General features: G+C 42.6%; 3 protein-coding genes across 6 annotated transcripts; 2 read left to right on the top strand and 1 right to left on the bottom strand.

Annotated features, from left to right (window-relative positions):
• The first annotated feature begins 540 nt into the window (after window positions 1-540).
• Tomm20l (translocase of outer mitochondrial membrane 20 like) lies at window positions 541-10,530 on the top strand. The gene is made up of 5 exons (XM_032909119.1): window positions 541-676; window positions 766-809; window positions 5,312-5,393; window positions 9,397-9,539; window positions 10,486-10,530. The coding sequence occupies exons 1-5, from the start codon at window positions 541-543 to the stop codon at window positions 10,528-10,530; spliced, it is 450 nt and encodes a 149-aa protein (XP_032765010.1).
• A 73-nt stretch (window positions 10,531-10,603) lies between these two features.
• Timm9 (translocase of inner mitochondrial membrane 9) lies at window positions 10,604-23,604 on the bottom strand. Of its 3 annotated transcripts, XM_032907903.1 has the most exons (6): window positions 23,472-23,604; window positions 21,543-21,557; window positions 18,499-18,584; window positions 13,809-13,873; window positions 12,858-12,953; window positions 10,604-11,118 (listed from the first exon to the last, which is right to left on the bottom strand). In XM_032907903.1, the coding sequence occupies exons 4-6, from the start codon at window positions 13,845-13,847 to the stop codon at window positions 10,984-10,986; spliced, it is 270 nt and encodes an 89-aa protein (XP_032763794.1). In that variant the 5' UTR covers window positions 13,848-13,873; window positions 18,499-18,584; window positions 21,543-21,557; window positions 23,472-23,604; the 3' UTR covers window positions 10,604-10,983. The 3 variants fall into 3 exon arrangements, with proteins under 3 accessions (XP_032763794.1, XP_032763793.1, XP_032763795.1); XM_032907902.1 differs by lacking the exon at window positions 21,543-21,557; XM_032907904.1 differs by lacking the exons at window positions 18,499-18,584; window positions 21,543-21,557.
• A 495-nt stretch (window positions 23,605-24,099) lies between these two features.
• Kiaa0586 (KIAA0586 ortholog) lies at window positions 24,100-119,500 on the top strand. 2 transcript variants are annotated; one of them, XM_032907905.1, is made up of 30 exons: window positions 24,100-24,928; window positions 26,355-26,422; window positions 27,785-27,854; window positions 28,838-28,907; window positions 34,102-34,276; window positions 35,979-36,200; window positions 38,978-39,125; window positions 40,944-41,105; window positions 43,308-43,431; window positions 45,175-45,307; window positions 46,748-46,965; window positions 47,484-47,556; window positions 49,091-49,312; window positions 50,525-50,699; window positions 52,202-52,396; window positions 55,423-55,610; window positions 57,989-58,099; window positions 60,726-60,806; window positions 62,743-62,936; window positions 64,045-64,163; window positions 70,314-70,513; window positions 74,290-74,446; window positions 75,343-75,562; window positions 76,200-76,450; window positions 77,924-77,994; window positions 80,203-80,325; window positions 81,055-81,229; window positions 96,289-96,443; window positions 99,747-99,855; window positions 119,170-119,500. In XM_032907905.1, the coding sequence occupies exons 1-30, from the start codon at window positions 24,730-24,732 to the stop codon at window positions 119,319-119,321; spliced, it is 4,560 nt and encodes a 1,519-aa protein (XP_032763796.1). In that variant the 5' UTR covers window positions 24,100-24,729; the 3' UTR covers window positions 119,322-119,500. The 2 variants fall into 2 exon arrangements, with proteins under 2 accessions (XP_032763796.1, XP_032763797.1); XM_032907906.1 differs by lacking the exons at window positions 96,289-96,443; window positions 99,747-99,855.
• Window positions 119,501-144,179: the final 24,679 nt, after the last annotated feature.

Raw genomic sequence — 144,179 nt, forward strand, 5'->3', positions numbered from 1 at the left:
TCACACACCTTTTAGCACCTTATGGCAGCAGAGGAGGCAGAGGCTAAGCCAGCCTGGTCTACAGAGTGAGTTCCAGGACAGCCACTGCTAGAGAGAAACCCTGTCTCTGAAAAACAACAAAACCAACAAAATTTAACTTTTTACTGTCTTTATCCGGGTTATGATCCTGAAAAAGTCTGTCTATTCTTTTGTTATGTTTGCCGAATAAAGCAACCATAAAGGGAAAAGCACCAGCAAAAATGACAACTTTGCTTTTCTCCTGTATTATTACTCCTTCAGAATCTTTTCGCTCTCCTGAGTTATGGTGGGTGGGGAACTTGGATTTCCTGTGCTCTGGGACCCAGAAGAGCAGGCAGGCTAGCTCAGCTAATGTGGGCCAAGGGAAACCCAGGCGACCCAAGGACGCCGCATGCTCCGACCACAGGAATGATCTTGTTTGGCTGGAGAAGGTTCAGAATTCTGGCTCCTGAGGTCCTGGGTTCGGAACCCCGGGTTTCTCACGCGTGGTCGGCCCGCGCCCAACGCTCGCTGGGCAGCCCGATGCCCAGCGTCCGCCTTAGCGTCAGGCTCCTGGCAGCCTTGGCAGTGGGCGGCGCCATCGCCCTGCTCGGCTACTGCGTCTACCTGGACCGGAAGCGGCACCGAGACCCCGCCTTCCGCCGCTGGCTGCGGGACAGTGAGTGCCAGCGCGGCCGGCGGGAGGGTGGGCGGCCGAGCCCCGGCCACCAGTTGGCGCTCCCAGCCAGCTCGTGCCTGTGTTTGCAGAGAGAAGAGCTGGACAGTCCAACGCCAAGGCGCCCGCTAGGCAGGTGAAGTGCAGCAGACCCGCCAAGGAACCTTCTAGAAGCCCTGCAAGAAGAGGCCTGCCAGTGCGGCTGCTTTCTAATTACAAAGGGGGAAGGAAAGAAAGGAAACGTGGGTCTGATAAGGACACAGTATGAAGGTCTGGTGGGATGGCTCAGTGGCCAAGAGGATTGGCTGCTCTTCCGGAGAACTCAGGTTTGATTCCCACACGGTAGCTCACTACCACCTAACTCCAATCCTAAGGGATTTGTCGCCCTCTTCTGTCCTCCTGGAAGCTACAGGCATGCACATGGCTGCATACTTTGCTGGCAAAACACTCACAAGCAGGTTTTTGTTTTGTTTTTTAAGATAGATTTATTTATTTATTTATTTATTTATTTATTTACTTACTTACTTACTTACTTACTTACTTACTATGAGTACGCTGCAGCTGTCTTCAGACACACAAGAGGGCATCAGATCCCATTACAAAACAAATGATTGGAGCCACTATGTGATTGCTGGGATTTGAACTCATGACCTCTGGAAGAACAGTCAGTGCTCTTAACTACTGAGCCATCTCTCCAGCTCACAAGCAGTTTTTAAAAAGTTTTTTTTTCTCATTGTTTATGTTTTGTTTTTAAGTACGAATAGGGCTTGATACTCACGTGTGCAGAATCAGCACTTGGGAGGCTGAGATAGGAGCAAGTTCAAGGTTAGCCTGGGCCAAACGAAACACTATTCGCAAGAGAAAGGTATCTGTAAAGTAAATTTTGTAGGAACTTTTTTTTTTTTTTTAATAAGAAGAAAGAAGAGAGACTTGGACCTTCCCAGGTCAGTCATCATAGAATATGATTGGCTAGTTGAGTTTTTATGGTTATTATATTTTAGACAGAGGAGGAAGTTGGCCCATATATGATGGTCAGAAGACAACTTGAAAAGTTCTGTTCACTCCTGTCACTGGTACCTGTGTCTAACTCAGGTGGTCAGGCTGGGTGGAAAGTGCTTTTCACCTGCTGAACCATTACGCTGCCCATATTAGTCACTTTTAAAATATTGTAATGTGTATGGATGTTTTTCCTGCCATATATGTCTATCTTGGTACCATTTAGGGGTCAGAAAAGGGCATTATGAATCTCTAGGTCTAGAGTTAAGGTTGTGAGCTGCCTTATAGATGCTGGGAATTGAGACTTGGTCAGCAGGAAGAGCAGTCAGTGTTCTAGACCACCAAGCCACCTCTTCAGCCCCTCCCTTATTAGTTATTTTTAAAGAGAATTCAGTCATCTTGGCTATTGGTCCAGCTTTTGTTAACTCATATGAGCTCAAAAGTGCAAGAGAAGCTTTTCCATCTTTCAGGTGATCAGCCTGTGCCTACTTAAGGTCCTGTTATGTGTGAGGCACCAAGGTAAGTCTGGCAGAGAGCAACGATAACAGTAAGAATAGCCCAAAGCAAGACGGGACGAGGTCAACAAATGTAACAGGAGCCTGGAGAAAGACAGAGCCTTTCAGTGTGGAATTAGCACAGTAGCTACTCTGTTTACCCGTTGGTTAAGCTTGCTGTTCTTAATACTTGGCTCCCGAATCTGCAGTCTGAGCAGGTTTGGGTGGAGAATAACTGTTGCTCTACCCAGCCTCAGCAAGGCTGGCTCCCAGGCCATCTGTTGAGTCTGTTATCTGAAAGCACCTCCCACCCCATGTTTGCGGTTGATGCTAGGTGTTCATTTAGTTGAAACTGTTGGCAGGTGCCTGCATGTGGCCTTGTTATATAGTTCGTGGGCCCTCATATGCTGGGCCGGATTCCCAGGGGCAAGCAGGCAGGTCTGGAGACTGTGCACTGAACACCGGAAGAGAACAATGTTGGAGTGTAGGCAGAGATGGGAGTGTGCCAGGAAGCAACTTTTCCCACAGCACGGAGGGCTGCTGGATTTCAAGCAGAGAGGAAATACTGCTGTTGCTGTTGACTGTTCTGGAAAACCCAGTGTTTCCTACGTAAGGCTTTGGGGCTGTCGTTGGTCTGAGGCAGGAATGACATGGGAGGTGTATGGTATCTGGGGAGCCTTGAGGATTGAAGGGGTTTGCATAGGGGAGCAAAATAGGAGATATGACAAGCCTGATCAATACCTGGCAAAGGGATCACTGTTAAGAAGTGACTGATAAAGCTAAGGCTTGGTCTAATGGCTGGGCTTCCAGATTTATTAAGAAAGCAATGGATTTCTGACCAGGAAATTTTTTGAAAGAAAAGGGGGGAAAACGAAAGAAACAAACCCCTTAAGCATGGGCGTGCTAGAAGGATTAGAAAAGGGGTTAAGTTACTGCAGCAACATTGGTGAGCAGCAATGAAAATCACACTTTTCTCGTGTCACTGGTGGTGACTGGGCTGGAAAGAGCGGAAGTTACTGATCTGGGGAGAACTGAGTTCCAGTTCATGCTGACTGGTGAGAGGACTGAGGGAAGGGGAAAACAGAAGTCAGAAAGACTGTCGACATAGTTATAGAAGTAGGCAGGCAGCACTCAAGGCGCCCCTTGACCTTCCCTGACCAGCTTGACTTGGGCAGTCGGGTACAGCTCCTGCCTTCTGCATCCTCAATTAGTATCGCCCTTCAACATGTTCAGTGTGTGATTGTTTCCGACTTATTAGTCTAGGCTCCTCATAACCTTGTCTGCGTTTCGTTCTGCACTGACTGTATCTAGAATAGTCGGCAGATTGTGCTTGTCCATGAAACATCTGTTGAACATTGTGAATGCGGGAAACAGCCTGTGTAGAGGCACACATGTGAAACTGTAGTGTCCTCAGTGTGCTGTGGAAAGGAGACAGCTGAGTGGTAGTTTGGTGTACAGACTGTAAAGTCTGTATAACTTTGTGTTTGTGTTTTTGTTGTGTGGTGGTAACTTATTTCAGGAATAGATATGCTTACTTATTTATTGTTAAAAAATGACAATCGTGGTGTCAACAGGGAAGACAAGGTGGATAGGCAGAGGGTTAAAGACAGAAAAACTACTCTGGTTTAGAAATAATGAAAACCCAAATAATTAAGGTATGATAAATGCAAAAGCAGAACTTGTCAGATGTTTTCTCACGTAATTCTTTGTTTTTGAGAGAGAATTTCTCTGGGTAGCCCTGGCTGTTCTAGAATTTACTTCATAGACCAGGCTGGCCTTGTGTGCTGGGACCGGTAATCCCAGTGCCTTTAGGAATCTTGAGGCAGGAGGAATGTGAGTTCAAGGCCAGCCTAGGTTGCATAGCAAAACTCTGCCTTACCAGTGCTGGGGATGGCTTATTCAGTCCAGTGCTCTCTGCAAAGGTGTGAAGACCTGAGTCTGATCCCCAGAACCCACAGCAACAAAACAAAAACCAAGAACAGAACTGGGCATGGTGGTGTGTGCCTAAAATCCCAGTACTTGGGGAGGTAGAGATTAGGAAGATCTCTGTCTCAGAAAGCCTGGTGAGGGCTAAAGAGAGTACTCAGTGGGTAAGAACACTGGCGGCTTCTCCAGAGCACCAGGTTCAATTCCCTGCATCCAAATGGCAGCTCACAACTATCTGTGACTCTTGTTCTAGAGGACTGATACCCTTGTTTAAAAAGAAAGGGCAAGGTGGGTGGCCTCCTAAGGAATGGCACCTAGGGGTGTCCTTTGGCTTCTCTGTGCACACTTGTACTCACATGCATAAACACGCAGAACAAACATCACCTGACCAAACAAAAAGCATCTCAGATGGTCACACACAGCCAGGAAATGTCAACTGCAGCGGCGAGCCTAAGACTAGAGAGCCCAGGAGCACCCGAGCTGGCCGCAAATGTTGACGTCTGACTCCTGAGCCCGTGTCTGTTTGGTAGGTCCGAGTGCAGCCTAAGCACTAGAGTTTTACCAGCACTCAGGTGACTGCTCGTGGGGAAGATAAAAGCACCCTCAGGTTCTAGACGCCATCTTCTCTTACAAGAGCTTGCTCCCCTTCCACGTACCCAGTAAAACCTGTCATCACTAACTGTTCATTTTAACTGACCAAAGGAAGCCCCTTCTCAGGATTGCCTGGAAGATCGGCCCTAGGCACAGGGCTTGCTGATGTCGTCCCTAGCCTTGGCTGACGTTCTGACCAGTCACCAACACCATGCCACCCTATCCCCAACCATGCACTTTGCCCCCTGAGACAGAGTTTGGGTACAGAAGCCTTATGAAGCTTCCTGACTAAGAACTACAGGCAAATGACAAAGTGAGCCCACAGACTAGAAAGTCACTGCTGCTAAATTAACAGGCACTGCCACTAACCAGACAAGAAAAAGATCCCTTGACAGACAAAGCCACTGCACTGTATCCATACCAAGGTCAGCTATTAGCAGAGATGCCGCCTGCTTTTCCTCCCCACGCGCCGAGGATACAGGTATGTGCGCCAGCCTGGCCCAAGCGCTACTTCTTTTATTAAATGTGTGCACGCTTTATTTGTTAAGAGGTACTTTATAAAGAAACATTAATCTTGACAGTAACTATATACATTTATCACTCATTGTTACATATTTTATAAATCCTTTAGTTATGGGATCCAGAAAAGAAGAAAACACTACAAGAATTTTTTTTGCAAGAGATGCAGATGGGAAAACTTTGTTTAGCTAGAGGTAAGAATAAAACATTCTTTTCTAAGTTTTTAATCATATCTCCTTCAAAAACTGTGATTAGCCAGGCATGCATACACTTATAAAACCATTGAGTCTGAGGCTAGCCTGGACTATTATGTAGTGAGAGAAAATAAAAAGGAAACATTAATATTTAATATCAAATACATAGCTAGTGTGGTGACCGACTCACTTCAGTTAAAGAAGCTGTCTCAGAATTTTGACTTGGAACTACTATCCCCATCCTGGGTACGGTAGAACATACTTGTACTCTCAAAGCCTCAAGATGCCGAAGTGAGAGCCCTGTGAATTTGAGGCTAGCCTGTGCTACCGAGTGTCTCCAAAAAATAATCTAAAATGCATTGTAAAAATTTTCTTGCCAGATACGGTGGTGCACACCTTAAATCCCAGCATTTGGGAGACAGAGGCAGGAGGATCTGAGTTTGAAGCCAGCCTGGTTTATCTATGAGCTGCTGGATAGCTAGGGCTACATAGAGGACCTTGTCTCAAAAAAACCCAGTATTTTCCTGACTTAAATATTCCAAATATTTAATATTTCAATGATAAAAATCATTACAAAAGGCCATTATGATGTTTTAGTGTGGGGGCAAGAGGGGCCTACACTTTATGACTACAGCTGTGTTTGAACTTTCACCTAACTCGCCAAGCACTTCACAACATTATTAAAGTGGTAATAGGTAATACACTCACTGTGCCAATGTAGCAATGGTGTATTGATTCTGGTGCTAAGTACAGCAAGGAAAGAGAATCCGGGTTGACTTGGGTAAGAGAAAACTGATAATGTTGGAGATTAAAAATTATAGTCATTAAGTAAAATGTTTGCCAGGTTTGCAAGCTTCTTGTATACCACAGCACTTATATCTCTTTTTAATTTACTTGTGTGTTCAGTTTTCTGCCTGCACTTAGGTCTGGCCTCAAAGGCCAGAAGAGAGCACCAGATCTCCTGGACCTGGAGGTACAGAGGGTTGTGAGCCACTATGTAGGAGCCTGATCCTCTGGAAGAGCAGCCAGTGCTTTTTTTTTTTTTTTTTTTTTTTTTTTTTGGAGCTGGGGACCGAACCCAGGGCCTTGCGCGCTCTACCACTGAGCTAATTCCCTAACCCGCAGCCAGTGCTCTTAAGCACAGAGCTACCTCTTAGATCCACAGTGCCTGTTTTCTACTTGAAAAAAAAATTTTTTATTGTATGTATTTATTGTGTGAAGCCAGAAGACAAATCTGTCTTTTCCCCTCTCCTGTCTTCCCTCCTGAAATTAATGTAAATTAAAATGGTTGTACATTAATGATAATTTTACATTTTTTACTTGATTTTTGCTTTCAGATAGAGCAATTTTTCAAATGAACTAAAATTAAGCTTTAGTGAGGTTAGAATGAATATATCAGTTACAAGAGTAGCTCTCTGTAAGATTGTGGAAGTTACTTTAACTTTCTCCAACTTTTCCTTCCTTTCATTTCTGTGTATTCCTGGCTGACCTAGAACTCACTCTGCAGACTGGTCTGGAAATCTACCTGCTTCTGTCTCCCTAGTGCTGGGATTAAAGGTGACCAGCTCTTTTCTCTCTTTTTTCCTCTTTCTTTGGGACAGGGTTCCTCTGTGTACTCCTGGCTGCCCTGGAACTTGCTCTCTGGAACCTGCCTCTGCCTCCTGAGTGCTGGGATTAAAGGTGTTCTTTTGTTTTCCTCTCAAGATCGTGTGTATTAGCCTGTATTTAAGTGGTTAACATTATCTAGGACTTATAAAAACAACAAGGGACAGAGAGATGGCTCATGTCTCAGGTTTGGTTTCCAGCACCCATGTGTAGCTAACAACTATCATAAGGCCAGTCCCAGGGGATCCGATATCCTCTTCTTGGGCACCTCATGCTTGTGGTGCACATACATGCAGGCAACATACTCACACATATAAAATCTTTCAAGAAGAAACAAATCTTCCTAAACAAACAAAACAAATGGGAATCAATGGTCTACACAACCTGTAACTGTGTCTGTCCATGATTGTTATTTAGCTTAAAAGCATGGTAACAAATTAATTTTTGCTTTCACATACTTTTCAAATTAATTGAAACTTAGCTTTAACTAAGTTAGAATGGACACATGATATAACGAGAGTAACTCTACATAAGCTAGCGGAAGTTATGTTAAATATCTCCATTTTTTCAAGTCCCAGAGCAATCTTTTATTCATAATTTTACGTAGTCTTCCTAAACAGGATTCCTCAAATTGTATAGACAAGGGGGCTCATAAAATGTGGGTTGATAGCTGCGGATGTGCCTGCAGTGTGGCTCAGTGTTAGAACTTGATCCTTCCTGATCCTTCATGGGGGTGAGCCACTCCCAAAGAACAACCTGGATACTCCCTGGATGTGTGAAAATTAAATGGACAAAACCTTTGATCTTTAACTTTAATTGAAGTGTGAGGAGGTAAATTTTGAATTGTTAAGTCAAAAGGGAAAACAAGTCGGGTTGACTCACCTACGATGGTGTCTGCGAGGTGGCATGGGCACACAGTAAGCGACTCTACACTCTTCAGTGTTAACACAACGCATCTCTGATGCTAACACGAGACCGCACATCTTTATAATTTTACTCCCTAAGAGTCATCATGTAAGAGTTTAAAGGTGAATAAGGATGACTGGAACAAAAATTCAACTGGGTTTTTCCTTAACAGTAGGTTGTAAGTTTTTTCATTCATCTGAATGTATAATTCATAATATTTTCTAAAAGTTTAATTTAATTACAGTGGCATGAGTGTGAGGCCAGCCAAGGCTACATGGTGTGACCTTGTCTCAAAATACACAACCAAAATAGGGCCGGAGAGATGGTTCAGTGGTGGGGGCGCTGGCTGTTCCTTCAGAGGACCTGGGTTCCATTGCTAGCACCCACATGGTCACTCGCAAGCCCTCTCTGGCTTCTGTGAGCACCAGGCATGCACTTAGCGTACAGACAGACGTGCAGACAAAACACCTGTGCACATCAAATAAATGTACAGTTGAATGACCTGCAGCAGATGTTTCACCGCTCATACTTTACCTATCAAACATGGATGGCCAACTCATATTAATAAAAACAGACGAGATTAAGAAAAACCTTGCACCACCACCCTCTATAAAACATTTCTGGGCTGGGGAGATGGCTCAGTGGTTAAAAGCATTGACTGCCCTTCCAGAGGTCCTGAGTTCAAATCCCAGCAACCATATAGTGGCTCACAACCATCTGTAATATACATTAAATAAGTAAATATTTAAAAAAAATTCTAAAGCAAGTGTGCACTTCTAAAATGTTGAGTAAACGTGTAATTTCTCTCATAAAATTCTTCACACAACACCCAGTATTTTCCCTCATACTTTGCTCTTGACTCACATGGGATTTGTCTAAATAGTCATTAGTTTGATAAGCACTTTCTATTTTTGTTTGTCTTTGGAGACAGGGTTTCTCTCTATAGATCTAGCTGTTCTGGAACACACTCTTATAGACCATGTTGGCCTCAAATCCAGAGATCCGCCTGCCTCTACCTCCTGAGTGCTGGGCCTAAAGGCGTGCACCACCTGTGCCCAGTGATATGCATTTGCTCGATGCTTTCTTGGTAATTATGGAATATGCATTTAAAGAGTATTAACATTTTGGGCAAGGTCTGGAGAGATCAGTAAAAATGCCTATTGTTCTCCCAGACTGAGCACTTGTTAGCTTGTGAGAGGCTCAGCCCCAGCATTCACACCAGATAGTCACAACAACCATGTGTGACTCAGGTTTTAAGGCTGGGTGTGGTGGCATACATCTTTAATCCCAACATTCAGGAGCCAGAACTACAGAAACCCTACATCAAAGTAAAGGAAAATCCAAAACCCCAGGTCCAGTTCCTGACTTCCTTTTTCGGTCTCTATGGAGCACATATACACTCTCGGCCTCCCTGCCCCTCTCCTCCCACGTAATTATTAAAAACAGCAACTGTTTAAATTTTTTTGGCTTAAATGTAACCAATCTGTTTCAGGGGAGCATGGAATGGGATTTGAACATTTCACCAATGCCCTTTTAGTGTGTGGGCAACCGAAAGAGCTACTGATGTTTTTCAAAAACACACTCCCTCCTGAGGTTTTTCAGATGCTATTGTACAAAATTCCCATTATTTGCCAGGTGAGCATGTATTTAATTATCCTTGTAAAATAAACAGTAAATAACCATGGGGGACTTGATTACAGGAAACAGTGGTAGGGATGTGGACCCCTCCCCACCAAAGTTCTCAAGTAATATCTATTTCTGGTTCTATTCTTTCACTAAGGTAAGAGTATCTTATTTTCCATGTTTTACCATAGTGAATTGTGTGATTTGTTATTACATGTGTTTTAACATTGCAATTTTAAAGCAGAGTGGTACTTCTCACTAACCTGACAAGACATAGAAATAGCTTTCTTAATTTAAACATACCAGTGTTGTATTGTGGCTTTAGATTGGTAACGAATAGAGTCTATTTGTAAGCTCCCTTTTACCAGTTTGGTTATACAACAAAAACAAGTAGCTATACTTATCTGCTAGAAGTTCTTGCAAATGCTTTGAATTTGTTTCAGTATTTATTAGCCATTAGATACATTTAACTCTGGTTCATTCTATTCAACTGGTCATATTAAGCTGTGTGCATTTACACTAAAACCATTCATGTTGGGGAGGGGGTTGTGTGTGAGGGGAGCCCACGGACACTATGGCATTAGTGTTTAGACAGAGGCAGTGTGGTAGTGGGGGCCCACAGACACCATGGCACTAGTGTGAGAGAGGTGGCAGTGTGGTGGTGGGGAACCATGGGCACCACAGCAATTAGTGTGTGGACAGCGGGCAGCTGGAGTAAGTCAGTCCTCTCCTTGCACCAGTGGCTGTGTGGGAACTCACGTCTGGCTTTGGGCCAAGTGCCTTTAGCTGAGCCTCACTAACTCACACTCTCAGTTTTTAAACAAACTAAGACTCTAAAGGGTTCCCTAACGATGTCAAAATGTAGCTAGGGTAAGAACTTGTCTCATCTGACAAAAGAAGCAAGAGGAAAACTTATGCCTTGAAATGATTAGCAGTAACTGTTTTGTGTATCCACCAGCAACTTGAGGCAGACATGCATGAGCAAGAAGTACTTGACGGATGATCCTGACTGAAAACATCTCAGCGCATCCACACCCAGTCAGAGTATGTTCTGTCCAGTAAAAACAACTGCTCAATGATATTTTCACTTATTTTACTTTTAGTAATAAATTTTTTCTATCTCATACATGATTGGACACATATTTTGCTTTTAAAATTAACAGTCACAAAGAAAAGAACAGTGGTTTATTTTTGCAATCATGGTGACCACGCAGACGAATCTTAAGGCCTCAACAACACTGCATCTTACCATTTCTACTGCACAGAAAGGCCTTCTGTTTTGACTCTTTCTGGTGAACAGTGATTTTTCTCCCGTGGTTTCCGTTGGCCAGGTAGTCATGACAGATGATGTACCACGGTGCCTGCTGTGTCAGGGGATTCTCCACCAGACAAATCCTTGTTCTGACTGTGACAGCTGCTGGCAATCTCTCAGTGCAAGTCCGTGCCTCCGGCCTCTCTACCGTGGTTGGCCTAAGAGGCCTGCTTTGGCTGCCAGGGCTTCATTCTGCTGAATGTGATATTCCTGAAATCTCATGGATATTCTCTGTGTCATTTTTAAATATTTCTGTAAGCAATGTTCTGAACAGGTAACCTAGAAATACAAGGGGAAGATCCAAGAGGCAACACAAAAATAAACATTTTTGTATTCTGAAGAAGTCACCACGGGGAACCATGGGTAGATCTACAAAACTGAGTACTGTCCTTGGCTTACGATGTTACAGCTTTACACTGTTTATGCTTTACCCACTGATGAGATGAAGGTTTATGAAGTCCCTACAGGTCTGCGGCACCAGGAACAATAGTGTGTTCTGCTCTGCCTTCATGACAGACTAGATCTGGAATTTTCTCTAACCTCAAAGCCCACAATCCTATCTCCTTATTTAGACTGATAATCAAACACATACCCAGTAGAAGGTTTGTTCCTTTTTTTATGAGAAACTTGCTTCTGGATATTTTCACTGAAGATATTAATTTATTTTTTGCTCTTGAGCAAGGTCTTATTATTCAGCCAAGACTGGTCTGGAATTTTAAAATCTTCTGCCGTAGCCTCCCAAATGCTGAACCTCCCCCACCTTCAACCCTTAATATCAACTAAGGTGACCCAAGCTCAGAAAGAACCTTCCAGATTCTCCCTCACATGTAGATCCTATAATGTATACCTGTGTATCTGTTAATGGGCATAAATGTGTGTAAAGTCCAAAGATTCACAAAGGAGACTGAGAGAAGGTAACTACAGGTGATAAAGAAGGACGGATTGTGGGTAAAAAGATACTTCTCAGTCATGACAGATAATAAAGCTATTTTCTTCCAGTTCTAACTTGTCAGAATGTCTATTTTCTGGGATGTGTTATCCTGAGGCAGGGGCTGAAGGTGGGATTTGCTTTCTAATCCCATCTGCCACCTGTGCTTCGGGAACGCACAAGACTGCTTACTGAGTAGATCTGTCCCATCTGAAAAAGGGACTAAAATTTTTTGTTATGGGGAGTTTTATAATCTTACTTTTCTCACTTAAAATTACATCAAAGCACTCCACTTTAGTGCTATTTAGTATGTAAATTGTATAGATAAATATAAAGTATAGTTTTTAAAAAGAGTACTGCATGATCAAGGCCTAAGTATGAAATTGCAGGTGCCACAGCATGCTCCTTTACAAAACGGATGTCATCCTTGGCATCTAGTTCCTAAACCTTGTATGTTAAATTACCTGACAAATTACATCTGGGCATGAACGCTTTCTGACTTCTCTGTTGGAAGATACATAAACACCTTTATATGGACAGTGGAGGTCGGGGTGCTGATCAGCCCGGGGTCTCCACTGAGCATCACGGGCACCACATTCTCAGATAGTTCTAATGCCAATCTAACCGCTCAGGGCCAGGCAGGAGCGCTGTCAGGCTTCCTTCATCACACCTTGACAAGGCAGATAAAGAACATCTCCTGTGTTGCCAGGTGGTAGCACACACCTTGATCCCGGCAGTGGCGAGGCGGAGGCAGGCAGATGTCCAAATTGGAGGCCAGTCTGGTCTACACGGAGAAGGAACCCTGTCTTGAAAGGCCGAAAAAACAAAACAAACAAACAAAAAAACACGTGCTCTGGAGCCTAACTCAGCTGCTGCATACTCGGTCTGTAAAACGGCCTGCCTTGACGCAAGGCAACTGTTAAATTCAACTTGGCACCATCGACCTGGGGTCCCCAACTGCTTTAGTTCCTCTAAGCAACTGCATTTCCATGGCAGCCCAGTCAGAAAGAACAATGACATGCTTAGGTGGTTTACTCTGTGAATTATGGCAAATGTTTTTTTTTTTTTAAATGAGTAACACTTTTCATACCTCTTCAGGTTTCACCTCTCTTGTTGTGAAGTCTTTAACACAGTCCAAAAAGCAGGTTTCTGTAAGTTTATTGTAGGTTCCCAGGAACTCCTTAAACTATAAATGAGAAGCGCTTTAACACCTGGGCTGCACAGCCACGACGCTTTAAAACTCACTGATACTTAGACATGCTACGCTGTCACACCCTCTTCCCCTCCCCCATGGGAATTTTTTGCTGACTTAAGGAGCTTTAGTGTACACACATGGTCTTCCTTCCTAGTTGTACTTTTAACTGCTGTCCACCACACAGTGGAGTGATGTCTGATGTCCTGGCTACTTAAGAGGCTGAAGTGCAGGGGTTGGGGATTTGGCTCAGTGGTAGAGCGCTTGCCTAGGAAGTGCAAGGTCCTGGGTTCGATCCCCAGCGCCGGGGGAAAAAAAAAAAGAGGCTGAAGTGCAGGGTCACAGGAGTCTACAAGTTTAGAAACCCACCTGAGCAACATGTCAAGATTTGGCCTCTAAAGCAAAATAAACATACACTTTTTTAATGTTCTTAAATATGGTTTTGGGGCATAAATACTACACTTTTACGTTGAGTAAATATTTAACTCATAGTAGTTAAACCATGTAGTTCAGGCTAATCCAATCTTTCTACATGGGCTTTCTAAACGCTGGGGTTACATGCATGCACTCCATGCAGGTGTTACTCACTAGGAAACGAAATTATAAACATTTAAACTATGGGATCACAGACACAGCTGCAGTTACCAGGCAATGTTTTTCTAACCCACCCCTACTGCCCTTTGAAACAATATATCCACATAGCCCTGGCTGTCCTGGAACTATGTAGACCAGGCTAGCCTTGAACTCATAGAGATTGGCTGGCCTCTGCCTTCTGAGTGCTGGGATTAAGGGTGTGTGACACCATACCTGGCTAAGAGCCTATTCCCTTAATTACCTTGAGTATCTTACCTGTTTTATCTGGTCAGATTCTGGTATCTGTGCAGCCATATTCTTTCAGTATGTTTATTAGTCACCTTATTTCAAAGTTAAAAAAATAGTCAGCTTATACACATATTTATAAGCCATCCCCATATATAATCTCACAGATTTTAATGACAACAATTCTTTCCTTTTTCTTATTGAGACAGGGTTTCTCTGTGTAGCCCTAGCTGTCCTGGAACTTGATCTGAAAATAACCTGGTCTCAAACTCACAGAGATCTGCCTGCCTCTGCCTCATGAGTGCTGAGATTAAAGGCCCATGCCACCACCACTCAGTTGACAATAATTTATTTTCTAATGCTAGCTGTAGGACTCATAGGCTTTGTCTTAATCAAATCTATAATACTAAGACAGTGTCCTACAGTCCTTTACTGAGAAAAGCCCCCTTCATAGTAGGGATTTAAGGGAAACCAAGAAAATTCTTAAACTCTTCCTAAATTTTCATAACTGTCCTAATAGCTGTCAATTTAACTCTAATTTGTGTCACTAATCTAAGTAAAACAACGGTTTTACATAGTAATTGTTGACAAACACCATTTACTTTTAACAAATCCTATTTATGATTAAATCAACACTGGCTCATGAAAGATATTCAGAGTTTTCAAAATTTCAGGAGTTATGTATTCTTTGAAATTTAATTTATTTTTATGAGTTTGCCTGAATGTATGTCTGTGTACCATGTTTATGCATGCCCACAGGTTCTCTGGAAGAGCAGGTGGTACTCTCTAGCCCTGAGTTATGTATGTGACTCAATAGGACAGTCACGGACAGTTGTGAATTTGCTGGGACTTGAACCTGGATCCTCTGCAAGAGGTTAAGCAGCAGGTGCTCTTAACCACCAACCACCTCTCAGCCCCAGGATTTTTATTTTGATTAAATCATATAATACACGATAAACTTGCTCCTGCCTGGTAGAGATAAAATCCCATGCTGTCATCCTCTTGACCCACTCTGGTCCAGGTGTCAAACAGCTCACTGCAGCGTCCATCTTATCTCCACTCAGAACCATGAATGGACCACACATGCACACACTCACTGACTGTTCGCTCCTTTCTTTCCTCCCTAAGATGCTGGTGACTAGTGACGTTTTTGAAGTCTTATACAAGAAAAGCACTTGCTATCTATTCTAGTCTCATTCTACACGCTACAGCCCAGTTTTCTCTGAAGTAATGATAATAAAAAATGTAATTATGTTTATTTCACAGAATGCCTTAATAGTAACAGGATATAAATTATTCTTTTAATGTGTGCCAGGTAAGACAGTATGGCAATTTTATGGGGGTTATAAAGTGCCAGTGACCAATCCAAGAAACAGTCTGTACAAATATCACGTAACGTTTGTTAGTGAGATGGTGCAGACACACCTTTTCTCTACCCGCTTTCTATACACATAGAAAGCTGGACCTCACATATGAAGGAAATAAGAAAACAGAGGTATTGAGAAAGCAGGAGACTGGCTCAGGGCCTTGGAATCTAATAAACACAGGGACAGAATTTTGGGTGTTTTCTGTTTTGCCTTATAGACTTAAAACTGAAAATGTTGGCAACATCTAAATGGGACCATTAACAAGAATCCCTGAAAGTCTAGTCTAACAAAACACCAACAGAGGATCAGCAAAAGGCCGGAATGTTTCTTATGTGAGCTGCTGAACTAGAAAACAGCATCATTAGGTGTTTGCTAGACGCTGCAGTGAGCTGTTCTGACACCTGGACCAGAGTGGGGTCAAGAGAGCGACAGCATGGGATTTTATCTCCACCAGGTTGGAGCAAGACCTTCTGCTATGTCAGTGGAAACCTTACAAGACTAGCTGCTATCCCAAGGGCAGTGCCAAGGTATCTATCTGCCTTCTTCTCCTCTGGGGTATCATCAAAGAAGGCCTGCTTTACTGTCCTTCTCCCCAAGATAAGCAGGCCTCCTGTGGTACTAGGAGAGGCCACATAGGGAGTGGTAATGAGGCATGTTAGCCCAGGTCAGCCACGGAGATACACAAGGATAAGCAGGTCTCCTAATTTGGCCTCTAACATAAACCTGCAAGTTCAAGCAGGTGAATGAACCTTGAACAACATAAACTGAATAAAATCCACATTAAGATAAATTATTACCCCCCACTTACCCAAAAGGTATCACTTTTTGTTTTCCCTTGAGACATAAGGGCTTGCTGTGTAATATGCACTTAACTCAAACTCATGTTCATCCTGCCTTGGTTTCCTGAGTGCTAGGGATTATGCTAAAAACTTTTTCATAAAATTCAACTGAAGACAATACCTGCTAGTTAGACTGTAAGCAAGTAGCTGAGTGTGTTGAGAGTAACCCCAGTATTAGGGAGGAAGAGGTGGAGGTAGGAGGACCAATTTAGGGTGCATGGTAAGTTCAAGGCCAGCCTGGGTGGGCTTCAAAAAGACGGTAGACAAAGAGAGATGTCTGCTAGGAGGCACAAGGAGAATACTGCTAAGTGCAATGGAGCAAGAAGGGAAATACTACACACAGACCGGAAGGGAGAGCACAGACCTATCCCCATCTGAGATGACACAGAAACCCCAACCAATCCACAAAGAGCTCTCAGAACTAACGGAGTCCAGCAAGGCTTAGCTGGCATACAAACACCAAGCCGCACTTCTGTTTCCTGGCAGTGGACACCTACGCAGCAGTTAAACGTAATACTAATCACTGCAACTCCCGTCTAGAGAGAGTTAAAAGTCAGCCCACCCAAACACCTTGAAAGTCAGCATAACACACCTTGAAAACTATTTAAAAAAAAAAAAAAAATCAGCCCTCCTGCTCCCCAAAAATGAGAGGCAATAGTTGGCCAACAAAAATATGAACTCAATGCATTTCTATGGACTTTTTGTTTCATTTTGCTTGGCTTTAGCATTTTTGGTTTTATTCATCTTTTGCCTACTTATTTTGATTTCTGTTTTTGTGGGGGTTTCTCATTTTTTGAAAAGGAGAAAACAAAGTTGGATAGGCAAGGAGGTGAGGAGGATCTGGGAGTAGCTGGGCGAGGGGGAATCATCAAGATATATGAAAGCAAAACATTTAATAAAAAGAGGAACTATCAGAAAAAGGAGAGGTATTGTTCACAGATTGAAAAGGCTGAATAGAGTAAGAATGTCAATTTTCTCCAAACCGATAGACACACTTAATCCAAGCCTTACTACAGTCTCAGCAAGGTTTCTAGTATCGGTAAGATGATGCTAATCAAAAGGACTAAAGTAGCTGAATGAAGACTAAACTGGGAGGAATCAATTTACTTGATTGAAATAACTTTCAAATAGCTGGTAATCAATAAAATAGAGTGGAAAAATAAATCCTAAAAAATCACATGCTGTAAGACTCTATTCATGAAACACTGCTGTCTTTCTTTTTTGGAGACAGGGCCTCCCTATGTAGTGCTGACTGTACTGGAACTCACTATTAGAGCAGGCTGTCCCCACACTCACAGAGCTCCTCCTACTTCTGCCTTCTGGAATGAAAGGTGTGCACCAACATCCCTGGCTGAAATATTCTGGGAACGACAGAATTACATGAATACAGGACATGTATAGGTGCTGTAAGGGAGTAGAGGAGCAACATGAGAGCCCTCTGAGGTAGAATGTATCGCCTCGACTACGTATCAGTACCTGTATCCTGTAGTCTAGGAATAATCTCTGGTTTAAGAGGCTGGAGAAATGCTCACAAGGTAAGGGCACTTGCTGCTCTTCCAGACAATTAGTTCCCAGCAACCACCCATGCTGCCAGCCAGCTCGAGAGCACGTGACTACAGCTCCCAAGGGTCTGAGACCCTCTTCTGGCTGCAAGGGCAGTTGCATACACGTGGCAAACATACATATATACATCTTTTTTAAAGTCACAAAAAGAAAAACATCCTGAAAAGGTCTAAGATTAGAAATACCACTGCACAGAGTTCAGTTCACACTGAAAATGACATATCTCATTTCCTTGCCTAGAGGTCCTTAGAAACTTGTATGATAATGCCAAAATCTGGTTCTTTTCCCTACATCTAACTTTGTGTTTCTTTAGGTTGAAATTCTTGACTTTTTTCAGAGGTTGCATGGCAAGATACAGGAAATACATGTTCTGTGTCAGGGACTGACACACTAGGATGTTCCGATTTTCTCACACCCTCACCTCTATCTACCACTGGTGACAATCAGTCTCACACAGCCCAGGCTGGCCTCCAACCTGTCTTTTTAGCCAAGGATGACTTGGAACTCCTGATCCTCCTACCCATACTTCCTAAGTGACAGGGTTAGAGGTATGTTCTCCTAATACCCTAGAGGGTCTCTTAATACCCTTTAACAATCTCCTTTCTGTGCGTGTCTGGGTGTAAGTACCTACAGAGGCTGGAAGAGGGTTCGAGACTCTCCAGGAACTGCAGTTACAGGCTCCTGTGAGTTGCCTGACATGGGTACTAGAACTGAACGTCAGGCCTTTGGAAGAGCAGCAAGTACTCTTAACCACTGAGCCATCTCTCCAGCCCAGGCTATTCTTTTATTTGATCCTCTTTTCCAGAGATCACATCAAATGGCTCATTATGGAAAAGGCAAATATTAAAACAGGGTCACTTTCTGATTATCCCTCTGAAAGAATGGGCAGCTTTCTCTTAGGACTGAGAATGACTATAGAACAGGGAGTTAAGGAAGACTTTATTTGCAAACCTTTTCTGATGCATCAGTTTCCTTTCTGCTCTGGAAAAGCAAGCGCCCGGCCTTCTGCTTGTCCTCAGTGAGATTGGATTTCTTACCTGAAAATTGAATGCATTATAATATGACTGCTGAAGGCCCTTCTTTCTAATGAAACCTAATTTCTTTTAGCTAATAATTTGTTTTGTTTCGTTCTGTTTTTTTTAACAGTCTCTTTATGTAGACCAGGCTGACCCTGTACTCTTGAGATCTGCTTGCCGAAGACTTCCTAGTGTAGCAAGCACCTTTACCTGCTTAGCTACTACACGGCTTTAAGAGATATTCTGGTATGCCTTCATTTACCTTAGGACACATGCAGGTAGGGGGACAGCTGGGTAGGGGTTCTCCTGCAAGTATGTGAATGCCAGGACCAGAGGTGCACACCACACACCCTGCAGCTAACTCGTTTTAAAGGCTCTTCATTCTTATCACCCCAAACTGAATGACAGGCTAAACCAGGCTTTCCCTTGTGTAGTAGGAGTCAAATCAGAGCACTGAGCATGTGAGACAAACGCTCCATCAAGTTACACCTGCGGTCCCTTTGCCTTTTTAAGGGAAATTAGTTTATAGTCGAGTTTGTAGTTCATTAGCATATTTTTTAAAAGAAACAATGTCATGCTATACCTTAAAAGTTTTTTTGTGATTCTTCTGATAACTTTAAGAAAGATGAACAGATCAAACATTAAATTTACATGAGGTCATTTTCAGATTAACTAGAACTCAGGACTATTGGAGGCATACAGCCTTTAAAATCCAGGATTTTCCCCATTACATTTTAACACCTGCAAGATGTGACCAATAAGCTATTATTTCAATTACTTATATAACAACATTCTCCAAATATACAGAAGTGTCATAAACTCTTTTGATTCTTTTTACTGTATCCTCACATTTATTAGGAATGTCTGTAAACTGTGTTGTATGTTTTGAGACACGAGGTCTCATGTGTCCTAGAATTTTCTATGTAGCCCAGGCTGGACTGGAACTTGGGATATTCCCTAGTGCTGAGAGCACAGGTATGGCCCTCCATGGCCTGCTTGTAATTTCTTCTCTAATGCACCTTGCTTCTTCCTAAATTAATTTTGTAGGCATGTTATTGTACAGTGAAAGGGTTATCCTTTATTATTCAAATGCTGACTGTGTATCAGTACCTGTATCCTGTAGTCTAGATAAATCTGACTTAAATCAGAGATACATTCTGTCCTCTACCTGGTTGTAAAACATTGCTCCCTAATGATTCCCTGTCTGGTCAATACAGAAGTTGATCGGTAAATGACTGATCGGCGGAAGAGAATAAGGCTGGACTTCCTCCCAACCAGACAGGGAGGGAAAGAGAGAGAGAAAAAGGCGGATTTGCCAAGGGGTGAGTCCAGGAGACACCATGAGAAAAACACCTGCTGCCCAGAGAGCCAGATCAGTACTAAAATGCAAGCATCACAGGGGCTCTAACTGGAGGTAGCTAGATTGGCTTAGAGGATTAAAATAGAGTAACACTCCTCAGTTGTTGTGCCCTTAAAGTTTGTTAAATATAATCCTCCTGTCTCAATTATTTGGGAGCTAGCTGGGTAAGAAGAAAGCTACACAAACAATCACGAATCCCCCACTAACAAATTCCCTTCTGAGAAAGGAAATCCACTTTTTGAAGAAGATCAAGAGAGTGACCAAGCACCCTGAAGTCTGTTTCATATCATAATTTCCAGAAATTTAATATTGAAAAGTAATTAACAAGCCAGGCATGGTGGTGCACTCCTTGAGTCCTCAGGACTAAAGTACTCTGGAGGCAAAGGCACTTGGATCTCTCAGTTTGAGGCCAGACTGGTCTACTGATCGAGTACCAGGACAGCTAGGGCTACACAGAAAAAGAAAACAAACAACAAAAAGAAAAGTAATGAATAAGAGTGTGGTAGGGAGAGGACTAACATCTATTTCTCTATTAATAATAGTCCATTTGTTTCAACTCTGAAAGTAAATTTTAGTAAGACTTTAATTTATACTAACTAAGTGATCTTCTAACATTCTTAACTACTATAACTGTTCCTAGCCCTTGCATAACTGGTAATGTGATTCACAACCTTGGGGTTCCGTCAAAGCCCTAGAATGGATAAAAGTCAGGGATATGCTAAGAAACAAGAAATGCTCACTTGTCTTTAAGCACCTCTACAGGTTATTAATGAAGAATCTTGTCCCTTCTCATTGGTAGGACAAGACAGTTACCACCATAATCAAATGGTTCGATCTAGCATCACATAAAGGAGCTGCTACCTACCCCTAGGCACAATTCCCTGCTGCCATGCTAGAGCACCATTACTTTAGTGGCATTCTGGTCTAAAAATAGTCTCTCTTTTTCTAGTCATGAAGGAATTAGGAAAATGCATAGTGCAGAATAACTTTAGACAATTAGACTAGTCTTCAAAAATACTGGGGAGCTAGAGAGATGCTCAGTGGTAAGAGTACTTATAGCCAGGCAGTGGTGGCACACACCTTTAATCCCAGCACTCGGAGGCAGAGGCAGGCAGAATCTCTGAATTTGAGGCCAGTTTGATCTACGGATAGTTCCAAGACAGGCAGAACTGTACAGATGGCAGAGCTGCATAGAGAAACCCTGCCTCAAAAAACAAATCACCCTTCAAACAAACAAAACAACAAAAGAGTACTTGTTGCTCTTGCAACAAGTTCACTTTCCAGTACCCACAGAGCTCATCTGGCTGTAGCAGTTCCAAGGGACTCTCTTCTCTGGCCTCATCAAACACCAGCAATCATGTGATACATATACACACAAGCACACAAGCACTCATACGTCTTTACAACATTAAAAATGCTATACAGAGTGGGTAGCTGATGCAGATTGAGATGTCCATCACTGTAACTAAGTGTAATGTGTCACCCTAAACTGCATCCTCCATCAGCAAAGATGTTCTTTTTGGGAAGCAGTCATTCTCCGTAAAGAAAGCCAATGCACACTTCCCTTTGGAATAAGATTTGTTAAGAAAATGGGCCCTGCCAAGTGTGGTGGCTCATACCTTTAATCCCAGCACCTGGGAGAGGCATTCAGATCTCTGAGTTCCAGGTTCTCAGCAGAGGAGGAGGGGAGGGAAGGAGAAAGAGACAGACAGATCACTTCTAACTGTGGGACCCAGTCTTTTAATAACATAAGGCAGCAGGCATCTATTGTAATAAAGGCAACTTTTAGATAATTAGGAAAATCTAACTGTCATCTTAAGTGTGATACTCTTTCCAGACTGTAATGTCCTTCAGGAGGCACAGGCTGCAACAATTAGGGCTCAAATTCATGATGCCTGAAGCTTATTTGCAAATGCTTCAGTGAAACAAAGTGTATCTATAGATGTATTCAGAGAAGGGTGAGGTGGGGAAGGCAAAGGGAGAGTGAGGAGGGGGGAGAAACATAGTTAAAAAATGTTAACAAGGGGCTGGAGAGATGGCTCAGAGGTTAAGAGCACTGACTGCTCTTCCAGAGGTCCTGAGTTCAATTCCCAGCAACCACATGGTGGCTCACAACCATCTGTAATCAGGTCTGGTGCCCTCTTCTGGCCTGCAGGCATACATGCAGGCAGAAAGCTGTATGATGTATACATAATAAATAAATAAATGTTTAAAAAAAAATGTTAACAAAAAGAATAATCCCCTAGATTGTTTTTTGCCCAAAGGCTGTAAGTCAGTGTCTATTTTGAGAGTTCAAATGCAATAGATCTTTTATTACTTTATTACCTTTCACTTGACCTTTTAGATTACTTTGCAGGTTTAGTTAGGTTGTGGGATTAACAGACAAGGTTTTTGTTGTTGTAGTTTTGTTTTGATTTTTTTGACACAGGGTTTCTCTGTGTAGCCCTGGCTGTCTTGGAACTCTTTGTAGATAGGCCTCTGTCTCTGAGTGTTGGGATTAAAGTTTGCCACTACACCCCTCGTTAACAGGCAACTCTTAATTAACTCAGTGTTAATCAGAGCTAAAAGCACTTGAAAATGGATTCCTATTGTTTCCCTGATTCAAAGTCTAGCCTCAAGGAAGATGAGAACCAGACTCCTCGAGGTCTGACATTCGATTACACATTATTTACTCAGGTCATTAGCTGATGGCCGTTGCAGTTGCTCAGCGTTTTGAAATTAGAGGGGAAAGGTCATTTTTTTTCATATCTAAAGTTTTATATAGAAATTACAGAAGTTAATATCCCTAAGGCCTCTTGAAGCTCCAACACTGTCATTCGGTCTTTTAATACATTTACACAACAACAAATTGTGAACCAACAGATAAATCTGAGGATCAAAAGAGAAAATAATGTAACAGATATCAAAATGATTAATCCCCAAACTAATCCTAAAACTAACAACAACAAAGTAACAGGCTGTCCAAAGGTGAGGCTTTATAAGGTGCTTTTTTTGCCCTAGGCTAGTAGGAACATAAATAGCTGAAATATAAGAGATAAAATTTGTTACGTAGGTTTATATCTTACGTTGTTTTACTTTGCTTGATCTATTTTACTTTTTTATTTTAAAATCCATTTTAAAAGCCCCTAGGAAGGCGTAGCAAAGCTCTAAGCAGTGCGTTCTCCAATATGAGACCCAGGAAGGGTGCGAGCCCTTGTACTCTAGACAGGGGAAGAGCCGAGGAAGTCAAGATTTTAGTACAGGGGCTCTTGTCTGACAGTTCAAGGTCACCGAATGGCTGGCTACCTTGTAGTCCCAAAGCGAGCCCCCGAGCTCTCCAGCCCGGGGTGGGCGGTGTCTCGGGGCCTAGGGTTCCTATTCACTGGATGACAAGGCCTCCGGGACACGTCTGGCCTCCCGCTGCGCCGTGCTGCCGGTTGCGCAGCCCCACGACCCGCGTGCACGCGGCGGCTCCTCCAGAGTACCTGCCTGCTACCTTTCCCGAATGAAGGCTGCCACCCAATTGCCCGCGAATCCCGGATTATGAGAGCAGAGGAAAGGGACTATACTTAGCCACGGGATCTCGCATCTGACACTGGTACCGGGATGAAGGGCTGCAGTGCAGGTAGAGTCCGAGCTCCGAGGGTCAGTACCGAGAGAGCGCCGCGCCGCTAGATAGCGGAGAACACGTGGGGGCAGTGATGTCAAGCATGGCTTTAGACCCTCTGACGCAGATTCGTCACCCCGTGGGAAAATGTAGGAAGAAAAGCAAGTGCCCAAGTAAATTCTAAAATCACCTAAGAATTAACTTTTGTGATTATCTGTAAGTCAGTGCTCTCCGTACTCTTCACTTTCTTTTCCAAGGCAACGGAATCTGTTGAAATATCTGGAAAGCCTAATATGCTTAACCCAAGGTTTCTAACGGTCTGCATTTACTTCGGTGTAAATAACCCTTGATAAACAAAAGTTTTATCGGCTGATCGAGAATTCGTCAGCCCTCTAGGAATACTTAGTACTGTATCCAAAAATAAACGCGATATGCTGCCTTTAAAATTAAAAAAGTCACATCTCCTTGAGGTCTTTCATGCTGGGAGTTTGTTTCCACCCGGACACAAATATAAGACACCAGAACACTCCCTTTCCGGTTGGGAGGAATTGGATCTTTTCGAGCATGCGTGCTCACTCTCAAGGGCGGGCTTTGGGGAAGAGCGTGTAGACCCGGGAACAACTGAAGCTGTTATCTTAGTAAATGCAAGACGGCGTTTTTGTCGGCCTCTGTGGAGACCCTGAAGACTAAGTTGAGGTGTCCAATATTGTGTCTGGACTCGTAGGAAGAAAACTATTAAGTTCTTATGAGGGTGATGTTTTAAAAACATAATTTTAACGTTCCCTGTTCGGCTGGGTCTTCGTTACAAATCTTAACCCCGCCTCCACGTCTGTTGGGGTTTTCAGCTGCAGGATTTGAAGCAGTGCCTTTTTTTTTTTAGTATGGTTCCCGTGGCTTCTTTTTACTCTTAGCATAATTTCTTTCAAATTTATTGCCTTGCTGCATTAACAGACTTCAGTGGAATCAAGGCATTCTTGTCTTATTTAGCCCTGGATTAACTGTCAAGATTGAAAATTTCAGTTTTGTGGATATTTTGTCTATAGACTTTCTAAGTTAACGACTGCTTCATAATTATTTTCGGAGTTTAGGTATTTTTCAAATTCTCTCCCACCGTTGTTTCTTTTCCTGGTACTCAAATAGGTGAAACTGTGTCCTTAAGCCTGTGAAGCTAGAATTCCATCTCCGTTACGGACTGCAAGACTTGTTTTGTGACTAACCATATGAAAAACGTTGAGTTTAACCTGGAAAGGGCGGAAAGGCTTAAAATGCCAGCGAGGAGACTGCGAGAGGTTGTTTCTCCAAACCAAGGGAATAAATTGCCTGTGGTGGAAGATGAGCTGCCCCGTGTTCCTCCAGCACTGTCTGCAAATAAACGTCTTGCTGTTGGAACGAGGACTAGCTCAAATGGAACGTTATGTGGTATGTGATTCCAAATGTTTCAGTTTCCCACCCAGTTTACGTTTTTTGTAAGTTGTTAGTCTTCATTTCTATCTCTAGAGAACTCAGTGTTTACATTCTCAAATGTAAGATACAAATCTGGTTTGTACAGATGTTTGGAAAGTAACTTGGTTCCCTGGGAAAATAACCAGACAGCCTACAAAAGGTTTCAGCATGTAGAATGAATGAAACTTGCGTATTTCCTCTTGTGTTTGTTCTTGGTGTGGTTTCTGTATCCTGTCCTTTTCTTACCCACGATGGATACAGTGAGCTTGTATAGTCTGCTTAATATTTACTGAATGCTCTACTCTTATTTTGGACAGTGCTATCCAGTCTGGTGTAAGAAAAATGCATACCTTCAGTCTTTTGTGGCATTTGTATTTACAATTCACATGTTTGGTTTAGAGCTGTGAAATTATATTGATTATTTTAAGGATCATATTAATGTTTGTGCAAGAACAACAATGTGCCTGTTGGGTTTTAGAGGTACACTATAGTAGGCCATCTCTTAAATCAGAGTTTTAAATCTATTTGGTGACTTTGTTTTTGAGACTTGTCCTGGCTGGCCTTGAACTCACAGAAATCTGCCTCCTGAATGCTGGGATTAAAGGCATGCACTACCGTGCTTGGCTATATGGAAGGTTTATTCTGGTGAATCTCATATTTTTTTCTGCATTGAATAAAATATGTTTTAGGATTTTCAAAAATATCATTTTCAAGTGTGTCGGTGTGTATCTGGAAATGAGTTCAGGTGCCCATGGAGGCCAGAGTAGCTAAATCTACCTAGAGCAGATTGTTAGCAGGTGCCTGCGAGCGGTGCCTGCGAGCTGTGTGGTGGAGGTACCAGACTCCAGGCCTTTGCATAAGTAGCGAGCACTCTCACCTGCCTTGCCATCTCTCCAGCCCCTGAACAAAAAAAAACTCATTTTATTTTATTGAGAGAGGATCACATTGTGTAGCTCTGTTTGGCCTAAAACTCACTCTGTAGACTAGGCTAGCCTCAGACATAGAGAAATTCATCTATCTCTGCCTTTGAGCATTGTAGTTGAAGATCCTCCATACCGCGGCTGCTGTTAAAACATTTTAGATCTCACCTGCTTAACTCGCCTGCTCTAACTCATCCGCATTTCACTAAATAGTGAGCTGTAAAGCTTTCACTAGGGTGTATTTAAATGTATTTTCTCAGTCTCTCTTGCAGGCGCATGCCTTTACATTTGGTTTTTATGTTAATCCTGAGATTGTCTATTCTTGCGTCTTGCCTACACAGTTGCCAAGGGCCAGGTTTAGATTGGAAAGCGGCTCAGAGTGGACCTTTGGTTCAATGCTAGAGCTCGCCATGGGACGAGACTTGGGTTCAGTCCCTGGGAAAACCGTAACACAGCTCTCGGTGACTCTTTTGTTTTCCTAGGCTCGTTGGATTTAACTTCTGCTAGACACCAGCCCCTGTCAGAAAATCCCCCTGCAGTCAATAAAAGTGTAAGTTAAAGAAATCCAAGTCATATCAATAGTATCAAGAGTTTTAAAGTTATGTTTTGTTAACAACATGTTGTGCTTCATTTAGGTATCACATATGACTGGGAGTGTTTTGTCCTTTGTTCATTTTTTTTAATCATGTTTTTGTCTGTTTCATTTGTGCACATGGAGGAATGTGTGTGAGCAGGTGCAGGTCATGTTTGTGTGCGAAGGTCAGCAGACAACCTTCAAGAACTTATTCTCTCCTATTATGTGGGTCCTGGCAATCAAGTTTGAATCATCAAGCTTGGCAGCAATGTCTTCCTCTGTTGAACGATCCTACCAGCTCCAGAAATGTTTTATAGATCATAGTCTGTAGAGTGTGGGACATTGCATATGTCTGTCATATTGCTAATCTTGTTGGTGTTTGTAAATTAACACCCATCATCATCTTAAGTTTCTTAAACTTTTTTTTTCCAATTTCATATGTGTACACAGTGTGTGTGTGTGTGTGTGTGTGTGTGTGTGTGTGTGTTCATGTTCGTGTATGAAGGGGTCAGGGGTGTGTGTACACGGAATGGCTCGAGGTTGCTGTCAGGAAGCATCCTCCCTTGCCTTTCATTCAGTCAGGGTGTGTTAGTCCCAGAGCTCGCCGACATGGCTAGTCTCACTGACCACCTGCTCTGAGGATCACGTGCCTCAGACTTTCAGGGCTGCCACATTCTCCCAGCATTAACTTTGGTTCTGGGGACCCAAACCCTGGTCCGTGTGCTTGTGAGGCAAGTGCTTAACCGCTGAGCCGCCTCCCCAGCCGTAGTCTTTTCTTAGCTATGTTTATGTTTAGCAGAAGAAAGGAAGTCGAAGAGCAGCACGGAGTCTACCTAGTGCTTGAAGAGTTCAAGTGTCTCAGGGTGGAGTCTCAGAGATGAGTTCTAGGCTCACACTCAAGAGCATGAAGCTCTTGAACAGTAGATGTGACCCGCACAGCACAGCTTTGTAAGCAGTGCATGAACTCAGTGACTGAGAAAGCTGTGGTCAGGTTGCGGTGTTGTACGGTTAAAGGACCATGGTTACCTTCCCCGAATTTGACTCACCCTTGAGTCAGAGTGGCACATTAAGCTGGAGCTAGTGAGGGTTTGAATCGGTCTCTTGTTCCACCTCTGTGTGCTTGTTCCCTTTCTTGTTCTCACTATTCTGATTTCACATTGCTCATTCATTGAGAAATCCTCGAGCGGCCTCAGAGTACCTGTGAGAGCGTAGTGTTGGGAAGTAAATAAAATGTGCAGACCTGCCTTCCTACATCACAGCGGTCAAAGGGCTATCAATGCTATGCTGTTAGTGGCAATTTAAGCTCATTCACTCTTACTCTTTCTTTTATGCCCAAAGGATTTTTCTAAAGACGCTGTAGTTCAGAGGCTACCTTTGAATAAAACAGAAGAGAACATCGCACAAAAAGGTAAATGAATATAGTTGACTCAGCTTAATAATGAGCTTGATAAAGCTGAATTAAATATACAGAAAATACTTTGTTTCATCAGTTTTGAATGCACAGTTCTGTGACGTTGAGTACATTGACATTGTGCCAGGGTCACCATCATTCACCTTCAGAACATTAACATCCCCCCACTGAGCTCTGTGCCCTCTAACTCCTCACTCTTGCCTCTGTGACTTTGACCACTTCAGGGACCTCATGTCAGTGGCATCACATAGCATTTAACCTTCGTGACTATTTTAATTTCCATGATATGTTCAAGCTTATCCATATTGTAGTGTGTCTCAGTATTTTCTTTGTAAGGACAGAATTAGCCCTTTTTAAGATTGATCCTAATTTATTTATTTTGCCTGCCTTTACGTCTGTACACAGCACTCATGAAGCGAGTGCCCTTAACTGCTGAACCACCTTTCCAGTCCAGAATTGGTTTATTCACTCAGTGGCTTAGTAGTATTTATTTTGTGCTAGGCATCAAATCCAGGGCCTTCTGCATGCTGGGTAAGTCTGCTGTCTATATCCTGAATACCTATTATTTTAATTTTAGTTTTTCTTTTCAAATTAGGTTACTAAAAGAATCTAAAATCTATAAAAAGGATTTGCACAGAAAAAAACCTATTTTGCTACTTCACACTCATTGCAAAAGTTTGGTTTGGGTGTTTATTTTATTGTTTTGGCCATGGCTGATCTAGAACTCTCTTCAGTAAACCAGGCTGGTCTCAATGTTGCAGGGAACTTTGTGCCTCTGTGTGTTGAGTGCTAGATGTGAGCTGCAAACTGCAAATCAAAGCTCTTTCATTCTCTCTTTGTTTAAAAAGTACAATGGTTCGAACCTAGGACCTCATACATTCCAACAAAGTGTTCTGCTACTGAAATACATTCCTAGCCCCCAGTCTTGGCTTTTGGTTCCTCAGAATCTGAAATATATTTTTTGTGTCTTAATTTTTCAGCAAATGACATCTTTATTTCTCAGTACGCCACGGGACAGAAAGATGCTCTGAGAACTGTTTTAAAGCAAAAGTAAGTTTTATTTACAGATACACTTGTAGTAGTATGCTACCTTAAATTAGAAGGAATAGTACATTTGCATATGTTCAAAGATCCACACACAGGGATTAATGAGAACACGGCAATGCTTTAAAACTAACCATAGCCACTTGTAGGGCTGGGGATGTACCTCAGTGGTGGAGCACTTGGCAGCATGCACATCTAGGAGTGTGAATGTAGCTTAATTAATGCAGGTTCGCCTGCCCTCTGGCCTGCTGTCTCGTTCACTCTAATTGTTAGGACAGCCCCGTATCTGACAGTGTGCCAGACGCAGGCCAGAGGAACTGGGGCTGGAATAGGAGGAGCATTGCATGTGGTGAATTATTGTACCATCCAGACACGTATGTATGTATGTATGTATGTATGTATGTATGTACGTACGTAAGTACATACGTGTGTACGCCATGGACTGCCTACTTCTAGCTGAGCTCTGCTGCAACTCAAAAGGAACTAATAACGGGAGAGAGAGACCAGCAAGTGCTATAAAGGCAGGTTTATTGAAAAGCCATTGACTGTATCGCATCCAGAGAAGAAAGGAGTGATGGGTAGAAGGTTGAGAGTTCAGAAAGAAAAGCTTGACATTAGCTGTGGGCAAATAGCTGTATATTCTAAAGTAGGACAGCTAGAAGAGCGGCATTTGTGAGGTGGGGGAAGCAGTTCTGTCTGAGAAAGCCGGAGCGTCATGGGAAAACCTCTGGGAATTGGACTCCTAACTCTGCCCCCCACTAAATCTTTGGCTTTGGTCAAGTAAACTCTTATTACCTCCAGACTTCAGTCTCGTTACGTAAAATTAAGAAATAAGGGTGGATGACCTTGAATAAGATTCCCTACCCTTCCCAGTTCTATCCGTGCCAGTTGTCATGTAATTAGGATGAAATAATTTGAGAAAACTGGGTGACTCCGTTGGGTATGAGAAGGTCAGCAGGCGGAGAAGTAACTTGATGTATGTTTGAGGTGCACAGAGAACAGGTACTGTCTTAGCTATGAAGAGGCATCCGGGAGAAGTGAGTGCCAGCATACTGAACTGTGCTGCCCTGGGACGTAATGTGAGGGAACCCGGGCTGCACATGGACATATTCCTGCCAACTACACTTCCACTCACTCAGAGCCCAGAGCTGGGCATCGTCCTGCCTGGACTCACTTAGGGATGCCTAGGTTTTTTGTTGCTTTCACCAGTTTGTCTTGGTCTAAATTGAGAGTGCAATGGACTAGCTTTTTTTAAAAAACTGCAGTCAGATGTCTGTCGGCAGTTACGTATCTGTTTGTTTACTTCGTTCTTTTTTGTGGTGAAGGGGAATGAACTCAAGGTCTTGGGCATGCTAGCATCTAGTATATTCCCATCCTGCTGTACTTGTGTGATGCACACTGCCTAATGGTGTGTTTGGTGCCCATTAAATAAACTAACGTTTATGGGAGAAGCTAGGATTCAGAATGTGTTTAATAATTCTTGTTGGGATTTTGTGCTGAGGTAAGAAGCCAGCAGAGAAAGGAGATTATGTAAGATAGGTCAGTTATGTCCGTCACAGACACAGGGTTGATTGGTGGTAGCCACAGGTTGGTAGTAGTGGGAAATGGGGAGATAAGTACCAGAGGGTACAGCTTCAGTCAGGATGACTGCGTCATAGAACTTTTTGTGTAGCCTGGTAACTATCATAAATAGTAATTACTGAGAGAGTAGATTTAGAATGTTCTTATCGTAGAATAGTTGCGTAAGGTAATGGATATATTAATTATTAGCTTGATTGTGCTCTTTCACAATGTATACATGTATCAAGATAGCACATTATACACCACATACATACTTTAAATTTGTCAGTTGTATCTTAGGATATCTGGGAAAAACAGTAGTAGATATCTTTAATGTTAGTTTTTGTTTTTCTGTTTATTTTTGAGGTTGTATTTTGGTTGTAACGTTTCTCTCCTTCCCTTCAAGTCCTCCCATACACCCCTTCTCACTCTCCTTCAAATTCTATGCTTCTTTTTCTGCAGTTGTTACTGGATGCATGTTTGTATTTGTATACACATACAGATTCCAGATGTAATGTTATTTGTTATGTATGCTTCCAGGGCTGACCAGCTGGCCCACCGTCCCTGGTAAAAGCCCCTCTCCCACTCCCAGCTCTGTTCAGATGCCTCTAGTTCTCTGTGTCAGGCTTTTGTGGGCTTTTCCAAATGCAGTTTGGTCTGGTTGTTGGTGTCCTCCTTGTTCTGCTCACATCTGGGCAGTCACGTTGGTGAGACTTAATGGGTGTGGCTTGTGATGTTCCTGGGAGACACAGTCTCACGGCCAAGTCCCCGATCCTCTGGCTCCTACAGTCTCCCTGGTCCCTCTTCCATAGTGTTCCCTGAGCTCTAGGTAGTGGGTAATTTGTGGTGGTATTCATGAGGACTGACTTCATAACTCTGCCCCTTGACTGGTTATAGTTTTCTGTAGTGTTCTCTGTCTGCTGGAAAGAGAAGTTTCCTTGATGTAGGGTCCTCATTTGTGGGTGTAAGGACAAGTGTTTATAGATTATTGTTAGGTTTAGTAAATTAGTGGTCGTCGATTCTCCAGTGACCACGATTTCTCTAGTACTGGCTAGTTTGGTTTCCAATACCAGTCATGATAGCTTTTTGTTGAGCAAATCTTAAGCCTTCTGAGAGAGCTGTTGGTTACCAGCCGATATGTGTGCACCTCTGCACCTGGAGGGCTGCCTTTCCATGCTGGCTGTTGATGGGGTTCATGGGTGTCATGGGGGTGGGGTAGGATTGTTGGTTTCCTGTCTCTTTCGGGAGTAGCAAGGCTGGTACCATGAAAGCTAGTCCTCGGGAAGTTCAGCTCTGTCTCGGGGCCCTGTTTCTGAAGTTGCTTTGTGTTTCAGAGGTCTCTCAGACAGCCCTGGTCCACAGTTGAAAAGACGACGTCTCATGTCTGGTATTGGGTTTAGTTAATTGGTCTTTGGTTTTTAGAGACAGTGTTGTCAGCTCAGAGTAAGAAAGTTCATTAAAACTATATATTTATACACTGAATTACCTACATTACAGTTTTTTTTTTTAATTCCTTGTGTCTGTTTCAGGAGTCCATATTGTTATTTTACTGTCCCCTCCTCCTCTCCTGTATTTACCTCTGCCCCTTCCCTCAGGAGCTCCACTCTCCTCTTTTCCCACATCACGTCAGTTGTGATCTTTTTTCCTTTACCTGCCCTCTCCATGCACCTTCTTCTGTATTCAGCTTCTTCCCTTCCCGTCATGAGAAGCCTTCATTTTCCACTTCCCATACCAGATCATTGTATTCTGCCATCCCCCATTACTCTATTCCTACCTTCTGTGTTGGGCCCTTTCCCCATTTCCCTGATCAGATTATTACTCTGCTGTTCCTCTCTATCTTGGTCCCCAAACCACCTATTAGAGCAGTGGTCCCAGTTTCCCTAGTTTTTGTGTCTTCCTTAAACTCCCTGAATTCTTTGGTAAGTTTATGATTACTCTTTTAAATTCTGTGTCCTGATGTTATCTAGGTAATACTCATTGGCAAGCATTTCTGTAGGCTTTGGAGAGGAAACACTGACTTGGTCTTTTATATTGTTGGTATTGTTTCAATGAGATCCGGGCATGTGGTCTTCCTTTAAGTTAGTTTTAAGTTTGCTATGGATGGAGCAGGCTGGGGGAGAAGAAAGGACATGGTCTAGAAGTTGGAAGTGGCCTGGGTGGAATATCGTCCAGTGGGCAGGAGGGACTGGGGTGCTTTTTCTGTTCCACGATGGGAGTATGGAGGTCTGAGTGGACACGGTAGAGTCTTGTCGTATGGTGGATAGGAGGGGGAATACTGGCTCACCCCTAGAGCTTCTGCTATGAAGGCGGGGAAGGCTGGACTAGGTAGACCAGGCTAAATCTAGTAGATTTCTGAGAAGACATGGATGTAAAGGTTGTATACTTAGCAGGCTATACCTACCCTGGAGGAGGGTGTGGTGTGGAGTGGGGGAGTGGAGTCGGCACTAATGGTCCAAGTGGGAGTTAAATGTTGGCCACGGTTCAGGGAGACATGGTGGGACTAGGCATAGAGTCAGGATTTGGGGGCCCTGGGGTGGCCTTGAGTTTGTTGCTGCAAAACACAGGTGGCCAGACTAGTCTGGGGCACTGGCTGTGGGACCTGGGCTAGATCTGGTGGGATGTGGAAATAAAGTCCTGGGAGTGTGGGCACATACCAAGCTAGACTCTGGAGGAGGGCGTAAGGCGTCTGAATGGAGTGGTAGCACTGTTGGTTTTCTGGCTTTTTATTTTAATGTGCATGTGCTGGGGTTGCATGTGAGCGTGTACCTCCTGAGCTGTATCTTTAACTCTTACTTTTACAGTTCTTTTATAATTATATAATTTTATAATTCTTCTAAAAGTATTCAGTGAATACAACCCTCAGTTCTTAGCATCAGACGCAGAGCTCCTGCCTTTAAGAATTAAACCTCATGTTTTATATTTGTGCTTCTTGATTATCTGACTTTATAACTGAAACTATGTGGTTGTCATGTGTAAAATCATATCCTCAAAAATATCCTCAAAAATCATATTACTGCCTTCAAGGGATAACCTTTTATTTGTTTAATCCTTAATGACCTAAACTTAACAATATTAACTAAATGACTTTAATAACCACTTAAGATTTTTTTATATGTTTGGGTGTTTTGCTTGCTTGCATTGTCTGTTTACCATGTGCATGCCTCAAGAGGTCAGGAGAGGGCATCCAATCCCCTGGAAATATAGTTAAAGGTGGTTGTGAGCCACCCTGTGGTGGTGCTAGGAATTGAATCTGGGTCTTCTGAAGAACAGCCAGAGCACTAAGTTCCGGGGCATCTCACTAGTCTCTGCTTCGATTAAAAACAAAACAAAACCCCAGGATGGAGCTGGAGACGGTTCAGTTGTTAAGAATGTTTGCTGCACCGGTAAAAGACTGTGTTTGGTGACGACTGTGTTTGGTTCCTAGCACCTGCCTCAGGCAACTCACTATCTTCAACAGTGCGAGCTCCAGTCTCATGTGCACATACATGTCCTCCCCTGCACAGGCTGCACATAACCACAAATAAAACCAGAGTTTAAGAGAAACCCGGAAGCCACTTTCGGAGACCCCCAGATTAGGGCGTGTGGCATTTCTTCAGATGGTTCAGTGCAGATACTGAAAACCTTGTTTCTTGTCTTAAAGAGCTCAAAGCACGCCTGCTTTTAAGGCGGTGAAAGTGCATCTTTTAGAAGACACGAGCACAGAAAAGAATACTGTTGCTCAGGACACCGAAACTCCACCCAACAGGATTGATCCAGCGACAACCGTGGCTGCCGCAACCGCCGCCGCCATTGCAACTGCAGCTCCTTTGATAAAGGTACTCTCCCTCCTGGCCATTCCTGGATGTTTGTTAGGAACTGACGCCGACGCAGCCGTGTCTGACTGAACACTTAGAGACACTCTAGTTATTCCTAGAAAGGCCCTTCTTACTCGTGGATCGTTTCTCAGAAGCCGTGAAAATGGCCTCCTTGTGAGTGTGCTGGCTTAGAGGAGCCAGGACGTTTCACTGTAGCGCTGACAGTCCATGTTCTGGACGGTCAGTCTCTGAGAATCAAACCCAGGGCCCTTATGCAGTGACAGGCAAGCGTCACACTGAGTTGTATTGCTAGACCTGCCTTCCTGAAAGAACCAGAGGATCTTATGTGATACATGATTACACATCAGTTTGTAATATGTCAGGATAGGCACACGATTTCAGAGCTAATGGGAAGCAGAGTTGTTGACCTACCCTAGCCTTACATTGGAGAAGTACCACACTATGGCTTTGTTTCTGATTCTTTGGGACAGTCTCATGCACCCCAAGCTGACAGCGACTTTGCTCGTGGCTACGGATGGGCTTCAGCTTCTGACCCTCGTCTGCCCCCAGTTCTGCATTACAGATAAGCACCATCATGCCTGTTTATGCGGTGCTAGGGATCAAAGCCATGGCTTCATGTGTGTTGGACAAGCTCACTACTGGGCTCTGTTCCCACCTTGCTCTTTTTTTAGACAGGATCTTCCTATCTGGACTTTTATATCTGCGTTCCTTCTGTGATAGAGGAATGTGACATTGCACAGCTTGGGTCTGGAACCCTGAGGACGGATGGTGAAAGAATGGAGAAAGACACACACACACACACACACACACACACACACACACACACACACACACACACACAGACACAGAGATGAGGGTCAGGTAGGCTCTTTGTACGCCTCCTACCACCATGACCTGGAACCTCAGCGTGCTGATTGTACACAGTGGGAGGAGGAGGGGTTAGCTCCTCTCTGTGAAGTCTCCCTAGGACAGCAGTTTCAGACTGTGAGCACCCAGGAGGAAGAAGCCACAGTTGCTAGTCTTTCTGTGTTTTGTTTTTCCTGACTGGGCTTCTCTCCATAGCCCTGGCTCCCAGGGAACTCACTCTCTGCCTTAGTGCTAGGATTAAAGGCGTGTGCCACCATGACTGGGTTTTTTTTTTTTTTTTTGTTTTGTTTTGTTTTTCCTAGTACACTGATTAACCCTTTGTAAATACATTTGGATCAGAGGAAGAAGGCTTTGCCAATCTTGAGTCTGATCCACAGGGGAAACATGAGTCCCAGGCATTGGTTCTTGTGCAGTCGTGCTTGGTTCTGTGCTCACGGCAACAATACACAGTCACTCACAGCTTTGTCTGCTCCACATACACCATCGCGTGTGGCATCAAATGCTACTTGGTTTGACTGTTTCCTTCTGTTTAATTTTAAGAATCTTTTTTCTCTGGAATGATAAAATTTTTTGTATCAGAGTCGGTGTGTATATACATACATATATAATATGTATGTATAGTTCATGAAACAAAGCATACCTAAGGATTACTATATTTTGCCTCTTAATTTTGTGACTCTAAAAACAAAGACATGGAATCATAAGAAATTGTATGCACAAAGGCTCAGGTTTAACACCTTCTTACTACAGAGTGGCAGAAATAACCTTTCTAGGGTCTGAGCGCCCCTTTGATGCCTTTCTACAATATGAAATTCTATTTTGATATTTGTTTTAGGTACAAAGTGATTTGGAAGCAAAGGTTAATTCTGTTGGAGAGTTACTTAATAAGTTACAGGAGACTGATAAACAGTTACAGCGTGTGACAGAGCACCAAGCAAGCATTCAGCACAAACAGGAGAAATTACACTGCCATGATCACGAGAAACAGATGAATGTGTTTATGGAGCAGCACATCAGGCAACTTGAAAAATTACAGCAGCAACAGATGGATATTCAGGTATCTGTGATAACAGCCTGTGCACGTTCCAAGGTCCTTTTGTGCTCATGTCTCGCATTACTGTTAACTAATAGTTGTAGTAGCACACTAGGCTGTGACAGTTTTGACTTCTTAGATCATGATTTGCTTGCTCATTACTCTTCATGCTGTGTACACACTTTGTGTTCTAGGTGACAGTGTTGTTGGTGCTGTGAGACCTCTCACTGGAGTTGGCTTTTCTTCCTTATGAAGTATTGTTTATGTGTTTATGCGGAGGCCAGAGGCTAATTTCAATATCTTCCTCAGTCACCCTCTGCCTTATTTTTTTGAGACAAAGTCTCACTGAATCCTGAGCTCAGCAGTTTGGTTAGATTGGATGGTCAGCAAGCTCCAGGGCTGTACCTGTCTGTTCCCTTTCCTCCCAGCATTAAGACTGCAGACTTGATCACCAAGCCCAGCTAGGGACCTAAACTCGGCTCCTCATGCTTGCAAGGCGAACCCTTTGCTGGCTGAACTATCTCCCCAGCCCAGTCACCTTATTTTTAAAGTAGGGATTTGTTTACACCAGCAGTTCTAAGTCTGCTTATATGTGTTGGAATCGTTCAGAAAGCCTTATAAAAATACAGACATTTCGATGTCTTGGAGATTCTGGGAGAGCAATTCTATGATGGTGCTTGGGTATCAGTGAAAGCTTCCTCAAGATTCGGATGCTCCCACGGCAGAACTAAGTATAGTGTGCAGTAGGCACACACTGCCTGCAAATGCTCTACAGTTCGTTTATTGAAAGAATCAATACCGCAATGCCTTTGAGTAGGATATGTTGAGATACTATAAAAAGAATTAGCATAAATAGATGAGACTTTCCAAATTCTGGACTACCACCCAGCTCCAAACCATCTTAAAAATAGGAATATATAACCACCTTTTGTCTTCGGAGACAGAGCTTCTCTGTGTATCCCCGGCTGTCCTGGAACTTACTCTTTAGAGTGGCCTTAAACGCAGAGATCTGCCACCTCTGCCTCCTAGCTTGCATCACCACTACCGCCAGGTTACATTTATTTTTCTGCGTTCATTTGTATGTGTGTAAGGATATGTATGTGTGTGGGTCTGCATGTGTGTGGGTGTGGGTGTGTATGGCTCTGGATGTGTCTGCGTGTGTGTGTGTGTGTGTGTGTGTGTGTGTGTGTGTGTGTGTGTGTGTGGGTGTGTGTGGGTCTGCATGTGTGTGGTGTGGGTGTGTGTGGGTCTGCATGTGTGTGTGTGGGTGTGTGTGGGTCTGCATGTGTGTGTGTGTGTGTGTGTGTGTGTAGGTGTGGGTGTGTGTGGGTCTGCATGTGTGTAGGTATGGGTGTGTGTGGGTCTGCATGTGTGTGTGTGTGCATGTGCTGAGCTTGATATGGGGGATCATCCTGGTCAGTCTTCCATCTGACCTTAAAGGTGACAGTGTCTCAATTGAACTCGAGGCTCATTGTGACGATTGCTTGTTTTCAGTCAGCTTGCTCTGGGACCCCTTATCCCCACCTTCTAGGCTTGAATTCAGCATTTGCTTGTGCTCTGGGATTCTGAACTTTTGTCCTGCTTGGGGGAAAAGCATTTAACCACTAAACCATCCCCTTAGCTCCTACATGGCTTTTTAAAGTTTTAATAATTATATTAAAATGTAATACTCAGAAGAATGTACAAAAATTAAATGCTTATTAAGTGCTTTCATGTTCAAGATTTTAATTTTTCTCTATATTCACATTTCTCAAGACTTTTTAAAAAAAATCTATTTATTTATTATGTACACCGTGTACTGCATAAATATCTGCGTGTCAGAAGGGGGCACCAGATCCCATTACAGATGATTGTGAGCCACCATGTGGTTGCTGGGAATTGAACTCAGGACCTTTGGAAGAGCAGTCAGTGCTCTCAACCTCTGAGCCATCTCTCCAGTCCTCAGTACTTCTTAATGGAGGTTATCTTAATGTTTTCATGAGATTAGAATATTTACTGGTGTGACTGTAGGCATGTAATAAGGCCTAAGGAAGCCTCCCATGTGGGACTGGAGTGCATTATCTGGTGTACATTATCTAGTGAGAAGCCAGATGACTCACTTAGACTGCTGGTGCCTCTTCTGTAAACAGCTTTACTTCTCTGGGCCTTGACCTCTGCTTAAAAGCCATTTTCTTTTTTCTTCATCTTCTTCTTCGTTGTGCGTTAAATAAATGCATAAATAAAAAATCGTCGTCGTCGTCGTCGTCGTCAAATCGTCTTCTTCTTCTTCTTCTTCTTCTTCTTCTTCTTCTTCTTCTTCTTCTTCTTCTTCTTCTTCTTCTTCCTCCCCCCCTCTCTCTTTCTCTCTCTCTCTCTCTCTCTCTCTCTCTCTCTCTCTCTCTCTCTTTCTCTTTCTCTCTCTCATCAAATGGAGAGCTGGCTCAGTGGTTAAGAGCACTGACTGCTCTTCTAGAGATCTTGAGTTCAAATCCCAGCAACCACATGGTGGCTCACAACCATCTGTAATGAGATCTGATGCCCTCTTCTGGTGTGTCTGAAGAGAGCGACAGTGTACTCATAAAAAAAAAAAAAAAAAAAACCTTCTGAAAGTTTTATCAGTTAAAAAATACATTTCACATATACCTTAAAACTTCTTACCATTTTTAATGTGTGAATGTTTTGCCTGTACATATGTAAGTATACCCTGTTTACATTGTATGTTAAATATAATAAGCTACTTTCTATCCTAATAAATCTCAATATATCTTGTTACTTGATATCATAAAAATTATATGTAAATCATTTGAAATTATTTCTTCTAGACCCATTTCATTGATGCTGCACTCAAGGCTAGTAGTCTTCAATTTGGCATGTCCTCTTCCAGAGCAGAGGACAAGTATTCTGGAAAACCACAACATCCTAGTGTTGGTAGCAGTGTTTCTTCACACAACACATTTGTTTCTAAACAAGGTAAAGTACTTAATTTTTTGAGAATAAAATGTCTTCATGTGTAAAAGGTGAAAATTTATTTATAAAGTGGTAGGACATTGTCTCAAAAGTAAAATTATTTTTGGAACTCTTGGTTTTATATCTTTTTTTGTTATTCAGATAAACTAGGTTATTTTAAAGGTTAAGTTATGAATTATAATAATTCCTAGTTTATGATTCTAATTAATCACTTGCAGACTTGTCAGAAACTTAGAAATCTAGAAAAAATTCACTTGTGGAGAATCAGAATGCTTGCACTCACTCTCCAGTCCTCTGAGGAGCTCGCTGCGTAGTCACCGACTGCCTCGATCTTGTCAGAAGGAGCCTGCGAGCACGGTTAATGCCCCATTGTGTTGTTGGGCTTTAGGCAGTTCAGGAGTAATACGGCAAACGTCATGTATCTATTTCTGTCTTTGCTTTTTTTCTCTTGAAGCTGGGTTTTATACTGTAGCCCATACTGGCCTAGAACGGTGATGGTTCTCCTGCCTCAGCCTCAAAAATACAGGGATTACTGGTGTGTTAGCATGCCGGTTTGACATGTTCTTTCTTTAATCTCAATCCTCAGAGTGAGGTAGATTGTTAGGTATTATATCGCCAGGTAATTTACCAGTTTTCCTTGCCATTGAAAGTGTAGTGGGGCTAGAGGGATGGTTCCATGACTAACAATGTCTGAGCCTGCAGAAGACCTAGGTTCAGTTCTCAGCACTGACATGGCAGCTTCTAATGGTTTAGAATTCCATTCCAGGGAATCCAGTGCCCTCTTGTGGCCTCTACAGGCACTGCATGCTTGTGTTGCACAGAAGTACCTGCAGCCGAGTCAACACCCATGGTGGCTCACATCCATTCATAACTTGAGTTTCAGGAGATCAGTGTCCTTTTCTGGCTTCCACAGGCACCACACACACACACACACACACACACACACACACACAGAACTTATAGGTAAAACTCTCATATATATGTAAAGATCAATCTTTCTTGAAAAATATCTAGCAGTGCCATCTTATCACAGATTTGAGAATACTCAAGTATCATCACATTGATTCTTAATTTATAAGCTTTATCTATAAAGATATTTATAGTTTCCATTTATTTTCATTTCTAGTGAGTATTTTTCTCCTTTTTTCTTTGAGACTGTCTATTAATGTGGCCCTGATTGACCTCGAGAAGTAATTGAGTTCAGAGGGATCTGCTTGCCTCTGCCTCAGTGTTAGCATTAAGGACACGTGCCACCGAGCCCATCCTGCTTTTTTGAAACAGGGTTTCTCATTAACCTGCAACTTGACAAATAGGATAGGTGTGTCACTGAGAGTTCCAGGGATCCATTTATCTCCTCCTCCCAAGCACATGCCACCACATTTGACTTTTTTTAAAGTGGACCTGGAGATTGAACTCAAGTCCTCATGCTTGCAAGACAGGTACCTTGCCAATTGTGCACAAAAAAGCTTTTTATTTTTAATTAAAAACTAATTTTTGAAACAGTGTATTACCGTATATTCCTGGCTATCCTGAACTCAATACAGAACAGGTTGACCTCAAACTCAGAGATCTATGATCAGATATAAAAGTGTTCTCAAGTTAAATTTATCTTTATTATTGTGATTATTACGTGGTGGGGTGTGTGTGTGTGTTTGTGTGTGTGTGTGTGTATGTGTGTGTGTGTGTGTGTGTGTGTGTGTGTGTGTATGTGTGTGTGTTGCTTAGCAGTTGAACCCAGGGCCTCATGAATTCTAGGCAAAGCCCTCTACCACTGGAGACACCTCAGTCCCCTATTGATTAGTTTCTTCCTTTCTGTTAAAGTGCCTTTAAGTGAAGATACAGATTTTGATGGGCAGAAATCTCCTTTAGAGACACCAGCTCCTCGAAGGTTTGCCCCTGTACCTGTTTCAAGGGATGGAAAAGTAACCAGGAGGGAAAGCCCCATGGAAGAAAAAGAAAATATGGAAATGTACAGTCCTAAAGGTAGGAAACCAACTGGAACCAGTGTCCACCTTCGTATATGTTACTTTTCTTAATACTGGGACCAAATACCTAATAGGAAGCAACTTAAGAAGGCAGTGTGGGACTGGAGAGATGGCTCAGTGGTCACAAGCAATGACTGCTCTTCCTGAGGTCCCAAGTTCAAATACCAGCAGCCACATGGTGGCTCACAACCATCTGCAATGAGATCCGATGCCCTCTTCTGCTGTGTCTGAAGACAGCTACAGTGTACTTATATACAATAAATAAATAAATCTTTAAGAAAAAAGAAGGCAGTGTGATTTTAGCCTATGCTGTAAAAAGGGATGCCTTCAATCATGGGGAAGCAAGCATGACTGCAGGAGGGTGAGGGGGTTGCTTAGATATTGGTCATGAATCTGAAAGCAGATAGGAAGTGAGTCCAGGCTATTAAACCTCAAAGCCTGTCCCCAGTGACTCACTTTCCAGCAAGGCTTTGTCTCTTAAAGGTTCTATAACTTTCTAAAACAGTGCAACCAGCTAGAGAGTACATTTCAAACACAGAAGCCCACAGGGGACGATTCACATTCAGACCACTGCTCTTCACTAGACCGATTGCTTCTTTGCTTTTGTTTTTGTTATTTTGTGATGGTCTCACTCCAGTATGGTCTGCAGCCCAGTGGCCTTGAACTCATGATTCTCCTGCATTACCCTTCTGACTACTGAGATTATAGCTGTGAGCCACCACCCCTGGCTAGACCTATACAATTAGAATGTCATGAGGTTTTCTTCCCATGGTATTTAGTTATCTCCTTAGATTCTTTATTGTAGTTAAGGTATTTATAATTTTTTTTTCTTTTTTTCTTTTTTTTCGGAGCTGGGGACCGAACCCAGGGCCTTGCGCTTGCTAGGCAAGCGCTCTACCACTCCCGGTATCTATAATTTTATCACCCATAGATTACTTGAACCTCTTATGAATAGGATTTTAACTAATAGATAAAAATTATGCTTTATTGAATGTAGAGCTGATCATGTTCAGAATATATTTTTTTAATTGCTTTTAGGTATAGATTTAAGTACAATTCAGGGAAATTACCATTTATTACTACATTCAGCTGGAATAAATGCTAATGTATGGACTTAATGAAACCAAAGAACTTTTCTTTTTTATTTGAAATACTATTATGCTCCCCAGTCTTAAAATGCAACCCTTCTAGTAAAAGTTAATGACATTACTAAGCTGCAGCTTTTATTCTTGGGAGCATTCGAGCATTCAAGTCTTTGTTTAGCCAAGTGTTAAGAATTTAGAAGACAGTTACATTACCATAAGTAGTTATTATATAGTATCAAAAACAAGGTTAGGGGGACATTCAGATTATTGTAAAAAACAGGTAAACCTTCTTTTTGAGCTGTGTATGTGACTTAAAACCTTACTGTTGAGTGTGGTGGGGCTCGCTTTTAATCCCAGCATTTGGGAGGCAGAGGCAGAGGCAGAGGCAGAGGCAGGTGGATCTCTGAGGCCAGCCTGGGCTACAGAGTAAGATGAGTCCCAAGACAGCCAGGCCTGCATAGAAAACCCTGACTCGAAAAACATACACAAGCCTTTTCCCTCTGAGAGATAAGTTTAGTCTTTTTACTCATAGAATCAGCATTTTACAACTCTAATCTTTAATAAGATGGAGCTACTTTGCATGCCTTGATGAGTGTATCTATGCCTATATTGTCTCTATTTCTTTCCAGGTGTGAGAATGACCCCCATGGGTTAAGTAATTTATAAAGAAGAGAGGTTTATTTAGCTTACCATTCCAGACGTTCAACAGCATGGCAGTGGTTGACATCTGCTTGCTGGCTCTGATTCTCTGCTGGGTTATGGTGTGGTGGAAGGCATTACCTGGCAAGAAAGCAAGCTAGCCAGAGAAAGCTTGGTCTTATAACCCAGTTGCGCCTTTGATAATTAATCCACTGGTGAGGACAGAGTCCGTATGACCCTGTCACATCCTGAGGACTCCACATTTCAAATCTCACTAGTACATAACTTTGAGAGTTAAGTTCACAACACACAGAATGTAGGGAACACTTGTAAAAAGCCATAGAGGCTATAGAGTGAGTGGTGTAGATAGTGACCACAAGAACTTAATTTAGGTGGAGTACAGGCGCAGAGGAGATAGAATGTAATGGAGAAATGAATTAATTTGGAAAATGATATGTTTTTTTTTTCTGCTGTAGGAAATGTAAGACTTTTGGAACAAGTACTGAATAGTAATGAGTGTTTGACAAGAAAAACTGAATCATCAGACTTAACCTCACTAACTCAGCCAAAAATGGGATGGAATTTCGAGAAAAGAGACAGGTAAAAACAGGAGATTGCAACTAGTGGGACTAGAAGAAGCTCTGCTCACAATCCAGCGTTTTCTTTAGGAATTTAATTAGATGACTGCTATCTAGTGGGACCTGAGTGTCTGAAGTAGTACAGTGACTCGGAGTCTTCCGGGTTTATTTGCAGGTCATTCTTGTTAATGCTGGTCCAAGTGTGGCATCGGAATTCTTGTGAACACACTGGAGTCTATTTTGTTAGTTTAATCTGTTGGAGATTCAAAACGTTTTTTTTCTATTTTGAACTGTTGTGTGTGTGTTTACTTTCTACCTGGACAGTACTTCTAATCAGTCAGCTACGTATGAGAGCCTCAGACCTCCTCAGGTCCTTTCTGGACATACATGTAGTCCTCTGTGATCACATGATCTTCCAAAGCCCCAGGAATATGGTGGGACTGATCAGTGCTTTACTATGAATGCCTCTTTATCTAGATTTAAAGAGTCTGTTGGCCACAGTATTCCATCACTGAGCTATTTCAGGTATCTGAGATAGCACCCAGATATTGTTGAAAATATCATGAGAAGTCTGTCTGTCCTTCTGCTCAGCGATTGGGCTGTGTAACAGTAAGACTGATGGATAATGCTCAAGGAAGCCCCAAACCTGTTCTTCCCGTCCATGGTGTGAAGCTAATGGCTTTCAAGGTGACAAAGTGGGTAAGGTGTCTTCAGTGTGGGCGAGTTTAAACAGATGTGCGAGCTGGACGTGTTGGCGTGCGTGCCTTTGATCCCAGCACTTGTGAAGCAGAGGCAGACAGACTCTGAGTTCAGGGCTAGCCTGGTCTACAGAGTGAAAACACCTCTCAGAACCCCAGACCAGATGTGTATAGCTTGCTCCTCTAACCTGAACCAACTCTGTGCTTTGCTAAACTCCTGGGGTTGCCCCAGGCTTCTCATTTCTAGAGTTGTGAAAACAAAAGAGATCTCGATGAGTTTTGAGCGTTCTCGTTGCCTGTGGAAGAGCCGCATTTCCAATGCTGCTCCTCTGTTCTGTGAGTGCCTCTGAGTCATCGCTTCTTATAAGCAGGGGCCTTTCCTGCTTTTTTCCTGATCCACCCAGGTATCTCTCGTTGGATTCGTTTTCAGCCTTGGAGGTTAACTGCTAAGTCAGTCAGCCCTTTCCTGTCCCTTCTGAGCTCTGGCTGGTTCTACCCAGCCGTCCTGGCTCAGACCCCCTCCAAGCTGACTGGTCCAGTCTGGTGTTTGCTCTGCCTGGCCTCAGGCTCACCCAGCCAGTTTTAGTCTTCTGGCTGCTCCTTATTTTCTGGCTCATTCTGTCTCCCGTCCGACTGCTCACCTGTGCGCCTAGCTTGTCCTCTCAGCGCTTGCCTCTGTAAAACTTTCCCAGTAACACTGCCTCCTTGCCCTGTCTCTCTTTGCACTGCCCCTTAAGTAGCTTCCCTTTCCTCTTCCTCATGAGAGTTGGACTATCCTATTACGTCATATCTTTCTCTGATTGGTCACTTTGTCTGTCACTCAATTAGACATCACATTCAAACATGGGAGCTTCCTTCTACAAGCTAACTTTGCCTTGTTTGGGATCAAAGATGTGAACTAAATAAGGGCTTGTCTGTAGTCCTCCTAGAGGGTTAAGGTATGTACTAAGGCCGAGGCACATCACAAATAGAAATAGGTTTTTTTCCAGTAAACACCACAGTGTCAGGATTCACAGTGTGATCAAATATCCTGCAACAGTTTAGGAAAATTGTCTTGTCTTTTGTAGCACTGAAACTCTACATTCACCAAGATTTCCATCCTCTGAAGATCGAGGAACAGCTCAGGTACCTGTGCAGAAGTATAACGATATTGTTCACGATCTTGGCCAGAAGAAGAAACAAACAAGTGACATGCTCCAGGTAAAGTGGGCCTGGTGTCAAAATCCATAATTATGAGGTAAGAACTGTGACAGCAGGCATGTTGGTGCCCATTTGCAATCCTAGCACTGTGGTGGTGGAGGTAGGAGAGTCACAAGTTCAAAGTCATCCTGACATACATACTGTGCTTGAGACTGGCTTGTGCTTTATCACAGTCTGTCTCAGAGACCGATGTGTGCAGTAGTATGTCTGCACACACACTAGTGGAATGTAATAATAATGCAAACAAACAGAAGAAATAAAGTCATTAAAACAATCAGAAGGAAGGATAAAAATAAAGCATTGAGGGTTGGGGATTTAGCTCAGCTCTACAGCGCTTGCCTACCAAGCGAAAGGCCCTGGGTTCGGTCCCCAGCTCCAAAAAAAAAAATCACTGAAAACCACAGCAGTCACTTCCCTTGCAGAACAGTTCAGAGGCCTGCACTGGGTGTCTACTAGCCGATGGCTAGACCTGTACCACCACCGTTTGCCACTCTCCAACCTCTTCTTGTTTTCCTTTTGTTATTTTGATGTAATCTTAGTACATTGTCCTTGATGACCTAGGCATTGCTTTTAAATCAAATTGGCCTCAGAGGTTAGGGCTAGGGTCAGGGTCAGGGTCAGGGTCAGGGTTAGACCAGCTGTCTTAACTCAGGGTTAGGGTTAGGGCCCACAGCTGTGGGGCGGGGATCAGGGCACTGTGCCACCACATCTGTCTTTCTCAGGCTAGTGAAGGTGTGTGAGGAAGAGTGAAAGGGGTTGTGGGTGGCCCTTGTTTATCTAGGTCACAGCATCCAGAGCGACTCGATCTTCGTTTTGCTTTCTTCACTAGTAGAGCTTTTATTGATGATCACATGACCTAGCACTGCTCTGGATTTCCTATCTCTACTACATATAATATTTGTAATAATCTCTTTAACTAGAAAACAAACCAAACAGAAGAATGCCAGTCAGTATTCAGTAACTTTTCATTTGGACAAGCCGAACCATAGATTATGTTGATTCTAGTGTGTGGCCACAACAGCACACTAGCTCTTTGTATTAAATGCTGACTTTTTTTTAAAGGTACTATGGGGGGGACGGGAAGGGAGGTGCGTGCACTCGAATATATGTAACATGTACCCAAGGAAGCCAGAAAAGGGTGTTAGATGTCCTGGACCCAGAGTCCAGGTGATGGCAAGCCACCTGATGTGAGTTCTGGGAAATGAATTCCAGATCTCTGGAGGATTAGTGTCCACTCTGAACTGCTCAGCCATTTCCCCTGATCTGTTTCTTTAGAGTAAAACAATCAATGTAAGTTTAACATAGAGGGGTTGGGGACTTAGCTCAGTGGTAGAGCACTTGCCTAGCAAGCGCAAGGCCCTGGGTTCGGTCCCCAGCTCCAACAAAAAAAGAAAAAAAAAAGTTTAACATAGTAAATTTCTGCCTTTGATTTCTCTTAAGGTAAAGCACTCTCCAGTTACCTTGAGGCTTTCAGATCATCCACACAATCCTGTTATGCTCCAGACAACCAATACAAGGTCTGTCTTGAAGGATGCTGCGAAGATTCTGAGAGGAGTGCAAAATAATAAAAAAGTACTAGAAGAAAACCTGGACGCTATCGTTCGTGCAAAGGATGGGGCTACTGTGTACTCCTTCATCAATGCTTTAGCTACCAATAGGTAAGACAGGGCGTGGGCGTCCTGTTAATGAAGCTGCTAGATTTTCTTTATAAAGGGTCATTTGTGTAAGAGTGTTTGCCCACATGTTTGTGTGTGCCTAGAATTCAGAGGTGATCCCCAGGATCTGGAGCTCTTAGCTGCTGAGCTCTCCCTCCAGTGTCTCCCCTGCCCCCAACCCCCAGTCTCTCTTCTAAGCATTCACTGTGTACTACGTTTGCATGTTTGGAAAGGCCCCTCATTGCCTCTGAAGATGTGGGACCTGATGTGGATAGACATGGAGGTCCTGTGTTTTCCTGACTGCAGTTTTCCATTTCATTTTTCCCTCCTCCTGATATTTCTCTCCTCCAGTTCTTCACAGACATTTTCCTTGTGACATTTAATGAATACCATCACTTTTTGTTTTCTCAGGAAGGGTATTGGGTTACACATAGCTTTAAAACTAGACTAGACTCACTGGATCCTGGTCCTTTTCACATATATTATGGTTAATTTAAGACCTTTTATTTTCTCTTTTGTAGAGAGATGTCAGAGAAAATTAGGATCAGAAAAAAAGTAGATGAATGGATTAAAATCATTTCAGCAGAAATCCAGGTATGTTATGGAAAAAATGGAAATTAAGTCAGTTTCAGAATATATCATAAATTTCAGTTTATTGATGTGTCTTCTTTTTAATGTGTCTGTTTTATTTAGTAAACTCTAAACAGAAAACAAGATTCAACCTGCAAAGTGTTTCAAGCCAGCAGCTTGAGAAGCATTGATTCACATAGGCAAACAGCAGAGTTCTTCACTGGTGGGACAGTCAGCTCCGGGTGGGAAGTCTTTGCTCCCCCATGGCGAGTGCAGCCATGGTGGGTGCAGCATGGGACAGTCAGCTCCCGGTGGGAAATCTTTGCTCCCCCATGGCGGGTGCAGCCATGGCGGGTGCAGCATAGGACAGTCAACTCCGGGTGGGAAATCTTTGCTCCCCCATGGCAAGTGCAGCCATGGTGGGTGTAGCATGGGACAGTCAGCTCCCGGTGGGAAATCTTTGCTCCCCCATGGCGAGTGCAGCATGGTGGGTGCAGCATGGGACAGTCAGCTCCCGGTGGGAAATCTTTGCTCCCCCATGGCGAGTGCAGCATGGCGGGTGCAGCGTGTCTTCAGACGTCAGGTCTCAGGCTTTGTGTATGTGAAGGTGTAGAACCAGGCAAGGTGACCATTACTTTTATCTTGGAATACAAGGTAGTAGTTTTCCTCCAGGGTGCTTGCATACTTACTCAGGGAACAAGGGGAAGTGTGGGCTTGGCCTCCACACCAGTGAGCACACAAAATGCTTTCATCATTGTTACTTAGTATCTCTCTCTCTCTGTCTCTCTGCCTACCTGCCTGCCTGTCTCTGTCTCTCTCTCTCTCTGTCTCTCTCTCTCTCTCTCTCTCTCTCTCTCTCACACACACACACACACACACACACACACACGCACACGCACATGTGCGCGTATATAATACATTTGTAAGGAATTTATTCTAGTCACTGAATAAAACGATGAAGTGACCTATGTTGTGTGCCAAAGAGCAGAATGTCTTCGTCACTTAGTTCCATGTATGCTTATTTCAATATTCAGATAATTTAAGTTTGCATGTAGTCACCTCGGTTTCATTATAAAGTATGCGTTTATTTAAGTTTGTTCTTCTAAAGTTACTAACCTCCCGTGATGGGGGCACCTGAAGGTATCACCATGGTGATGGTGTCCTCCCATGCTTCTACTTCCTCCTCTGGATGTTCACAGCTTGTTAGGGTTTCAGTCTTTTTTTTTTTTTTTTTTTTAGGGTTTCAGTCTTAGGATTGCTTTGTTTACTTTTGTTTTATGAGGCAGGACCTCTGTGTAGCCCATGCTGGCCCCCACCGGGAGCTTTTCCTGTGTCTTGTGTGCAGGAGTTGCAGGCATGTACCGCTGTGCCTTGTGCCCTTTAGTTTTCTGTTCATCTTTCCAGAAAGTGGGTTTTCATGTATAAGCTAATAATATTTATTTTAAAAGCATGTAGAAACACTAAACAATGTTTATATACTAAATAAATTCCAATATTTGCTAGTGTTTAAAGCATTACTATTTTTTGGCTTAAGTAATTTTAATTTTCTTTGCCTTAGGATGAACTTACAAGAAAAGATTATGAAAAGAGATTTGATCCAAAGAATCAAAGGAACAAGAAATCTCTAACTATGGGTAGAGATATTAAAGCCAATAACCAAGACAAAACAGCGAACAGATCTATAACTCCAAGAAGCCATTATCAAAAGCAAATGCAGGAACAGTTCACAAGTCCGCCTGTGAGGAGCATGCCTTCCTCAGGCCCACAGAGAGAGAAGAATGTAAGGAACACGCCTGCCTCAGGCCCACAGAGAGAGAAGAATGTAAGGAACACGCCTGCCTCAGCCCACAGAGAGACTGGGAGGAAGGGAGAGCCTATCCCACCTTGTGTTTAGATGCCACAGTACACCCAGTCATGTCCTAAAAGATAGAAATAATGACACGAATATGAGAAACTTTAAACTATGAAGGCTAAACAAGCCTAGACCGGATGTGACCCTGTAAGCTGTTGGACTGTAGTGTAGAAACCTCCACAGGGTACGTAGAAACCCTGTACTTGTCTCCTTCGAAGCCTCTTAGTATTCTTTTGTTTGTTCTCAGGAGACAGGTTCTCATATTTGCCCAGGCTATCCTCAAACTCGGTGACTCAAGCAGTTTTCCCACCTTCCCCTTTGAGGAAGATAGGACGATAGGACAGGCAGACCGCACAATGCCTAACTTTAGAGCTCAAACTTAGGGTCACAGTATATACTAGGTATGTCTAGAAAAAAGTTTAGGGGTCACCACGAGATGATGAGCTGTCCTAAAGGGTCACAGTGTTAGGAAGGTTGAGAAGCCCTGGCCTAGAGATCAGTCAGCTGTCTGTTATTAGTCAGATTCATGTTACTGAAAAGCGTCTTCCGTCTTTTTGTGTATGTTCTGTTTTAGACCTAAAAAATTAGGTTTAATACCTAATGAGTTTAAGACAAGATATTAGATACTTGGAGGGCTTTTCTTTACTATTCTAACCCCACATTAATGTTTTTTAGCGCTAAGCATGGATTATTAAGCAGAGAAGTATTTAATTTAATGCTTGGCTCTAGTGCTTGATAAATGCTTCATTTCTGTGGCATTTTGAGATTTATTTATTTATGCATTTTATGTTTATGTTTTTTTCTGCATGTATGTCTGCATACCAGAAGAGGGCATCAGATCCCATAGGATCTCTTATAGAGGGTTCTGAGCCATCTGGTTGCTGGAAATTGAACTCTTAATCATTGAGCCATCCATCTCTCCAGCTCACCTCTGTGGCATTTTAGGTGAAAGTGGAGCTGGGAGTATATAAAGTCATTTAAAGACTGTATATTGTATTTAAATAGAATAATTATGTAAAATGTGTTTAAGCATTTACTTTAGGAACTGAAAATATTCATAGCAATGTAAACCCTTTTATGTTTGCTAGGTGGAATATTTTAGTATTTTTACAGTAATTGTAACATGTTGTACATGTGCAGGGCCTCTTGAAGGCAACCACAGCTTTACAAGACGAGGACTACATGTCTCAGATATACGGGAAGCCGCTTTATCAGGGCCACCGCAGCACCCTTAAGAAAGGACCGTACCTCAGGTTCAGCTCTCCATCTCCTAAGGCCAAGCCACAGAGGCCAAGAGTAATAGAGCGAGTAAAAGGTAAGGAGCTCAGTGTCTGTCACTGCACTGTTTACAGAAGAACTTTAATGCATGTCTTAGTTAGGGTTACTGCTGTGAGCAGACACCATGACCAAGTAACTCTCATAAGGACAACATTTAATTGGGGCTGGTTTAAAAGTTCAGAGGTTCAGTCCATTATCATCAAGGCAGGAGCATGGCAGCATCCAGGCAGGCATGGTGCAGGAGGAGCTGAGTTCTACATCTTCATCTGAAGGCTGCTAACAGAATTCTGGCTTCCAGGCAGCTAGGATGAGGGTCTTAGGCCCACATCCACAGTGACACACCTACTCCAACAGGGCCACACCTCCTAATAGTGCCACTTTCTGGCCAAGCATGTGCAAACCATCTCATTGCATAGCATTGCTTTTTATTTGTTAACCGTGCAAACCACTCAGTGTCCAATGCTGAGGGGCGGGGGAGGAAGCACAGAGCTTCAGTGTCTGTGTCTGCCAGTGAAGAGTGTGTGTGGGCAGCGGTCACTCTCAACCACCGAGTCACCTCTCCAACCCTCAGTTTTGTTCTTCTAGAGAAAGGACTCTGTAGTGTACCCCTTGCTGGCCTTAAACTTAGAGCAGTCTTCCTGCCTCAGCCTTCTGGGGCTGGGCCATCATGTCTGACAAACTTTTAAGATTTTGATAGTTTAGAGTATAACGTTGATATGGATCAACATAAAACACATAAAAAAATATATACTAACTCCCATAAAGTTTAAGTAAGTATAGAATAAGATTAATTGTGCATAATTTCAAAGGATAAGGGCTGATTATTCAGAATATAGAATAAGCAAAGCTGTAAGGAGACTTGGGGTAAGGGAAATCCTATTCTAAGAAAATGACCATTAACTCTCCTGTATTGTGGAGGCATGTTAGTGAGTTTACAAAGATCTTCAACACTTTTCTTATAGTAGCTGTCTATGAGTACATTAGGGATTGTGTAGCCCTGGCTGTCCTGGAACTTGCTCTGCAGACCAGGCTGGTCTCAAACTCAGAGATGCTCCTGCCTCTGCTCCCCGAGTACTGGGATTAAAGGTGTGCACCACCACACCTTCACTGCTGTCTTTATGAGTAAATTTTTATTGACCATACCCAGGTTCATTACTATTCATGGCTGCTTTCATGATACATTACCAATGTCACCAGAGTTGACTAGTTGTAGCTGAGATTACATGACCAGTTAGACCAAAGTAATTCCTGTCTGGCCTTTTTTTTTTTTTTTTTTTTTGTTCTTTTTTTTTTTTTTCGAGCTGGGGACCGAACCCAGGGCCTTATGCCTTCCTAGGCAAGCGCCTACCACTGAGCTAAATCCCAACCCTCTGTCTGGCCATTTAATAAGTTTGCCAACCTCTGGTCTACGTATTATTTCTATTTGAGACCCTATATTAAATTGGACGAAATTTTGCTGGGAAAATAATTGTATTTCTAGGTAGCTAGTTAGTAGACAGCTGCTGAAGTTCAAATGTCTGCCAATGGTGATTGTTACAGGCACTAAAGTCAAGTCAGCAAGAACACAAACTGACTTTCATGCTACACCACTTACGAAAACGGACTCTAAAGCACAGCATCCCATCACCACACTACCGCATGCTCATCAGCAGTGTGTGCTCAGCCCAAGCAGAGAGATGCCTACCGTTTCAGGGACCCTGGATGGTCATCTAATCCCCATGGCAATCCTTCTCGGTAAGAAACAGCGAACGAGGATGTAGGGAAGGGGGTGGTCCATTGCTTGTGACGAGTAGCAGAAGTTATCGCAGTCGCCTCCTGTCTTATGTCTGGAGAGAGCCTCAGAATGTAGGCTATGCAGGGCAAAGTGATCTCTTAAACTGGGAGTTTACAAGAAATAGTCTCCGGGTGTGTCGTGTAGATGACGAGAGTGACATATAATAGTTCAAGAAGTCAGGTTTGTTCTAGTATCGTCATGCCTGAGGAGAGATCCTGGAAAGCACTGTAATGTAGTACTGAACCAGGTTGTGGTAAGTAAAAGCTAGGTGGTCATGTGTTCTAGGAGAATAGTAGGTTATTTCCTTATATGAGATCTCTGTGAGTCACATTAAAAGCTGGACAGATCTGCTGGTACGACGTCACATACCTTTAATCCCTTAAGAACAAAAGGCATGAAAACTGTATGACTGGATGATAGGAGCAGAGCCTCAGGTCCTCTGTAAGAACGGCAAGTGCTCTTAACCACTGAGCTACCTCCTCAGCCCTAAATACCTAAGAACACATGTTTATCTGTGTGTTTATGTGAACATCAGGTGTGTTCAGGTACCCATGAAGGCCATAGGCTATTCAGTTCCCTGGACCTGGAGTTAGGTAGGTGGCTGTGAGCCACCGGATGTGGGTTCTAGGAACTGGACTCTGGTACTCTAGAGAGCGAGTGTGCTGACCTTCTCAACCATCTCTGTAGCTCATATAGGTGGAAATACAGACTGAACTACCTGAGCTATGTGTACACACGTGTGTGTATGTGCATGCGGATGCCTGCCCAAAGTAGTTTTAGTTTGTATTTCAATGATGGCTAGAGAACACTTTGAAAAACATTTACTGATCATCTGTTTTTCTTCCTTCTTTTTTTTTTTTTTTAAAACTATTCAGTTATTTTCCTATTTGTTGACTAGCAGTTTTATTTCTTTGGCATTTAATTTCTGCAGTTCTTTGTAAATTCTGAATGTCAGCTCAGCCCTTTGAAGTGTAGCCAGTACAGATGATTATCTCGTGCTGTGGGCTGTCTGTGCTGTGCTGACCGTTTCCTTTGCTGAGCAGAAACTTGATTTTCCTGTAGACCAATCTGCTAATGCATGGGGCTAGTTCCTGTGCTGTTGGTCCTCTAGTGAAAAGGTTCTATTGGGGGCTGGATAGTTCAGTGGTTAAGAGTACTTGGCTGCTCTTCTAGAGGACCCAGGTTCAATTCCCAGCATCCACATGGCATCTTACAACTGTCTAACTCCAGTTCCAGGGGATTCAACTCCTCACACATACAGGCAAAACACTAATGTACATTTAAAAAAAAAAAAAAAAAAAGAGCTGTATCTTCCTCAGTACCTTGAATTGAATCTTCTCTGTGTTCTTTTCTGGAAGTTGCAGTGTTTTGGGTTTTAAAGTCTTTGATCCATTTTGAAGTTGATTTGTTTTTATAAGGGGAGGACTACAAATCTAATCTCATTCTTCTGTGCTCCTTCCACATTCTTCTGCTGTAAAAGCGCAGCCTTGACAGACGGTTTGCCGAACAGGCTATCTTCCCACACGTTTTCTCCTCCTTTGTCAAACATCAAGTGAGCATAGTCAATTACTTCTTGGTCCTCTCTTCTGTTGCATTCCAGGTTTACCTGTTTTCATGCCAGGACCAGGCTGTCCCTATCATGGCTCTGTAGCATTATTTGGGATTGGACACTGTAGGATCTCCAGTGTTCTTACTGACTCCATAGGATTGCTTAGTCTATTCATGATCTTTTGTAGTTACAATGAATTCTTGTATTGTGTTTTCTAAACCTGTGAAATATAGCATTGGAATTTGAGTAGGTATTGCCTTAAATCTGAAATGAATTTTGGTAGAATAGTCATTTTTACAATATTAGTTCTGCCAACCCAGGAGCATAGGATGTCTTTCTGTCGTCTAGCATATTCCCTTTTTTAATATCTTGAAATTTTTTGTCATAGAAGTCTTTTCACTTCTTTGGTTAAATATATTCCTCAACCTCTAATGTTTTGGAGTTACTTTGAGTGAAATTTTTTTCCTGATTGTTAGTATAAATGAAGGATACTATGTATGTATGTATGTATGTATGTATGTATGTATGTATGTATGTATGTATGTATGTGAGACAGGGTCTCATACTAGACTACACTGACCTTGAATTCACTATGTAGCCTAGGCAGTCCTCCTGCCTCAGCATCTGAATGCTGGAGTTAAGGGCATTGCTGTGTCCTTGCACAACCTCAGGGTACTTGAACCTGACCGGGTCAGCAGGAGAATGAAGACAAGACAGACATACAGGTGACAGACAGAAAGCTGGGATCCAGGGGACTGGGCTCTCTGATGCAGGGTCCTCTACACCTGGAGCCTCCCTGTTTGTTACATAGAGTTGAACCGAGAGGCTGGGGTTATTGAATAGACCTCAGTAAAGAGGCAGGGTTAGTATGTAAAGATAAACAAGGAGACAGGTTTAGTTAATCTTGATTGGCTCAGTCTCTATAGGGGAAGAAACACCCAGGGGACATGGGAGGTGGACATTTTCTCTACATACTGTCTACATTCCGATTTGGAGACGGAGAGCAGACTTTGGCCTTTCCTGAGCCTAACCAGGGGAAGGCCTTGCCATTTCTCATGGGGCGGAGGCTCTGAGGCCCTTGAAATGACTGTGTCCCTCTAGACCCCTATGTCCAGCTCCTTAGTCCTTACTTTGAAGTGTGACTAACAAGCAGGACTTTTGAGATGAGGCCTGACAGTACAGAGCATGTTCTAACAGGCAGATCCAACCTTTATTTTAAGCATTAAGATAGTGTATGTGAAGTGGAATTACATACAGATAATGAAGAGGCTGATATGGTGGGCACATGTGTAGACGGTGGTGGTGAGGAGAAGAGGACATTGCAAGATGTCACTTTCCTTTTGTGAGCAAGAACAGTCACAAAGATCCAGGCATTAAATTTGATTTTTCCTTTTGTCTTGGAAACAGCTGACTCATTCTGTACCCTAAATTTCATAGGACAAACCCAAAGCAATAGTGATTCCATACCACCTGCTGGAGTCCTAGTAAGCAAGCCACACCCTGTAACTGTGACTACCTCTATTCCTCCGTCATCTCGAAAGGTAAAAGCTGGAGTCAAGAAACCTAACGTAGCAGTTGTAGAAATGAAATCAGAGAAGAAGGATCCTCCCCAGCTCTCTGTACAGGTATGCCAGGGTGCACGAGCAGACCCAGTACGGCCAAAGTAGCCATTAGATGTATGCCATTAGAACCTACAATTCATTACATAACTTTACGAAGACCTTGCATTTACTCAGGTGTCTTTATTCCTGTGAAACTGTGGTCTTAATGTGATGCCTCTATGCTTGCTCTGCAGTATTAAAACTTCCCTCCTCAGTCAGTGACCCATACCAGTATTCTAAAGGAATGGTTGAACAGTGTGCTATAGTTAACTTTTAAGAAGAAGGTATGTGGGACTGGAGAGCTGCCTCAAAGGTTAAGAGCACTGACTGCTCTTCCAGAGGTCCTGAGTTCAATTCCCAGCAACCACATGGTCGCTCACAACCATCTATAATGAGATCTGATGCCCTCTTCTGGCATGCAGATGTACATACAGAGCATTCATATACAATAATAAATAAATAAGGAAAGAGAAAGAAAAAAAAGGAAGAAAGAAATGATGCATACCTGTAATCTAAGCAACCAGGAGATAGCCATAGGAAGATTGCTACATGTTCAAGGCCATTCTGGTCCATCTAGCAAGTTTCAAACTAGCTCGCTAGGACTACACAGGGAGTTACTGCCTCAATAATAAATGAGTGAATGAATAAATAAATCAAAACATATAATAAAAGAAGCAATAGTTAATGGAGAGTGTAACTAATATCATTATTTCAAACTTTATCCAATCATAGGACATGACTGAATGTAGAAAGAACGCATGTTTATACACAAAAACTATTGAAGTTAACTGTTCTTCCCAATTTAGTGTGCAATTTTAGTAGAATGCTGTTTTTTAAAATAACATGAGATTTTTGTTTTCTTAAACTTGAACTTTAGGATAATTCTGATATCTGGAAGAGTAAAGGGTTTAGAAAAGAATTTTGTTATGGGCTGGGCATCCAGCTTATTTGAGCCAACATTGGAAAGTTAGAAGTTAAAAGGTCAGGAGTTCAAGGTCATCCTTAACCCAGGTCAAGTTCAGGGCCAAGCAGCATAGGTTATGTGACACCATTGGTGGTTATTAGATCAATATAGTGAGATTTCAGAATCAACTTTATTTTTTAGAAAGAATATATAGGTTTGTTATGTGAAATAATGTGTGTTGTATTTGGCTTAATGACATAAGGAAAGAGTAGTTTTTGGCTTCAAGTTCTTATTGTGTAGCAAATGAGCTCCAAATTGGCCAGTTCAAATTATAAATAACAAAACCATAAAAATTTGAAGCTAATTTCATTGAATTTTCTATTAAAACTGAAGCAAATTCTGGATTTTTGGGGAAGATACTTTAGATACAATAGGAAAGAGAGATTTGCATCTAAAATCTAAAGGTTATATATGTCAAAGAAACTTAAAAGGGAAGGCAGTATACAGTGAGAACAAATGAAAGCAAGATCCTGGTGAAGGATTTGTTCTTAAATACAATGGCTTCTAGTAAGTCATAAGAAAATAGGCCTACATCCAGACTTCATCCAGGTTTGGCAATGAGATTCTGCAACAGGGCTAAGTACAGTTAAGAATAAGGAAATTAGATGTAAGTTTTACTTGTAGCTAAAATAATAAACATTTTAAAAAAGGATAATATATTCCCATGTAATTGTTGCTACTGCAAAACTGCTCATTTTAGTTGATGGTTGGATAAATCTTAGAATTAGTGTAATATAAACAGAAGTTGGCTGGGATTTTGCCAGTGATTACAAAGAATACTGACTATCCATGCACTGCGGGCCTAGACGTTCATCAAAATCTAACTAACATGATGTAGTAACTCAGAGTTTGGGAAGAAAACACTGCACACTGCACATTGAAGGTGTTGGGATCTGTGGGTAACAGTGGGGAAAACTGGCAGTAAGGAATATGGTTGAATAAGGAATGTAAAATCCTTTACTGTTATGCAATTACTTAAAAATATAAAGTCTACAAAGAAACAGGATACAGCCATGGATGTCATGCTTCTTTTAATCCCAGCACTCTGAGAGTTTGAGGTCAGCCTGGACTATTGAAGAAGTTTCAGGGCAGCCAAGGCTACACAGGGAAACCTTGTCTCAAAAGATCAAAAAATAAAATAAATAAAATAAAATGGAGAAGAAGAAGAAGAAGGTATTATGACCTAATAACAGTGAAAACCAGGGCTGTGAACCCTTACCTTGCTTGAGTGGAGGGTAAACAGAAAGAGTACAGACCACGGAAATGAAGCTATCTTAAGACAGGGTTTTGTGGTTTTTTTTCTCTAAATACTAAATATACTTTCGGAATTCAAAGTTATCAGTTAGCAGCAATAGAAATTTAAAGGGCATATTTTGTTGTCATTTTTGATAGTTTCTTAAGTCATGGTGGTAAACAGCAGATGTTCTGTCTTTCGCAGATACTACCCAGTGTGGATATTGACAGCATTTCATACAGCAGTACTGGTGGGTCTTCCCCTTCTCCAAGTCCCAAAGAAGCCTCGCCGCCCCCACTGCACACCTGGATCCAGGTCGGCTTTGGAGTCCTTTCATATCATTAACCGTTACTCCATGCAAAGCTCCTATCATATCATAGCATATTGTGGTGGATGTCGTAGCTCATACTTGAAGCCTAGGACTTGGGAGGCAAAAGGCAGTCAGATCTCTGTGAGTTTGGGGCCAGCCTGTTCTACAGAGTGCATTCCAGCCATAGCTGCATAAGTCATAACATGCAACAGTAATTTCAGCATACGATAAACTTGTGAGTGTCACATTATTTACAAATTTCTGAAGTTTTGAGATCTTTATATTCAGAACATGGTAATTTTTGCTATAACATGGTAATTGTGAGACTTTCACATGGAAGAATTTCCATGTCTTTGGTAATATTTGATTTGACATGAAAATATAAGTTGTGATGTAAAATTTTTACACATTACTTATTGTGTGTGTGTCTGTATGTGCACCTACACGGATGTGCATGCCATAGCCCACATGGGAAAGTTGGAGGACAACTAATGGGGAGTCTGTTTTCTCTTTCTACCATATATGGGTTTTGGGGATCAAACTCAGGTTGTCCGGCTTGGCTGCAAGTGCTTTTACCTGTCCAGAATTTGAATTTTAATATTGACAAGTAGTATATATTTTTTCACATTGTTAACATGTAAAAATATACATTTTCTTGTATTGATTTGCTTCTGAATAATGACATTATGAATTTTATTACAGTAAAATAGCACTGTAATGTCTCTAGTACCAAATATCTCAAAATGATGATTGAGTTTATAGTTTTTAAGAATAAAAAAAGTGACTGGGCACAATGTCAGAATAAGGCAGATGTCCGTGAATGAGGCAGCTACATAAGGGCTACATGACGAGACCTCATTTCAGAGATGGAAACAAACCAGAAACCAAAGTCACGAATCAGTCAGGTGCAGTTTGCACACCTTTAGTCCCAGGGTGTAGGAGGTAAAGGTAGGTAGACTTCTGTGAGTCGGAGGCCAGCCTGGTTTGCTTCGCCAGCTGCAGGACAGCCAGACTGACACAGTGAGACCCTGTCAAAGGAGAGCGGGGGTGACAGATCTCAAAAATCTTTCATGATTAGGAACACTGTCTTAGAATTTATCCTAAATGGAATTCATACCCACTCTAACTAGTTAACCTTTTATAAGTAATTTTGTTTTTCTTAGAAATTTATTGGAACATGTATGATAACAAATAATATGTTTGGATTATATATAATTCTGTTCTTAGCAAGAAACTGTTGTCATTTTTAGTAACTAGAGTTTATATAGTAAGGCCTAGACAATAAAGGTGAAGATAGTTTCATTTTTATTAAGATTTTTTAAATACTTACTCATTTCTTAAATTTATGTGTGTGTGGGCCTGTGTGAGCTTTATATGCATCAGGCCCTTGCAGGAGCCCACAGAAGCTGGAGGACACTGGGTTCCCTTAGACTGGACTTACGGGCACTTGTGATTACCTGGTGTGGGTGCTGGGAACAGACGGTCTCGCAGGAGCAGCAAGTGCTTGTGACCTGTGAGACACACTCTAGTCCATCTCTTCTTAAGTTACATTTTTATTTTGTGTGTGTGTGTGTGTGTGTGTGTGTGTGTGTGTGTGTGTGTGTGTGTGTGATGCATGTGCATGAGTGTGTGCATGTAGAGGTCAGAAGACAACTTTTAGGAATTCTTTCCTAACGTTGTGTATGTGGTTCTCAGAATCACTCTGGTTTGTTGACAAGTATAAGCCAGATAAAGACCTACTGAGCCACCTTGCTGACCTACTGAGCATCTTGCTGGCCCTGTTTTTCTTTACTTTTAAAATGATTTGAATCTGTTCCTGTCTTTTGTGAGTCTGTGAATGTGTACACTTACATAGCTACACATGGAAGTGTTTCCCGTGGTGTAAAACTGCCTGTTGATAGTTCTTTAAATTCCCCCTGCAGTCGGGAGATATGGCACAGTGGGTAAGAGCACTTGCTGCTAAGCCTTGGGACCTGAGTCTAATCCCTACGACACACGGTATCAGGAGCGAGCGGACCTAGTTACTCTTTCATCGTCCACATGGAGGCCATTGTGATATACAAAAGAAAATGAAGAAATGTAAATTTCTTCACACTTGTACTGTTGGTGTAGTTTAAATGTCAGACTGGTATGTGTTTGTCTTTGGAGACAGGGTCTCACACTGTAGCCCAGATTATCTTAAAACTCACAGTAGCCCTGTTAGCTTCAAACTCCCAGTAATCTTCCTGCTAAGAGGTATGAAACACCTTACCCTGATAATTTAAAAAATATATTATTGAAATTGATTTTTGGCTAGGTGGTGATGGCGCAAGTTTGCAATCCCAGCACTCAAGAGGTAGAGGCAGGCAGATCTCTGTGAGTTCTAGGCCAGTCTGGTCTGCAGAGCAAGTTCTAGGACAGCCAGGGTTACACAGAGAAACCCTGTCTTGTAAAACCAAAACCACTTTTTTTATCATTCTTGAAGTGACGAGATAATAGATTGAGAACTGACCTGTGTTTCATTTACTAATTAAGTCAGTTCTGAACAGAATATTAAAATAACAGGGCTATATTAAGATTATAGTATATTTGAAAACATGAGAAGTTATATGTGTTTTAAATTGAAGACAAAAAAACTTTCTGTTTCCTTAGACTCCAGAATTTATGAAGGTGGATGAAGAAGAGGTGCCCCTTCCAGGAACTAACTTTGATGAAGTAGTTGATGTTATTCAGGTAACCAAGCTTAGACACATAGGAAGTCATTTTCTATAAATATTTTCCCAGGTGGTTGATGTAATTTGACTATCACAACTATGTTACAGGGTTTTAAGAAGCATGATTTAAATAGACTGTAAATTTTAAATATGCTTACTTAAATTTCTTTTGAAGATTGTGAAGCCTGTTGTTTGTTTTTTCCTGCAGTGTAGTATTGTCTTCATAAACTTAATGCTAGTCCACTGTCCTACCTGGGACACACCACTGCCTTCATCCCTCTTGCTTCCCTTTCTCCATTCTATTAACTCAACTCTTGATTGCTGGAGGCACAGTTAGGTTTATATTGGGAAAAAGTTATGTATAGTCAGAAGTTCAAGCAAAACCCCATATGGATGAAAATATCAGTTATGAAAATGATGGAAATAATAAGGCAGGAAAGAAAGATAGGAAAGCATGGGGACACAAGACTATTGTAATGCTATTAATAGGACATTCGTCAGGGGTTGGGGATTTAGCTCAGTGGTAGAGCGCTTGCCTAGGAAGCGCAAGGCCCTGGGTTCGGTCCCCAGCTCCGAAAAAATAAGAACCAAAAAAAATAAATAAATAAAAATTAAAAAAAAAAAAATAGGACATTCGTCATTAGTGAAAATACTTTTCACGTTTCTTTGGCTTTCAAACTAAGACTAACTTTGTTAGTGAAAAATGGGGGACTGGGGAGATGGCTCAGCAGTGAAGAGCATTGCTGCTCTTGCAGAGGACCTGAGTTCCAAGCACCCACATGGTGACTCACAATTGCCTTTAATCCCAGTGCAGAGGATCCAACTTGTTCTGACCTGGGATGGCTCCTGCACGTGTTGAATACATACTTACACTCAGACACACACACACATACACACACACACTGAGCACACACTGAGCACACACACACACATACACACACACACTGAGCACACACACTGAGCACACGCACACATATTTTAAATAAATGTTAATGCTACACAAGTGTTTTGAGGCTAGGAACCTTATTGTCTTTGTGGTCCTGGCTGCTGTTGTTTGATAGAATTGTTTTCTCCAAGTGGCAGTAGAAGAGACGGTCACAGAGCTCACATGGATTTGGGTGAGGGACAGGGGTTTCTTCACTTGCTATCTGAGGCTTCATTCCTTACAGGATACGGATGAGCTGTGATATTTAAAGAGATGGGATATTGTTGAGATACTTATTTAATTACAGACAAAATTATATCTGTAATTTGGGTCCCCATGATCTATAAAAGCGAGAATGTATGGGTGGACAACTTAGGTGGCAGAGTTGACCATGAGTTGGTAATTGTTGAAGCTGGGGGCTAGGTACATGCAGTTCTTATCATTTATATGACACGTGGTGCCTAAGCATCATTTTGTTTATTTTTAAACATGTCACATTTTTCATTAAAAAAAGTCAAAGAAATAACTTTGGGATGTGTTATGATGATGAAAGTAATGTGAGATAAACAATGTAAACTGCAGGTTCTGACAGGATGAAGAAATGTTTGTGATCATCTGGGTTTTTGTGATAATCAAGCTCATAAATTTCTGGGTATTTCATAAGGTTTAATGCTCGAATCCCCAAATTTTCTAGCTTCATGACTATATGAAATTAATATTGATTTTTTTTAATGTTTTGTGTGTGTTGGTGTGAAGTCAAACTCAGGATAGACAAATGTTCTACCACTGAACCATACCCAGAGCCTGGACATTGAGTTTAAAACACACAGACTGTGTAAACGCGTATTCTCCAGTGTTATGTTGTGTTGTGATAAATGCAGCGTGTACGGCACACTTAATGTCATGCCGCCTGGGGAGAAAGGTTCTTGGCTGGTTTGTGAATGTTGGCTAACTCATACAGTGGATGCCTTTGCCTAAAGTGTTGAACTGATATTTGAGTATAATAGTTGTGTTTTTATTATGTTTCCAGGAAGAGGAAAAGCGTGACGAGATTCCTGAATGCTCTGCACCAATGTTGGAGTTTAACAGAAGTGTTAAAGTTGTTCCTACAAAGTATAGTGGGCCTTCATTTCCTCCAGTAGTTTCTGCTGTCCGGCCCACTACTGATATTTTAGATAAAGTAATCGAGAGAAAAGAAACATTGGAAAATAATTTAATTCAGTGGTAAGTTTATAATTCTATTGGTGTGACTAAAATCAGAATAGCAAATAAAAATGGAAATGACTTAGAAGAATATTCAGTAAGAGTGAAACATAGTATTCTGGTGTATAAATAAAGGCAGAGACAGTGTAAACTTAGCCTTTAAGACCTTAAAATAAGTTTGCATCGGACAAATGTTTGAAATACATGTCAGGTTATTAACTACTTCTCTAAATCTAGAATTATGAGTGAGCCTAGCCAATTTTTAAAAAAACTAATTTTCTGAATTTTCCAAACATCTATCACTTATATGACAATAATTTTTTTTAAAGATTTATTTATTTATTATATATAAGTACACTGTCACTGTCTTCAGACACACCAGAAGAGGGCATTGGATCTCTTTATAGATGGTTGTGAGCCACCATGTGGTTGCTGGGAATTGAACTCAGGACCTCTGGAAGAGCAGTTGGGGCTCTTAACCTCTGAGCCATCTCTCCAGCCTGACAATAATTTTTAATATGACTAATAGCTGCTCTAAAAAAGTGTATTGAAAGAAGGCTTCTACTCTCTACTCTCTGCTTTTTCTTTCCTCTTCCTAACCATGACCTTGGAAATACATTTTTCTTTCCTTTTCAAGGAAAAACTCTACTCTTTTTTGCAGTTTTGGTGTTTTTGTTTTTTGGTTTTTTTTAAATAAAGTTGCGTTATTCTAATGAACTCACTAACAGAAGCGTCAGATGGCTGGTTTAAGGATGCCGTTTAAGCACTTGCCTAGTCCCAGACTCTGTTCAGTGAACTTCGTGGAGCTTCGATCTGATAGGAGTTTACGTGTGGGCTCTGAGTGAGCAGCAAGCTTGTCAGTGCCTGACAGACTCCGTAACTCAGGTGGGATGCTTAGCCAGGCGGTTAAGGAGCTGTCTGTCAGGCCGAAGAGCTCTAAGTTGATTTCATCGTCTGTCTCCCAGAGGACCGTGTCGTGGGCTTGTCTTTGCAGGAGACACAGTTCTCTTCCTTCCAGCAGGCGGCTTTCACATGTTCATGCTCTGAGTACAGCTTATTCTTAAGGGTGATATAGTGAACATATTATACTTTTAACCAAATTCAGGTGTATTTAACTTTATACTTCTAGGGTAGAACAAGAAATAATGTCAAGAATTATCTCTGGGCTCTTTCCACTCCAGCAACAGGCCAGACTTGATGCCAGTGTTTCAGTAAGCGAGGCAAGCGAACCGTCAGCTTCTGACATTGGTACGTCAGGTGGAACCTGTTGTCATTGTTGTTATTAAAGATAAAGCTTTATTTAATTACTGTGATTTCTGTATCCCTGAGACCGAGTGGATCCTTGGCTATCTCACCTTCTGCCCCTCTGCAGATGAGATTAGCATTCCCTTCCCCCTTATTACAGATTGCAGCTGTGGGGGTGCTGAGCCATTCTCCAGGATTCTGTTGTTCTTTCCCAGAAATATGTCTGTGTCTGTGTCTAAATTATATAGATATGTTATGTAAATATACATACAAACATGTATTATAGAGGAGGAACAATGGATACTGTGTGCATCCATGCCTAGGTCAGAGACAGCGTTTGTCTCTTCCACAGTCAGCTCCAGGACTTACTCAGGACATCAGCTTTGGGGTGCCTTTATCCACTAAAACGTCTTTCTGGTACCTCTTTTTATTTTTCCATTTGCTGCAACCAAGTACCTAGCAAAGGGGGCTTTATTATAGAGGAAAGATTTATTTTGTGTGATGGTTTGAGAGAAGTTCATTGTGGCGGGAAAGATATGCCAATGAGAGTGTGATGTGGCCGGTCATATCCTCACCAGAAGGCTGGGAGTATAATACAGCTGGTCACATTACATCCTTAGGAAGCTGGGAGACACAGATGCCTCATAGTTAACTCTTTTCTCTCTTTTTTAAAATTTATTTATTTATTTTATGTATGAGTACATTGTCACTGTCTTCAGACACACCAGAAGAGGGCATCAGATCCCATTACAGATGGTTGTGAGCCACCATGTGGTTGCTGGGAATTGAACTCAGGACCTCTGGAAGAGCAGTCAGTGCTCTTAACCGCTGAGCCATCTCTCCAGCCCTCTTTTCTCTTTTGAATGAAGTCCAGATCCCCAGTCCATGAGATGGCGCTGGCCACACTGAGGGTGGGTCTTTTCCTCCTACTTAAATCTCTCTGGAAATGTTCTCACAGAATGTCCAGACGTGTGTCTCCCCTAGTTGATTCCAAAATCCATTGACACGATTTATCATCAGCATACATTTATAACAGGTACCAATATGTTATGGCTGTCTGACATGTCTTTCTCACTCACTAGACTTACTCACAGTATTCAGTAGTAAAGATGCTGCTTCTTTTGCCCAGCCCTTTACTAATAACTGGTGAGGGTTTAAGTGTTCACTGAATGATTAAATGAGCCATTCCTCTAATTCTCCCTCTTGTTCCCTGCAACTTCTTGTGATTTTTCTTTCCCCCTCCTTTTCCTACTTTCCTTTCTCTGCCCCCACAGTTTGACTTCCTTATTTTTCCTTCCCTACCTCCCACTCACTTTATTCTATGCCCTTTCTTTCTCTCTTCAGAAAACAGGCAGAAAAACAGAATTTTTTTTTTTTGGTTCTTTTTTTCGGAGCTGGGAACCGAACCCAGGGCCTTGCGCTTCCTAGGCAAGCACTCTACCACTGAGCTAAATCCCCAACCCCGAAAAACAGAATTTTTAAAAAGGAAAGAAAAAACACAAGAAACACACTGAAGCAAAACCCGTAAGAACACAAAGTCAAAATATAGCTCAAACAAAGCAATGTGATACAAAGGTCTATAGGATTACCCTTAAGTTCTTTTTGTTTTGGCCTTCTTTTGCTGGGGATGGGGCCTACCTTATGTCTGGTCAGTGTATCCAGTGAGACTCCACTAGGGCAAACTAATTTTTCTTTTGCAAGCTGGGGGATAGCTTCTTGGCAAGAGGTGGATGGATGCCAGGGGTTGAAGTGGAACACAGCTTTGGACACAGACCAAAAGACTGATGATTTCTGGCCTTTTAATTCTCTAACTGTTCTGAGCTAAAACTTAAATGTTTTTCACTGTTTTGTGCATCATTACTTGCTTTTTTTTTATTCTGTGCTAAAAACCTAACTATTACTGTTTTGTGCTTCACTAAGTGCTGGGAAAACTTTTTCTCTCTTATTTATAATTCTCTGTGCTTGAGTTAGCAGTGGAAAACTTAACTCTTACTTACATTATAAACTTACTGTATAATTCCCTGGCAATTAACATATGATGTAGAGCAGCAGGGAATTCAGTAGAGGATTTATTGCTAAGGCTCCTTTCTCTCTTGCCTAGAAGCCTTGTCTGTTGCTGGCCAGGCAAGAGGGAGGCTTGGAACAATTAACTTTTAGTGAACCAGGAAAAGAAAATCATGCTCGCAGATAGAAAAACTTTTGCACAAGCAAATATGTATACACACATGCATTCGTACACACATTCATCTACACATTCACCTTTTTGTTGGGCCCAACCATTTTTCTCACCAACTTGCACACACACATTTCTTCTTACAAATGCATACATGTATTTGGTGGATAGAATGAAAGCCCCCGTGAGCAAGTTTCCTTGAGCAAGTGCCAATGCAGAAAAACTCACCTACTCTGGATGAAAAGTAAACTCAACCTTTATTGATTCGAAAAAACTTCTACCTTTTATTGAGTATAAAAAAGCCCTGTCCTTGTCAGTAAAAGGAAACTGGCTGTTTAGAAAAAAACCTGTCTCCTGGTAAGAAGAAGCCTGCTGTCTGCTCTACTGTGCTCTGCTGTGCTCTGCTCTGCTCTGCTCTGCTTCTGTTCTGCATCTGCTGTGCTGTGCTCTGCTCTGCTGTGCTCTGCTCTGCTTCTGTTCTGCATCTGCTCCCCTCTGCTCTGCTGTGCTCTGCTCTGCTCTGCTCTGCGCTGCGCTGCTTCTGTTCTGCATCTGCTCTTATTGTGATTGTTCCTAGTTCTTGTCCTTGTTCAGGATACATGATCACATGGTAGTCTAAGCAACTTTTTTCAAAGTTCACAACAAGTCAAACATAAATTCAAATCGTAAATTGAATAAGAAGTAATGACAGAGATGTTTACATGTATTTCCATTAAGACTAGTTATCTTATTTAGCTTTCGTTATCTATTACTAGCTCCACAGGTTTGTTAAGAGTTTAAACCAATAATTCTATGTCTAAGTTAGCATGGTTTTGTCAAGTGTCTCATTAGTTGAAGTTTTGTATAGATAAATCTAGTCAATTTTATCTTCTGTCCTTGCATCTACAATAAATTGTTCATTCTCGGGGTTGGGGATCTAGCTCAGTGGTAGAGCGCTTGCCTAGGAAGCGCAAGGCCCTGGGTTCGGTCCCCAGCTCCGAAAAAAAAAAAGAAAAAAAAAAAAAAAATTGTTCATTCTCGGTTTATGACCTTTAGTTATCGGATAATGGTTTTACATTCAGCCTAAAAGGAATGTTTTCCCTGATCAGAAGTCTGTTTCAAGGCTACTTTCTGTTAGTGCAATTAGCTTATGACATATGAAGATTTATAAAGCCCAATTATAGCTTTCATATTACACAGGGCTTAGAAATTGTGTAGAATAATGAAATCATCAACTTGTCTCTATAGCATTGTTACAAAGGAGTATATCTTCATTGATGTGCAGAAAATCTGCCCAATAGAGTGGGCTAATGCTCAAGAATATTTATATTAATTTAATAATGACAAGAAAGATGTACTAGCAGTAAGAGTCAATCCTCAGATGAGAGTTCTGAAAGCCCTGCCATTCAGAATTATCCATCACAGCCATGCAAACCAATGTGTCATCTTCAGAACACCACTTGTAAGCTTTAGCCTTTCCTAGATGGCTCCTGACATGGGAGCTTGTGTCTGCTTCTCTTTCTCGTTTGGGATCCAGTCTGGCTTGAATCTGTATAGCTCCTGTGCGTGTTACCACAGTCTCTGAGTTCATGTGTGTCGGTCCTGTTGTGTCTGGACAATGTTTTCTAGGTGTCCAATCTTCCCACCTCCTCCTGTGCATAAGCCCCTGAGCCTTGAGAGGAGAGGTCGATGGAGACGTCCCATTTAGGACTGGATGTTCCAAAGTCTCTCACTCTGCATATAGTCTAGTCTTGGTCTTTGTGTTCATGAGTGTTGGCTTTAAAGCCTTTGGTAGGCATGCTGTGATCCATAGAACCACAGCGGCTAGGTATGGGAAAGGGACTCTGGGGGAGGGAGGATGTCCCACGGAAGGGGAATAAAATACACTGTGGAGGTGTGGGGGGGAGGTGCTGAAGCAGGAAGATTAAATGGAGAGGGGAAAGGGAGTTTAGGGGAGGGCCAACTAACACTAAGGACTGTTTGAGAGGTCATATGGAAATGAGTTGGTACTGCTGTAGAAGCTTCTTAAATATATATATAAATATATATATATAATTGTATGTTTGTGTGTATGAATAAATGAAAGACATCAGTCTTTTTAAAATGGAAATTTAGTTGCCTTCAAATTCATCAGTTCTAAGTATACAGTTTGACAAGTTTTAAAATAGTTTTGCATTCAATCATGTCAGAAAACATTTCTGTCAATATCAAAGTATTCCTACACTTTGTAGACAGTTGCTAGCCTTCACCCATGTGCAGTGGCCCCAACAACTGTATTTGTCTTTCTGTCATGTATTTTAATCTTTTGAAGACTTTCATATATGAGTATCATATAGCATGATTTTTTTTATTGGCTGACTTTATTTAGCATTGCATTTTTTGCAGTAATTGTGTGTGTGTGTGTGTGTGTGTGTGTGTGTGTGTGTGTACATGTATGCTACAGTGTGCTCTGATTGTCAGAGGACAAGTTTTGAAGGAGTTGGTTTTCTCCTTCCACGATGGCTCCAGAGGGTTGAAGCTTGGCTGTGGTTTAGGTGGTCAGGCATAGCAGTAAGCACATTTTTTCACTATCAACCATCTTGCCTATCCCAGTGTAATATTTTGGCAATCTTGTTTTTGCTTATGTTAGTATTATGCTGGATATATCATAAACTGTTAATCCAGTTATCTGTTGGTTGATATTTGTAGTCTTTTAGTTTGGATCTATCCTAAAACTGATAAGAATACTTGCTGACAATTTTTTGTTTGGACACAGCTTTTAATTTATTCTAGCCATGTGATAAGTAAACGGTTATGAGGGTTTGCTGAGCCTTTTCCAAATGGAGGTACTATGACATATCCCACGCAGTTGTGTCTGTTGCAGTTGTCCTCCATGCTTATTGGCATGTGGTAGTGCGCTCTAATCAGTGTAGCCATTTTGCCTGTATGTAGCGATGTCTCACTGTGGTCCTTATTTGCCTGTCTCTGAATATGCTGAGTATTATGATGAGTAATAGAATCTAATTGTGGTATAGAGGTTTTCTTTCATCTGTGCCTGTGTGTGCACGCGTGCGTGCATGCGTCGTCTCTCTCTCTCTCTCTCTCTCTCTCTCTCTCTGTGTGTGTGTGTGTGTGTGTGTGTGTGTGTGTGCCTGCAAAAGTGTGCGTGCGTTTCCAGGACTGAACCCAGGACCTTTGACCAGGCGAGGCTAGAACTCTACCATTCAGTGACTCCTTCAACGCTCATAGTATATTTTGAGTTAAAGTTTATATGTAATATAAAATGAAGATATAAAATGCTTATTCTTTCTCCTTTTTCATATGGATTTCAGATTTCTCCAGTATTCTTTAAAAGTTTATCCTTTCTCTGTTGAATTATCTTAATATTTTATTGAAAAGTAATTAGCCATAAATCTGTAGATGTTTCTTCCTTTTTCACTTAATGTTTAATGTCTGTGTTTGTCTGCATTACTTTATGTGCGTCACATATGTTCTTTTTAAAAAAAACACTTCTTCTTGTCTTTCCTCTCTTTGGTAGCCTGTTCTTCCTTTACAGCCTGGTCTTTTACTTCCCAAATCCTGCTTTAGAAGCTTGAGGAGGCTTAACATGCAGTGCATGACTAATGTCCCTGACCTGCAGGGAGGGAGGGAGGGAGGGAGGGAGGGGGAGGGAGGGAGGAAGGAGGAGGGAGGGAGGGAAAGCCTGTCTCCTGTTTTGGTTGGGAGTGGGAATGGGATTGTTTCCAGCCAAGGAAATTTAATGTAATATTTTCGTTGACTTCTGCAGTGGTGGAAGAGGCACATTAAGTTGATTTTTACTTGTGTCCCTCCCACCCCGTTGGTTTGTTGAAAAAGGATGTTCATTAAGTCGTTATCTTTGTCTGTCTTGTGGCTTGCTCCTAGTCTCAGTGTTCACCCCTCCTCCACACTCACACACATGTCTACCAGCCTTGGTAGACCTGAAAAAGGGAGCTTGGCTGCAGCCATGTTTCTTGCCATTATCTGAAGTTCTTGTTTTTCAGTCCCAGGAACAAGCAGCGGAGCATTCCAGCTTATGGTTGATGCCGGAGTTCCTGTGAACTCAGACATGATCAGCCGTTTTGTCAATGAAGCTCTGGCCGAGACCATTGCTGTCATGTTAGCTGACAGAGAGGCAAAGAAGCAGGGGCCTGCTGCCACACGTGTTTCGGGTGATCTTTCAAGAAATGAAACTAATGTGTCGGTAGGAATGACTTTCCATTCTCTTATAATTTAAGATTGTGGGTAATATCTTAGACATTATTAAAGAGCTCTCTCTCTCTCTCTCTCTCTCTCTCTCTCTCTCTCTCTCTCTCTCTCTCTCTCCCTCTCTCTCTCTCTCTCTCTCTCTCTGTGTGTCTTTCTGTCTGTTTGCTTAAGACAGCCTCGCCCTATAATCCAAGCTGACCTGGAACTCTCTATCTCTGTAGCTCAGGGTGGCCTCAAACTCAGGATAGTCCTTTCACTTCAGTGTATAAAAACATGCTATTTTATGCAGGAGCCATTACACCTACTTAAAAAAGATATATTTTAAACTTAATATTATAAGATCACAGATTGTGATAGAATTTTATTCAGGTGATGTAATTAACATTTCCCTACATTTTATTATTCACTTTTTGAGATTCGGTTTCTCGTAGTTTAGGCTGGCCTTGGAGATGCACCTGAAGGTGGCCTTGAACTGGATTCAAGTCTAAGCTATCATACTCAGCTTCTAAGTGTGTTACAGTGACCATTTTTTCCCTTCCTTTATTTATTTCCTGTATTTCACATTGCTGGCAGTTGCATACATTTCTAAAATCTATCTCTATTTTAAGTGTGTGTTTTGTTTGATGTCTGTCTGTCTGCTCCTTGCATGCACTATCCACACAAGCCAGAAGAAGGCATCCAATCTGGAACAGACAGTCATAAGCTTCCATGTGGGTGCTGGGAGTTGAACCCCTGTCCTCTGGAACAGCAGCCAGTGCTCTTAACTGCTAAGTCATCTCTCCAGCCCTATATTGTGTTCTTTAGAAAAAGTTTGAAAGTTGTGAACATGTGACTCTACCTCAAAAGGGTTAGCAGTATTCCCTAAGGACATGTTTTCTGCTTTTATTCATTATTTTCACTGAGCCCACAGAAATAGTGGTCCGGACACTTCATCCAAATATAGTTTACTTTGCTCACATCCCCCACCTCCGTCCCCTCATTTGTCCTTTCTCCCACTCCGTGTGACACCACTGTTCTTCCTCCTCTCCCTGAGTATTTGTTTGTACTTTTAGGTCACACACATTTAATATTTAGGTTCTACATAGAAAGATACTTTCTTACTTTACTCCTTTAGGAGAAAATGTACTTCATAGACTTCATTATTGTTTGTCTAGTCACCATCGCTATGTGAAGTAGAATTTCTAATCTCTTATTGGAATGATACAAATCTCTGTAGCTATTTCTGACCCTGTAAATCACAAAGACTTATTAATAGGTGAGTCCTGTAAACTAATCTTTTATGATAAAGTTGATGTTTGACTATTTTTTGTTGTGGTGGTGGTTGGTGTGATTTTTTTTTCTTTTTTTGGTTTTTTGAAACAGGGTTTCTTTGCATAGCCCTGGCTATCCTAGAATTTGCTCTGTTGACCAGGCTGATCTGTTGATCTCGAATTCACAGAGATCCACCAGTCTCTGCCTCCCAAGTGCTGGGACTGAAGGTGTGCACCACCACCGGCTGCCTGTGCATTGATTTTACAGAGCTTGGTGCTAGGGAATGGACGCATCTGCTCACACCTGTGCCTTGTTAACGATGCTTGCGCTGCAGACCTCTCAGGGCCACGACGGCTCTGTAACCTGATCAATCGATCTCTGCTCTTCTTTGACTTGTTCTGTGCTCATTCCCTGCACATACTCTCATGGGGGTGATTAGTAAGAAAATTTGGAAAAATGAGTGTAAGCAGGAAGTTTGATTGTTGAGAGCGTAGTCTCTTGGGCATAGTGAACTGATGCCTTAGCTCTGTTTTGCGTAGGCTTGCCTATATGATAGAGATACTTTAGAGTTTAAACCGCGTGTGACTGTTAGTAGAGCGAGCCCATGCTCACTGAGCTAGTTGTCCCCTCAACACTATCAAGCTTGTCTTAGCATTTGGACATATTTATGTTTTTATTTTTCATGTATTTTAAATTTTAATTTTAAAGAGTTTTTAATTTTTAATTTTTGTTTTAGTTTGTTTTTCAAGACAGGGTTTTCTATGTAGCCTGGGCTGTCCTGGAGCTTGATCTGTAGACCAGCCTGACCTCAAACTCAGAGATCTGCCTGCCTCTGTCTCTCAAGTGCTGAGATTAAAGCTGTGCACCACCATCACGGAAGTTTTATTTTAATTTATTTTTTTTTATTTTTTCAGAGGTGAGGTTTTACTGCACTGCCCAGACTGGCCTCCTGCTCTTGAATGCTGTCTCTTGCCTCAGCTTCCCAAGGAACTGGGATTGCAGGTGCACGCCACACCATGGCCTGCTCTTTACATCTTATTTCTAAGTTCTATTAAAAATCGCATTTCTTACTAGGTTTCAGGAAACCACTTTTTTTTTGTGTTTCCAAAGAACATAAGGACTTGATTCTCAGACTGTGTATACAAAAGCATAAAGCACCACAGAGCCTTGGTTATGACGTGAATCCTGGAAGAAAAATGTTAAAGAAAGAAGTCTAATTTTGATTTGTATAATTTGGGAGGGATAGACATCTTCATGATATTAAATCATCATCATCTTCCTATAAAGTTTCATGGATCATTAAATAACTTATATAACTTAGGGTGTAGAACTTTGTGAATGCTTAGTTCCTAATGGTTTAGTGATCAGTTACCAGTGCTAGGAGAATACCTTCAGATCCTCTCATGAGGATAGCTGGGCCATCTTATTGTAAATAAATGAATATATATATATATATATATATATATATATATATATATATATATATATACACACACACACACATACATACACATACACATACAGATTTTTATGTTGTATATATATACAGTCAAGAAGTAGAAACGATATAGTGTATTTTTTTCACATAAAAGAGTTTGCTACCTGTTGAGCAGTGTTTGAGGATTTCTAATAATTTTTCATCATTTGGACAGTATTGGGCATGTCCAGGTTAGTGTGGCTGTAGACTCACCGTCAGTTTAAGTTAGGCAGTAGTTTCCAACATGGCATGCAGTATATAAAGGCCTTTTAAAGTGGATAATAATGTTCTTAAAATGAATAAAGGAAATGACAAGGCTGTTCCCTCACAGAAAAGAAATAGGGATTGCCTGCGTACGGTCAAAAGACCCAGGGACAGTAGGCACTCTTGCCTCTGCTGATGGTGTAAGGAGCCCAGTGCTATAGGGGAGTTCCACGGTGTCTGCTCAGAAGTAAACAGTGCTTTCAGTGGTTAGGACTGAGAACTTACTCCATACATAAATCTATGCACATGTAATTGACTTAGGTCAGGATTGCTTGATAACTCTGAGGAAAGAAGCGAGATAGAAAGGAAACAGGACAGTGTTTTTACTGTTATCCTTTTATGTCTTCGAACTTTGAAACCTGTTGAATATTACCTTAGGTGAGAAATTGATGTTAAGATGTTTCCTTCTTTCCTTGTTTGCAGCTGGCTCTAATGTTTTCTCTCCTGCCCTCTCCTGTTTCCTACTTGCTGTTACGTTAACCATGCAACCCATCAAGTTGTAGTTGGGTTTGGTCTTCACCTCAGTCTGACTAATCTCTGTGTTAGAAGACAAACGCATTTCTTTCAGATGCAGTTACTTAGTTGCCCAGGAGTTTCCTTAGGCCAGTCCTGTACTGGCAACCAAATAGTTAAGACCCGAACACCCAGGCTTCTGTTTATTGTTGCTTTGACCGTCCATGTCAACGCTGTAGTCTAGGACTGAGCTCCTCTTACTGTTCCTATTATTTTCTGTCGGGCGATTATGAACACACCGTGTTTGTTTCACTAATCCATCTTAGGCAAGAGTTTATCCTCCGATAGCTACACCGCAGCCTACTCCCCCTTGCTCCCCGGCACCTTTGAAGGAGCACCTGTTCATAAAAACTCCAGAGTCCTCTCCCTGCGAATCTGATCAGGACGTGGCCTCATCCGTTAAAGAGATACCTGTTGAGAAAGGTAGAAACCCTGTTTCTTTAAAAACATTGTGTGATTGTGTACGTGTGTGTGTCTGCACACGTCATGGCACGTGTGTGGAGGTCGGGAGTTTGTGAAGTTGCTTTTCTTCTTTCATTTTAACATAGGTACCGTGATTGAACTCTGGGTGTCAGGCAAATGCTTGACTTGCTGCGGCATCTTGCCTGAACCTAAAATTTTTGTTTCTATAATTCAGTTTTACTTTTAGTTACTATAAATAGCTTTTGCTTAGTAGTCTTTAATAAATGCTTTTTTTTTTTTTTTTTTTGGCAAGGAAACTAAGGAATTGCTTGTCACTTGATTGCTTATATACTATAACAGAATACCATACACTAGATAATTTATAAGTTAAATTAAGAGTTTGTTTGTTTCTTTGTTTAAGTTCCAGAGTCTGTGAAGTCATACCAAGGGGCTGCCTTTGCTGACAGCCTTCTTGCTATATCATGAATGACAAAAGGTGTCACATAGCAGCCAGAGAGGAGGAGCCTGCAGGCTGAGGTCTCACTCCTCATGGGGCTGCTGATCGCATGTAGGGTGCATGTGCCCCTGGGTAGTTCACAGGGGCCTCCCTCCACATTGCAACATATGGGTTAAGGATTAAGTTTCCAATATAACTTTCCAGGGAGGCATTCACAGAAAAGTATTATTTCTGAAAATGTGTGATTTAATAACTACTAAAGCTGCTTAAGTGTGAAGTAGTTTTAAAATGTCATCTTTTCGAGGTCTTAATGTCTATATCTTAATAAATGTAGAAATGTTCCTATTAAAGCCATCATTGTCGTCATTATGATTGTTTAATGCCAGTGTTATCTAAAACAATGAGCCATCACATCAGAACGTGATCGACCGAGTCTTCATTTTCTCTTTCTAATCTGTAGGAAGTGGCCTGCCTGTAGCCACACTTGTTAGCACACCAACCCGTACCCCTGTCACCACCCCTCCTCCAGCAGCAGCTCTTACCCCAACGTTGTCAGAAATTTCCATTGACAAGTTGAAGTTTTCAAGCCCTGAACTTCCCAAGCCATGGGACAGTGGAGACCTGCCCCTGGATGAAGAGAACCCTAACTCTCTTCAGGAACGTCTTCACCCAAGAGCTGTGTAAGCAAGAGCGCACACTTGTTCCTCTGCAGCTCCGCCAGATCCACTCTTCACACACTGTTCCTGCATGGAAAGGCCACAGAAAGAGCTGGGGTGTGGGGGTGGACTGGGGTGGGGGCGGGGGCGTGTTATGAAGTCCAGCTGGTCTGGAATTTTCTTTGTAGCTGAGGTTGTTCTTAAATTGGTAATTCTCCTGTCTCGGCCTCATTAGTGCTGGGATTACAAGCATGTTTCCACTACTCATGGCTTTCATTTATTCTTTAGAAAAAATAACTTTTATAAATCTTAAATATTTTAAAATTAAAAATACACCCTTGTCTTTTCCAAAGGTTTAAAGTAAATAAGAATAAACCCATCAGATTATTAATGAAATACATAATTATTTCTCTGGTATAGATCATCATATACTGCGCTCAGTTAATGTTTTTATTACTAAACCATATTGATTTCTCTTGTGACTAGAGCAGCTTTCAGGCGGCCTCTGATGAAAGCAGAATTTCAGAGCAGTGAGCCTTGTTAGCTGTTACAGTGGTCACTTTGCTAAAAGAGGCTGTGACTGTAACATCTGTTTTTGTGCATGTGAATGGGCGTGGGCCTTCAGCGATGTGCAGCTCCAAATGTGCCTTTATCTTCTCAGTGTGATGTCTGTGGCTATCGACGAGGAGCCCGAGAGTGTCGCCTCCTCTGCTCAGCCTGCACCTCCGGAGCCAGCTCCCTTAGCACCACGTCTTGAGGACACCAAGGCCCCTTCTCTCCAGCGGATACTGAGTTCTGGTTCATCAACCCCGGAGAACACGTTGAGCACTGTCACTGAGACAGAAACTTTAGACAGGCACATATCTGAAGGCGAGATCTTACTTAGCTGTGCTCAGAACTTGGCTACCAAGAGTAAGTTAAGACTTTTGGCTATATTATAGTCGTTTCCTTAGTGATAACTTCTTTTTAAAAAAGGTTTTGGTTATCTTTCCTGATTTAACATGGTTTTATTTTTTTTTTTATATATTTATTTATTCTATATGGGTACACTGTCACTGTCTTCAGACACACTAGAAGAGGGCATCAGATCCCATTACAGATGGTTGTGAGCCTCCATGTGGTTGCTGGGATTTGAACTCAGGACCTCTGGAAGAGCAGTTGGTGCTCTTAACCTCTGAGCCACTTCTCCAGCCCCTCAACATGGTTTACTAGATATTCTGTGCAGTTTGGTTAACTTTTTAGGCTCTGATTTTGAAGAATGAAATTGCCCTCTTTCTTTAGAATTAATTTGATAATAGCTTGAGATATATTCTGTTAGTGTATTTTGTCTCTGCTTGTATAGATGCTAAATGCACGTTTATATATGTACTTTTATATAGTGTTATGCTGTGTATATTATTATTGTAAAACCTGAACTTTTTACAAAGTATTGTGTGGTAAACATATTTCAATATCAACACACATGGGTCATGTGTTTTTCCAGTGGTGTATGATCCATTCAGGTAATGCTTAAGTGAGGGACATTTATTTAGACTGTTTTCCCACATCCCAGACTACGTACCAGACTGTACTGACCATCTTTGCACAAACTGCACTTACCTGATAAGTTCCATAATCCGTATCTACAAGTGCATTGTTGAGACAGATTGCTACCTTTCGATTAGTGCACAGTCCGCATGCTTCCTGGGAGATTAGCCAGCTCTCCATTTAAACCAGTTCTTATGTACATTTAACAACTTGTAGAGGTGCCTATTTCTCAGTTTCTCTCATATATATATATATATATATATATATATATATACTTGAAATTACTCTCAAATTCTGACAGCCTGGGGCTGGAGAGCCAGCTCTGTACCTAAGAGCATGGGCTGCTCTTCTAGAGGACCAGGTTCAATTCCCAGCGCCCACACCAGTCTGTAAATACAGTTTGAGGGAGTCAGATGTCCTCTTCCTGGCCTCCATGGCGCCAAGCATGTACTTGGGACATAGGCACACACGTTGGCAAAACATCTGTACACACAAAATAACAGCAATAATTCAGATTAAAATCAATTTTGAGCTGGTCACGATCAGGTTAATCTCTGGAGGCTGAGGCACGCAGGTCTCTGACCTCAGTCCAGCCTGAGTTCCCAGGATAGTCTGAGAAACCTTGTCTTGAAGAAACAAACAGGTAAAAACTGAACAGCTGGACCACTCTGACGACAGAGAGGCGAAGTGAAAAGCTGTGTTTGTTATGCCTGAGTGATTTACCTAACAGTGGCCTGGACATGAGCTTCACCACTTCCCCTACTGAACTTTAAATGTAGCATTCTGTGCTTTCTGGCCAGATTTCTTAGTAAATGTCTCCTTTTTTCCCTAAATTGCTCTACTCCTTTCTACTTTCAGGAAATGGGGACTTGTTTCTGATGAACAGAAATGACAGCTTATCCACCACTCTGCAGGATGCCCTTGATATGGTAAGGAGATGCTGACTCCAGTTGCACTGGAAGAATGTCTTGATGTCTTGTTGCAGGTTTTCCTCAGTTGTTTGAGGTATAGACACAAAGTTTAGTGATTTGTTAACCATGAAACCAGGCACAGCCGCAAATCCCTGTCTGTGGTCACAGACACTTCAGGGGCTCAGTTAGGAGGCCGAGAGCTATTTTGTGCCACCTTGCTTCAGTGGGGAAAGGAAAAGTAGTGAGGAGGGATGGGGACAGAGACTCTAGTAATAGAGGGTTGCTTACCCACTTCATTATATGACCCTAGATAGTGGGAGAATGAATAGAAAGTTGTCACCGACTTCTACGGTTCTGATAGTCCAAGATACCTGGTAATGTAATGAGGTAATGAGACCTGGGATTGCTTTTACGTCTCCTGCAGAACATTTGTGTGTGTGTGTGTGTGTGTGTGTGTGTGTGTGTGTGTGTGTGTGTGTGTGTGTGCATTGATATGTGTGTGTATACATGTACCCACATATATACGTGTATACACATACATGCGTATGTATGTGTAAATAAATTTAATGGGTTACAAATCACGACGGCTCAACAGTTAAGAGGGGTACCCCTGTTGCGAGGACCCAAGTCTGGTTCCCCCCACCCACACCAGGTGCTTTACAGCCATCGATAACTGAAGTTTTTGGAGCTCTGACATCCTCTTCTTTACTTCATGGGCTCCTATACTTATGCACACATACTCACCCATGGACATGTAATTCAGAGTAATGAGAATAAGTCCTTTTAAAACACTCAGATAAAAATAAGATCCAGGGAAAGTAGTCATTCCTGGTTATTAGAGCCATAGATGAAAAAATGACATTGATAATGTCATGTTACATTCTATTTACATGTATACAGCTGTCGTGAGCACATACTAATTTTCCCTTAGGACTGCTAAGGATGAGGTCTTCACTTTTCATGTTTTCAGGTGACTTAGTGAGGAAGGGTGGCCGCTCTGCCACACTCACTGCTAAGCCTTGTTGATCCCTCTTTCCGCCAAAGCGGCATGTCACAAAGGAGTAGGAGAACGCCTTAGGAAGTCTGCTTTGAAAAGAAAAATAAATCTCCAGAGAAGATCCTGTTTGAGCAGTTATTTTTTAACACTGACTTGTGAAGTGATTGGCTAAGTCTCCTGTAGTTGCAATCACTGTTGTGAATAGCGAGGGAGAAGACAGAGTCATAGTAATCGTCCTTTCGAGAATTGTGTATGTGTTTGGCTATTTAACACACCACTGTGGAATTGTTACTCGTTCTTAGAACTTTACCTGGTATTAAAGTAAATTGACCAACTGAACCCAGACAAAAGTATAGCCTTTCTTTTTCTACATTTGAAACTATTTCTAGTTGTAATTTCTTACGGTATGCAAAGTTATAGTAAACGTAAATGAAAAATATAATCTAGGAAACTCAGAGTTAACTGAAATCATGTGCTGTTAGGTGCGTTATTCCTACAGCTAGGAGGTGTACTATATTCCATTAACACAGAATGACCATAAATGATTTAAATAAATTTGTCATACTTTATCTTCTAGCCAAAGGCAAGAATTTGTTGTTTTAATGAATTGTAAATTATATCCACTCTTGTATTAACAAGGACATTCATTCATCTGATGCCGAGGCTCACAGCACCCTTGTCTTTCAGGCAGGTGTTGTGAGGCACGGTGACGCCTAGGTAAATGTTACAAGATGAGGCTTTCTGTGCCTCCCCTAGTTTAGACAGACTGATGTGGTGCAGAGGAGGAAGAGTGCTGAGGCGCCGTAGAGGCTCTCGTGATTCTGAGGCTCTCGTGTCGTGTGTGGTCCAGTGGCAGCACCTCCCCAGTGCTTGGCTGGTTTGCCACACCCTGCCTTGATCTGCACTCTGTACACGTGAAGCAGGTCATGAGCCCACACTCATGCTGTTTGAACATCACAAAAGCACTTAGGGATCACTGTAGTTTAGTTGCTTGAGACAGAAGCTCTAGCTGTCACAGAGCTGCACTCAAATTACTTTGTCCACCTTTGAGGCAGCTGTGAAGTGTTTTTATTATGGTCAAATGGAAATGAGAGTTACCTGAAAATGAAATGGTGAGTTCATCTTTAAAACATACTTGTGTTCTTTCTTCCTAAAGTTTTATTAGTCATAATTGAGAAAGGGGAGTTGTGGGATAACCTTTTTTGGCCTTGTCCTTGTGTCTGCTCTAGGAAGATGATCCTCCCAGTGAAGGACAGGTGATTAGGAGGCCCCACAAGAAGCTTCATGAAAATGCAATCATTTCTCTTCTTACCAAGCAAGAACAGGAATTACTAGTTTCACAGCAAGCAGAGGTACTGTTCAACCATAAAGGTTTGGGGAGGGGCTAGACATAACTACAGGAAAAATATTAAATATCCAACTTTTAATTTCCACAAGACAGTGTTTATATTACTCAATAATCAATATCATAGCCCTTTTAACCTAGATTGAACTGAGCTTTGTAACTGAGAAAGATTTAGACAAACTGCTCCAATCTCTTATGCTACAATTTTAAAACACAGTAAAAAAATGAAGCTTTAAAGATAAATTTATTTTGTGTGTGTGTGTGTGTGTGTGTGTGTGTGTACGCGTGCATGTGTGTGTGCAGTTCCAGCCCACATCCATATATATTTGAATACACATACAATACCATATGCCTTTTAAAACTTCTTTTCAAAAAAGTTTTCCTTTATAATAATAAAATATGTATAATGTAAAATATGTATAATGTAATGTATATGTAAAATATGTATAATGTATGTGAGCAAGTGCACATAGCAAATGTGAGGTCAAGGCGGACGTGAAGTATTAGCTTCCTTCCCGCCATATGGGTCCTAGGGATTGAACTGCTTCTCAGTCAGCAGCAAGCACTCTCACCTGCTAGCTGTCTTTCTGGTCCCTGAACTTCTCAGACTTATTATTCATGTACCTGAAATGTGGCAGTGTAAGCACTTCTGTGTTATGTATCATGATCTTTATAAAATATTTCCTGCTTTGATTGGTTTCATATAATGGCCTTAATGGTCTCCTTGTCTTTGAAGGACTTGGATAACAGTGTGGGTGAGCTTAGTGAAGGACAGAGGCTCGTGCTGAAGGCAGCAGAGGACATCCCAGCGGGACCGTTGGTCCGCATGCTGCAGCCCACTCCTGCTGCAGAGCCTTCCGATCAGCACGCAGACCCCAGGCTGGTGTTGCAGCAGTTTGACATGGCCTCAGGTACATGCACGCGGCGGTGTTCTTGACGTTTCTGTGAGAATCTACTTTGAGTCCTCTTGCGGGTTCTTGTGCTCTTCCCGTGCTGATGCTGTACTTTACGTTACAGTCCAAGCTGCGCTCTCTATCTGAACAGATGGGGTCTTAAAGATCTCATTATATCTTTTCTGTTGCAGTATAATTAAAAATGTGCAGACTGGTTCCCACGGGTTCCCACTCCTCACGGATCCGTGTGCCCTAGCTGTTTCTCTGTCAGCCGCTTTCACACATTGTCCCCTTGGCAGGTATTTTATCACGCCTGACACACACATCGTGTTCTGCAAGCCGTGCTAGCGTGGCCTCAAGCATTCTATAGCCTAGGACGGCTTCCTGTCACAGACTCTGTTCACACTCCCATCAACCCAGTGAAATCATGACTCAACAGACTATAACCCAAAAACCAGATTTATGTTAAGTACTCACTGTACACAATTACACTGTACACTCTACACAATTAACTTACAACCAATTGATAAGGATATAAACCGCCCACCTAGATAAGATAAATTGGCCTATAGAAATCCATCCCTTAAGAAATATTCATAACAACCTGTATCTATGTAGAGATGCATGGCGAGGATCGGTTACGTCTGCCCCCATGTTGCTTCCTCTTTCTGCTCCTCCCTCTCCTTCTAAAACCTCTGTTCCTGCCTCCCTTTCTTCTCATTCAATGACAGGCCTCAGTTTATCTTGTACCTGCACAATGACATCAACCTACATTCTCTATGATACTCAACACTTTTTCCTGAATATGATTTAATGTGTCTTCATTAGTATGGGCACCATTGGGAGGGATATGAGATAGTTTTTGTAATATACATACTTAAATATTGAAATATAAATGTACTATTTTAATGTATACTGGAAAAATATAACCTCTCAGAACCAGTAGTCAGGTTTAAGACAGAGTTCAATGAGATTATAGTTTGTGATTTCTCAGATGCAGTGTTTAGTGTGTTTGGGCTATCTTAAAGAGTGACTGCAATTTCTGTTGTAGTAGTTTGGAAATTATTAACATACAGTTCATTCTCATTGTCTGTGGTAGCTGTAACCTATAAGTTAAACACACATACATTAGGAAACACTGAACTGTTGCTCTTAGGAGAGATACAGGATTGGGTTCCAGTAAGCCTCTTGTAACATTGTCACTTGATCAGTATGCTGTTGTGGTAAAAATAAAAAATAGGCGGAACGTCCACGCGAGAACTTTGCTCACATCCCCTGTAGCCCGGTAAAATCAAAGTTCTAGAAACTTGTAATTTATCAGTCAGATTTATATGTTAAATTCTCATTAATAAAGATATAAAGCGCCTACCTAGACAGGGTAAAATTGACCGAGGCCACCTGGCTCTGGATCATCCTGCTCCGTTGTCTCTATCTTGATTCTCCCGATTCTCCTCCTCCTCTTTCCTTCCTAGACTTTTCCCCGCCTACCCTTCCTTCTCATCCAATGATAGGCTTCACTTATCCTGGACCTGCCTTGGTGCATAATGACATCATCCTACAGTATGTAACCTAGCTTTATGTGTGTTCTGTTTATTGGTGTTGTGTTTAGTTTCTATCATTGAGTCACCAACACTGAAGTCACAGCCAAAAGCACTGTAGTTCATGCCCACAGACGTGCATCTAACACATAATTCCTCTACAGGCAGGTGAGAGTCTTCTTGCGCTCAGGACGTTGGACAGTAATTATCTTTTTTTTTTAAAGATTTATTTATTTATTTATTTATTTCTTATATATAAGTACAGTGTAGCTGTCCTCAGACACACCAGAAGAGGGCATCGGATCCCATTACAGATGGTTGTGAGCCACCATGTGGTTGCTGGGAATTGAACTCAGGACCTCTGGAAGAGCAGTCAGTGCTCTTAACCATTGAGCCATCTCTCCAGCCCCTGAATTACCTTTTAAATGATTTGGTATTCTAAGTACCCAAAGCACCCAAATGTGTCTTTGTCTGTCTTCTGTTTCTCTTTCTCTGTCTTACATACACATGAGTGGGGAGGAAGAAAAGGATAAAGGACAGAGAATAAACACAAAACTGGAAAACCTGGCAATGACTTCATTGTTCAAAGGTCATCTCTTGCAGTGTAAGATCTAACATAAAAAGGCACTGTGGGGATTTTGTTAGGTCCACAAAATGACCATAAAGTTTCTGTGTCTGCTGAGTTTTCATTAGGGATATAGTTCTGTGAGTGGTAACCTCGCAAACGGAAACTGTTCAGTTAAGTGAGCACTGTATGTTGTATGACTTTCCCAGGCTCGTTAATGCACTCTGTAGTAGGTACAAAATAAATTGTGGTTTTAGACAATGAATTTTAAATCACTGTAGCTAGACCCTAACACATCTTTATCAAATAGAAACCATTCTAGTCAACACATATTTTGGTCAGCAAGAAATAGACTTGCTGGGGTTGGGATTTAGCTCAGTGGTAGAGCGCTTGCCTAGCAAGCACAAGGCCCTAGGTTCGGTCCCCAGCTCCAAAAAAAAAAAAAAAAAAAAAAAAAAAAAAAATAGACTTGCTTATTTCTATAACAAAAAAACTCTGCTTTGCAGTTTGACAAAGTCTTGAAAAGTATTTTCTGCACTCTGCTGATTGTGGAATAATTTATCCTGCCAAAGCTTAAAGGGGCAGCAGTCGCTTGGTGAGATGGGTGAACTTAGTGCGTCAGGCAGAAACTTGCTACTAATTTCTTCAGCCCAGTCCGTTCGCTGTTTGAAGCACTGGCTGGGCAGTAAGTTGGTCGTAACCTGGAGCTTTCCCACTTGCACCGAATTCCCGAGTGACTGACCACTTAGAGGCTTATTTACTAACAATGCTATGGCCTGTGCTACACTAACTCAGAACTGATTTAGCCCATGTAAACTATTCTGTTTGCCACATGGCTGGTTACCTCTCCTGTTTCAAATGCCTAACTCCTCAGAATCTGGGTGGCAGACCACCTGCCTCTATCCCAGAGTTCTACTCTCTCTACTAAACTTTCACCTTCTATTTCCTGCTTTTTGTAAATTTCAACAATACAAAAATTTTTTACTCTTACACCACCTTTAATAAATGAAACTTTGGAGTGCAGACTTGCTGTACCTAAAGTTAGAGAGCATCTGTGGAATATTTAGTGTCGGCTTCATGCTTAGCAAGAGCCTTACATTGTTCACAATTGGAAGAAATTCAAGACTGAAGTTTTCAGTGCAATACACATAAAATTGCTGTTGTTTCTCATTTGTGTGTATGGTGAGAGCTTTACACTTGCTACATACTTTCAGATTAGTTTTTATACAACATAAAATGCAACACATAGCTGACTGGGCAAAGTGCAGGAACCCAAGGGACACTAGAGGGCGCTCATAGACCACCTGAGAGAGGCTAACAGTTATGCTCCTGTAGACGGGACTGAGCTTACAGCATTGAGTCTGTCCAGCACAGACTAGTCTTTGAGCTTACAGTCTGTCCAGCATTTCCTTATGTCTCTGGCAGTACCCAGATCACGTGTGGTGTAATAAATCATTTTTGTGTTTAACGAGACCATAGTTTTAGAAAAATCATAGTCATTTGATAACCATTATCTCCTTTTTAAGACAGGTAATTATCTTAAAAAGGCAATCAAAGGCAATCATTTGAGAATAAGATGGATTGTGTATAACAATACTTTTTGCTATGATTAAAATATTTTATCGTTTATTTGTGAGTATATGTGTGCATGTCTGTGTGAGCATGTCCCCTTAGATAATGACTTCCAGAGCTTGATTCTCCTGTTGTGGGTCTTAGGAATTGAACTTAGGTCGTCAGGATTGCTAGCCACTAAACCATCTCAGTGACCGTGCAGTATGATATATCCGACCATTCTGAGCGGACAGTATTCTCAAATATACAGAGTTGAAAGGTAATATAATAGACTTTATACTTGCCATCATCCAGTATAATGGACAAATTATTCTAGAAAATATTCTGGATAAATCGTAACATCAAAATATTCCTTTATTGGAAGTTTATGAAGACAGGTTTTAAATAATGACTAGTCTGCAAAATAAATCTTTTTATTTATTTAAAAATTTTTACTAGTTTGCAAAGAATTAGGTTTCATTATGTTATTTTTTGAGTAGTTTTTTTGAGATTTAATCTTTAAATATATATATATTTGCACATATATGTGTATACACACATACACACAAATGTGTATGTACGTGGAGGCTAGAAGAGTGTGTTGCACGCTCTGGAGCTGGGTTACAGCAGTTGTGAGCCTCCTGATACGGGTGCTGACAACTAAACCTGGTCCTCTAAAGTGCAGTGCCTGTGCCTGAGCACTGAGCAGTTCCCCAGCCTCCGAATTTACACAGCAAAGCAGGTTCACTGTTTCTCCAACCGTAGCAGTTAAACATGTGGTACAGCATTGGGTGTGCATGTGTCTGTATTTGGAAGAGGCAAAATGGAGCAGAATGGTTGAGAATTTGGGTTTTTAGAATTTCTGAAGTATATTTAATTCTAACTCTGTGTGTCTTTGTTCAAGTAACTTAATGCCTCTTTCTGAATTACCTTTTTTTCATTTTTTAAATTAATTTTTAAATTTAGTATACAAAGTAGTAGTAGGTTTCATTCCTCTGTCTGTGGGTATGCACAGAAGAGAGAGAGAGAGAGAGAGAGAGAGAGAGAGAGAGATTATATGGTGTTCTTATTCTTTTCCACCTGCCCACCTTTGCTATCCTTCATTCTCAGCTCTCACCAGTGCCCTCCCTTCTTGCCAGATGGTCTCCTTTTTCTTTCGTGTCCCACGTGCTCCATAACCCTTTCCTTCACTTGTCCCTACTCCTGTAAGATCTTCTCCTCTGTCTCATGGTCCCCTTCTATGCTAAGAACGTATACCAACAGAGGTAGAATGTTATAATTGTCTTTGTGAGTCTTGTCTAGCTTACTTTGCTTAACATTATGATCTCAAATTCCATCCATTTTCTTACAAATGTCATTTTTTCTTTTTCTTTACAGTTGAATAAATTTCTGTGATGTTTCTATGTTTTCTTTATTCATCCTCTGATAGACATTTCAGCTGTTTCCATTTTTTTTTAGCATGTACACAGTACGTCAGAAAACATGGATGTGCATGCACTGTGTGGCAATGTTGCTTTAAGTGGGTCCTCTGGTAATTTTGTCTGCGGCGTTTGAGGACCCTCCACATTGACTTCCATTAAGGCGATATCATTGGGCAACACATCCCCACCGACAGTGAATAAGCATTTTACTTTCTTCACAGTTTTTAGAATTTGTCTGTCTTTCTAATAATAACTATGCTGATTGGGGTAAAATGGAATCTCAAGCAGTTTTCATTTGCATTTCCCTAATGGCTGGGAATATTAAATACTTCTTTGAATATTTATTGACATTTGTAGTTCTGTTTAGAAATTGTTCTCTCTCTCTCTCTCTCTGTGTGTGTGTGTGTGTGTGTGTGTGTGTGTGTGTGTGTGTGTGTGTCCCCACCGAGCTGTCTCCTTGGCCCTTGTTCTTTCTAAGAACTGTCTGTTCAGTTCATTACTCCATTATTGTTGAGATAATTAGTTTTTTAAATAATTTATTTGTTTGGTGTTTACGTATATATGTCTGTGACGGTGTCAAATTGCCTGGAACTGGAGTTACAGACAGTTGTGAGCTACCATATGGGAGCTGGGATTTGAACTCAGGACCTATGGAAGAGGAGTCAATGCTCTTAGCCACTGAGCCATCTCTCTAGCTCCAATTAGGATTTTTTGTTTGTTTTGATTTTAAGTGTATTGTGTGTACAGTTTTTATATTTTGGATATTAATCTCCTGTCTGACATGTAGCTCACAAAGAAATATATTTTCCCCTCTGTAAGCTGCCTCCTTATCTCCCTTGTGTAGAAACTGCTTGATTTCTTGTAATCTCATTTGCTTATTCCTAGAATAATTTCCTGTGTTACCATAGGAGTTCTTTTCACAAACTCATGCCTGTGACTATGTCGTAAAGACCCGCTTTCCTCTAGCAGTTTGAGAGGTTTAGGCCTTTCAGTAGGGCATTCAATCCACTTGAGTTCTGTGCAGCCCAAGAACTGTGGATAGTTTTATTCTTTTACAAGTAGATACCCAGTTTCCCCAACACTGTTATAGATAAAGAGGCTGTCCTTTTTCTAATGATTGCCTTTTGTCAAAGATGAGGAGGTGTAGTTGTGTGGGTTTATTTCTGGGTCCTCTTTCACTCATTGCTCTGTGTTAGTTACATGTCTTAATGCTGTGGTAAATACCTTACAAAGCAACCAAGGGAGGATGGATTCATCACTGAAGGAGAGCGTGGTGGGAGGCTGCAAGGCTGCTGTTGACATTGAATCCACAGTCAGCTGGGTGATGAACGCGGATGCTCCGATCGCTTTCTTCTTTTAATCCAGTCTAGGAGCCCTGCCCATGGAATGCCTCAGGCGGTCTTCCCATGCCAGTTAACCTAATCTACATAATTCCTCACAGGCTTGCCCAGAGGCTTGTTTTCTAGGAGATTCTAGATCCTGTCAAGTCGATGGTGCTGACTTTCAGAATTCTGTATCTTTCTAATTTGACATCCAATTACCTTTAAGCCATAACTTTCCACCCTTTGTCCCCATAGACTCATGAGCATTTTATAATAAAAAATTCATTAATCCAAAGCATCTCCATCATTTTTAATCATTACAACATTATTTAAAAGTCCAAAAGGGGATAATTGGGACAATAAGAGGACTGATCAGACCAAAGCAAGATTAAAACTCAGAGAAAGTATCAAATCCTACAACTTCATTTCCAGTTTCTGGGACCTGTGGTGCAGTCCCTGGGCTCCAGAGGACTTGGGTAGCTCCTTCACTCCGCCATCTCTGTCACTACCGCATACATATGCTTATCTTGTGTCAACTGTACTCCATGTCTGGATTGTCCTTGGCAACTGTCCCTTAGTCCTGGTATTTCTAACATTCTGGGTTCTCCATTGTAAATTAGGTCTTCCTTTCGCAGTTTCATGCAGTGGCCTCTCAATCCTGCTATGCTTTGCTTTGCCTTGGGTCTTGCTGACATTGTAGTCAGCTCTCCATGATCTCCTTAGACTGTTTTTCATGCTTGCAAAACCAGTGAGGTGATGCCAAGTTTTGTTGCCAGCTTAAGGTGGAGCCTGACCCTCCATCAGACCACAGTTACATCAGCTTCTGCAGGCAGGCTCTGCAGAAACTGTTCCAGGCTGTCAGAGAACAAGGGAACTGCGTCTGCAGCAGTGTGTTTCAGGTCAGGTGCTCCCCTTTCAAATGAATTGACATTTTTTCACGAAATGGAGCCTTCAGTGGATGGAGCCTTGCCCTCAGGACACCTTTTCTCTTGTGTTAGAACAAAGTAGCAGACTCCTTAATGGAGCAGTCACCTGAGCAGTTGCAGCTGCCCTCAAACATGTCTCTGCCATTTTCACATCTTTCTGCTTAGCTTCTTTCTCCCTCATAGACCTAGATTAGAGCAGTTAAACAGTTGCTGCACCACAGATCAACAGTGCTCCTGTCTTGGAATTTCCTATGCCAAACAAATTCGTCCTTTACATTTAAATTCAACCCCACTCAAGTCCTCAGGACGTAGATGAAGCCAAATTCTTTGCCAGAAGATCACAGGGGTGCCATTAACCCAGTTTCCAACAGTCCTCATTCCTTTCGGAAGCCTCATAAACCTCCACTGTTTGTGTTCCTCTTGTTAGCTTGTCTTCCAGGCTCCTACCTAGAATGCCCTGTTAACCTCTGCTTACAGTGCCTTTGATAGCCCAGCACTGACAGGCAGCCTGTCGCAGTCTTCCCAGAAGTCATGGTCATGTTTACTACAGCAACGGCTCACTTCTCAGTGCCAGTTTCTGCTGTTATGTGGCCTGTTGCTGTGACAGAAGCATTTATTTGGGGTTATAGTTCAAGGGCACAGACATTACAGAAGGGAGGACATGGCGGTAGGCCTGTGGGGGAGAAGGGATCGTGTTGGCTCACAGATCCAGGGCACAGATAACCTGGGAGGGAAGGCCCAGAGCTGGAGTGAGGCTGCTGCTGACGTGGAGTCCTCAGTCAGGAAGTGAGGAGTGGTGACCGACAGTGCTCAGCCCCTTGTCCCTTGTCCTCACTCTGGAATGCAGCCCGCCTCAAGGCATGAGGTCCTACGCAGTCAGTCTGACTCAGGTGATCCCCACACTCGCCCAAACGCTGTCTTCTAGGTGATTCTAGTCCTATCCAATTGACAGCATTAGCCAGCACAGTCTGTATCTCCCCCTTATTAAACTTAAAATTCTGTGGTAAGGTTTCTTTTTGGTCATGTTGCTTCTATTAAAATGTACTGATTTTAAAAACTAATAATTTAAAAATGCCACACATTAAGAAGACCCACAAAATAAAACATTCTCCCTTTTTGAGTGAGAGATTTTACTAAGCCTTGTTATTCTTAACCCAGTATTAAACTTGAATGGCCAGTTGAGACAGACAGTCCCAAGACTGTGAATACAAGGGTATGGCTAACATTCATTTAGGTTTTTGAGCTTTCTGGGCAGATGTGGTGGCCTTGATGATACACTCAACAGTCTGATTCCCATGGATACCAAAAGGAACTCTGAAAACACAAAGGCTGCCCTGGAGCTGTGTTAATGCTGGCATCTTCACCAAGCAGGGTAGTGCCGGGCTGCCTTATAGCTTCCTAGCAGAAGGGAGATGGATCTTTCTCCCCAGCTTGGCAAGCTCGTGCGCTGTGAGCGATGTGATAATCTAGTCCAGGGGCCTTGCCCACTTTGACTTGGCCTCAGTGGTTCAGAACAGTCACCCAAGCAGTCAAGCCAGCACTTCGATCATGAGTCACTTTTGCTGTTGCCACAAGGAGCATCTCGGACAGACATATTCTTGACATTGACTCCTCCAGAGTCACCAGGAAGAATCTCAGGTACCTTTCAATAGATTTCATACTTCCAATTGTGACATTGACTAGAGCAAGGTTACTCACCAAGCAGATCTGGTAACACCGGTCTCCACTTGGCCCACGGCAACAGTAGCAGTACCAACAGTTTGATAGACGTCTGGGAAGGCCGGCAGGCGGACAAGTTAATGGTAGGATACATTCCAGAGCCGTAGCAGTATTGTTGGGTTAGCGCTGCTGTCTTTGTGACTGACTGTATTCTTGACCCAAGGCTTGCTAGCCCTTGACACTAGCATGCTACCAGCATCCTAAGGAGAAGTTAACAGATGCTACCATGCCAACTCCATAATCGTTTTCTTTATGAACTGTTCATTTTATATGTGTAGATGCTCTGGCTACCTGTACATCAGTACACCACACGTGTGCCTGTTGCACACAGAGGCCAGCAGAGGGCATTGCCGGGAACTGGAGTTAGGGATGTTGTAAGCTGCCATGTGGGAGTTAGAAGCTGAACCTGAATCCTCCGCATGTGGGTAGCTGTGAAAGGACTTTTAAAGACACACGATCCAGGCATCCTATTCACCTGCTAGAAGCCTGGTTGGGCGGTTTGGAGCTATTCTAATCCTATCCCAACATTCAGCATTCGAATACAGAGCAGCACTAGACCAACCCCAACAGGTAGCTAGTGCTCTAACCACTGAGCCATCTCTAGGCTGCCTGCCATTAATTCTTAATGTAAACACTTCATTAACCATTTCTTCATATCTCTTCAGACTGTAGGGTGGCTCAATAGAATCCATTTCGTTGGTAGCAATAAATAACTTTTATTTCCATTGTTTAAGCCGAAGGCATGGTTATGCTTTTGCCAGTTTTGGAGAGCCGGCTTCAAATCGCAGCACTCCTAGCAATCATTTGGCTAGCATGGTCAGCCCTGGACATACCTTTAAAGCCTCTGTGTCCTGGTGCCTGGATATAATCGTCGCTGGTCCCGTGGAGGAGTTACTGCTGACTCCATGCTTAGCTTTCAGTTTGTCCAAGCCCAGGTTCTCTCTCCCCCGTATCCGCATCCCCCTTCTCATGTTTTAGTGGCTCTTCTGTCTCGTCATCGTTTTTGTAGGTCCAATGGCTAGTAGTGGTGACCTCGTTCACTGTGTGTCCAGTAATAGTGCTGATCTCTTCCTTTCCCTTCAGCTCACTGTTGGTTTTCATAACTCCTGCATTCTCGTGACAAACCATTGTGGAAAAGTGCATGTTAGTTTTTGTTGCTAATGTAAGACAGGGCAGAGATTAGTGAGTTAGAGTCTCAAAGAACAATACATAGAGTCAAACAGAAAGTTGTTTTTTCTTTTTTTTCTTTTTTTAATAAAGAAGATTGGTAATGCCCTTGCCAAACTAACCAAAAGGGAGAGGGAGAGAAGGCACACATTAATAAATATTAGAGGTGAAAAGAAAATAAACAAATTCTAGCAAAGTCCTGTGAATCATTAGGGAATGATGTTAAAAATGTATTTCCCTCCAACACACACCAGGTTTGACAGCGCACACTTTCGATGCCAGCATTTGAAGGCAGAGGCAGGTGGATCTCCATGACTTTGAATCCAGCTTGGTCTACGTAGTGAGTTCCAGGACAACCAGAGCTACATAGTGAGACTCTGTCTTGGGGAAACAAAACAAAACTCTACCAAAACTAAAAACACTAAAAGAAATGGATGAACTTGTAGGTAACTGTGACATCAAAATTAAGTCAAGAAGATATAAAGAACCATAATGTGTTCTTCCCTGTGCCCCTATGATTGAGATAGCGGTCTCCCTTCTCTGTGTGTAGCATTCCTTTAAGAACCATGGAGAACTGGCTTGGTGGCCATGGACTGCCTTTGTTTGTGCTTGTCTTGAAATATTCTTCTTTTCTCCACCAGATAGACTTTAAAAAATAGACTTGCTAAATATAGGAGTCATGGTTGGCAGTAAATTAGTGTCAGGACTTAAAAGGTACCAGAGTAGGTTTGGTGAGAAGGCTTAGCAGGTAAAGGTGCTTCCGGCCAAATATGATGATCTGAGCTCAGTTCCCCAAACTCATGGTGGAAGGAAAGAGCCTGTTCCCTCAGGTTGTCCTCCACACAGGTACCAGCGCATGGATTCCCTCCTGCCTCCTACCAAATGAGTAAATGCAGGTTTTAAAAAAGGAGGAAGGAATGTAGTCCATGCTTCCTGGCATTAGGGTTGCTAGTGAAAGATCTGATGTTCTTCTGATGTTTGCCCTTGAAGGTGAGTTGTTGTTTCTCTTAGAGATTTTAATGCTTTTTACTCTTTGTGGTTTTGGCATTTTGAATATAATGTGTTGTAGAGAAGTTCTTTTCTGGACATGTCTATTTAGGATTCTAAATCTTTCTTGTGTTTGGATTTACATTTCTTCAGATTTGGGGAACTTTCTGCTATAAAGCATGGAGAATAGTGTTTAATCGTAGCTCCTTTTATTCTCTGAATATGTAGGTCTGGTTTCTTGTTCAGAATCCGTAGTTCTCAGATGCAGTGGTCCTGCTGGGTTTCCTCATTGATGTTTGACTCTGCCCTCCATTCTGATCTTGTTTCCTTATGCTTGCTTGAGTCTGTCAGGCTTTCTGCTGTGCTTTTGATTAGATTCATTGGGCTTTTTTATTTTTAACTTTTTTTTTATTTCAATGTCCTGGCTTAAATTTTATATTACTAATATTCTCATCTGATTTGCTGGCCTTCCGCCTGTGTAACCAACTTCCTTTTCTAGGTGTTGGCTTGAATTCACCTGTTCGTTTGTGTCCTTTTTCTAAATAATATGAATTTACCACAAGTAGAAAATTCCACAATTGGCCTCATGTGGGACTTTTGACCTTCAGTAAGATTTCATAATTGTTCTCACACAGATTCTGTGTCTAATAATTTTGCTGTTATTACAGTTTTGATCTTGATAGTAAAGGATTTTCCCATTGTTTTCGTTTATTGTTATAATGAAGAGAAAAGGCGATAGCTTTGCATATTTATGTTGGTGTCCAGTCATGGCACCAAAGACTTACTAATTCCCATAGTTATTTTAGGGTCACCAATACTATTAGTTCTATTTGTCTAATAAAGACAAGAATCCTTTAGAGTTTTTGATGTTTACCATATCATCAGCACAGGCATTTTTAGTATTTTTATCTCAATAACAGATATGCTAATTCTCAATTTATTTGCTAGACAGTTATAGAAAAAATGTTGGGGAAGTGATATAGGACTAGAGAAAGTAATAGCAGAATGAGAAAAAGCAAATATGATACCAGCAACATTAGTTACTCTACGTTTTGTATGTTATTGCCATTATTTCAATTAATTAATTAATCTTACGATGTACTGGAGAATTAAGGAGGTAGTCATTTTAATAAATTGCTTTGTACATATTAACTACTATAGAGATAAAAATTAAAGCTCAATGAGTGAGTTTTGCTTTGTGCAAAGTCCATTAAAAACTTGATTTAACATAAAAACTTGAAATAACATAAAAGGTCCAGCAGAGAGTGGCTACTTATTATATGTAGGAAGTGGTCAGCTCAGCAATTCCAGTGAAGGTGATTGCCTTTAAAAGGAAAATGTCCACGGTGCCATTAAGATACTTCATTACACACAAGTCAGGTCATAAATAACTCTTTTTCAGTCTTTAATTATTGATTAAATGAAATTATGCTATATTTAAAAGATAATCAATAAAAAGAAAAAGTTTTCTTAGAAATGTTTGTGGAGAGAGCTGGCTGGCTCAGTCAATAAAGCAATTGCCATGCAAGCATGAGAAGCCGAGATTGAAACCACATCAAGTGGCCAACATGACGCTGGAGAGATGGCTCAGAAGTTTAAACCATTTGTTGCTCTTGCAGAGGACCTGGCCTTGGTTTCCAGCACCCACGTGATGGCTCACAAGCATCTGTAACTCCTGCTCCACAGGATATGACAGTGTCTTCTTGCCTCTGTGAGCACCAGATATGCACATGGAGCACATAGATGCATGCAGGCACCTGCACTTACACATAAAGTCACTAAAGAAGTCTTTTTTGGTATGCAGGGAAGGGGGGAGTAATGCCAAGCATGATGGTGCACACTTATCACCTCAATGTTGGGGCAACAGAAGAATCCTTTTGGACTTGCTAGCCAGATAGAGTAGGTTAATTCTAAGCTTCAGGCCAAAGAGAATCTTAAAGGAGATTAACAGCATTCCCAAAGATGGAGACCTGAAGTGGTCCTCTGGCCTCTACAAAGTTGTCTTAGTTAGAGTTTTATTGCTGTGAAGTGTAGAGGTAATCTTTATGTACTGTGTGGAAGCATCGCCTGTCAATAAAAAGCTAATGACCAATGAGCTGAGGCGGGTTAGAAGGTGAGACATCCAGAGAGAGAGAGAGACAGAGACACAGACACAGACAGACAGACAGACAGGATTCTGGAAAATAGGCGAGGGGGAAATTTCCGTGGGCACTGTTGGAGACAGACTCATGAACCTGAAGAAAGGTAACTAACCATGTGACATGACTTAGACTAGTTTAAACAAGATAGTTGAGATATAAGCTATGGAAACAAGCCAGAGCTATGGGTCTAGGCATTTATTCATATAAAAGTCTCAGAGTCGTTATCTTGGGGACAGAGAAGCTGGGTGGAAAAGCTACAGTAATGGCAAAGAGACACCATGGTCATGGCAACTCTTTTTTTTTTTTTTCTTCGGAGCTGGGGACCGAACCTAGGGCCTTGCGCTTGCTAGGCAAGCACTCTACCACTGAGCTAAATCCCCAACCCCGGTCATGGCAACTCTTATAAAGGAAAGCATTTAATTGGGGATGGCTTAGAGTTGAGAGGTTTAGTCCATTATTGTCACGGTGAGTAGCATGGCGGGTGGCATGCGGACAGACATGGTGCTGGAGAAGGAGCCGAGAGTTCTACGTCTTGATCCACAGGCAGCAGGCTATGCCATGCTGGGTGGAGACTGAGCACATGACCTTAAAGCCTGTCCTCACAGGGGCACACTTCTCCAACAAGGCACATCCCCTAATAATAGTACCATTGCCTGCTGGCTAAGCATTCAAACACATGAGTCTATGGGTGCCGTTCCCATTCAGACCACCACAACAATCAAGCACCCCTGGGTACGTGCACCCATACATGCATGTGCACCCATGTAAACATGAACATGTACACACACATATGCATGCATTAAAATTCATTTTAGAAAGAATATGAAATATAAAACCAGGAGTTAGAAGCTATCAATTTTAAGTCTTTGTCAATTCACAGCTTTCAGATAATTCATTGAGTTAATTGTTCTTTTCATTGGATTACTTTTTTCCATTGACATATATTCATTCTGCATAATATTAGATTTCATAAAAACATTTTTATAATGCTACATGATGTACTTTGGCCGTTTCCTCTCATACCCTTTGTGGTGGTTTTGTCAAATTGACACAATCTGAGTCACCTGAGGAGGGAATCTCGATGAGGGATTATGTATCTTCGCTTGGTATAGGTATATCTGAAATTATCTAGATTAGTGGGCAAGCCCGCCCACTATGGGTGATGTCAGTCTCTGGGCAGAGCATCCTGGATTGTATAAGAGCAGAGAAAGCAAGCTGAGCTCAAGCGTCTCTGCTCTTGACTGTGTGTGTGATGTGCCTTCAAGTTCACCATAGTGGTCGACTGTAGCCTGGCACCGGGAGCCGAATGACCCTTTGTCCCTTAAGTTGCTTTTTCAGGGTATTTTATCACAGCAACAGGACATGAAAATAAGACGCCCTCTGTCCTCCCCTTTGTCATCTCTTCTCCCTCTGTGAGTTCCCCGTCTATAGCAAGGTTATATTTTAAATAGAAAATACCATATTAAATCTGACTTTTAGTGATAGAAAAGGGAAGTAGGAATTGTGGGAGTTACATGGGAAGGGATGGATGGACTAAATGGCTGATGTTGATTGGACATAATTTGGGATAGTTTGTTTGAACATTGCTGTTTGTGGCTTTGTCTCTAAGATTTGGCTTGAGGATAGATACAAACTTAATACAGCTATTGAGTGACTGCTTAGGAATACTGGTAATTGTAGCCCATTGCTTTACTAAGGTAACACTGACAATTTAACTTTTTGTTTACCTGTTTGATATAGGTAATATTTGTGAAGATTTATATGCCACTCATGGTCCAATGAGCTTAAGGGAACTGGAGTTGCAACCTGATTCTAACCTTATTCTTCCCATAACACATACAACAACAAAAGTCATTGATGTTAATTTACCAGAAGCAGCTGAAGATTTTTCTCAGGTACCAAAACAAGAACATTTGTACTTTACTTAAAATAAGAATTATAAACTGTATGAGTTCAAGGGCAGCCAAGGGCTACATAGGGAGACCATGTCTCAAAACAAACAAACCAAAACCAGACTTGATTTCAATACCTAAAACACTTTATGGGGATGGGAGAAGCAGAGACAGTCTTACTGTGTAGTCTTTGGTGCTCTCAAGGTGCCAGTGTGAACCAGGATGGCTGAAAACTCAGAGAAATCCTCCTGCCTCTGCCTGCTGGGATTAAAAGGTTAAAGGTATGCCTCAACACACTCAGATCTTCTAGAACATTCTTAAAGGAGGAAGGAGAGAACCAACTCCACAAGTTGTCCTTTGACATACACATAGATACTTGTTAGCACAGTTCTCTGCCCACACAAGATAAAATGAAATTTTTAAAAATAAAAACTATATGTAAAAATCCTGACACAGGGTTGGGGATTTAGCTCAGTGGTAGAGCGCTTGCCTAGCAAGTGCAAGGCCCTGGGTTCGGTCCCCAGCTCAAAAAAAAAAAAAAAATCCTGACACGTAGTTAAGTCACTATTATCATTTATAACTCTGCTATATAAACCAGCTCAGTGATTCATGCCTATTAAGGATTTCATGTTTATAGCTTTAAAATATATACAATATGTTCCACGAAAGCATAACAATTTTTAATGAGTGAAACCAACAGCCCATGAAACCTTGTATATTAAAAAATTAGGATGCTTGTTCTCGAAGATTTTAATCTAAATAAATGCTCATGGTAATAAATACAGTTTTATATTCATGGTTAGCAATTTATTCCTCATTGTGAATTAATTTATTCAATCAGTATTCATTGCATGGTAATTTATAACATTCTATGATAGCAAGGAAGAACATTAAAAATATATAATAAAAATTGCTTATAGAATACACTATTATGTAGGGTTTGTTATTGCTAATCTGTGTTCAAACAAAGATCAGGAAAAACTAATAAATATGCTAATGGTGTCTGCATTAAAGAAAAGATTTTGTGACTAAAAGGCACCAACTTCCTGAATGCAATAGCAAGAGCCCTGCTGATGACAACGAGAATGAAATAATTAGTTTATCAAAAGTAAGAACTACTCCCAAGCACAGTACTAAGAGAGGAAAAGTAGCAGAGTGGAGGACTTAGCTAGAGCATGGAGAGGATCAGAGAGTTAAATGTGAGTACAGTGCAACTCACAGTGCACAGGAGGTCTGCACACACTCATCCAGAAGATACTGAGCGGTCGGTCAGCATGGAATGGTGTGAGACCCTAGGAAGTGCAGTCAAGACAGCGAGCCACCCTTGCGTCTCAGCAGAAAGCAGAAGGCTCAGAGGCTGCCGTGCATCTGCCTGCAAGGATGCGGGACACCTGAGCTCTAGTGCACTGCTGGCTGGGAATACAGAGTGGTGTAGACGCAGCTGACACATGACATAGACACTTTAATTCCTAAGAAAATAGAGAACAGATGAGTGTCCATAGGAACTTTGTTCTGTATTAGCCCCAACTCGGAAACAGCACAATGCTAAGCAAATGGTGACTGGACAAAGTATATTATGTTATATACTCTAGAATACCACTATTCCCAGGGCACTGTGAGTGTAGGACCTCTTGAGATATACACGAATTTCATTTGTTTATGTATTTACTTACTTACTTTTTATTGATTCTTTGTTAGTTTCGCATCATGCACCCCAGTCTCTTTTCTCTCCCCATTCCCCATTGCCCTTGGCTCTTGCAACCTCCCACTCCCAAAATAGAAAAAAATACACATATACAAGCAAACAAAAACAAAGCATAGAAAATACTTCATCATGGAAGCTGTAGTGTGTCACAGCATGTCCCATCGAATAGCCCGCTGTCCACACATCTTCACTTGTAAATCTTCATTGCAGTGAATCACTGGTCTGGCTCAAGATCTCTGGCTTCTGTGACACCATCACTATTGGATCCTCACTAGCCTCCTCGAGGTTATCCTATTGCTGCTCTGTGTTGCTCTGAAAGGCCTTGTAGCTTTGGGCCCTTTCACATGTCTCAACCATTCCCAGATGATACAGATTTTAGGGTAGCCCAACTCAGAACCCTGGGCTGGGCCTGTGTTGTAGCTGAGCTGGTCAGCCTGCTGGCTTTTCCTCATCCACACCACAGGGCAGGCAAGCTCTCCAGCACTGCTCCCGCTAGTGCTGCCATCAGCAGGAGGCAGAGTCAGCTCTCATGCTCTCATGCCCTGGGGCCAGCTCAGCCACACCTATGCCTCCAGAGCCAGCTCCACTGTGTTGCCAGTCAAGACATAGGCCCCACTCTCACAGGGCTGAAGCCTGTGAGGGGCTGGGCCAGTTTGCCCCCTCTCAGGGCTGGCTCACCTGTGCCTTTGCTATCAGGGCCAGCTCCACTGCGTTGCCTAGGTGAGGTATAGGGCCTGCTCTCTCAAGTGCTATGACTAGTGAGAGGACAGGGGTAGCTCTTTCCCACTCTCATGCCCTGAGCTAGCTCGCCTGACTACTTCAGGTGGTGGGGGAGGGGGGACGGGAGGGCATCTCTCCTGTATCCATGCCACCTCATGGCCAGTGAGTATCGGGCCAGCTCTCCCATGCCTTTGGGGCAGACTCATATATGCCCCCTCTGCCAGGGCCAGGTCTACTATGCTGCCCAGGTGAGGTGCAGGGCCTGCTCTTCTAAGTGCTGCAGCAGGAGGAACAAGGGCCAGCTCACTGCCTCTCATGACCCCAGAGCCAGTTTTTCCAATGCCAAGGGGGCGGGGGAGGGGGAGGCATTTCCCAAAAATAATCACATTGAGTAAAAGCTAGTGCCTTCTCCCCACAAAAATATACTAATGATTCCATTTAGTAAAATTCTAGTCAAATACTTGTGATCCAGTGCTCATGAGGCTGAGTTAAAGGATCACATGTTTGAGATCTGTTTTTAAAAAAAGGAAAAAGAAAAGAAAAGCTAGAAATGCAGTGTAGTCTGTAACAAGCATTTCAGATGTTGGCTTTGCGGGAAAGATGGCGTGGATGCCTTTGTTGTCCTGACTGTCACCTGCATCTGTCACTCTGGAATCACAATGTCATAAATCCTAGCATCTCTGCGTTACCTAGGAGGTGTGACAGTCACAGGAGGGATGGACTTGACACTCGCACTCCGTGAACTGTGCCTGAAGTCCAGTCACAAAATAGCTACTCGAAAGCAAGTCACATTCTCAAATGTTTATATAATAGAACCAGTTTAACGCAACAAATTTTAACTTAAAAAGTAATATTATGGCTTCGTTTCTTAAATTCTTTAGTACCAACAAAAGCAAGATACAGACATTAAACAAGTTGAACACAAGCCAATACAAAGACATCTAATCGGTGTAAGAAATAAATCTGACAGTTCACTTTCACAACATCAAGGTAAGCTATTTTTATCAGATAGTGATATTTTATTTAAATAATCATGTTCATTAAATAAATATTTGACTATATGTGTTAGATCAAACTTGATGTTGATGTCCTGATAATGAACAAATATATAATGAAGATATTTTTATGTTATTCTCATTCTTGTCTCCAAGAGTTATTTATTTTCCCTCATTTAGTATACTTAGATAAAGAATCATATATTTGACTATAAGATTTGTTTGTTCTTTTATTTAATTAATAAACAGTATTTCTAATGGGATTTAAAACCCTTAGTTACTGTTCTTTCCAGTTAAGGTTACTGACATTAATATGCTGTGTTAAGAGGCTGGAGAGATGGCTCAGTGGTTAAGAGCACTGACTGCTCTTCCAGAGGTCCTGAGTTCAAATCCTAGCAACCATATGGTGGCTCACAACCATCTGTAATGGGATCCGATGCCCTCTTGTGTCTGAAGACAGCTACAGTGTAGTCACATATAAATACAATAAATAAATCTTTAAAAAAATATGCTGTGTTAAGATCATTAGTGTTATAAGCCATCAGGAAAATGCAGTGTGAAACTACTTTACTTCAGTCAGAATATTATCAAGATGCGTGAGCAACCAACAACTGGCAAAGATGTGGGGAAAGAGCGGCCTCGTCTGCTCTGAGGGTGTAAACTGGTACAGCTACTGTGGAAATCAGTGTGGAGGTTTCTCATGAGTGAAAACAGAGCTTCTGTACTCCTGTGTCTTGGCCCTATACCAGAGGACCCTTAAGTCAGCAGCTCATGGAGATCGCTATCCATCCAGGTTAATTGCTCAGTGTTCACTCTAGCTGGGAAATGGAGTCAGCCTGTGTGTGCATTAACAGATGAATGATTTAAAAGATGGTACTTACACACTATGGCGTCATATCCTGCTGTAGAGAAAACTGCAGAGGCTAGGGAAGGTGGTCCAGTGGGTGCCATGCTCAGTGCATGATGAGTCTTGAGTTTTGACCCCACTCTACATTACAGCCCGATGGGTCAGTGAGTACTGGGAGCTCCAGCACTGAGTGGCAGAGACAGGAGAATCCTGGGGACTCATTAGCGTGTCAGCCCAGACAAACCAGCCTCAGAATATAAGATGGAGAAGGGATTAAGGAAGATGCTCTGACATCGTGTATGTCTGACCTTCTGCACAAACACACACCAGCATACTTACTCCCCATCCCACATACACTAAAAAGAAACATGAAATCAGGACATTTGCAGGAAAGTGGACAGTCTAGTAAATGTAGACCAGGCTAGCCTAGAACTCATAGAAATGCACCTGCCTCTATTTCCTCAGTGTTGGAAGTAAAGGCATGTGCAATTATGCCCAGTCCAGGAGGAAATTTTACTTAGAAAATTACCTAAGGTTACCTTAGTGTTTTTTCATCTAATTTTACATCTAATAAGAAAATATAACTTGGTGTAGTGGTACCTGCTTTTAATCACAGAATTTGGGAGGCAGAGGCAGGTGGATCTCTGTGAGGCCAGGCTGATCTTCAGACGGAGTTTAAAGATATTCAGAGCTGCTCTAGTAAGACCCAGTCTTGGAGGACATAACGATTAGGCAAGTAGGCCTATTTTAGCTTTGAGTATAAATAAGTAATTTGCGTAGATAAAAAGCTTCCCTTTATAGTTGAATATATATATATTATATATATATATATATATTATATATATCAGTGTACTCTTGAAAGTCATGGCCTTTTCCCATAAAATGTGTGCACTTGGTTTATTTCCCTCCTCTTCTGAGGTTCTGAAACATTTTCAAGCATGTCAGAGAATAAGAGTCAGGTGCCAGAATAGTCTGAGGCCCTTGTGACCTTGGGTGACCGTGAAGGAATTCAGTCCTCTCTTGTACATAGAAATCTTAAAACAAGGGAATCTGCCCCATCACAAGGGAATTAAAACCACATCTTTTCTGGCAAGTAGATGGTTGTAAGATCACTCGAATCCTAATAATGACCATCATACAATGGAGTCCTGCATTTTACTCTGAAGTGAATACTGGCTTATTATGTGTATAAAAGGAAATGGAGCTAATTACTAGAAGTCACATTTCCTTCATGAGCTAGCCCTCACTGAAAGTTGATGCAACACCAGCTGGGGCGCAGGCTCTAACACCGTGTGGCTGAAGAACTGCCAAGCTCTTGCTTTAACATAAAAGGAAAATTCATTACCATGACAGGTCTGTGGAGTATCATAAGAATAGGAGCTTTTCAAACCAGGAGCTGTGGCAAACCCTACAGACTGAGACAAGAGGTCTAGTGCCACAAAACACAAGGAGTAAGCAAACCAGCAATAGCGGTAATGCTGGCGTCCTTTCATTTGCGACTGAATGTGTTAGGCGTGTCCTTTGGCCCTGAGCTAGTGTACTAGTCACCTGGCCAGCATGTTTACATGAAAGCCACTTCTTCAGAAAGTGACTTTCATCGTATTTTCCCACTTTTGTTGCTGTTTATTTCCTGGCTACCTTACACTGTTCTATCACAGACTGTGATTCTAACTCAGTGTAGGATAATTAGCAAACATAAATATTTCTGTCTGTTTTAAAGATGTTTCTGTGCAAGCAAAATAATTTTTGTTTAATAAAATTACTAATTTCGCTTTTTTAATTGAAGTACAGCTAAAGTACAATTCCTACCAGAATTATCATTATTTTAGTAACTTTTTTCCCAGTTTTAAGGTCTGGTGGCCATTTCAACATGTGAGTAGTGGGAAAGTTACCACAAGCAAAGCACAGAACAGACATGTAGGCCTCAGAGAGGAGATGATACAGCGCAGACGAAAAGCACACCTAAAAGTCTTATATCCAGACTGGTGACAAGCAGTGTCTGAGTGTCATGTGCCTTCTACAGATTTGTGCTTTCCCAATCCAAATTCTCAGAGTCCACGTTCCCCCAAGCAGAAATATGATCAGTCAGAGAACAGCCATCTCCACCCCTAGTACCAACTTCAGTTTTACGTGGTGTTTATTGCTGTGAGGAGACACCATGACCATGGCAGCTCTTAGAAAGGAAAGCGTTTAATTGTGTCTGGCTCACAGGTTCAGAGGTTTCGTCTATCGTCATCACGGTGGGAAGCATGGCAGGTGCGGGCAGACATGGTGCTGGAGAAGCTGAGAGTCCTACATCTGGATAGTCAGGCAGGAAGAGAGAGAGAGAGACACTTGGCTTGGCTTGAGGATTTGAAACCTTAAAGCCCACCCACAGTGACACACTTCTTTTTTTTTTTTTAAAGATTTATTCATTTATTATATGTAAGTACACTGTAGCTGTCTTCAGACACACCAGAAGAGGGCATCGGATCTCTTTACAGATGGTTGTGAGCCACCATGTGGTTGCTGGGAATTGAACTCAGGACCTCTGGAAGAGTAGTCGGGTGCTCTTAACCGCTGAGCCATCTCTCCAGCCCGTGACACGCTTCTTCTAACAAGGTCACATTTACCCCAACAAGGCCACACCTAGCAGTGCCACTCCCTCAAAACTGAGCATTGAGTCTGTGTGCCTGTGAAGATCATTCCTCTTCAAACCTCCACATCGTCTTGTGCATCAGTTGATGTGATGACATCTGCATGCAGGCAGGGTCGTAATCCTTAGAAGAAAAGACTCTTCTCTGGAGCACTAATGGGTTTTCTAACAGGCTGGCCTTGAACTCACAGAGATCCACCTGCCTCTGTCTCCTTCTGAGTGCTGGATTAAAGGTGTGCACCACCACTGCCCAGCATCAATGATTATTTTACCTTTAGCTTCTGTATGAAAAGTCTGAACCTTTGATTTAAAAGAGGCGCGAGTATAGATCATCTAGGAAGGAAGTGTACACAATTCAGTCAGTTCTTTAAGAATGAACTAAACAGAGGGCCACAGAGACCGCTCAGCCAGCCATCATCACTAAGCCTGACCACCCGAGTTAATCCTCACAGCTTACGTGGTGGAAGGAGATAACCAACTCCCCAATTGTCCTTTGCCCTTGATGGTATGTGTTCTTCAGGCCCTTGAGTAAATAAGTATTTCACAAAGATTCAAGCAAAGGATGGGGAATGTGTGTGATATATTATATCTAGGAGAGCAGTATGCATGCTTACATCATTTTAAAGGGGGCCGAATGCATAAAGGATTACATTAGAAAGTAAGCCATGTAGGTCGGAGTAGACGGCAGTTTTCAGGAAGTGACTCTCTCCTTCTACCATGCCGTCCCGGGACTAAACTTGGGTTGGCAGGCTTGGCAGCAAGAGCCTTTCCCTGTGGAAGCCCCCCAAAATCACTGAAGTAGCTTTGTGTAGGTTGACAGCATCTTCATGTCTTATTATTAATGAAGTAAACAGTCCTGGGGACAGGCAGAACTTGGGTTGGCGTTGTCCCTACTGGTAGCATCTACCTTTCAGTGTGCAAGGGTCTCTTACGCAGCACAACCTCCTCCAACAGAATTGACCCATTACAGGTTAACGTGTTACCTGGGCTGCTCCAAGCGTGATTACTTATCAAATGCTTTCAGCCAGCAAAGCAGTACGTTTATCTCCTCGCCCATGTCTACCTGGTCATATACTGGAAATTGATTATCTCAACTCAGCATCAGAACAAAGGACTGATAGCTGTGAGGGGTGTTACGCTGGCAGAGTTAGCCACTCTTGTGTTGCTGGTCGGTGTCTGAAGATGCTGCTTCTAAACTGGAACAGACATGAACTTTTATAGTTAAGACCCAGATTCTAGGCTTCTCGTTGGCACTACCTGAGGTGGAGACTGGGAGTTGTGGAAGCTTAGCTGGTGCCCACACTGTTGGGTTGTATAGCACAGAGAGCGTGCAGTCTGGAGTCAGGCTCCCTGGGTTAAAGCCAACCTCAGCCAGTGAATTTGAACAAGTTGCTTTTATCTCTGTGCTTTTCTGACCTGAGGTATGATACAGCCTTCATTAGGTTGATACAGTCATTAAAGGAAAAGTGCCCAAGATGTGGCATATTAGAAGCATGGAAGTCGTCGCTATAGCTAGCATGACTGTATGGAGGGAACTGCTTCTTTCCCCTACTTAGAACATAAGCAGCTGCTCTCCAGCAGGAACTGAACCCGTGCTAGTCCTGAGCGTTAATGATGTAGGTGAGAAAGCTCTAGGGGGGTATGTGTTCTCTGTGACTTTTGGCAAACATTGTTTCCACAGCACATTTGTTCTTCACCAGGGAATATAAAGTTAGGTTAGGTAAGGTATGTTTAGATTTGTATATGCTGTGTGTCCATATTGTTTTCCTCAGCACAGCTGTCCATTGACTTGTACACTGTCTAGTTAAATCTAGCATGGCTATTAGAAAGGGGGTGCCTTTCACGCTATAACCTTATCTTTTGGCAGGTAATGTTTTTAATAAATCGTATTCTGTCAATAGTTCTCTTCTTTTGTGTGTGTTTTATACATGTGAGTGCATGTGACATGTGTCTATGTGGAAACTAGAAAATGACCTCAGGTGTCCTTATTTTAACCAGGCTAGCTGGCCAGAGCACTCTCAGGATCCGTCCATCTCTAGGGCCATAACTATGTGCAGTTTCTAAGTGGATGTGGGAACTCAGCTCATGTGGCAAGGGCTGGGCCATCTCTCCAGGTCCAGCTCTCACAGTTTAAATCCAAAAGAGAAGATCATTCAGGACTCAACAAGTATTGCACACCATGACACCTGGTTCAGGCTGGACACGAATACACAGGTGTGGAAAAACCATACATTTCTCAGAGAAAAAAACTTAACCCAAAACTAATGACAAAAGGCAAGCAGAGGAAACATCTTTTAAAGAAAAAATAAAGGAAAGAAGTACTTTCTTAAAGATGTTTGTATGGAACCATAATTACTCTTCAATTTAAGATGGAGGGCCATTAAATGTGCAATAGAGCAGTAAAGCCAGTAATGTGCGCATATGTATACATACACTGCTGTTTGGAGTCATGCTAGCGGAAGGATCTAAGTGGCTGTTACCACCAAAAGTTTTCTTAAAATCCACTTGTTTTCGGCTTCTCAGCTCAGAATCAACAGGTGGGGACATGGACGCTTTTTTCTGTTAATATAATTGCAATGATACCTTATCACCTAAGAATCTAGGGACTTATTTAGATAGCAGTGTAGTTCTGTTGGGAGCCTTTCATGCCAATGAGAACTTAGGCGATCCTGGAAATACTATGTTGACTATTTTCTAATTACTATGTTATTGTAATCAATCATAGATGATGCCACTTTCCTGAAATGGTTTAGCCTGTTTGTGTTCATAACATTTTACAGGAAGTAGCACAAAATTAGTTTCCATGTATTTCAGTAGTGTCAAAAAAATGCATATATTCTACAAGTGAAATACTTATTTTTGGCAAAAAAAAAGGAAAAAAAGAAAGAAAAGGAGAAGCCAACACTACACCAAGCTGCAATTAATGAATATAAGAATTTAGAAATCAAAACTTTGTTTAGTCTGAGGAAAAACAGTTCTTTCAACTATATCCACATGGCTTCTTGTTTGTATCAACTGAAGGCAACTGTTACTGTCTTGTGTGAATTCTCTGGGGCAGGGGCCTGACTTTGTTGAATGAGCCAATTGTTTTCCTTTGTGTTGCCCATCTCGTAAGTTCCATCTGGTTTGTATCAGAATGTTTTCACAGCCAGCTGCGGCTGCCTTCCCTGTATCCTGACACTCCTCACCGGTGTGATGGTCTGACGGCCTGCAGCTAGCTGGGCCTCATGGCTCGGAGCTGAACAGAGTAGCGGTGAGGTAGACTCCTGACAGCTCTCATTCCCACTCGTGTCTTATGCAGGAGCAGAAGCCCACCCTCCTTCCCCATGCCTGAAACTTACCACAGTGGTGCATCTTTCAAGCTCCTGTTTTAGGGCATGGAATGTTGTTGTTCTTATTTTCTGGTGGCTTCCTGTGTGTGTGTGTGTGTGTGAACGCTCATTTTTCATTCTGTGACTCTTGTAAAAGTTACCAGGCCCAGCCCTAGGGAGGAGAACTGGCCACTGTCAGATTTAATTTTCATTGTCAGACTGAGTTAGGAGTGGCTAATGTGGCTAATATAGCAGAAACTACTTTTAAGACGGCACAATGATATCATGGATTTTTACTGATAATCATGAACCATAATTTTGGAGAAATTTTCATGTTTAGGAAGGATCCTCATCTCAGAAGACAGATTTTCTGTCTGGATTTTACTGGCGCTAGCTCCAACTTGCTTTGTAAATATTGCTTTTTGCATTCAAGCCTTTTGTAGCTGCCAAATGTCACATGCAGAACATGGCAACTGACTTTGCTGCAGTCTGTGAACTGGTGTAGGATGGTTAAGTGAGATCACAGGAGTGAGCATTGAGTACGAGTTAGTTACAGTCAAATGCAGTGACAGTGCCCGTCCTCAGGAGACAGTGAGGAGGATGGACAGAGTGTAGGAAGAGCTCAGAAATGTTTTTGAGATTAGTTAAAGTTAGTTTGTTTTTATTCAATTTTTTTCTTTTTCTACTTATGGTTTGTTTTTTCATTAATGTAGGTAGCTAATTGTCAGCGCCATGGATAGTAAAAACAAAAACTAATCTTTGCTTCTGAAGAGGTTCGTGCATAGCATATTAGAGTTTATAGGAGTTCATATTTGAATTCAGCTTGGCAGCGACAAAATGTTACATCATCATTAAGAAACAGTTATAACTCAAATATACTCCCTTTTAATTGCTGAAACTAACCTATTGGTTTTTCCGACTTTAATTTTTATGCCTGAATAACATACACGTATATAGAGAAGTCCACAGGCCTCTGAGCCTCTTGAGAACCAGCACCAGCCGAGCACACGTGCACAGCCAGTGTCCAGCTGGGAGATGAGCTGGGGGCCCCCGGCCTCCTCTTCTCTCTCCATCCTGCCCTCCTCCCACAAGGACCTGCCACTGTCCTGACTTTGAGGCCTTGTTTGATTGTGCATTTTATGTAAATGAGATCATACCGTGTGCATGGCTTCTTTCATAGGCAAACCTATGGTAACTTTTTAAAGGTTCTTTTCATTTAAAACCATTATGGTATGCGTTTATAAAACGTTGTCTGGGGTTTGTTTTAGTAGCTGTCTCACAGGCGACTGAACCAACAGGAAGTTCGCTGTAGATAAAGCTGTCTACTAAAACATGGCCCTCAGTTCTCCACCAGACTGTAGTGGTGGAATGTCCCTCAGGACATCCTTGCCCCTAAAAGAAAGGCAGTCCATGACATAATACTACAGAGCAATGCGTTCACCTACCTAACTGCTTTTTAATGACCTTTATAGTTAAATGTACATTATTAAAGTAAACTGTGGCCTGTATTCAGAGTAGATGGGCGCGTCATCGGTTTCCTGAGTTAACCAGCAATGTTTGGCAGTTGGATAGATGCTTCTGTGCCACCAGATGCTGTCTCTGAGAGTACTGTTGTTTCAGAGAGGTGATGTGCCTACTTAGACACAGAGCCAACAACAGCCTAATTTACAAGGTTGCTTGTTTAAAAACACTAACATGGTTTTAATGTATTTTTAAAATACCCTTATACAGTCTTAGTTTTTCTTTTCAGTGAACTCAAATTTGTATTAAAATTGAATCTATCCTGAGTGTTTTTAACTTTGTCTCCTTATTTGTTTTAAATTCTGAAGATTCATTTCAAAATTCACATTTTGTTTTATGGATGAAAAGCTTTTTTATTGAGAGGTTTCATTCATATATCCCTGGTAGATAAGGAAGGGTCTTGTAGATTGTTTTGTTTAATAATATTCTGTGGTAGAGTTTGCTTTTTAAATTTTTAAAAGTTTTTCCACGTGGTTGTCTTGCCTGTGTTATATGTGGACACATGTGCCTGCTTGTCTACCCAGAGGACATTAGAGCCCCTGAATTGGAGTTGTGGGCAGTTGTAAACTATCATGCCAGTGCTGGGAATTAAACTTGGCCCCTCTGCAAAAGCAACAAGTGCTTATGACCACTGAGCCATCTCTCCAGCCCCTATTTATTTTTATTTTAAAGTGTGTGAGTGAGTGTGTGTGTGTGTGTGTGTTTGTGTGAGTGTGAGTATGTGTGTGTGTGAGTGTGTGAGTATATGTGTGTGTGTGTTTGTGTGTGTGAGTGTGTGAGTGTGAGTATATGTGTGTGTGAGTGTGTGTGTATATGTGTGTGTGTGTGTGTGTGTGTGTGTGTGTGTGTGTGTGTGTGTGTGTGTGTGTGAGTGTGTGTGAGTGTGTGTGTGAGTGTGTATGAGTGTGTGTGTGTGAGTGTGTGTGTGTGTGTGTGTGTGTGTGTGTGTGTGTGTGTGTGTGTGTGTGTGAAGAGAGAGATAGTATGGTATTAGGAACATGTGGTAGGCAACCCCTATACTACCAAGCTGTATGTTTCTTTACCCATACCTTACCACTTTTAATTAATACTGCAAGGCTACAGGATTGTGAGTGATTATCTAAAACAAGACTAAAGTACTGAAATAAGGAATATTGAGGAGAAGCCGAGTGGACAAGTCCATGTCGGGACATCTCTGTATGTTGCTCTCCTGGCCTAGAGCTCCGTTTCCAAATGTCAAGTCACTAGCTCTTTATTCCGCCTGTCTTCAGACCTTCATGTAAAGGCTAACAAGCCTGTTCCAAGTTACGCCCATGATATAGAAGCTTGTATGCATGGTAGACTCACTTTCCAGTCCGTATTATCCACTCAAATGTCCATAGAAATGTATAGATCAAACAGACCCGCCTCCCACCCTCTGGCTTCAGTACCAGCGCATACTGGTTCTCCATGGAGCACCAGGATAAGGTGAGGTCAGGCAGCAGCCTGCAAGCCTGGTCACTGGCTCTCAAATGACACGAATTTGGTTATCTTTCCTCAGCTGGAGAGCAAGAGCCCCCTTCAGACTCCCACCCCCTAACACATAGGAGCTTAGAAGCCGCTTCTTGTCAGAGAATAAATTAGTCAGCTCTAACATTCGTGTAGCAGATTCTATTAGTAGTATTATTATGAGATACCATGATTCTTCCCCAGTTTTGGTGGAGGGGTGTTTTGTGTTTTTGTAAAGAGTATCCCCTCATTTTCTCTAAGAATTATTAATTTTTGATTTATTAATTTGTATATCTTATGTTTATGAGGATTTTGTCTACATGTGTGTAAGTGCAGTATGTGTGTCTGGTGCCACCAGAGGCCACAGAGCTTGCCTGATCTCCTGGAACTGGAGTTACTGATGGTGTTAGTCACCGTGTGGGTGCAGGAAACCCCACGCAGGTCCAATGCATCGAGGGCTCTTAGCCCTGGTCTGTGATGGCAGCACCAGCAGTCCTGATGGCTCCTTAGCCTGGCCCTCGGGAGTGTGCTGGCTTATGGAGGACCCTGCCCCTCTCCTCCCACTCTGTGGGCGCCGCTGGCTCTTCAGTGGAAGGGCCTCACCCCAGTGCCGGTATTTTCAGTCTGTTAAGCCAGAGGGACCAGGCAATAGGTTCTCTCCTCACTCTGGAGACTCAGGCAGAGCAGGAAGTGAGCAGAGGTGCAACACAGTTACTTCAGGTCTCAGGAACTCATGTCAGGGTGGGTGTTCAGTTTCAGCCTCTGTAGATTTTTAATATCTGAGTGACTTGTATTTACCATGCTCTTCATAAAACCACATTTCCCTTTAAAAGTATGTTTGTGGACTTTGGTCCTTTTTTCTTGATTTGTTCTGTGTATTTCATATTTTAAATCACTTAATTTTCAGATGTTTCCTGTAGTGTAATAATTTAAACTTAATGTCCCCAGTCTGACTGTGTGGCCCAGAATAATGAAATGTGTAGTGTTTATACTCTTTGTAATTTCTTCTTTAAAACCAGCAACTCACTATATAGCAGTGGTTCTCAATCTTCCTAATGCATCACTACAGCTCCTTGTGTTGTGGTGACCCAACCATAAAATGATTTTTATTGCTACTTTATAACTGTAATTTTGCTACTGTTATGAATCGTAATGTAAATCTCTGTGTTTTCTGGTGGTCTTAGGCGACCCCTGTGAAAGGGTTGGTGGACCACTGCCATTAAACTTTTGACTATGTGCTACAGATGTGAGCCATTAAGTCTAGCCTACTTCTTACAGTGTCTCTCACTCATATCTCATCTGCTTATAAAGTTTACCTGGAATTCTTGTTGAATGAAAGAAAGCCCCAAGGCCCGGAAGCTGGCCCAGTGATTGAAGCCCCTCACCACTGATGGCGTGAGCTCAATCTCTGGGACCCCTGTGGGGAAGGAGAGAAATGACTACCAAAACTGTGCACACACGTGTCCCCAACACACAAATATAAATACAATTGAAATTGTAAAAGTGCACACACGTGTCCCCAACACACAAATATAAATACAATTGAAATTGTAAAAGAGGCTTGAGAGGTAGTTTTGTGTCATAGAGAAACTGGTAGAAGAAATACTGCTTGTACTCTGTGACATTGTCCCCTATTGCTCAGCTCCAAGAGTTTGTTTGAAACAATAGTTGGTGCTTTTTGTTGGCTGTATTTTGGAGCGCAGGCTGACACTGTGTTATTGTCGTGGTTCAGTTCTTGGTGTTTAGGGAATTTTGTTGGCCTGAGAACTATAGGTTAAATAGTTTTAATTTCAGAATATTGGCATATACATAATGTTAACTAGGGATGGTACTCAGGATTAAACATGAAATTCACTGTTTTACATATATCTTACCTCATAGCTTGGAGATGATTTTATACAATATTTTTTAGTCCACAAAAATGGCTGTGGCCACAACATGAGGTCAGATGTGGAATTTTCCATCTGTGAGTTGGCTGTCAGATTTTGCTGATTTTTGGAGCGTTTGGTTTTCAGAATTTTAAATAGGAAAATTCAGCCTGTATATGGGCCACAAATGATTTCACTTTTCTCTGCTTTTCTTCCTTCCTTGACACGAAGAGATGCCTGCTAATTTCATTTAACTGCTCTTCCCTTGGCCCAATAGTATGTGGCCCTTTGCTGCTCAAGAACTGCTTTTTCAGTGTGGCCTCACCTGGCTAGGACAGGAGAAATTATAACTTCTTTTTGTAATGATTAAGTCCTTAGATGAGTTATAGAATGCAAATTATAACTGTTTGAGAAACAGCTCATGAGTTTCGTTCCCTTTTTTAAGAATTGGTTTAACTTTGCAATTAACTACAGTTTTGTCCATGGTTCTTTGCCTCCTCTAATCTCACCTTTTGTATAAAGCTAAGAATCTGTTAGGCAAGGTCTCTTTTGCTGATAGTCATTACATTCATGTACTTGACGTCCTTCTTTGCTAAGGTCACTGGATGAAGCATCTGTTGAACTGGGTTTGTGGGAGAAATTAATGGATGAGTGCATTCGGCCTGAGTTCTTTTGTGAATAGGAATTGTGATTATTTCTATGCTTACTGATATTTTACTGGGGGAAGGCAAAGCTTTGTTTTACACAGCTCCACTGGTGCTGTAGGCAGGACACAGAATGAGTCCAGTGTGTGTTTTGCCTGTACATGTACAGGTGAGGTTGCTACTTTAAAAGTCTTCAATTTGGAGTGCATAATGTTTCTTGCATGTTTGTACCATGCTTTCTCTCTTCTAATGAGCACAGTAGAAACACTGGTGCCCATACTTAACCCTTCTAAAGTGTGTGCAGACTCACCCAGGATTAAGGACTTCAGCTCTCTAAAAGGGTCATTAGAGGCCAGGGAACGAAACCGTCATCCCTTTGGAAAGTTTGTAAAATGCTGGATTAAAAGCTGCAGGTGTGGTGTTAGAGCACCGAGGGTAATACTTGGATAGTTCCATCTGGGGAAGGTTATTTGTTGGGACAGGATAGAGTTTAAACTTTGAAGTCAGTTTTAAACAAAGCGAAGCAGCTGGAGGCTGGCATAAGAAGAAACAAGTCTTTCACATTAACTATTACTGTGTTGGAGAAAAGGAGCTGGATTGTTTTCACAGGTGCCTGGGCTTTCATTTTTCCTGTGTAAGCTACTTTGTTTTTATCTTAAATTATAAATTTTAAGATAAGCATTTGTCAATTCATTTGAAAAGCAAGCAGTAATAAACTCATGTATAGCAGGGCTTATATATCTGAAACATGCTTCAGAATGCAATACAGAGGGTTAGGAAGAGAGCTCAGCCAATAAATGGCTCATAACCAAATGAATAAAATAAGATATTGTAACACTTTAAAATACTCCTTTAAGTATGAAAGATAAAATGTTAGTAGTGATTGAAAAAGGTGAAAACAAATAAAACATTACCCACCATACTGAGAGTCGCAACCAATCCACTTCTGCATCAAAACAGCATTTGTTCTCAGGCCCTGATAGGATGTTGCAAAATCTGCAGCGTGGGTTATTGTGAGGAAAATTTAGTGCAGCAGGAAAGTTTAGCAGCTGCTTACACAGGGAATTGAAGCAAGAACAGATGAGACCAAGGTGGACAGGAAAACTGCTTCCAGAGTCTAATAAAACCCCATGGAAACACTGTAGCATTTCAGACTGTTGGGAAGCAACTGCATTGCTGGAATGGTTGCTAGTTTTAGAAACAACATCTGAAGGGTGAATGCAAGCAAGCTGTTAGAAGAGCTAGGGGCTCTTGAGGAAGAGCAGATTGTTTGTTTGTTTGTTTGTTTTTTAGTCTACTTGATTCAAGAGCCAGTATGTGCCTAGGATCATGCTAGAACTTTGTAGAAAACAGAGGCAAATGAGGCAGTCCCTGGGAGCACGTGCTTAACAGCATAGAGGACTCACAAGCTAGTAGGGCTGGGTGCAGGGGGCAAGCCTTTAGTCCCAGCACTGGGGAGGCAGAAGCATGTGGATCTCTGTGAGTTCAAGGCCAACCTGATATGCATAGGGAGTCTCAGGACAGACAGAGCTATGTATCAAGAAACTCTGTTTCAAAACAAAAACAAAACAAAACAAACAAACAAAAAAAAAGCTTGTAAACCTACTGTGCTAGTCATTCTGAAGACAAGAGTCAGTCCCTGTCCATGCTATTGAGGAAGATGTGGTTCATTGGAAATTACAGACACATAAAGAACTAATTACAGTACAGCTTGGTATTGGCGAGGAAAGACATGCCTAACATTTTACCACTACTGCTGGCAAAGGTGCAGAGGGTGGGTTTTACTTTCGGGGCTGGGGTATTAAGTGAGTGGTTTAAAGGAATAAAATACAATGAAAAAAGAAAAACTAGAAGTTGAGGGTGTGGCAAGGTGGGGGTGATCTGGGGAGAATTCAAGGGTATGATCAAAATATATTAAATGTTCAGAGAATTAAGAAAAATATCTTTTAATAAAGTAGTCATCGACTGTTTGACCCATAAACCCATAAACACATATGACTATGTGTCTCTCCCAAACTCTACATAGGTGAAATGATTTTTATAGTTTTATGGTATTCATCCCCCTGAGCCATTAGAACATTCCACAGACCTGGATTAAAGATTGCAGTTGGTTCTTTTAAACTTTATCTCTTCTCCACAGTCTATAAGAAACTAGTCTTTACTGACATGCAAAAGAGAGAGTCAAATGCCACTGCATAGTCATCTTGTCAACCACTGTAATTATACACGTGTCTTGAGCCCAGTTCACGTATCAGGATGAGGTATGCTGACTCTGTGGCTGTCTCTGAAACTGCCCAGAAAGGGCTCCTCTTTGTCTCGGCTGCTGTGAAAGGCCATGCCTTGCTCGGGGTCCTCTTAGCTCGGAGGTAAGAGAGCCAATAATGGGTCACCAGGCTTTAAGATGTAGATTCATGGGGTTGGGGGATTTAGCTCAGTGGTAGAGCGCTTGCCTAGGAAGCGCAAGGCCCTGGGTTAGATCCCCAGCTCCGAAAAAAAAAAAAAAAAAAAAAAAAAAAAAAAAAGATGTAGATTCATAACCCACAACCCCAGATCCTCTAACCCAGAGGACTTAGAAGATGCTTAATCATTAATATTTCTAAACTATATGTAATAAATACACATATATCTAAGTGAACATTAAAAATCCTGTATTGTGTCAGGTGTGGTGATGCACACCTTTAATCCCAGCACTTAGGAGGCAGAGGAAGGTGGATCTCTGTGAGTCCGAGGCCAACCAGAGCTACATGGTGAGTTCCAGGACAGCCAGATTTACATAGTTCCAGGACAGCCAGAGATACATTGAAAGACATAAATTGCTTTTAGTTTTTACATTCCTTAGTCTTATAAACCCAGCAGCAGAGAGTGGAAAATATGAATTTTCAGTATTTTAAAGCAAAATTTTGGTGTTTTAAATATTTCAAAAGTATATTAAGTTATGCTCTGGGAGTGTCAAGTCTAGGGTCTGACTCTGGCATCTCCAGCTTAAGTGTACGCCAGGCCCAATGACACACTGCAAACCCTTGGGATCAAGGAGTCATCTTGTTTTCAGACCCAAAACCAGCTGTTGAAACAATGACATCATAGTGTAATGACACAACTGGAAATCCAAAGTTAAACTTTAAAGCATCAAGCTACATTTAATATAGGCAGAAAAATTTATATTGCTCTAATGGTGATTTATTGAGATGTCCTGTTCTTTATGGTTTTTTTCTTTTGTTCAGTGGCAGCCGTGATTGGGGGTACATGTGTTAGCCTTTTGTCTGTTAACAGTAATCAAGTGGCACTTTTAAAATATCCTGTCTAAAAAATTTTCTTTGAAAGTTCTAAAGCTGTGATTATTAGACTTTCGTGAACTTCTAAACAACCTTCCCAGAGTGTGCATTAATAAATAACATTATATAAAAATGGTATGTCTTATTGGCACCATTTTTATTTAAAATCATGTTATACCCATTTAGAGGCCAGAGTACAAGGTTGTATATAGCCTGGCTAACTCTAACCCCTCTATTTCTTCTTCCTGAGTACCACTATTTGAAGTTCCATAGCACATCTGGCTTGGGTGGTGCTGGAGATCAAACCCAAGGTTGTGTGTGCTAGACAAGCACTATTAACTAAGCTACATCCCCAGCCCTCTTCCGTTCTCTTACCAGTTTCCATGTCAACTCTCATTCTCCTTAAAGAACAGTGCCTTTTGTAGCCCTCCCCACGGGGCCGATACCTGTTGGGATGGCTCCTGCTTAGTACCTAGGGGTAAGAGCTGAGACATTTCCGTGTTCCAGTAGCATATATAACACTTCAGATGACCCCACAGATGAGAACGGGGATTCAGAAAATGTGTGTGACTGACTGCAGTCTCTTCCTCCGTCTCCCCTGCCCTTTCCCTGCATTTCTTTAGATGGTTTAATGCATTGTGCTCTTCCTTCCTCGTCTGGCTGCCAGTCCTTTTGTACTCACATCTGGACAGTTTGTGAGATCAGGAAGGTTGGAGCTGTTGTTTTCTTCACCGCTGTATTCTGCAGAGTCTAGAGCAATGCCTGGCACACAGAAGATACTAAATTGGTGTTTGTAGGAGGCCAGAGAAAGGGAGGGAGGGACGGAGGAGAACCCAGCTCTTCTTTCTTCTGTTATCCATTTCCTTTCCTTCCCTTTACCCCTCCCTGCACAGAAGCCTTAAGGGCACAGTCTGTGTCTGCTATTCCTAAGCTGACCTCATTGGCCCTTAACCATGACCTGTCCTAAAGGGACTAGTTGGGACTCATGAGATGTGCAAGCCTGGTGGCCTGAGTCCCATCCCCCAAACCCACATGATAAAGGGAGGGAACCATCCTCACAGAGTCGTCCTGGTTCTTCACAGAGCTGTCCTCTGACCTTCACACATGTGCCATGGCGTGCATATGCCCCCATTCATATCATATACACAGGCACACATACGATAGTATTAAAAAAGAAAGGAACCAGTGCTTGAAGTATTCCTCTCCTTGGATGCCACTGTTACTACACACCACTAACATGAAATTACCTCCAGATCCTTTTTATTATAATTAAAGACAGTTGCAAACCAGCTCTACCAATTTTGAACTAGACAAATTGCACTGGACTTTATTTTGACAGTCTCTTCCTGAACATGTTCCTATGACTTTGTCTCTTTTCCTGTTTCTTAGCACTTCCTACATCTCCCCACTATGTTCTCGTCTCAGTTAACCCTCTAAGAGATTGTAGCCCACACTACTCTGTCTGTGGCTGACTGCTTGTTCTGTGTCTTTAAAAGTGCTCTGCAGTCTTTGGAAGCTTTGATAAGTCACCTACTGGAAAGTCCGTTCACACACTGTGGGCATCTACATTGATCGAGGGGATAACGAGTCTGGTATCTTTGGTCTCTGTGCACCTCATAGACAGGCCTCTCATTCCTGTCTCCTTGGTCCATCAGACCTGCCCTTTGAGCACCACACTCAGTGCTTCCTAAGTGCCAGGCTCCCTCCAGAGTATCCTGACTCCCTTCAGCCATCGCCACAGTCTCCTCTGTTCATTCTTACACATATCTTTTCTAAAATGCATTTGTTCACGTTAGTGTTTTCTTTGAGATATTTTGTGAGTTCTTCATTTCCTCAGCAGGGGCTGGCCCTGCCTCCCTTTCAGGGCTCACCGTTCTTCAGGCCGGTCTGGGCTTGGCACCAGAACACAGTGCCCCTTGCACACAAACCTAAACCTATTTGGTCCTTCTTTCCGTTATTGCCCTCCCAACACCTCTAAGTCCCAGCTCAACAGCTACTTCTACGTGAATTTAACCGTGCACCCATTCTGTACTGTGAGGATAGGGACGTCTTGAGGATGGGCGTTACCTTTCATCCCTGGATCTTAGCTCTGGATGCACAGCGGCTTCAGACAGCTGTTGCTTACACAGTATACACCTTTGAAAAGCCAGGTCACCATCAGTCTCGGTCATCTGCTTTGTCCCACAGAGTCACTGTTAGATAAGAGATGGGAGAAAGGTCTTCAATTTTTTTTTTTAGTTAATATTTAATTATGAGGCAACAACTATAAGAAATTATATAATTTTTGTGTCACTTGCTAACCAGAATTAAAGAGGTCATATTGAACAATTTAATATGTGAATTTATGCATATAGATTGTATAACGCAGTTTTGTTCAGTTAGATAACTGTGGCAACAGTGTGGTTCAGGATAGCTGAGTGACTCGAGGAAGGGAGTATATGGGTGGAATATCCGTCAGCTGTAGCCCAGTCAGTCCTGTGCTCATTTGTAACTTCACTATAAATTAGGCGGTGCTCCTGGATGATTCCTTATTGGATGCTTCTCGGTATTTTGTGTCATAGCTTTGTAAAACATTGGTGTGTTTTAACAATTCTTATATCCTATAAATATCTTCAGATATGCTTTCAGTGTTTCCTTATTTTGATTTTCATCCTATCCCTGTAGGTCTAATACTGGGTGCAGTGTGTGGGGTAGAATATTCTTTCCCATATTTAATTAAGTGTAGAGAAGGAAGAAAAAATCCCTTGACAAGAATAAATGTTTTCCACATCAAATGTCATTGGCATTCTTCCTTAGACTATGTTGTATGAAATGTTAACTAATACATCTGCTGTTAGGCTCGCATCAGTGAGAAGTTTCTAACAGATATATCTTGACCTGAGAGTCCATTTAGTAGCAGGAAGAGGAAAAGCAAAGTGCTTTGACAAAGTTGGACTTGAGTTTGGAATATTTTCATTTTATTTTTTAAACAAACAGGCTACTTCAATTCACCGTCCTCTTCCTTCAGCTTCCTCAGTGCTAGTGTTTAAAGCCAGTGCCACGACGCCTGCTTCAGATCCTTCTTACCCTCCTCACTGCTTCTTTCTAGAAGCCACTCTGTAATCAATAGAACAGGCTCACTGCAGCTGTTGCAGTGGCTTCCAGTGGCTTCTAGTGACTAACACAGGTCAGCGACATCAGGGTCTTTCATGGAGACAGTGGCTCTGTCTCTGAACACTCATTGCAGTGGGGTTTGAATGATGACACTGCTGAGCTCTGCTGTGAGGTCATTTTTCCATGTGCTCTGCAAGGTGGGTTCTGTTCTATTTAACACAAAAACACTGAACATGTGAGTGGTAAGTGGTGATTCACCCCAAGTGACGAGCAGAGACTAGGCTTACACTAGCAGTCTGACTTAGCATCTGTACAACAGTTTTATAGTAAGCTTTTTGACAGTTTCATACATAGCTATGACAACCCTCCCATCACCCTTTAATCTCCCTTCTATTCCTGCTGACCCCTTTCTCCTTCTCAGCTCGCCCCACCTGCTTGAACTCAGTGGGGGAGAATCCCAGTCTGTGTACCATAATTTTTCATGCCCATTCTTCGGTAAAGTGTTGCCTTCAAGAGATCCATGGTACAGCAACTTGAGAAAAGGCATTTCCTTGTATGTGATCCTTATTTTCAGGGTCTCCCATACTGTGTGGAGAGAGCAAAGCGCGTGTACAGTCAGCCGTTGTCTGAATGCCTTTCTCCTTTGTGCAGGGGGCCCAGCAGATCCACTTTTCATTACACATGTGTCACCTGCCAGGATGTCTGTGACTCTACCCTCTGCAAACCTTGAGGATTGCTCTCAGTCCCTGAGCACCAGCTCCATGCATGGCAGCGCAGAGTCCTCAGGGACAGACACCTTCTGAGCAGGAGAAGCAGCAGCACAGCGTTCACGAAGACATGTCACTGGCTGCAGACCATGTTTGGACACTATCGGCCTTTGAACATATTGTTAAGGGAAAACATGTCTAATATTTTATTAAGGTGAAAGTGTTCTTTGGATATTTAGTAAGGCTTTTGAATAAAGTAGATATAATTATACTGAGTCTGGCTGTGAGTTTCTTAGAAGTCTGGGGTAACGAAACAGTGAGGAGGGCACAGCCCTAACTGAGAATTTACGGGTCACTCATTCTAACATTTCTGTAACAACAGTCATCAAGAGTAATTCAGGTCTGTCCACAGGGCCTAGATGAAGTCATGACACGTTTGTATATTACACTGTGTAGTTTAAAAAGAATTTTAAAGTGTGTACACATTGATACAGAATTCCTCTCAAAAGAAGACACCTACCTTTTCTGAACTTAGAGTAAAAACGCAGTCCTTTAACTTACTGTCCTTGTGATATACTTGAACATTTGTTTTAAAATGGTGTCTGCTCCTGACCAGGTTCACACAGGTTCATTCCTCCACCTACCACCACAAATCCTTTTGGAATAAAAGCTGCTAGTTTTTGTTTCCAGGGCAAGAACTGATGCCCACGATGCGGTACTTTAGTCACTCCCGACAGGGAAGGCAGCGACGGATGAGGCTGGCTCCGAACGCGCCCTGCGTGTGTTCTGTACCTTTCAGACCTTCAGTTCACAGTTAGAAGAAAGTGAGAAGGTGTGGCCTTGCAATTTGATTTCATTCTAGCTCCCATACTTGCTGGCCCTGTGATGGGTAAATGAGCCCCTTGTCAGCTGCCTTGAGTTAATGCATTTAATAATTATTTCTGAAGAATAATGAAGATTAGTGACAGTGCTTGTCAGGGTGGTAAGTGTTGGGGGTTGGATGAGGTAGGCGTTTCCAGCACTGGTGGGTACCAGGTAAGTGTGCAGTGAATGGTATCTGTCCCATCCTGAAGGATTTCAGCATCATGCACTAAACACATTAGAAGAACAACCTAACATTAGCAAAAAGAAAAAATTATCCTCATAACACCTATGTCACATCCCCTCCTCTTCCTCCCACCCTTCCTCCTCCCCACCCCCAAAGGCTTGGGTCATCACAGAACACAGTGGAAAGATTTCAAGAGCCAGAGGGAGCGGATAACTACAGCAAAATGGTGTTTTCCAAACACAACAAGGCAGTTGCAAGTGGGAGTTTACAATGGCTATGTCTACTGCGTGCATAAGGTGAGTGGTAGGGCAAGCCAGACAGTCCCAGCAGGGAGGGGAGAGATGGGCACATGCCCTGCGGTAGCTGAAGAGCCATATGTATTAGCAATTGATGACTGCTGAGAGAGGGAGAATCTTCAGGCTACATCCCAAACAGCTCCCCATACTGCAGTAGAGGGCCCTACACCCACGTGCACACAGCAGCGCTGAGAGGACACGTGGGTTAAAAACAACAAAACCCACATGAACCCACATGGGAGAGACTGCTCGGTGAGGTGGGAAAGGAACTGGAGATAGAATGGGGGCAGGCTTTCAAAAATCATTTGTGTGCATTTGTTCTCAAACAAAATGCTACCTCCCTGAAATACTCTTTCTGTCAGCACTGAGGCTTGCACAGAGTAGTTGCAGTCACCTTTCCGAGGAGTTTCAAGGTTATTTAGTAGTTATCAGTCCTACACAGTGGAACCTGTGAAAGACTACCAATGCCTGGGCTACATACCAGGGATTCTGGGTTAATTGACGTTGGGTGAGGTTCAGGCAATGGCATTCAAAGTGAAAAAAGATCTTTTTTTAGGCAACCTCAGTGTACACTCAAGGCTGAGAATTATGGGAGAGCAATTTAGAATTCCTTTCACCTCTAGTAGGGCCCAGGGTCTGGGGATTTCTTGCTGAAGTTAGAAACCTGTGCATGCAAAAAAAAAAAAAAAAAAAAAAGCCAGTTAGCCTTCCACATGCATTTCCTCTTAAGTCACAGCCCCTCAGACTGTCCTTAGGTATTCGGTTACCGAAAGGATTTGGGTTTCATGTGAGGACCTATTTTCTTTGCTGGGGCACTTAGAGTTTCTGCTTAAAATAGATTCGTTTAAACTGGTGGAAGGAAGCATGCTGCTTTGAGGATCTTGGTTTGGTTTTTGGTGCTCACGGACAAACCTGGGTGGAGGGAAATGGCCCGACCTACCTGACTGTTGCTTTACTCTCGTCACTGCTTTTCCAAACCTCTTCTGCTTATAAAGGATTTTAGCAGAAAATTATTATAGCTCAAAACATTTTTTTTTATTTAGACATGTTGGTAGTTTCCCCCAGCCCCATCATAGAAAAACCTACATTTTCTAATTTTAGAGTGAAAACATGGTCTTTAGCATATGGTTCTGGTGTCTGCTCACCACTATTGTGCTGGAAGTACCAGTCCTGGCCATGTTTACTCATGAGTTCCTCTGCCAGCCACCTCAAGTCCTTTTGGAATCAGGCTCATTCATTGATCATGGTCAGGAGATGCTTGCAAGCAGCAGGAAAGAAGAGCCTCCTCATGCAAGCAGTTTTCAGTCTTCTGTTTCTGTCATACATACATACATACATACACACACACACACACACACACACACACACATACATACACACACACCCCGCATACACATACATATACACACACACCACATACACATACACACACATACCACACACATACATACATACACACACATACCCTACATACAGACACACACAGACACATGCTACACACACACAGACATATACCACACACATACACACATACACACCCCACAGACACATACATATATACACACACACACACACACACACACACACACACACACACACACACACACACACAGACATACACACACACACACACCCCACCCCACATACACACATATATATACACACGCACACACCACACACACACCCCACATACACAGATACACACAGACACATACCACCACACACACACACACAGACCCCCCACACACACACACAGAGACACACACAGATACACACAGACACATACCACCACACATACATATACACAGACCCCCCCACACACACACAGAGACACACACACACAGAGACACACACACACACATCATTTGTTCTTAGGCAGTTTACATGCACATACTGTATCTTGATCATATTTACTCTAACCCCCACTCACCCCAGGTACCCCCAGCATCCCTCCTCAGCCTTTGTGAACACCCCCCTCCAACCCACTGAATCCAAACACTACTGCCAAGACATCTCACAGCATTGTTGCCTATGCTCTCACTCTTACTTTGTTTTGCACCCCCTCTTCTGCAGTGCTCCCCAAGCCTTGGGTGAACAGAGTTGTCCCACTTCGGTCTGAGCACTCAACAGTCACCTACACTCTGCACTCCGGCCAGTTGTGAGTCTCCGCATTAGCTGCTGCCCACTGCAGAAGCGGGTTCTCTGGCTGAGTGAAAAGCAGCACCAGTCCATGGGCGGACAGGTATTTAGATGACAGTTGACAGTTGGCATTTACCAAACAACTGTAGTAGAGCTCCCCTTTGCCCGCCCACTCTGGGTCTATGACCTTCCAAGCTGTGGCCAGGTTCATACACTGACTAGGAATTCCCGCTTACAGAACAGGCCTCATTCCAATCAGAAATGGTTGGTTACTTCCATAGCCTCTGTGCCACGATCTTTGCCAGCAGTCACATTTAGCCTGCTGTTGGTGTTACATCATTCAAAATTTGCCGCTCGGTATTTTTAGGCCTGTATAAAACCTAGCACTATGAAGGCCGGCCAGCCGAGAGTTTTTAGGTCAATTTCGGCTTTGTTTTCTCTATGCCCCGAAACCAAAGCATACCATGTCTTCTGCAATGGGGTCTTACTATCAAGTGCTGGTGGGCAGCCACGAGCAATGGCAACATCTGCTGTTGGCTGGGGGGAATAATTCATAGGAAGGTGTCCCATACTTGCACTGGGATTTCATTTGATAACTTGTGTCCTCTTGGGGAAGCATTCTCCGTCTATGTAGTGTATCAGTGCTCTATTTCCTTTTTTAAGAACAGCATTTTTAAATTAATTTGCAAAGTTGTGGGCTTCCATAAGGAAGAAAAAATGCATTCTTAGTTTTAATTTAACCCAGCCCTTCTTCCCCGCTACCCATCTCCACTGAAATCTTTTCACTTCCGGTACCCCACTGTAGTCCATATCACGTGCTTTTGCTATCCCTCAACCTGAGTCGTGTTCTCCATGCCCTCACCTACGTATCTAAGCTTATGCTCAAAGGGCAGCAAAAGAGACCCTCTGCATCGTCATGTGAGGAGCATATGGAATGGAAGTGCATAAGGGGTGGGAAGAATGTGAGGTCCTTTCCGCAGTTTAACACACAGGTTTCTAGTGGGCCTGTCACACGAGTTGGAAGTGGCATAAAGGTTTGAATGAAGTCCCTTTTGGAAAGGTGGCTTTGAGAGACTGGACGTAACATCTCATTGGATTAGGTTTTGCCAATAGCTAGATCTGCATGTGACGAAACACAGTTGTTAATGGAGTTATTTCTAGTACAAGACATTTTATAAATGATGCTCCTGGGGGAAATCCATGAAATGTGCTGTAGCCACTAACACCAATGGCAGCACAATGGACTAAAGCGAATTAAGCCTTGGCTAGATTACACCTCAAGTGAGTGACTTATCTCAGTAATGACACAGATAGATAATAGGCTCGGTTATGCAGGGCACACGTGGTTTCTTATATTCTGTCTTCCTTTTTCAACAAATGTTTTAAATATTTAAGAAATGCTTTATAGCTTGTGAAGCATCAGTACCATTTGGGGTGGGGTGTCCATGTCTTTGTGTGTATGTCTGTGTGTCCATGTGTGTCTGTTTGTGCAAGTGTTATAATGCTAGAAATTGAACCCAGTCCTTGTGTATTGGCATTACCACTGAGCTATTTCCCAGGCCACCTTTTGCTCTCCTCTACCTTTCCTGAGTGGAGAGTGAAGTTTTCTAAATTAGGAGTAAAGTTCTAGAGTCTCCGTGTAGTTGGATTGACATAGTCTCTACAGGGTGTTAGGAGTTGCCTGTGTTGGGAATCCAAAGTCCAGCAAGGTTTCCTTCCTGGTTATCTGTAGCATTTCATCAGGGCGGAGAGTCCCTACATCTTAATGCCTCACAGAGCATGTATGTATATTGTGAGCTGTTTTTGCCATTTAGGGCCTTGGACATCTGTAATTTGTATTTTGGAGAATTATGTAGTTCCTGCAGAAAGATTGTGAAAACAATCGTGTGCTTCAAATTCTGTAGTTGTGTAATTATAAGATCTTGCTTATATAGAACAAAGAGATGCAGCTGTAATTTTCTTTCTGATACTTTGTCTCTTTTGTCAATTTTAAAAGTTTTTATGTATTGTTTTGTGTCTGTGGGTGATTGGCCTGCATGTAACGCTGTGCACCTTATAAAAATGAACCAGGACAGAAACTGAGACAAGTATGAGGGGCTCCTAGAACTCTTAAATCCTATCAGTTTTGCATGCAGCATAAAGACACAGCACTTCTGCTCTGCTTCGTTACTAAAGAAGCTTTCCATAACTTTCCAACAGATGGAGACGTTACAGAAAACCAAAACCAATCAAAATGCAGGTTATGGAGTCCAGTCCCAACAGACACATCCATAAAACAATTCTCACGCCTAAGGCTCAGGGAGCATTGCAGAAGGATGGGGCAGGAAGGTTGTAAGAGCCAGAGATCAGGGAGTCTGCTGCGAGATCATGTTTCCTAGAAATGTCAGAAGCTACGCCCACAGAGCCTGACCTACGACAGCCTGAAAATGGGCTGAACCAGGACAAAAGTAACCAGGCATGCTGAAATGGTTGGAGGCCTCAATCCTACACAAGGAACTGCAGGCAAGTGGGGACCACTGAGGGTGAAAGAAAGTCTTCCCCGGGAAGAGTGCACCAGTGCTTGTCCAGTACCAAAGTCAGCCCTGAAAACATTCATACAAATGACATTATACAGACTGAGCAGTTATATTGAAGAATAAACAGTATATCCATACACACACACACATATGCACATATCACAACAATGGAAAGAGGCTATGAATTATAGAGAGGAAGGAGGGGCACAAGAAGGTTTGGAGGGAGGAAAGGGAAGGAGGAAATGAAGTAATTATAATAAAAAAAAGTAAAAAAGATTTCTGTGTATTCACTTATGGAGGGAATGGAAGACACAATGTATGTAGAGAGAAAACGCCAGGAATCTAAGGTTCATATTTCTGTTCATTGCTCAGACTTTTGTGTTGTTTGTTTGTTTTTTAAAGCGATATGTAGGCATTCCCCTTAGGTCAGTGGTTCTAGCCTTCCTAATGCTGCGATCCTTTAATACAGCTCCTCAGGCTGTAGTGACTCCCAAGCATAAAATTATTCTCATTACCTTTTAGTTGTCATTTTGTATGAATCGCAATGTAAATATCTGTGTTTTCCAATGGTCGTAGGTGACCCCAGAGGGGTCGTGACCCACAGGTTGAGAACTGCTCCCTCGGGTTTGCTAATCAGTAATGTGAGCGTTGCATAGAGCACTACAAGGGGAAGCCATCCTTACCCTTAACAAGACAAGGCGGTTACTCCTCTCTTCAGAACTGAGGAAGCCTTGTCCAACTCAGGCGAGCGTTGATGAGGATCAGTCTGCATCTTACCCAGACCAACGCTAACGAGTACAGCCCTTAGCAGTGGGCGTGGCACGTCAGCTGCAGATGGAGGGCCCTCTGGCTGCAGGAAGGTGGGTTTCCGCTTAGCTCAGGCCGGTCTCCAGCTGTTGCCTCTCATCTCTGCACAGTGTGCATGTCTCAGCTCAGTGTTTGCCAGTATAGAGAGAGGTATTGGGGACCCCCATGCCTGTGTCTTCTTTATGGGGTTTCTCTGCTGTTTACAGGGATGTCCTTATTCAGTTTTTAGCCCTACTGAGTCTCAATCACTTGTAATTTCCAAGTCCGGCAAGAGGGCTCTTCTCACGTGAGTGTGTTCTCCGTGCACGTGGTAAAAGTGTTGTAGTACAACCACTTTAAGCTTATCGCCGACTAGCTTACAAATAAATGAGACTCGGACTATGGTATTTTATTCAGCTTTGACAATGACTGGGGGGTAATGTAGCGTGTAGTTTTAGAAAACAAACCACGCTAAATCGGTTAAGCACTGGTGGCCAGCCCCAGTCGGCTGCCATGGTTCCCACAGCCGCTGCTCCCAAACTGCTCGCACTTCCAGAGCCGTCCATCCGCTGTGGCTAGCCTGCAGAAAGCCAGCCACCGCTCACTCAGCTCCCCTTAGCTCTGTCAAATGATCACACTAGAGACTTGTAATGCACCAGCCACATTTATAACAGTAAATCTCCAACCCCAACATGCCCTGCAAAGAACACGAAACTCAGTTGATATAAATACAAGCTGCACACCTAGACTGGGCAAACGTACCCTACACTGCTCTGTTGTCCATTTATGAAGTCCCTGGTTCCTTATGGCTCCTAGGGCCACATGCTTCTGGCTCGTCTTCTTCTTCCAACCTCCATCTCATCCTCTGTCTCTCTGTCTCTCTGTCTCTCCCTCCCCCTCTCTGTAAAACTTTCACCTTTGCCTTTTCCTTCCACTGCTCCAGCCTTATCTGACCAATTAAGATTTCACCCCACCTCACCTGAGTTGGGCACCCTCTTGAAGGGAGCAGAAAGCACAAACAGCAATCCACAGCAGGCAATCCCTAACCTACTGTTCTAACTGCTGGCCTGGCCACCCCCGCCCCCAGCAGTGTACCTCAGTCACTTGCTGCTTCTCCTGCCCTGTGCTCGTCATCAATCTCCATGGCGACTTCCTCCTCTTTTCCTCTTCTTCCTTCTTCTTCCCCTGGTCTCCCTTCCTCCAACCAAGTCACTCAAAACCCACCTACCTCTAATCCCCTCAGTAATTGGCTGTGGCCAATGTTATTTGACCAACAGTTTTAAATGGAGGAACAAGTTTGTGAAAACAAAAGCTTGGAAACACGAGAAGTCACTGGTAGGCTTAGACCTTTGTCTATAGAATTTAGCATTACAGGACATTGCAGTGGACCAAAGCAATGTGTATTCCATCCCTTTCAATCTGAATATCCTCAGTTTCTGTCTTCAGAAGACTAGCTTGTATATGCTGCTGTCCAAAGTTTATCGTTTTCTTTTGTTTTGTTTTTTTTTTTTTCCGGAGCTGGGGACCGAACCCAGGGCCTTGGCTAGGCAAGCGCTCTACCACTGAGCCAAATCCCCAACCCCAAGTTTATCGTTTTAATTGGAGGGACAGTGACTTAAGAGAGATTGCTGGATGTCGAGATGCTGAGGCAACATCCTGATGAACCCATTAGGAGCTGAAAATACACTGAGCTGCAAATGTACTCAACACACCTTACCCTGTGAGCATCATAGCTTGGTCCAGCCTACTCTAGGTGCGGTCAGAACACTTACATAGGGTACAGTTGGGCAGACTCCAACACAAAGCCTATTTTGTGAAATGCCAAAGATTCATGTAGGGTTTTGATACTACACAGAAACTGAAAAGTGGGGTGACTATGTGGGCATACTTTCTCACCATCAGAAGGTTAGGACTTCTCACTGAAGATTGGGTGTACCTTCAGTGAGGTGAATGTACTTCACCATTGCTGGGCACTAGCACAGAAGCAGCAATAAAATGTGGAGAGGGGACTTTCATGCCCCTGTTAAACCTTTTTCTACTTCTCTTACCCCACTACCCATCTCCCCAGCACTGGCACCAGCCTAGATATGTAAGAACCAAGTAAGAAGGAAGGCTCATGGTTGGATGTTAGGATGAAAGGGCAGCTCAACCTGAGTGAGAAATGCTCTCCCACAGTAGTGTGTGCACTTCCTCTCTGAACCAACGGAATCCCAAGTGGTTCCAAATCAGGCTGTGAGAGCTGAGAGCTACAGTCCCACTCCTTAAGGGACAAGCCAGCAGCTGCTGCATGAGACCCACGTGACTCTGAGGGGTCTAGGGGTGGGAACCGTTAACAGACTCGTGACCTCAAGAGTTTCTTGAATGAATGGATGAATGTATATGTACAAGTGGTGGCTACAGGGAGATCATTCACACAAGAGGAGATTGCCTCCTCCTTCATGGTCTGGCTTTCCTGTAAATTGAGTTGTTGAAGACTTGTCCAAGTGCCTTGAAAAGTATCAGCCAGTAAGATTTGACACTGATATATGATGCCTGGCTGGCTACACGGGACTAGTCCAGGGCCAATCCGGAAGTCTGAAGTCCGTTGAGAATGTGTTAAATGTGGGATATCCTGTTAGGTTTTCATTCTCTCGTCAGTCTTGAGATCTGTTTATGTTCCAATTATATGCCCCTGAAAGGGTCTTTTATTGTCTTGTGTCTGTCACTTAAAAACACCCTTAACTCAGGGAAACAAACCCCACTTATCTTTAGAACTGTTTTACTTGGATTCAAATGTTTTATGATGCCTGAAAAATAACACCCAGAAGCCGTTATAAAATGACTTTGAAATCCTCCCCTTTTAATAAGAATCCATCTCCTTTAGGAGGATAATTTTTTTAAGAGGAAATAATTCAATCCTCAACATTAATATTAGACACTGAATATATAAAAAATAAGAAAGAAAGAAGAAAAAGCTCTTGAATGTAAGATGAACAAGTAAACATTGAGTTTCAGAGACTTTAATTTCCCAGTAAGAAGAGAAATGTGTATTTCACAGTGAAGATTGCTTTGTTCTCTAACTGTGTTGAAAGCCATTCAGGCCTGTAAGACCTTCCACAGCAGGGCTTATATGAGGGTGACAGGATGTTATTCTCTTTCTCCATGTGCTGAGGATGGCAGGGTGTCCCCAGCAGATGGCTGGAAGACACATCATTATTATCTTTACTTCACTAGGGGTTAATTGCAGTCAGTCTTATTAAGGAGTAAGTGTATGGGGATGTGTGTGTGTGTGTGTGTGGGGTGCCAGTATGTGTGTACGTGGGTGCACACGTGGGTGCACACACACACATGGGAATGTATATTAAAGGCTAGAAGAATGTGTTTGCATATGTACATGTGAACAGGTGCACATGTGCATGGATGCATATAGGTGTGTGGACACATGTTTGCACATGTTGCATGGCCATGTGGAGGCCAGTGACTAACCTCAAAGGAAGGAAGGAAAGAAGGGGGATAGAGTAGAAGGTTTAAAAGAGAATATCCATTTGTGAACCTTATTAACTTTTTCACATTAGAAGTTCTAAGGGTTTTGTTCACCTCTCCTGTTTTATTTTGTCATGTGCCTAGGCTAGCTGCTTAACTGAGGTGGAGAGAGGCTGGAAGATGTCAGGTAAAGAATTGAAAATGGCCCTTTTTATATCTCATGAATATGAAGTTTTTTCTGAAAGAACCCCTCAATTCCATTTTTTTTTTCAGAGTTGGGGACCGAACCCAGGGCCTTGCGCTTGCTAGGCAAGCACTCTACCACTGAGCCAAATCCCCAACCCCTCAATTCCATTTTTATGACGTTCTTCCTTAATCCTATTTTTTTCTTTCTGCCTTCGAATGCTAAGTATTCTACCTCTCTAGAGACTTAGGTGTGTCGTGAATTTATACTTTAAGACATAAGAAAACTTTGTTTCCTCCATAAGCTGTCAGAACCATTTATAGTTCAAATGAAAGGCAACTGGTCTCCTGAGGAAGCGACTAAAACTGTCTTTGGGGATTATCTAAACAATGTCACGTGTCCCCTTTTTTCTGGTCCATCTTCACATAAGAAGGCATAAATCATGTGACTCAACAAATAAACACAGCTGACATGTTATTTCTCTTTCTTTAGAGACATCGGTTCTTTAATCTCCTATTTCTTAGAAAAAAGCTTGCTTGAAAGCACTGAGCTCCTAATGTATATACAATGGTATTCTGTGGGTAGGATGGTAGAGAAAAGCCATGTAACATGATCACATGAACACCCCTGCTGGTTTGCGTCTCTTGTCCTGCTCTGATATAAAACCCAGAAAGCGCTCCTGCAGAAGGGAGAATCAGCAGAGCCGAAAAGCCCAGCCCACGTGCTGCTGGCAGAGTTCAGCGCCAGGAACCGAGGACTCGCTTTCAAGTCTGATGTTTTATTGTTAAAATTTAATAAGGAATTGGCTTTATTGATTTAGAAATAGAAAAAAACCCCCACAATGTTCCCCCATTCATTCTTCTTCAGTATAAACACCGTATGGAGATAAAACTTTCTTGGCGTAACAGGAGGCTCTGGACTAACAAGAGAAGCCATTAAAGCCTGGCCCCAAAAGGCTTCTTACCACAAAAGTTAAACGGTTATGGCTGGCACTCTGTGGCCAAGATTAGTTCTGGTTATTGGCAGGACCTTTGAATTGGCACAGAAGGTCTATCAGAATAATAATGATAATAATAATAATAATAATAACAACAACAACAACAACAACAACAACGATAATTATACTGAAGGACCCCAAAGCAGAGCGGCAGGGGTCTCTCTGAGCCTGCTTCCCGGAGGTTCCCTGGGACTAGGAACGCTCTCCTGAGTGTCGGTTTGTGAGTGCCGTCAGGCAGTCCAGGCTTCTCTCTGGAAATCTGAGAAATCTGAAAGGTGAATCTTCTCCCAAAGAAAGTCCATCTCACTTTGGGTTTATCTGTTTCCTCTGTGTAAGTGATTTCCCAAGAGGTTTAGGTTTAGAGTAGCGGCTGGGCAATAACAACTTCAGAAGGCCAAGGAACTTAGAATCCGGGATACAGCAACCTTTTCGTCACCCTTGCGCAAAGCTCGGTACGCCTCCACTTTGTGGGGAAGCTTGACCACAGAGAAGACTCACCAAGAGGGCGGTGAGGACGTGGAGTCCACCTCTCGTTGCGGACTGAAGAGGTTGATGCTGCAGAGTAGAGTTCTTGAGAGGGACGCTCCAGAGAGAGGACGCCCGAGAGAGAGGGGAGCTCTGAGGTTGAGGATGGTGTGGGGTGCCCAGTGCCAGGAGCTACAGGGAGAGCAATAGGAGAGCTGCAATCTCGTAGGCTGGGGACTCTTTGAAATGATGCCACAGGAATCTAAGGGTGAGATTCTCTGGCCTGCAGAGTCGGAGCAACTGTACACAACTTTAGTTACTCACCCACACGCACGCGCGCGCGCGCACATACACACACACACACACACACACACACACGCACACACACACACACGCGCGCGCGCGCGCGCGCACACACACACACACACACACGCACACACACACAGGCATTCTTTCTTGCATCAGAAGAGACCAGTGTGGGAAAGAGCCCCACCAGAGACATTTTCTGTTTGCTCAAAGGACTACCTCGATGATTAACATGACCTGGCCCTTGCTGGGTCACTTAAATTCTCTGGAGCCAAGGAAAGGAAAAATAAAAACGACCAGGATATGCATTATTTACACGAGAAGAACTGTAGTCTCAAGAACTTAAGATGCACCCCAAAACAGAGGCAGCTTTACTCCCCGGCTGAGGAAGCCTCACCTGAACACACCTATCCTCTGGGAGGATTCTCTCGAGAATTGCGTGAGCTCTCTGCCTAGCTGCTTTCTCCCATCCCTTCCCGGCTGTACAACCTGGAGCTGGGGACTCCTAGCAAGTTTGGGAGAGTAGAAAAGGAGATGCAGACAAAGGGACAGAGGGGACCTGCTCCATCTAGGCCTTCCTGGAGAGTTCTGAGTTCTAGGTGGGAGGAGACATGACTTTGAATGAAGTTCGGAATCTTCCTGCTACAAGAGACTCGGCACTTCATCTTGGGATGTTTTGTGACTCTGGTTGGCCAGAGGGCTTTCTACTAACTAGGAATGAGTAACTGCTGCCTGCATAGAATAGATATTATGATTCTCCTCATCAAAGAATTCGTAATATGACGGTGTGATTGGGGTATTAGCACTGAAACTTGTGTAGAGCCTTGGGATTTAATCCAGGAATCAAGGAACAACTGGCCACTAACCGTAGATTTGAATGGGCCCTGGGGGGTAAATAAGTTTAAAGTTGTTTTTGTTGTTTAATTTCATCAACCCTTAAATTAGTTCTACTCATTGTTCCAGGAAATTTTGAAAATTTACTGTTAAAAATTTTAAAAAAAATTAGGGGCTAGAGAGTCGACTCAGTGAGAAGAGCTTCCTGCTTTGTAGGAGACCTCAGCTCCTATGTGATAGCTCACAATTGCCTGGGGCTCTAGTCCCATGGGATCTGGGGTCCTTTTTTTGGCCTCTGAGGGCACCAGGCATGCATGCGGTAAACATACATACATGCAGGTAAAACACACAGAGAAGAAATTAAATTATCTTTTTTTTTCAATTTCTTTTTTTTTTATTAAATTATCTTTTAAGTATCTTTTAAAACTACATTTAATCTCTCTCCTCTCATATCTGGCATTCTGAAGTGCATTCAGGTAAGTAAATGCTCTAACACGTGATTTCCAGAGCAGCCTCGAACCCAGAGAATTTAACATATGTGAAAATAGAAGGTTGCTGTGGAATGTCTTTCAGAACTAGAGACCCTGTGTTGCGTGTGGCTCTGTGTGGGGACAGAGATGTTTCCCAGTGATCCTAAAGGAAGCTTAGATGTAAGAATTAACACGACCATATTCGTGCAGTGGAAGAGTCATTATGTGTGGGGCCCGGGACATCCGGCTACTTTAGCAGAGTCTCCTTTTAAACATTCACCATCACTTCATGAGGTCACTTCTAGGGTTTGGTTTGGTTTTCTTTTAATGATGTGTTAAGTTCTAAAATACCCTGTTAGTAGCCTGTTCTTGGAGTAGATTTCCTTAGAAAATGACAGGGTAACCAATTCAGAACAGTGACGCTCCGCCGTTGAAGGGAGCGATCTGAGGTCAGGTGGAACATCTGTCCCAGAAGGATGCAAACTGGTAAGCTGATCTGTAAAAGCTGGAGATGCGGCATGGCAAGCTCCCGAAAGCGTCGTTTCCTAGTGTAGCCTAGCAGGTCCTCTTAAGAAAGCAGAAATTAACGTAAAATCTGCAGGCCATTTGACAACTGCTATTTCGCTTGTGTTGTCATTGGACTAATGCCTGTTCTTAGATACAGCTTCAAGAGAGGGACCCTTTACCTATAATTTAAAATGCCGCTGGCTCACTCCGTTCTGCCATCGGTTGATTGGTTTTTCTCTTACGTTGCCAGCGTCTGACTTTGGGAGGGGGTGATGGTCTCTGTGAGGCTCAGGCAGGCTGTTCTGGACCACAGCAGGCAGTAGGCCAGCCAATGCTGCCCTTGAACTCTGGAGACCCTCTGTCTTCTCCAGCATGGGAAACTCCCATTTCTCTCAGCAAACCCAGAAGGTAGTTAGTGTCTGAACTGTAGTGAAGGGTTCTTTCATTTTGGGTGAGCAGTTTTTATTAATAAGAGTATACTTCAAATACAAGCAAATGTAAGCATTGGTACACCATAGCTGGATCAACTGGAACATTCTAGAAAACAGAATGAAGAATGAAGAGATGAGCATTTGGCCTTTCTCAGGGACCCTTTCTCCTTGTCAGTACAATAGTTCTGCCAGGGTGCCCTGTGTTTAAAGCAAGTAAACATACAAGCATACTCGTTGTGTGCCGTGTGTGTTTTGTTAGTGTGGCTGTATACAGGTGTGTACAGTTGTGTGTGTCACACACTTGCGCTTTGGAAGCCCAGGGTCAGTGCTAGCCTTCTTTGCTTGCTCCCTCTCCACCGTTTATATTTTGAGACTGGGTCTCTCACTGAGTCAGGAAGGTTGGTTAGCCAAGGAGCTTCAGGAATCTACCTGCCTCTGCCCCACTGGCTCTGGGGTTTACAGGCAAGAACGGCCATGCCCACTTGTGTTTTGAGGATCCAAACTCTGATCCTCATGCTTGCACCGCTGGCACTCTGCCTACCCCAACACCTCCCTGGCTTGCTCCAGACTGATATTTTTACTTGCAAGCACCAAGCGTTTAATAAGGAGACAAGGTTCACAGGAAGAAACACAGCGTTTCTAGATCTTTTTTAAAAATTGTTTTTGTTTTTTACATGTATGTATATATGCAAGTATGTATGCTCGTGTGTAGGTGGTATATGTATGTGTACATGCATGCATATTCTCTTGTGTGTAGGTGGCACCCATATGTATATATGCGTGCATGTTCTCTTGTGTGTACATGCATGAATGTCAAGGTCTGAAGTTGATGTCAGATGTCTCCCTTTATCATTCTCTACTGTATATATACATCGAGGTAAGGTCACTTAGTGAACCCAGAGCTCATCGATTCAGTGGTCCAGCCAGCCAGCTTATGCCAGGGACCCTCTGCCTCCACCTTCTGTGAACTGAGATTACAGGTGCACCCCCATGCCTACCCTCTTTTTTGTGCATCCTGGACTTCTGAACTCCAGTGTCCATGTTTGTGGGGCAAGGACTTTTTCAGCCAAGCCATTTCCCCAGCCCATCATCATCACCGTCATCATCACCATCGTCATCATCACCACCACCACCACCACCATCACTACCACCACCACCGTCGTCATCATCACCATCATCATCACCATCATCATCAACCATCATCATCACCATCATCATCACCATCATCATCGAAGTTTGCATACAGGTTAGTGGGCTTCCTTATAGTATTTTCATATATTTTGTCCTAGTCTGTCCCCCTCCCATATGGATCTCCCTGTATTCCCGTTCCCATTTGGGATGCCTCCCTGGCTTCTTTCTGTTAGGGTTAGGGTTAGGGTCCCTGCATCAGCTCCCATTCCTTAGTCTGCTGCCCACGGGCCCCACTCTGATCTTCCCTCAGGACTGGCTTTTCTACCACCTTAGATCTATCCACCGTCCCTTCAACAAGTGAGGGAAACTGGTTTTGGAAGTAAATGACTTTATGTTTTGCTTCTTCTGGTTTGTAACTAACTTGAAAGCCAAGAGAGGCCCCTCCCTGAAATGTCTAACTCGGGGACTGGCCTTTCTCCCTCCAGAGACAACTGCTGAAGAATCCTTTCAACAATCATTCAGCCCAGTGCAGTTTAAAATGTCCAAGTAACTTGTACACACACACACACACACACACACACACACACACACACACACACACACACACACGCTTTACTAATGGGAAGGCATCTTTAAAGCAAAGGCAATAGGATCTTTTCATTCCTTCTAGGCTGTGGTCCGAGGTGAATACATTAACTGTAGACCTTGGGATTTACTTAATGGTTTTCAGAAGTCAAACCCATAGCCTTGATGGATGCTGCTTCCTAATGCCAATGATGTGGGCCCTAGTAAATCATTAGGACAGTTTCCCGTTGGTAATATATTAGAGCCATACATTACGGGCTACTGTGGTCCAGGTGATATATTGCTCAGGTGTGAATGTGGGCGGGAGTGCACACCCAACTGCTTAAAGGCTGTGTTGTGCACATCAGGGCTGACTTAAGCCTGTGTTCATTCTGGCGAGGAGTCCGCTTGCAGCACTGGAAGTTTCAGAAAACGTTTCTCCTCCCCCAACACAAATACTCCCCAGATTTGTATGAATCCTTTGTCCCAAAGGACCCAAACTCTGCTCACATGCAAATACCTTGAAGAAATAGTAAACACAGGCTAAAAATGAGTTTCAGGGCCACATCCATGGATCCAAGATCCTTCACTTCAAGGACTATGTGGTCTTGAGCCAATCAGTCATTTCAATTTCGTGTAAGCTGGGGAGTGGTGTGTGTGTGTGTGTGTGTGTGTGTGTGTGTGTGTGTGTGTGCATGTGCGTGCGTGCGTGCGTGTGTAAGTTAAGGGACAACTCGCTGGAGTTGATTCTTTTCTTCCATGATGTCCATGCCAGGCATCAAACTCAGGTCTTCAGGCTTGGCCACACACGCGCCGTTACCCGCTGCCCACTGAGTCATCAACTCCAGAGCTGATTCCTTTCTGTCGAGCTTCTTGAGAGGCTGGATTTATAGCACTAGGCTGATGCTGCAGATAACGCCCTCCCCCTTGGAAAGCACAGAGCAGAGTAGACCATTGGGAGGGAGAGAGTCCTTGCCCATCAGTGGCAGCATGCGAATCGGGGACAGAGTGCCATGTGCTGCAGTGCGTCCCCGACTCAGAGAGACAGGGAGAATTGATTATCTAGTTTGTTGACCCTGTGGTTCTGGCTGTTAGTGTTGGAGGTGAAGAAAAAAGTAAGGTTGGAAAGACAGCCCTTCCACCAACTTTAGCTCAAGTCATTTGGTTCCAACGGTCCCAGATGTTTTTTGCTGCACTTCAGCCAATAGAAGCTCCCTGGTATGACCTCTCAGTCAGCAAGACTCAGGCTGCCATCTCAGATGCTACAGAATGAGTAGTTATTAAAAGAAAGAAAACTGGAAGGAAACAAAAGCAACTTATTTCTCACAATTCTGGAAGACAAGTAACCAAAGCACCAGCAGCCAGCATCATCCCGTTAGACACAGTTTCCCATTGCAGAAGGAGAGGAGCGAGACAGGAGCGAGGGAGCACCTTCCCACAAGAGAGGAGCCAGGCTCAGGGAGCACCTTCCCACAGGAGAGGAGCCAGGCTCGGGGAGCACCTTCCCACAGGAGAGGAGCCAGGCTCGGGGAGCACCTTCCCACAGGAGAGGAGCCAGGCTCAGGGAGCACCTTCCCACAGGAGAGGAGCCAGGCCCAGGGAGCACCTTCCCACAGGAGAGGAGCCAGGCCCAGGGAGCACCTTCCCACAGGAGAGGAGCCAGGCCCGGGGAGCACCTTCCCACAGGGAGGAGCCAGGCTGGGGGCACCTTCCCACAGGAGAGGGAGCCAGGCCAGGGAGCATCTTCCCACAGGAGGGAGCCAGGCCCAGGGAGCACCTTCCCACAGGAGAGGAGCCAGGCCCAGGGAGCACCTTCCCACAGGAGAGGAGCCAGGCCCAGGGAGCACCTTCCCACAGGAGAGGAGCCAGGCTCAGGGAGCATCTTCCCACAGGAGAGAGCCAGGCCAGGGGAGCATCTTCCCACAGGAGAGGAGCCAGGCTCAGGGGCACCTTCCACAGGAGGCCAGGCCCAGGGAGCACCTTCCCCACAGGAGAGAGCCAGGCCCAGGGGCACCTTCCCACAGGAGAGGAGCCAGGCTCGGGGAGCACCTCCCCACAGGAGATGAGCCAGGCCCGGGGAGCACCTTCCCACAGGAGAGGAGCCAGGCCCAGGGAGCATCTTCCCACAGGAGAGGAGCCAGGCTCAGGGAGCACCTTCCCACAGGAGAGGAGCCAGGCCCAGGGAGCACCTTCCCACAGGAGAGGAGCCAGGCCCAGGGAGCACCTTCCCACAGGAGAGGAGCCAGGCCCAGGGAGCGCCTTCCCACAGGAGAGGAGCCAGGCCCAGGGAGCACCTTCCCACAGGAGAGGAGCCAGGCTCAGGGAGCACCTTCCCACAGGAGAGGAGCCAGGCTCAGGGAGCACCTTCCCACAGGAGAGGAGCCAGGCTCATGTTTTATAAGTCCTCTTTTGTGATAACTCACCTTCTCCTAAAGCCGACCATTAATCCACTGATGGGAGCAACGTCACCATTTAAAGAACTCATCCCCAGACTCTGTTTCATTGGAAATTAAGATTCTAACACTTTGGTAGTACATCCACGCCACCACAGATACACAAATGCCTTTTGATATTTACCTCACCTGGATTGTTTTCTCCCAGCAACTTGTGGGAGAAAAACCATTATTGTGCATATGTCAAAAATTCAAAAAAGGATCTTTCCTGACATACTCTTTCATTTTTCTAGAATCTCCCCCAAGTTTTGTCATGAATTTACATAGTTACGTTATTGCATAGGGATAGCATTGATTTAGGTACTCAATAAATAAGCAATATCTGTTATAAACTTCAAGGCAATAAAAGCCTGTGGGTCTAAAAGTAAAATTCTCACCTCACCCAAATCAGTTTTAGTTGTTTCAGTTTTATTTTTCAAAAACGATATTATCAAAAAATGTCATCTGTACTTTATTGTATTTGTTTGCTGTATCTTACAGAGAACTTTTCATGTTGGTCATGGCCAAATGTAACAGTCCGTCTGCTCTCTTAATGTTTTTTATAAATACTTCCTTGTGTTGCTAAATTTTCTCATATTGGAAGAATGGGTGTGGGTTGAATCCAGCCCTAGGTGGTTTGTTTGTGGTACATAAAATAATATATTCACAAAGGCATTATCTCAAGTAAGCAGTGTTTATTGATTGTTGAGTGTGGTGGCTTGAATGAGAAGTGGCCCCCATAGGCTCAAATATTTGCATGCTTGGTCCTAGTTGATGGAACTGTTTGGGAAGGATTAGGAAGTGTGACTCTGTTGGAAGAGGTGTGTCACTGGGGTGGGCTTTAAGGTTTCAAAAACCCAGGCTATTCCCAGTTAGCTAGTTCTCTGTGTCTGTCTCTGTGTCTGTGTCTGTCTCTCTTGCTTATCGATCAGACATAAGTTCTCAGCTACTATTCCAGCACCATCCCTACCTGCCTGCTGCCATGCTCCCCACTATAATGGTCATGGCCCCCACCTCTGGAGCTACGACCCCAGTTTAAATGCTTCCCCTTATAAGTTGCCTTGGTCATGGTGTTCTGTCAGGGCAATAGAAAGGTAACCAAGTCATGGAGTGGTTTGGTGGAAAGCAATGGCCCTACCTGTTCAACAGACCAGGTAACCTAACCCCCGCCCCCCACCCCCAGTTCCTCCTCAGTGTTGTACAGGACACAGACTTTGCTGAGTCTGAGAAAGCTAAGGAAGGGCTTTATAATGACTTCCAGGAATAGTTTCAATTCGGAACTGCACACATCTGGCCAGGACACTAAACAGTACCACTCTTGGTGGAACACACCCCTGGTGTGGTCAGTCCACTCATCTGTCTATTTACTCACAAGGCATCTACATTACTCCAGTTGTGTTCCTGCATGTACACACCATGATTATAGCAGTAAGTAGCATGTGTGGAATGCTTCCTATGTGTAACATTTGAGCCATGAACATCATGTCGTCTTATTTAGTGTTCATAACCCTCCACAGTAAATACTATGGTAATTTTACTGACGAGGAGCCCCCCAAAACAAGAGACAGTAATCTACCCGACAGCACTCACAGAACAAGCTCCAAAGCCTCTCTGACCCCTAACCTGTGAAATTACACCCCACTTACCGGTACCTCAGGGAACAGGTACCCAGTTTTTTTTTCCCCCCCTTGAAGCCAGGGAGCTGATCAAATAACATCTCATCTTTCCTGCCAAACTATAAAAACACTAAGATTATTACTATTTTTCAAATGACTTCCAAAGGCCATGTCGCTTCACTCAATGAACCTGACAAACATTAACTGGACGCTGTGTTCTGGACAGCACGTAAGGCCTCACAGGCACAAGAGGCCAGAGCTGGCTCAGCGAATGCAGCGAGGCTTCCGAGACTGGGAGCCAATCAGTTGAAGTGGCTGCTTTGCTCTCGCCACCTGGCATCAATTACTGACTTTCAGCAGAATATTCCAGATGGGCTGGCTGGTTTCTAGGGGGAATTCCAGGGTTTAGGTTCTGAGTGGGGGAGGGAGGAGAAGAATCTGGCAAAAGAGTTTGAAAGGGCTGTTTGTTAGACCCCATCGATCAGGTACAAAGTAACGAACTGTGCCGGGTGCTTTCTGTTAATTGTCCATTTGTTTCCAAGCACGGAGAGGAGAGCCGGAAGACAGTAACCTTTGCCACCTGACCTGTTTCTAGGATCAAAGCTCCAGGGAGACGAAAAGGGTATCCTAGAACAGGCCGCAGCGTCTGCGTGGCTGATGGATTGTTTTGTATATTTAGGAGCTTGAACTGTACCACAGTGAAATGCCGGCTCCCTCGAACTTAGTCTCAGCGGCTTCTGGGCTGCTGGAGCCGTTCAGGGACGCCAAGGCTGTTTACAGAGTGAAGCTACTGGGGCTGGATCACGTCCCTCGTGTAGGCTGCAGTCATCTCCTGTTTCTTAGGGGGAAAGTGACACATTCTTGGTCCCACTAAGTTGTGGATAATATGGAAGCGATTAACATTTCCTGGTGATAGACTTTCTGAAGGGCTCTCTGTTAGCTAATGACGTCTAAAGAGACAGAATCTATAGTACAAAGATCTTACTTGAAATAGTTATATATGTAGAGTCAACAAGAAGGACGGAAGCATTGGAACTGTGACCTCCATCATGTCCAAGGAGGAAGACAGGTGAGATGAGAGCCACAGGGCTTGTGCTGTTTGAAACGGGTTGGTGGCGCACATCTGCAGTGTTAACTAACACAAGCAAAGCCTAAGCAGGAGGATTATAAGCTTGAGGCTAGCCTGAGCTAAATAGTAAGAGGCCCTACATATGTAATATGGTAAGCCAGGCATGATGATGGCACACACCTTTAATTCCAGCACTCGAGAGGCAGAGGCAGGTGGATCTCTGTGAGTTCAAGTCCAGCCTGGTCACATATTTGAATTTCAGACCACCCAGGGCTACAGAATTGAGACTCCTTTTGGGGGAAAAAGGTAATTAATTTTTTTGGCTTTTTGTTATTTTGTCTTTTTTTTTTTTTTTCCAGAGCTGAGGACCAAACCCAGGGCCTTGACTTACTAGGCAAGCGGTCTACCACTGAGCTAAATCCCCAAGCCCAATTTTTAAAAACCCAAATATATTGTGTGTTTTTTTTTTAAAAAAAAAACTAGTCTACATTGTACTACTTCAACAACTAAAATATTTTTCCTAAAATGTATTACATGGCACGTAAATGTTCTTGACTTCAAAATACAGGATTTTCAGTTAATCCTTTAAAAGAACAACCCATACCCATGTCTTGAAAAGAAAAAACAATTTAAATGACAAGAGTGTCTGGGATTAGAATCCCCACTAATGCTGAGGTTGCTTGCACTAGGAATACACAGATAATGCTTTGCAAACAGTGCGATTGCCAAGTACCCAGAGGAGCGGCTCTGGTTTCATGGCCATCCTGGTGACTTTTCGTGGTCTTCTACCTGCTCTGCAAATGTTAAGTGACTCACCCACTAGAGATGTGAGCACACTCTCACTGCAGTTGGAACCTGGGGTACGGAGACAGTAGAGTGACATTGTCCCTTTAATCTTTGTGGATATTGATCTAGCAGTTAATGGAGTGCTGAGGAGCCAACTACAAGAGTTACATTAATTATTCACCAGCAGGATGCCCATTGCGAGGCTCTGCTTGTAGGCCATGTCTTGGATATGGATTCCTGAAGATTGCAGCCCTGCCTGTTGAGGCCTGCCGTAGGCGAAGGTTTTCAAAAACCCATTTCTTTCTACGTGAGAATTTCCCACTGGATTGACTTGTTCTCTTCCCCTTGGATGCCCAGAGTGTGTCAGCTGGGCTAATAGGTAAATGGCTCTCGCTAGGACTCCTTGCTGGTATCCTGCAATCAGACTGGGAAAACCAAGTATCCCAGAGATAGCCAGAGTAGTGGCTCTTGAAATACACACAACCTGTCCCTGGAGTGATCCTAAGACTGGCTTTAGTGGGACACATTGCTCTCAAGTTAAGGAGGATCCATCATTCACCTCATGAGGCCTCCTTTTCTTCCCAAGAGTGATGGTGTGTTGGTCAGCTTTCTGCTGACAAAATACTGAATAAAAGCAAAAAGAGGATTTACTTTTACCCTGATCTCAAAGTTTTCAGCCCTTGCTTGGTTGGCCCTATTGCTTTTGGTCTGTGGCAAGGGAGCAGAGCATCAAGCCTGTAGCCTGTGATAGAAGAAGACTGTCTACCTCACGGGAACCAGGACAGGGAGGGCTCAACAGCTCCTTCAGTTGTGTGCTCCACAGTGAGATAGTATTGTTCTACTGGCCCTACTTCCTAATGTTTCTGTCACCGCCAAGTTACCATTGATGGGTGACCAAGACTTCCACATGAGACTTTGGGAACATTCCAGATCCAAATTCTAGTACCTAAGAAACTGAAGAGAAGAGGCCACTGGTGTTTATGAATCACAGAGTACATTACTCCTGTGGGAAAGACATGCTAAGGTTTTCGTTGTTGTTGCTGTTGCTGTTGCTGTTGTTGTTGTTGTTTTTGCTGGCCAGCAGGATTTTCTGGCTTTTGGCCTGAAACTAAATGTGTTGAACTGTAATCTTGAGTGCCTGCATGTTTAGTTAGGTTTTGTAGAACTACTTGGAGCCTTTTCTTGAGAAATGTGCCTTTCTAGGGCTGTTTTTTAGGGAACTGGGGTATGGTCCGTTCTGTTTCAAATACGATCCATAGACCTTTCCCCTTCCTGGCTGTAGGGAACCCTTTTTTGGAATCTTTCTGGAAGTCTCTTTGAGATTGTCATTTCCCTTCCTTCTCTCAAGATCTCTTGAAGAAATCTTAAGGTTTCTTTGGTCAATAAATTCCTTAACAAGACTAGAGGAGCCATTGACCTTGAACACCTTTGCCTTCCTTCTGCCTTACTGAAAAATGCTGAAATGAGGGAATGTTAATACCAACAGTTAGGAATGGTAGGCAGTAGGGACTGGAATATACTTTAATATTTCAAAAAGTCATGTCATTACACTTTTAATTTGAGTAATCAAACTCCTCTATGTATGTACAGAGCTTGGATGTTTGCAAAAGACTTAACAAGTCATCTCTCCTTTCAGCCTCCGAGTGCCTTGTGGAGAAGCAGGCAATGGTGTGGTGAGACTCACAGAAGGAGAAAGAGGCCGTGACTTGTAATATTGGCATCTTCCCATAGTGTAAATATTCTCACCACGGCCAATGATCTAAGCCCTACCAATGATCTTACAGTTCTGAATTTCTGGACATTTAATTATATGCTCAGGAGAGCTGATATGAGCAGATTGTTGCTCCTCTGTGGAGGCAGGACATGGAAACTCAGCCTATCTTGAAAGTGAGTGTACAGAAGTTGGTACCAGGAGTGGGGTATTGCTGTGATAGGCTTGACCATTTTTTTTGTTTGGAGGAATGTGGATTTGGGGACTTTGGATTTGGAAAGCAGTAGAATGCTTTAAGTGGTGTTTAATAGGCCATCCCAGTAGGAATAGTGAAGGCATTGGTGCTTGGGTCGTGATTTGAACTTTGTGGGCCTGGCCTAAGAGGTTTCAGAGGAGAAGAATATAGTATATAGCCTAGAGACCATTCTTTGTGGTATTTTGGTGAAGAGTGTGGCTGCTTTTTGTCCTTCTCTGAAGAGTCTGCCTGAGGCTAAGTCTAAGGTGAAGAGAATCAGATTAATTGTACTGACGAAAGAAGTCTCAGAAAAGCTCAGCATAGACTGATGTTCTGTTGTTCATTCTTAGGAAGAGCATTTTGATGAAGCATAGCGTGGCAAGCTTAGAAACAAAAAAATACAAAATATATGGTTCAAATAATAAAGGACCACCAGGAAGTGAAATGGAGCTGAATCCAGTGTTCAAGGAGATAGATAAAGGTAGTGATGATCTCAGAGCAAGATCCCACCCAGCTAAGTTTATTGCTTGTGCATGCAGTTGAACAAGGAATAATTATGTCATGTTAGGTTTTATTACCTGGTTATTGTTTTAATTTAGACTTTTAATCTGGAATGAACTACAATCCAGAAAAGGAGATCACACTTGTGTTCCAGATCTTGAGGCTGGAAAACATAGGCTTTTGATTCAGATCTTGAGGAATAGTGGCCATGGAAAGCTTAGGCCAGCCATGGTGGTACACACCTTTAATCCCAGGAGACAAAATCAAGCAGATCATTTAGTTTAAGGCCAGCCTGGGACACACCGAGTTCTATGTGAAGAAATACTTAAATATGGGTGTGGTGGTACACGCCTTTAATCCCAGCATATGGGAGACTGAGCCATGCAGATTTCTGAATTCAAGGTTAATTTACAGAGGAAGTTCCAGGATAACCAAGTTTAGGCCGTGAAGGAGTTGGAAAATGGAATG

The sequence above is a fragment of the Rattus rattus genome, chromosome 7 (assembly GCF_011064425.1).
Source record: "Rattus rattus isolate New Zealand chromosome 7, Rrattus_CSIRO_v1, whole genome shotgun sequence".
In the NCBI taxonomy this organism is placed as follows: domain Eukaryota; kingdom Metazoa; phylum Chordata; class Mammalia; order Rodentia; family Muridae; genus Rattus; species Rattus rattus.

Bases quoted from the DNA above. Each gene is read 5' to 3' on its own strand.
- Kiaa0586 (XM_032907905.1), top strand. From the start codon at position 24,730: ATGAAAAACGTTGAGTTTAACCTGGAAAGGGCGGAAAGGCTTAAAATG. The intron at 52,397-55,422 runs GTAAGAAACAGC...TAAATTTCATAG, and splicing joins CCCCATGGCAATCCTTCTCG to GACAAACCCAAAGCAATAGT. The intron at 80,326-81,054 runs GTACTGTTCAAC...TTGTCTTTGAAG, and splicing joins TAGTTTCACAGCAAGCAGAG to GACTTGGATAACAGTGTGGG.
- Tomm20l (XM_032909119.1), top strand. From the start codon at position 541: ATGCCCAGCGTCCGCCTTAGCGTCAGGCTCCTGGCAGCCTTGGCAGTG. The intron at 677-765 runs GTGAGTGCCAGC...CTGTGTTTGCAG, and splicing joins CCGCCGCTGGCTGCGGGACA to AGAGAAGAGCTGGACAGTCC. The intron at 810-5,311 runs GTGAAGTGCAGC...TAAATCCTTTAG, and splicing joins CCAAGGCGCCCGCTAGGCAG to TTATGGGATCCAGAAAAGAA.
- Timm9 (XM_032907904.1), bottom strand. From the start codon at position 13,847: ATGGCTGCACAGATACCAGAATCTGACCAGATAAAACAG. The intron at 12,954-13,808 runs GTAAGATACTCA...TCTCATTTATAG, and splicing joins AATCTGACCAGATAAAACAG to TTTAAGGAGTTCCTGGGAAC. The intron at 11,119-12,857 runs GTATGAAAAGTG...TTGTATTTCTAG, and splicing joins GAGAGGTGAAACCTGAAGAG to GTTACCTGTTCAGAACATTG.